This window comes from Erpetoichthys calabaricus, chromosome 1 (genome assembly GCF_900747795.2).
Source record: "Erpetoichthys calabaricus chromosome 1, fErpCal1.3, whole genome shotgun sequence".
NCBI classification, from domain to species: domain Eukaryota; kingdom Metazoa; phylum Chordata; class Cladistia; order Polypteriformes; family Polypteridae; genus Erpetoichthys; species Erpetoichthys calabaricus.
The window spans coordinates 101,815,780-101,959,958 of record NC_041394.2 but is presented as its reverse complement, the minus strand read 5'-3'; the positions used below and the strand labels follow the sequence as shown (position 1 = coordinate 101,959,958).

The window sequence follows — 144,179 nt, the reverse complement described above, 5'->3', positions numbered from 1 at the left end:
AACACCCTAGTACTAGAAAAGTGATGTAATTTTTTTGAAATTCTTAATGAATAGAGTTAGAAAAAGTCCCTCGTACTAGTTAAACATCCTTAAATAGTTAAAGGATAACTAAAGGAGAATGGACACAGAGAGAACAAAATAAACCTGAAATAAATAATCCAAAAAATCTTGAAAAGATTCTCAAAACTTTCAAAAATTAAACTAGAAAAGGAAATTCCAAAGACAAATGATTTAAATTTATGGGTAGCTAAGTTTCCATCCAGTTTTTTGCGACGTTTTGTTATCGACAAACAGAATATACGTTAAAAAAAATGTGCGAAATTTGCTGTCTCCAGCCTGTTTCCATCAAACTGGCTTTTTATAGATAAAATGGTGTGCATAATGACGTCATCCCCCCCCCCCCCCAAAACGAACTGTTGCATAACTTTTGTTGTATCGCGAAAAAAATCTGCCCTTGAGCCGTTTCCATACATAATTTTGTGTATGTCGCAAATTATCTACCTTTTGTTTTACACGTTACACCCCCTCCACTAAACAAAGAAACACAGAAATGGAGAGATTATTCAGACAGTTTTTTGAAATTTGCAAGCTTACTGTTATTTCAGTTTCACAAATAATTGGAATTGTACATAATATCCGAAGACGACAGCAGAATGAAGCAGTTGCTTGTCTGATAGCCCTAGAGCTCGAAGAAAGTACCCCAGTGCGACGGAATAAGACCTTTTGGGAGGAGGTGGTGGAGAGACACTTCACAGAAAATCTCTGGCTGCAACATTTTATAATGACACGGCCGACGTTTGAGATGTTGTGTGGATTCATCAGTCCTGATGTTGCGCCCATCACAGGTTGCCACCGACTACCGGTTCCAACCCAAAAGTGGATTGCCATCGCCCTTTACAAGCTGGCAACCTGCGCCGAGTATAGAGTAGTTGGAGAAACTTTCGGGGTTAGTAAAACTACCGTCCATCGATGTGTATATGCTGTGTGCACCGCTATTAAAGAAAAATTAATGCGGCATTATATCAGACTTCCGACTGTAGCGGAGGCCAATGAAATTGCATACCGCAATTCCTTGGTGCATCTTGTGCCACAGATTTACGGTACGCTGGATGGCACGCATGTGCCTATTCTTCCCCCGACGGAAGGCTACCGCGATTACATTAATCGCAAAGGGTGGCCATCTATTGTTCTCCAGGTCCTTGTTGATGACAGGTGCATGATACGAGACATTTGCGCTGGCACTCCTGGAAGTGCCCATGATGCAGCTGTGTTTGCAGCATCGGATCTGTACAGGTGAGCCTACCTTTCAACATCCCTTCTCAGTGCGATAACAACTGAATTAACCTGCTTCTCTTAAGGTTTTTAATTAAAACTGAAATTTGAATTACTACAAAATAACGACGTTTAATAAAAAAAAAACTCTCTTCATCAGACCATGAGAACCGCTTCGCCATTCTCGTTTTGATTGCACGTGATGAAAATGTGACACATTTATTTGCGCTAAAGCCCTTTTTTCCGACAAAAAGTGTTTCCAATGTAGTTTTTGCGACATCTGAAGTATCGATATGGAATTTATGCGCTAAAGTTAAACGGAAAAATATTATGTCGACATGTACAACATTTTATCGATAATTAGCATTTCCATCAGCTATATCGGTAAAAAAATTTGAAGCGCTAAATATTTTTTCGCAAAAACTCCTTGGATGGAAACCTTACCAAAACTAGAGTAGAGAAATGAAAGAGAAGAATGAACAAAATCTCATGGCAGGGCAATGAGAATATAGAAAGATTAACCATTTAAATTCTCCAAGGACAAAGCACCACAGCAAACAAACAGTTTAAGAAAATCAGTGGGTTCCCGCAAACAGAAATGAACGCTTGAGCAATACAATTAAACACTATTCCGGGTTACTTTGTGCATTATCCATATTCTTAGTAATAAACCTATCATTACTTAAACTCAGAACCAGCTGGGAAAGACTTAGGACAAAGGGCAAAATCATCATTATTAGACTTAACCAAACTGATTTAAACATCCAGTTATGAAGATCAGCAGTGCTGAACCTGAATAAATGAATGGGTGTTGTTTTTATTTTTCCTTGTTTTTTAGCCTTTATTTCTGAAATCTACATGTAAATATAGATCTCTTGGACCATCAAATCCATTTATGGCATACTTTTAGGTTGGAAATCATTTTGAGAAGGTTAGAAATATTTTCTGTCTTAATCAATACCAGTTTTTGTAGAATGTTGCTATGGAGAACCAGCCAGAGGTGCGCAGACAGTGACGTCACCAGCCCAACAGGATAAAAGATTGGCGCTATTACACTTCTAGGTCACATGAGTTTGTGGATTATAACAAAAACATTGAGTTAGTGTGACCTTTGCATATTGTTTAGGGCTTGCTTTAAGGACTACAATTTAGTTTCCAACTTGAGGAAAGACAGAATGAGCCTAATGTGACTGAATCTTGGTGAGTTTAATGGAGTTTCTTCTACTGGTCGCCTCCATACAATTGTGTTACCTATTTCAATCTCAGGTGTAACAAAAAGTAAAGTAAAGGAAGCAGGAAAAATAGCAAAAAAACAGAAGGTTGCCTTAAACTCCTCTCTTTGGGTCACTTCAGGCTAAGACGTGAAATTATTTTTCAAGGTTAGACATGGTTCTCTTTTAGCTGGGGCACACCAAGCTCGAGCTCCGTGTAGTGACTTCTTATATGCCAGCACCCCTCAGTCTTCCGTAGCACTTAAAGAGTAAGGTCTTTTTAGGTATCTGCTCAACTTCCCTCTCCTTGGGAAGAGCAACTTTTTCTCTCTCATTCAAATCAGTCAGAGTGTGCTGCCACCTAACGGTTAGCTGGAAAAGAGCCAACCCACTGCAAATATTCCTTTACTTTGCCCTTTAATCTTTTACTTGGCTCCAGCTTTCCCAGCTAATGTACTTGTGTTGCTACCTGTTAGAGATGAAGGCTTGCAGCCTCTTTTATATTTCTATGGTCCCTTCCTATCTCTCTATCATTTTCTCTAAGAAGAAGAAGAGCAGGCACATGGTTTCTATTTCCTTCTGCATACTAGAGGAAAAATAAATCACACATCCTTTCCAGCTCTGAATTTGTCTTCCTTGTATGGGTGTCCGGGATGCAGTTCTGTAGGACTTGACACAACTGTCAGTGTCTACTGCTGCTAGATGCACCTGCTTTCCACATTGGCATATACTGTAAAAGCATTTCTCAGTTTATCACTATGATCCCCTCTCTCTCTTTCCTGGAGGTCTCATTTGGCACAGTGTTCTTGACTGTAGTAATTTGTGGCCTGGTAGACACCCCTTTACAACTCATTGTTCTACATGTGATAGCCATAATGTACAGTATAAGCTACTATACCAATCTTTGGTCCTCACAGTGAGCAGTGTTTCTTTGATCAACATTTTTAATTACATTAAAATCCCAAACATGGAACAACATACATGGGAATTTTAGAAGTTAGTGCAGAATAGGACTGATGTTGTTTGTATAGACATGCAGTGTGATGAAAATAAAACAGTACATTATCCACAGAGGGGATATCCATCCACAAATGCTTTGCACTGCACTTAATTAAGTAGATTTAGGAAACATTAATATATTACTATTTGTAGAATATACATATAGATTGGCACACTAAATGGGGAAAGACAATACAAATTGTTCAATTAAGGCAAGAATTTAAATAAAGTTTGATTATATTAGCTCATCAGGCAATTCATGTTTTTGTTTTATCTAACTAATTTCTATATACAGTACGTAAAGACATGAAAGATGGGTTGATTGGCAAATTCAAAATGGCTGAGTGTTAGAGACAGCACAGAGGCCATTTATCTGTTCTTGTTCTCTTAGACCTGAGTGCAGCATTTGACACCATAAACAATAGTTTTCTTATAAATCACCTTTGGCAGTGGGTGGACCTCTCCGGCAAGGTCTTAAATTGGTTTCAGTCTTACTTAACAAGTAGAGCATTTTTTTGTTAGTTGTGGTGACTGCATTTCAGAGACCCATGATATGGTATATGGTGTACCACAACAATCTATTCAGGACCCAGCTCTTTTGAATCTGCATGCTTGCATTAGGCCAGATTATCTCAAAGCACAAGGTGAGTTACGACAGCTATGCAGGTGACACACAACTTTATTTATCTATAGTGCCTGATGACTCTGACACTTTTGGCTTTCTAATCCAGTGTCTTAGCAGCATTTCCGATTGGATGAGTAGTAATTTTTTCAAACAAGGAGAAAACAGAAATCTTAGTGATTAGCAAAGACGAATATAGCGAGGGTATTAGAAATAAACTTGATCCCTTAGGTTTAAAAGACAAGGCAGAGGTAAAGAATATAGGGGTAATTATTGACTCTGACCTAAACTTTAAATCACATATTAACCAGACTACTAAGACTGCATTTTTTTCACTTAAGGAATATAGCAAAAGTTAGGCCTCTTATAACTTTACAAGATGCTGAAAAATTAATTTACACTTTTGTTTTTAGCTGTAATACACACCTAACAGGACTACCTAAGAAATACATCAATTAGTGCAGAATGCAGCAGCCAGAATCTTAATTAGAAAAAGAAAAATTGAGCACGTCTCACCAGTTTTACGGTGGTGTGGGAAGCAGCCCAGACACAGACAGGCGGACATCATTTTGTCACCCAACACACGTTTATTTGCAATATTTACAAATGTTATGAAGCACACGACCCAGTGCCGCAGCACCAATCACCCCAAAGTCCAGGCCTCTTTCCTCAGTGCCTCTCTTCGCCGCCTCCACTCCTCTGTTCCAAGACTCTTGTCCACTTCCACCCGACTCCAGCCCTGAATGAAGGGAGGCGGCCCCTTTTATAGCCACCCGGATGTGCTCCAGGTGCTTCCTGGCAATCTTCCACCGGCACTCCCCAGTGTGGCGGAAGTGCCGGCTGTCCCTGCTTCGCTCCCCCCCAGCACTTCTGGGTGTGGCGGAAGTGCTGAGATCCAGGGCTGCCAAGGCATCCAAGCACCTCCTGGCGGTGACCATGGGCCCCTACAGGGTTGAGCTTCAAAGCTCTGTACCCGTGGCCCCCAAAGCAACCAGGGCGGTCGCCCCCTCATGGTCTGGAGGAGGCGAAACCCTCCTCCGGTCCTCCTGGGTGTCCCGGCTGGGTACCACCCCCAGCCGTGTGCCACAGTGGTTACTTTGGTTACCTGTGTCATTCAGAATTGACTTTAAAATACTAATAATGGTTTAAAAAGCCTTAAACAATCTTGATCCACCTTATATTTCGGAATGTCTGCCTCCCTGCTCTCCAAGACATAACTTTAGATCTTCGAATAGAGGTTTACTTATAATTCCAAGAGCCAAACTTAAAAGAAATGCTGATGCAGCCTGTTGCTGTTATGCAACTAAAATTTAGAATACTTTACCAACAGAAATTTGCCAGGCTAATACTGTGGAACATTAAAAAAAAAAACTGCTTAAAACTCATTATTTAATCGTGGCTTTTCCATAGCTACATTAACATTAAAAAAAAAAAACTGCTTAAAACTCATTATTTAATCGTGGCTTTTTCATAGCTACATTTTAGTTGTATTCCTAATAGACTGTACCTGTATAGGTACAGAATTGTCATATTCTTCAGGGTTCTGTGTCTGTACTAATCTCTACTATTTTCTGCTATCTTTGCTGGTTCTTCTGTGATAGTGATCTGCACCACCACCAACTGATCAAGACACCATGCAACACCCTGCACTGATGGAATGAAGTCAGGTACCCCATCTGTCCACAAAACCACAAGACCAATGTCATCAAGTACTATCATATGAAGCATGAAAACAAAGAGGACTGGTTTAAGAATATTTATGTTAGGCAGAATGCCCAGTTTGGGCTGGGCCGTCATTTTGGCTTTGGAACCCCTGGAGACTTTGTTTTTTCTGTAGCCTAACTGAAGTTTATGTTTTGTTTTGTTTTTTTGTCCCCTGGCCTTCTGACCTTACCTTTTTTGTGTCATATTCTTTAATATTATTGTCTAATCTTTTTTCTTTTTCTTTTCATGCAATTTTTCTTTGTTGTCTTGTAAAGCAGTTTGAGCTACATTATTGTATGAAAATTTGTTACATAAATAAATGTTGTTTTGTGTGAATGTGTCCTACAATGTTCAGGTATCTCATCCAGGGTTAGTTCTTGTCTTGTACCTGATGTTACAGGATTAGCCATAAGGTCCTTATAAACTTATAATTAGATTTCACTGCTTTAGTAAATAGATAGATGGATGGATGTGTATATCCTTGCCATATTTTAGAAGTGAATACATGATGAGAACTGTATATTACTGTAGAAGTTGCTATGGCCAGGGACAATGTTATGTTTCAGGTAGCATCCTTGATGGGACAACAATTTTAATTGTTACTGACAGTGATGTCAACCTGATAAATAATGAAAGGGTTCCCGATTATAATGATTCTGGGGATAATTTGTTAGTGGATATTGGAGGACAAACCTAAATGTCTTTCAAGTTCCCCAAGCTGATAGGTGGCAGTAGAATGATGCACAGTCTTGTATCTAGTCCTCTACTACTTATGGTAGTCAAGACCATGCTGGATTTATAGGTCCTTTATACTAACATTGCAGGGATGACTGTGGCCCATAAGGGACAGTCTTCGTAAGCCAACCCCAGATTTTTTACTGGACTAGGCCCAGCCTGGAATTGACTCTGAGGGAACCAGAAGTGCTTATGTGATCAGACTTAAAAGGGCCACTTCAGCAAAAGAGTGCAGAGTTGGATGTGGAGTGTTGAAATGGGCTTACCTGGAAGGAAGGAAGAGGTAAAGAGGAGTTATTGAGCACGAAAGTAGACCAATCAACAAATAAAGTTGCATTTAGGTTATGTAGTGGTTAAGGCTTTGGACTTCAAATGCTGAGGATCATGAGTTCAAATCCCTCTACTGACACGGTGCGACCATGAGTAAGTCACTTCACCTGTCTCTGCTCCAAATAGAAATGCAAAAGAAATGTAACTAATTATATCTCAAATGGTGTAAGTCACCTTGGATAAAGGCATCAGTGAAATGGAGTAAGACAAGGCCCTTATTAATTTAGTTAACTCCAGAGAGGCTCTAACTTTCTATTCATTTATTGGATTGTGTTATTTTTGTCAGTCCATGTGTAATACCTGTACAACATACATTAAAACTTGTTAAGTAAATCATCCTTTTTCATTACCCATGGTTCTAGGTAAGGGGTCAATTTAAGAGTGCCCCTAACCAGATAATAGCAATACATTATCTGAACTACTACTAGTACTACTAGAACTACAACTTTAAAAACCTCAGCACATATGTAAGGGCAGATAATTTAAATGTATTTACCATAACCTATATAGTCTCACCACCCTAGATTACTGCTCTAGGTCACTGCACACTTTTGTGGGAGGCCAAGCATATTTTCATGAGCTCTATATGAGAAAAATAAATGCCAGGAATCTGTCATTTATAACTCTGTGTGGTAGAGTTGGCAGCTGGTCAGCACGGACATCAAGTTCATGCACCAACTGCCCAAGATGATGTGACGGTAATACAGTAGTGCAGAGAGCCATCTGTCTCGAAGAATTCTTCTGTAAAACCTCAGAGACATGCCTGTGAGATCATTTAAAAGTCCAAAAGCAGCAGGGGCTCAATGTGTTACACTATGCGCATAGCACACTAAGGTATCTTTTTCGTGCTTAGTGAAACAAACCAATATTTTCTGCACTTCTAACAGTATATTAAATCAAACTGAATATCAATCAAAGCAGGTATATTTATACTTCTTGTATCTTGGTGTTTTCTGGCATTTCCTGAATAAAGCAATCACAACTTATTTTTGTTATTTCTTGAAACATACACATCTCAGGTAGAGTAAAGATAATTACAAACATAAAAAGAACACATAAAGATAATACATTTTTTCCCCAAGTGAGCTATTCAACAGGGTCATTATTTACTGGCTGAGGTTGCAGACTTTAGTGTCTCCTGGTGGCCCTCACTTCACATTAATATGAAGGAGAATTTTCCATTTGCAAGGGATCCCTTACCGTACCCCATATCATCCTTGTGACAACTTTGCATCAGTGAATCCCTTGCAAGACCTTGTTTTTCATTATTTTGACAGCCTTTGTTGTGTCATGATTTCATGCTTGTTCAATAGGGAACTGAAGTAGTCATTTCAGAGTCATTCAATCTAAATGAAGAAACCTGAATACAAATTGTTAGGTCTAGTATTGAGACACACACTCAGGTAACTATTATGAACCTCAATTGGCATAAATTTGTTACGTGGATTATTTCTGTTCTTACAATACACAATTTGCCTCTATTGACTCTTAAACATCTTAATGAAGCAGGTTATGTTAAACAAAAGAGACACAAGGGATTCATTTTATAAAATAGGCCATTTTATGACTGACAGATATGTTTGTCTTTTGTTTCATCTGTGCTGACAGGCTGCCAAATGAAGTGTAGTTTTCAGACAGTTGCCTAATTAAAGTTCAGAGCTGAACAAAAAAAAAAAAAATAGAACTAAAACCAGTCTCTTAGAACTTTCCCAATCACCACCCCCACCCCTCCCCCAAGTACACCACATCCTCCAACAAATTTAAAGAAAGAAAACATTTAGTGTGCAGCCCCCTGTCATTCCTCTAAAGTTTCACATGGCCGATCTCATTTATCTAGTGCCTGACAGGCTTGTAATTAAACCCGTGACTAGACTTAATGAATTCAGGCAACAACATCCTGAGAGTTGCACTTAAGAAAATAGTAAATTGGTTTTATTTCCTGTGTTCTCTACACCTCTCTCTTAATTCTGTGTCGGCATTGCCTGCCAATTGATGCCTTCTTGCCTCAAATGAGAATGCGTTTATTTGGCACCCCAAATTAATGAGGAAAATGAACTGGTCTTTGTTTAAAGTATGCATTAAAACATTTTAAAAAAAAACTAAGTAACACTGCTTAAATACAGTAAATTTCAAAAATGGCAGGTATTGCTTATTGGCTTGGACAATCTTAGGATAGTTACTCTATTTGAGTTGCAGCCTATCTGATATATAAAAATGATGTGACTGCAGAAACCAGTAAAACAAAAAGGGAATGCCTTGGGATCAAAGGTATCCTGCTGACCAGTAATGAGTTTAAAAAGACATTAATCACTTGATAAAGGGGCTCTTTATTATGGCTACAGCCCGTTGTACAAACTGGGCATAAGATTGTAATTACCATAAGTTTGGTTACGAGCCAGGAATATCATAGTGGCACAGTGAATAGCTCTGTTGACTCACAGTCTCAGAACACTGGGTTCAATTCCCAACCACCACCATCTACAAGAACTTTGCATGTTTTATAATGGTGTTCATAGAGTTTCCTCTAACTCCATGTCAACTCAGTGTGTGATTGTGTGTGTGTGTGTGTGTGTGTGTGTGTGTGTGTGGTGCCCCACCCAAGGCTGCTTCATTCCATACTATTAAGATAGCTTTGGGCCCATCCTACACCCTTAAGATAATGGTTCTTTAATGGTATTTTAAGGTTCTTTACTGGGTTTTATTGTTATTCATTAAAACAATTGCTCCTTTATTCTGGAAAGGGTTATTTGCATATGAAGTTAGATCTTTGTGTTTTGAAAAAATTCCTAATGTGTGTGTTATTATATGCAGCAAGAGTCCATTTTATTATCATGACTTATTGGTATTTCACAAATCTGTTACCAGCTGTTTCAGGTTATTTACTGTGTGGTGCCTGTTACAGATCTAAATAAATAAAGGTCCTTCCTGGAACCTTCTTGGAGTTGGGTCTTTTGGGAACCAAAAATGTCTCCCCTATGACATATATTTGTAGAACCAATTTGACACTTTTATTTTTAAGAGTGTACATCCTGTAATTGGATTAAACAGGTTCATGGGCCAGACTGAGCAACATACGGTTAGCAACTATCCATTACTAAGCTTCCCACTTGTAAGGAGGATGTCTCTTGATTAAGTAGTAAGTTAACAACTTACAGCTTTTCTACAGCAATGGAAATTAATTAAGCCTTGTAACGTGATACAAGCTATTCTCACAGATGTCCCACCTTTTGTTGATTACTTATACATCCTCTGTTGGGATAAAAGTAGTGTTGCAACAAACTGTGTTGCTACACCTTCTGAAGCATTACGTGGACAATACCAAACTGCAGAGAGTAGCATATTGCTATCAGAATGGTGAGAAAAAATCAATTAACAAGGGAAGACAGACAAACCATTAAAAGTGTTGGTCTTTTATAAAGAAATTGCAAAGAAAGCCGAAGTGTCAGTGTGTACAGTTTCCTATACCATCTGCAATAACTTGGAAAGTGGAGGAAACTCTGACAGAAACAGGTCTGAGAGACACACAGCCATAACAGGATCAGAAGACACATTTCTGAGAGTCAACAGTTTGCGTGATAGGTGCCTCACAGGACAACAGCTTAAAACACAGCTTAACAGCAGTTGGTAGTACATACTACAGAATGCCCAGGGGTCAGATTTTTAAAACTTCTACACATACAAAAAGAGATTTGAAATGTGCATATGCAGCTTTCTGCACAGATGCTGGGATTTACAAAAGAAAACTTGACAGAAGAACTTAGGTATAGCTATGGCAACTCTGACCCATCCATACACACAATTTCAGAGAAACTGGAAAATGAAGCCAAACCAGCTAAATGACAACTCAAACACATTGCGATATCGCCTTGGTGATATGAATTGTTAACATCACAGACCCGATATCATAATGTGCATTGACATGACAAACATACTAAAACTCAAAAGTGATGAATATGTTGTGGAGACTGTGTTTTAATGATGTGTATTTACACTGAAGACCTTTTTTGTTATTTCTGTTATTTCATATAGCCTACCTGTTGTGACTTCTCAGGATTAGAATCCAAAATATAAGTGTAACTCACTCCCTATGTACAGAAAGCTATAAATATCATGCTCTATACTCATATTCATAACCTAATGGTTTGACACAATATGGCTTGTTTGGCACTGCTTGAAAACTATGCAAAAGGAATGAGCTTTTAGAGAGCATCATATTTTTTGCTGATTTATGAGCACATTTAGGCTCCCAAGATCCAATTTTTTTTCTTAACATAACCGGGGCGACTGAGAATACTCATAGCAATAAGGACATCTAGTGAGAATGATACTGCTTTAGTTAACCGTGAGCAACAACTTTCCATTAACATGCAAGTTGTCTGTGATGAGACTAACACGTTGTGGCTCAAGTCGCCTAGGTAAGTCCATAATTCATTTATTTCGAAGCAAAGTAGCATTGACAGACGATTTGCTGAAAATGCTGCCATATGGAATAGCTGGCTTGTTTGTAAGGTAACTGGCTGAACCAGCAGTTTATTATATGGCCTATACTATTGTAACAGCAATTATCTCATTACATGTGCCAGGTGATTGTGGAAACCCACTCACATACTGGCTCCTTACACCTTTTTCTACCCCACAATTCAATGTTGTGCTGTGGATCCATCCTGTTTTTAGGATCCTTCATGTCATTCAATTTGATATTGGTTTGTTTTACTGAGTGTTCAACTAATCTGCATTTTTATGTATCTGAATTATGTGATTAGCAATTTGTAAAGTGTGTAACTGTATATTACCTGTGACCTTGTTACAGTGCTTTGGGCCAACACTCAGTGAAGACTTCAATACAAAAATAAATTACCATATATACATGTGAATAAGTCGGGTCTTGAAACCCAAAAAATCGATCATAAAATCAAACCCTGACTTATACGCCCATTCAAAAATGTGACACATTTATTTTTTATATATCTCTTTTCTTCCTCCAATCTCGCACCAGTTTCTCAGACACATTGAATTTCATTGCAGCAGCATTTCTTTCACCACTTCAACGACTTTTAATTTATAACCAGCTTCATATTTTCTTCTGATCGAACGATCCATCGTAGATAAGGGATGCTCTTACGATGAAGGTGTATGAGGGTGTGAGATACAAAGACACAGATCTTCATTGGCTGGTAGAGCAGCAGTGCAAACGCAGCTTCAGGATAGTTCAGGTATTACTGTGTGGTCACGTAGGCACAATACATAGAAAAAAAAGTCAGTGGCTCCTTGGTTACTCTCTCAGGCGGGTGTTAGCATATCATAATCTCTTGGACCAATAGCGTGAGTTTTCTGTATTCGACTTATACGACTGACATTATAAAATACCAGAAATTATATGGTAAAAATCAAGCCCCGACTTATCTGCGGGAGAACTTAAACATGAGTATATATGGTAATTAAACCTGTAATGATTAAAATCTTATCCCAGACATATTCTGTGTGTAATTTATGTATTTTCCTCATGTAAGTTTACATTTTTGTATAGATAGGCCAGTTTTCATCCCAAAGATGTGTGTTAAATTAATTGGCTACTCTAAATTGGCCCCATGTGAGTGGGTGGGTGTATGTATGCATAAGTGTGCTCCACTATGATCTGGTGCCCCATCAACGTTCTATTCCTCCCTTGAGCATAGTGCTGCATGGACAGACCCCCAAAACCATGAAATAGATATGCAGGTTTGATAATAGATGGATGTATTTAAAATATAAGAACATTTTAGCCTGGTTGATTTAATAGTCTTCATTTTTCGGCAGAATTTCTTATCCTTTTTTGGGATAGACTCTATATCATATGACAGATTGAAAGCTGACGAGACATTGCCAGGAGCAGTAAGTTTATGGATATGACACCAGGTAGTGTGGTGCCTGATTAGCTGACTATATACTGTATGAAGTGAGGCCCACAATGGTGACAAGAAAAGCTTTCTGAGTGCCTGTGTGGGTAGAGGCAGGCTCCCAAGGGTTTGGAGAGCTTATACTGTAGTTGCAGAGGGTTTCCAAGGGTACCAGAATGAAAAGAATGTTACAGAGCACTGGCAGTATGTAAGCTTAAATACAACACACAGGTGGTTGATGACAAAATGAATGCATTTGGGACAGATGGTGGAGCTCTGTTGCAAACTGTAAAGAGCATACAAACCTGCAAGAAATGTTTTGTTATGTTACATAATAAACATAATGGCTGGATGTTACATCAGAAATATTAGCATGTCCCTGAAGTAATGTTGGACTGGGCATTAACAGCTTCTCATTTCCTTGGTCAAGTAAGTAAGCCAGCTGACCAGGTCAGTTTGGGATTGATCCAGAGTCTAATGAGGCCCAATGGGCAGGATACATTTGTGTTCACTTGGCTAATAATTTGTATTCTCACTAATCCCTCTACCCATCTATCTTTTGAATTTCATTTTATTCTTTTAACGCATTTGGCGTTTTGACCTTTTCTTCCTGGTTAGCCTTAGAACAGAAAACTGCCTATCATTAAAATGTCATGTCATTTTTTAACTTGCTTAATCAAGATCAGGATCATGAGGGTGCAGAGACTATCCCAGCTAGCATAGGGTGCACGACAGGATCAAGGGTGAATACACACACACTAAGGCCAATATAGCATTGCCAGTGTATCTAACCTGAATGTATTTTGACAGTGGGAGGTAACTGGAGCACCCAGAGGAAACCTACAAAGACACAGGGAGAACATGCAAACTCCACACATGGAGCACCCAGGACGCTACCACTGCGTCACTGTGCCACTCCAAATCATCAGAATTTAAAGATTAAATGTCAAATAGCCCTCATGATACTTGCAACTGGTACTAATCCACAATGATCCACTGAATGTAGAAAATAAAAATCAAAACACAAGAATTTTCCTCTGTTGTCAATCTTAAAATTAAACCTTAGTGAAATATTTCCAAAACTAATATATGGATATTTAAATTTACACAGCCATTGGTTCAGGATTATAGTTGGCATCAATCTTGACAGCATTTGGTTCAAGCCAGAAATCAGGTCATCATCACAGGACCCAATCCGACATCCATACTGACATGGGGCCAAGATAAACGTGACATAACCTGTGCAATGCATCTGCACGCATGCCTGGCAATAATGAATTTGTCTCTGGCAAAGGCAGAAAAGGTTGATGATGTCATGGACATATTTCAGTTAAAGAAAAAACACAAACAAAAGGGTTACAATAGCAATTAATTAGTTCCTAATCAAATAATAAATACAAAAGTTAAAAAAGTATTAGTTATTACAAGAACATAACAAGTGTAGACAGAAGTCAGTTTTACTGCTGCAAGCTCAGAGCCAACCTGTCAGCTCTTCTTGCATTTCAATGCATTTATCACCTTTAAAAAGAAGAGAAAGACAAAGATGGATCACTTGAACAATATAAAAATGATCATTATAGCTGCACAAATTAAAAACAAAACAAGTCAGGAGGAAAGAGGACTTTTGTTAATGCAGAAAAAGAAAGGTTCTATCAATTTCTAAGGTAGGACATTCAATGAAGACAAAGAAAGCTACCAGTGACACAGAAAATCTTTTAAGCAAATGTCACAAGAAATTTCCAAAGGGAAATGCTGACAAAAGCTGCTCTAAAAGCAAATAATCTCAAGGAAGACACTGATTCATTTTTGACACCCATGAAATGTTTCAAGCAGTCAAAGAGCTGAAAGACACTTAAAGGGAGTGAGTGGAAGAAGATAAATAACAGCTCAGCTGTCAGATTTCAGCTCTTCTTTGAATTGCTGTACTTGGAAAGTCTCCTTTTTGCACAAGTAATGATTCACAGAATTTATTAATTCTAATATTACCCTAATACACTAGACTTGAATGGAAGAAAATGTGATCAATACTGCTGGGCGATAAGAGACAAATGCATCTTCCCCAGTGATGTGTCAGGCATCTTTCCAGAAGAGTCACAGTGGCCAGTGGTTATCATCTCTGTCTAGCCTCTCATCGAACAGAAATCCTTGACTAATTAGGCTATTTGAGCTCATGTTTCTCAGAGCAAAGACTACTGATTTGTTACATACTGAGCAGACATAGGAGCATATGGATTTACGATGATCACCACATTATACAAATAGACTGAACAGGGGTAGCTACATTTCAAGCTGTCATATTAAGTAAAAAAATGTCTTAAATATCCCAAGATGCCTAAAAATGCAGAAAAGAGCAACAAGAATAAAAAGCTTAGTCATATTTGCTAAATTCTTACAGAAAATAACCATATTGGGAATTTTTAGAATTTTAGAGAAAACTTTAATTAGGATAGGAGTCAAATTAACAAGGTTGAAGATGAAATTAAACTGCAAATAACACCTTCCTTATTAAAAAATTAATAAATAGAAGTTTTTGGATTGCAAGAACTGCAGGGCAACATGCAGTAGCTGTCAAAGGTGGTGTCTATGGATAAACATGGACATCTAGTGGTTAATGAAAGTAAATACTTGTCTGGCAAACTTTTTTGAATTTAGGGTTTTTCCCATAAGTTAAAGGATGACATCATTTCCCACAGTCTGGCATTCCTGAATGATTGGATTGAGTTCAACTTCACATCATTATATTTCCACCATACTGTTTCTATTTAAAAACTCAATCAGGAAGCCAAGAAGAGCTATGAAAGATACATTATTTAGTTATATACACCTTTCTACACTTTCTTGGATTAATACCACAGTTTCTTAATTAATATCCATTAACTCATAAACACAAATTATGAATACAGATTTTTCCTGGGAAGCATTTTATACATTTCTTTGGAAGCTACTGTATCCATGTGCAGGGAAAAATACCATAATACAATAAATCAAACAAGTATATCATCAAAAGTGCTTGATGATCCCACCTGATATCCCTCATTAATTAATTCCCTTTAAACTAATATGTCAAAAAGTACTAATTATCAAAGTGTTTCTGAGAACCTGCAGGAGAAAACCTGACAACTAAAGCTGAGAAATGGAGAATACTTAGCTACTGAGCTGTGTACAGAAGAGCTGCCTAATCCAACTTTGAATCAAAAGGGCTTGGAGAATATCTCTACTCTACTTGGTGCAAGACAAGAACCAGCTCTAGATGGGGGGGGCCAGTCCATCGAAGGGTGGACTTTCACACACACCCACACTAGCACCCACACTGGGGACAATTTAGAGTCACAAGTAAACCTAACCTACACTTCTTTTAGGATGTGGGAGGAAAACCAGAGTATCTGGAGTAACACCCACACAGACACAGGGAGAATATGCCAAATTGTTAAATAGTTTTTCAAAAATATCTTATTGAATATCCCAACTGTAAGTTTGAAATCCTGCTTGGGTATGAAAATTGGTATGTAAAGATCCATTGACGTGTTATTATTCAGTGCTTGGACATTGCTTTTTAAGAAAGAATTCAACTCTTTCTCTCCCTTTCTCAACTGCATCTGAACTAAACGACTCCACAACTTCTTCTTCTCATACTTTCCACAAGTATTGTACCACTATTGTATCTTGTTCCTGCTGCTCTTAAGCTTGCAATTACTGGGGCTCCACTGCCAGCTTCACTCTTTTCTATATGTGCTGAATGTATTTTGTTTCTATTTCAAATCATCAAATGTTTACAATGATACGTTTCTGTTTATGCCTTGGGGTTGATTTCGACATCACCACACAATGCTCCCTTATTTTGCCATTGACCATATCCAGCACTGACAGTATACTTAGAACTGATTGTGAATGTGATCCCTCGTGTATTAAGAAGTCTCTGTGATTAAATCCCTAGTAAAGGGATACATCTAATGGAATATTAAACATTTGGATCATCAAATATTGTCACAGTCACCCCACAGAGGACTCCACTTGAAATCATCCTAGCACATCTGAATAATAAAAACTGCTATGTTAGTGTACTGTTCATGACTAAATGTTTAACACTGTTGTACCCTAAGAAGCTGATCACTAAGTTGGCATTTATTGCAACTGAATGTTGGATTTCCTAACTGGCAGAGCCCATCATGTGAGGATTAGTAGTATCACATACTTCAAACTGATCCTTAACACAGTTGCCCCACAGGGTAGTGTGCTGACCCCTTGCTGTACTCCTTGTTCACCTACTGTATGACTGTGTGATCAAACATAGCTGCAACTCCATCATTAAATTACAAATTATTCATAGCTAATTGGCCTAATCAACAACAATGAATAGCTAGTTTACACAGAGAAGATTTGCCTTCTGGCACAGTAGTGCCAGGATAACAGTTTCTCTTAATGGCAGCAAAAATAGGGGTCAGGTCATAAAGGAGCCAGAGGCACATTATACTCCCATCTATGTAGCAGGGGATGTTGTTGAGAGGGTCAGTGGCTTTAACCATCTTGGAGTGACCATCAGTAATGACCTGAAGTGAGCACAAAGCAGCTTGGATATAGTCATGGAGACTCACAACTGACTTTACTTCTTCAGACATCTGCAAAAAGCCTGAATGTCATCCTCTGTGTTTGCTTCAATCAAGCAAATAATGGATCTCACATTGCAATACTTTACTACAAACAAACACTTTATATGAGTTTCCAATTACATTATTGGTGTTCAAGTAAGACATACAAACATTCACTTATTCTTACTTTTAGCTAAACTGACAATACAGAATGTAACAAAATACATCTGACATCAGAGATGCAACATTGTTCTTTTGTTTTCTGAAGTTGCTTATGAGCACAGGAGAGTCTGCAGATACTGCCAGTATAAAATCCTGGCATGGCACCTACTCATCTCAGGGTTGCAAAGCATAACAGAGAATGGTAAAGGCAACACAAAATATTACTGGAACACAGCTGTAATGTTCTGTTCATAACATACACACTCACTTTTCCAAATTATTAGGAATACAGTACTATACAAATACTGGGTAGTGCATCCTTTTGCTCTCAAAACAGCCTCAACTCTGTGTGGTGGCATGGATTACAGAAGAAGCTGGAAACATTCCTTTGAGATTCTGGTTCATGTTGACATGAGTGCATTGTACAGTTTCTGCAGATTTGTCACTTGCTCATTTATACTGCAAATCTCCTGTTTCATCACATCCCAAATGTGTTTTATTGGATTCAGATGCAGTGACTGGGAAGGCCACTGAAGAACACTGGACTCATTGTCATGTTCATGAAATCTTTTAAGATGACTTTTGCTTAGGGACATGATTCATTATCATGCAGGTACTAGACATTAGAAGATGGGTACATTTAGAAATTTAGAAAGCAATTTAAGATGGAAAATCTTCTATCTGTGGCACTTCTGCAAGAGAACCACCTCTTTCAACCCTCGCAAACATATCCAGTTTTTAATATCTGGAAAAGACTTAGGATTAAATTGCTCAGAGATCTTTATATATACAATATATTTGCACCCTTTGAACAATTACATTCCAAATTTAACCTTCCAGCTACACATTTCTTTCACTATCTTCAAATTAGAAACTTTGTCAAACAGAACCTGCCCGATTTTCCTCATCTCATACCCTCCACCATGCTGGAAAAAATACTGCTCAACTTCGAGGACTTAGACACCATTTCCGCATTATATAAAATTTTATTAGAGTCCCTTCCTTTTAAAGATCCAAGAGGACAATGGGAAAAAGATCTCTTAATTAATATATCAGAAAAGGAGTGGAAGGTAGCAATGCAGAGAATTCACTCCAGCTCCATATGCGCAAAGCATAGAATTAATTCAACTCAAAATTATACAGTATATCGAGCTCATCTGTCTCGCTTAAAACTGTCCAAAATGTTTCCAGGGCAAGATCCAACCTGCAAACGCTGCAACCAAGCTCCTGCCTCACTGGGTCACATGTTTTGGACATGCACCAAATTAACATCATTTTGGACCAAAATTTTTAAGTGCCTTTCAGACAGCCTTGGTGTCACAATCCCTCCTTACCCATTAACAGCTGTGTTCGCTGTTCTTCCAGATGGATTTGAAGTGGAGAAGGACAAGCAAACTGTGATTGCATTCACTACACTTTTGGCACGCAGACTGATTTTGTTAAATTGGAAGAATCCTAACTCTCCTCTAATAAGTCAGTGGGAAACCGATGTTTTATATTATTTGAAATTGGAAAAAATCAAATTCTCAGTTAGGGGATCTGTACAGAATTTTTTCAAAACCTGGCAGGATCTAATCAATAATATTTTAGAATAAGAAGAAATAATTATTTCCGCATTTCTTTTCCTTTTCCATTCATCTTTTCTTGCCCTATTAAACTCAATAATTTAGGCATGTTTACAAGCCATAAGTATTACTCATTTGGCCATGCTCTCCTTCTCAGGGGTTGGGGTTTGATTTGCTTTCAATCCTATTTTTCGTAAAAATTGATCTATATGTATGGAATGCTGCGATGGGTTGGCACCCTGCCCGGGATTGGTTCCTGCCTTGTGCCCTGTGTTTGGCTGGGATTGGCTCCAGCAGACCCCGTGACCCTGTGTTCGGATTCAGCGGGTTGGAAAATGGATGGATGGATGTACGGAATGATTACAATAAAATTAATTAAAAAAAAGAAAAAAAAAAGAAGATGGGTAAATTGCGGCCATGAAAAGAGGCATATGGTCAGCAACAATACTTAAATAAGCCGTGGCATTCGAGTGATGATTGATTGGTAATAACAAGCACAAAATGTACCAAGAAAATATTTCTCACATCATTACACTACCATCACCAGTTTGGTTTGTTGACACAAAGCAGGTTGGATGTATGGACTCAAATTGTTGGTGCCACATTCTAACTGGACCATCTGTGTGCCTCATCAGAAATCAAGATTCATCACACCAAGCAATGTTTTTCCAGTCTTCAACTGTTCCAGTTGTGGTAAGCCTGTGCCTACTGCACTCTCAGCTTTTTGTTCTTGGTTGACAGGAGAAGACCCGATGTGGTCTTCTGCTGTTGTAGCCCCTCCGTGTGATGGTTTGACATTTTGGGCATTCTGATGCTTTTCTGCTCACCACAGTTGTACATAGTGGTTACCTGAGTTACTGCTGTCTTTCTGTCAGTCTCCTCTAACCTTGTTCATCAACAAGGCATTTCCATACACAGAACTGCTATTCATTGGATGTTTTTGTTTTTCATTCCATTCTGAGCAAACTCTAGAGCATGCTGTGTGTAAAAATCCCATGAGATCAGCAGTTTAAGAAATATTCAAACAAGCCTGTCTGGCCCAAACTACCATGCTATGGTCAAAACCACTAAGATCACATCTACTCCCCATTCTAGTGTTTGATGTGAACATTACCTGACGCTCCAGACTTGTATTTACATGATTTTATGCATTGCCCTGCTGTCACATAATTTGGCTGATTAGATAATTGTATGGATAAACAGATTTACAGGTGTTGTTAGTAATTTGCTCAGTGTGTGTATATCACACAAAGCCTATGAAAGGCAAACAGAATTATTAAACTCCTTAGCCATTCTGCACTGTCACCTTTCTATCTGCTCCTTTCTGTCAAATGGTATAGGACCATTAGCATTCACACCAGTAGATTCAGGGACAGTTTTTATCCACAGGTCATAAGAATACACAACTGCTACTCATAGTAAAAAATGCATGTTATTTTACACATATAGGCTGCATTCTATGTATTTTATTCATTGTCTTGTTTTTGTCTGTTATTGATATTGTATTACTACCGCTAGTATTGAACTTGGATGACCCTCCCTGTTTATTCTTCTTGACCTCAATTTTGCCTTTGATCATTAAAGTCTAATGCCACACAGTTTATTTAAAAGTAGAAAAAAATCTTAAAATACTTTCTCTTATGGTACCCCTTAAGGTAAGTATTTCCATAAAATGTAATAGGAGCATTCAGCTGGATCAAAAAACAGGTGTTACTAGACTTTTTACAATTTTCAGAGAATATTGTTGTAAAAGCCATCGACTGATCTCATGTCACTGGGTTCCTGTCTCTGATTGCAAGATATTAGATCTCTAGTGGTGGGGAAGACACTTATATAGCACAAAAAATGGGTAAACCTGACAGATAACAAAAAAAAGAGTCAGACCCACGCTGGAGATGTAACGTTCCTCTGATAGATCACAGATACTGCAAAAAATATTACACGTGTCTAACCCTGCAAGAAACTGAACAGGACCATAGAGAGCTGGTTAGAGGCCAGTGAAAACTCTCCAGCCAGTAGATGGCAGCAGAAATATTCCACAGGAGACAGGTGGGATTCTGCTGCTCAAGATAGTAGGGATCTGCCCAGAAGTTGTAGATGGGTCCTACTGCAGACCTCCATAGCTGCGTGACTCATTAGCTCCACTGGACAGCCAATTGGATTGTAGGTTTTTGTCACTTGGTTTACTTGACTTCAGTAAGATTGCCCTCAATCTAATCCTAATCATAACCATGGTGTAACCAGATGTTATCACTGACATATAATATTAAGTGACAGCCTCTTCAATGGAGTGGAGCTCTAGAGGTCCACAGCTAGGCTTTCCTAAAAGTGTAGTCTTAACCTGCCATTTACTGTAGGAGGCATACCAGAGATACGTCTAGAAGCTACTCTAGAATAAAAAAGAGATGCATAGACCAGGTGAGAGGAAAATCACTTTTTGTACTATCAGAAGATGTCCATGCATCTGACAAATAAGGCATGTTACTATTTCCTGTTTTCAGGTGGATGACTACTAAAGAGACCAATATAAAGACCAGAAAAAGCAAGGATCATTAAAAAATTTGCAAATGTACTGCTCTGAAGTTAATTACTGTTTAAAACATATCATGTCATTTCAGCTTTCAGCAATAAACAGTGAAATCAGAATGAAATTAATAATTAGTGGTGCAGTGGCTAGCACTGCTGTCTCACACCTCCTGGGTTTGATTCCCACTTCAGTTAATGTGTATTTGGAAGTTGCATGCTTTCCTTTTGTCCAAGTAAATTGTCTTTTGGTACTGCACTTTTGTTCCAGATTTCACAGCTAAGATAGAGTTAATGAGTGAGGGTGGTTATCCACGAGACCCACTGCATCAAATCCTCTGGGACAAAAATTAAAAAACAATAAAGAATAACTTAACAATGTTTGTGTGAAGTAGAATGCCCAGTGGGAGTTGGCTGGTCTTTTGGCCTTTGAGAGAGAGAGGTTAGGAGCACACGCTGATTCAGAGCATTGCCACACCCACCACACGATAAACGAACTCAGGATCCCACATTAGGACCCAAGTGCAGCCATGCAATGGGTGACACCTCGGCACCACACTAGTTCAGATGGAATGGAACAAGTGTGAGGTTTTTTATGGTGGCTGGAGTGCCAATCCTACCACCAACCCCCAGATTTTTCCCTGCAGGTTGGAGGGCCTACATGCAGGGATGGATGCAGATTAATGTCATACCCAAGACGGAGCAATTGCAGGTTAAGGGCTTTGCTCAAGGGCCCAACAGAGCAGAGTTCCTTTTGACATTTACGGGATTCAAACCGGCAACCTTCTGATTGCCAGTGCAGATCCCTAGCCTCAGAGCCACCACTCCATTTGACCTTGGAACCCTTACATATTTTTTTTCTCCAGCTTGCATTTTTTTGTCCTCCCAGGCATCTGACTTCATCATCATACTCATTTGTAGAGACTTACAATGCAATATATATAAGGACGCTACTTTTCTACTCTTTATATATCTCTTTTATGTAAGCCTGTATTTATTTATTATTTGTTACTATTATTCTTACCTAATTAAGTTTGTCTTTCTTTTATTTTAATTATTTCTTTGATATTTTGTAAAGCGCTTAGAACTACAAACTGTTTATGAGAAAGTGCTAGGAAGGAAGGTGTCGTGGAAGGTAGCATTGCAGAGTGGAAGGTAGCATTGCAGAGAATTCACTCGAACTCCATATGCGCAAAGCATAGAATTATTCAACTAAAAATTATATATCGAGCTCATCTGTCTTGCTTAAAACTGTCCAAAATGTTTCCAGGGCAAGATCCAACCTGCGAACGCTGCAACCAAGCTCCTGCCTCACTGGGTCACATGTTTTGGGCCTGCACCAAACTAACATCATTCTGGACCAAAATTTTTAAGTGCCTTTCAGACAGCCTTGGTATCACAATCCCTCCCAATCCATTAACAGCTATGTTCGGTGTTCTTCCAGATGGATTTGAAATGGAGAAGGACAAGCAAACTGTGATTGCATTCACTACACTTTTGGCACGCAGACTTATTTTGTTAAATTGGAAGAATCCTACCTCTCCTCTGATAAGTCAGTGGGAAACCGATGTTTTATATTGTTTGAAATTGGAAAAAATCAAATTCTCAGTTAGAGGATCTGTACAAAATTTTTTCAAAACCTGGCAGGATCTAATCAATAATAGTTTAGAATAAGAAGAAATAATTATTTCCGCATTTCTTTTCCTTCTCCATTTATTTATTTATATATATATATATTTTTTCCTTTTTTTTTTTTTTGTTTATTTTTGTCCTATTAAAAAGCCCTAAGCAATTCTCCTTTGGCCATGCTCTCCTTCTCAAGGGTGGGGTTTGATTTGTCTTCAGTTCTTTTTTGTATTAATTGATCTATTTGTATGGAATGATTACAATAAAATTAATAAATAAAATAAAAAAAAAGAAGTATATGTTGTTGTTGCATGAGTTTATCCTTCAATGGGTTATTTCTGTTATGTTCTAATGTCTTAGCACTACTGGGACAGACTTCTCAAAAGCAGCTTTTCAGTAAATTACTTCTATTCTGTTAATAATAAATTGTACAATCAAGCATACAATGGATTTTACATTGCAACAACTTACTTCAAACAGATATTTTCACAATTACATTTTCAGACTCCAAGTAAGACTTAGTACACATTTAATTATTCTTAATCTCAACAAAACTGACAATGCAATATGTTACCAAGAGTATGTTTAAATACATCTGATATTAATTATCAGAGATATGTTGTCCTTTTGTTTTCTGAGGTCAAAATAAAGCAATGAAAAAATAAAAATTACATCTGGATACTTGTGTTCATAAAGTACGGTGTAAATATCTGTCCAGTAGGTGACAGCACTGCTCCTTGATTCCTAGCACCCTGGGAAGATCATTTTTTGGCTCTGGCATGTTAAAGAAAACAAAAAAAGAAAGAAAGAAACAGATGGGAACTTTGCAAACAAATTATAATGTTCAGATATAAGTTCAATGTACAGTAGACTACTGCTGACCACAAATGTGATGTTCCTGAGTTTACTCATGACCGGCTGATCTGTTACTGTTTAGGGCTGCTGCCTTTACAAAATAAGGGGTTAGGAAAATTGATCCTGGAGAGGCATACAGAAGCTTTCTATAACACACTGTAAGGTTAAAAAAAGTATGCTGGTCCTAAAAAAACATATGTAGCAAAGATTCTGCGTCAGTGGGAGTTACATAAGAGAAGCAAGTGACGCATATCCAGAAATCACAATAAAAAAAAATGTTTGTAAGGAAGGAAATATGCTTCATGTAATCAATAAGAAAACCATAAAATATTGTTCTCTTTATATCATTAGAGAAATATGGTAGGCCACAATGCAGTTTATACAATTATTTCAAGAATAGAAAAAGAAAAAGTTACCAGATGTGTTCACTGTTAAAAGCTGCCAGCTCACTTTAGTCAGTTAATTAATTTTCTCCTTCACAGCCATCACATTATTCACTTTCTTTAGGGAGAATGCAGCTGCAGGATGTCCTCGTGCTAGCAAGATATGATGAATAAGCATTACCAAAGGATACATAAATTTTAATTTCATAACCCACTTGTTATCTTTGGGACTTGGGGCTCTATGACAAAAGTACACAGCACATTACACACTGAAACTACAAGATGTAGTTGCACAAACATGCATCCAGCATGCATGCTGGTCTCTACACTATGGAAGAAAACTAATATGAAAATAGAGGAAACATAGTGTACAAACTCTAAATAGAATGTCCAAAAATTCTATATTTTCTTGGTACCTAAACAGCTATAATAAATGTGAAATGTTAGTAGGCCACGACTGCATGTAAAGCTGGATATGCAAGCAATGAGCTAATGCAGATGTTATTTAAGTGGCTTACTTACTCTAGTTCTAATTGGTGTACTTTCTGCCTTACATACTAGTGAGAAGTCAAGCAAAATGTCATCTTTTATTGAAGAAGGGGCCTGAGTTGCCTCTAAAGCTTGCATATTGTAATCTTTTTAGTTAACCAATAAAAGGTGCCATTTTGCTTGACTTCTCACTACATTCATAATGGCTAATACTGCCTTAAATACTTAAATGTGTATGGGAGTGCTGTTGCTCTTCTAGACTCACAAAGGTTATCTCATAACTGTAAACAGTTCCAGCATTTTAGACAGGAAGAGGAATTTCCAAAGAATGCCCACTTTCTGCTCTGATGATATAATAATTACAACTGTCTTAATAAATTACTACCTCTCCAAAAACAGAAAGCCTGTGTCAGGCACTTGTCCAGCAAAAGTTGGCTTGAAACTACAGTGATTGGGGAATGGAATATATACAGTACATTAAAACATTAGATACTGCATGTAAATTAAAAAAATAAACGAAATAGGGAAAGAACAACATGAATCACATTAATTTGGTTTCACTTATTGATTTATTCATATTAACTACATTCAATTCAAGGTATCAGGTAAAATACTGCTAACTCATGAGCATGTCACAATCAGTGCTCACCACATCTTTACTGAAGCTTGCAACAGATCTTCACTTGAGCTCTGTTATAGTCAGGATTATCTGGGCAGTGAATTAACAATTAGGGATGGTGACATGGAGAATCAAATATGCTCACTATAACTGTATGCCGTAGCTTATTACATCGATATGCACATTATTAGCTGTGGATTCCCTTAAAATAATGGCCACACGTCTACTATAATTGTTTTTCTTGATGCCTGTCCTAAGCTAAATTTTAAATAACCATTTTCTTGGAAAAGAAAAATTATCAGTGGGAAAACATTCCTAAAATAATGTCTCATGGGGAAAGACAAATCTGAGCAAAACAAGAATGGCTTTATATTACTGTCAGAGAATGTGTTCAACTAGCAGAAATAGCAAAGACAGGACAGCTTTGTAAAAATTATCTAAACAGAACACACTAAAGTACTATAAAAACACCTTGGCAAAACAAATCAGTAATTCTGAATTTTACTTGTATTTATTATAATTATTATTATGATATTCAAGAGAGTCTTGTTTTTATTTCTTTTCATTCATTCATTTATAAAACCTGTTTTCTATTTCTGGGTCATGGAGAATAAGAGTAGCATCTGGCAAGAACCAGTCCTGCATATTACTATATTTTATTCCTTCCAACCATTTTCAAAATCTCTTAATCCAAATAAAGATCACAGAATGCATTGTTTAGTGTTAGCAACAAATGCTTACCGTTGTTAAGTATCACACTTTGATTATGCTTTTTCGGATACAAATTCTGAAGGTTATTGAAAGAGAAAGAGAAAGCGATAGAGAAAGAGAAAGAGAAAATCAGACAGCTGTACTAGTAGCCCTGGTATGTGTGGGCCTGCCACAGACAGGAATAGTTCAGATGGTTTTCATTAAACACAGTGAAAAAACACTTGGGCATTACATTGTTACTGAAGGAGACTCATTTACTTATTTGTTCATTTTCCTTTAATGTGTGTTCATTTACAATCATTCATCCACCCATTATTAAAATAACTTAATCTAGTTTGGGAATTGCCAGTTCACTGCAGTATTTATTATATAATCATTATGTTTAACATAACATAACATAACAAAACATAACATCAATCTTAATCCAATGCATGGTCAAATTAAATCAAATTTTCATCCCAATAATACTTACAATATTGTGAATTTGAGACAGAAAAATGCCAGAAGCATCATAAAAGAGTATAAGAGAAAGACTAAAATGGAGCAACGCAGGTACAACTGGAGCAAGTACTAAAAAAACAACACAAAAACAAAGCAAAAGACAGAACAGTTTAATAAAAGATTAAAGAAATAGGAGAAAGTGAGAGTGAAAAGTCAGAAAAATTAAGGGCTGGGGGGATTGGAGCACATTTCTAAGTGCAATCTTATAATTTCAGTATACATTTTTGGTAGTGCCAGTAGAATTGTGTATAACCAATGGAGGATGAATCTAGATGTCCCAACTGTTTATTTGGACACAGTCTTTAACGGCGAACATATGCTTTACAATCAGTGTTGGGGAAAGTTACATTTTAAAGTAACTTATTTACATTACTTACAAAAGTAATTAAATATGTTATATAGTTATTTATTATAAAAGGTATTGAATTTCAAACAGTCCATTGCTTTTTCTTCTTTTATATGAAAAACTGCACATTTCACTGGCCAGCAATTCTTATTATATCCTTAGCCCATATATGGACCTTCAAGCGAATGACCAGAAACACAGCCCAATTTGATCATTTTCTCGTTTTATAACTGTATTTAGTACTTCATGTGCTGTGAAGTCCCTTTTTCCATCCCCAGCGTAAGCCCCAGAAGATTTGAATATATAAACACTGAGCTGCAGCCCCACCAGATCACACTGTTTCAACATATCTACAGCAAATATCTGAAAAAAAACAAAACTGACACGTTATTAATAGGTTTCTGCTACTGGGTTTTCTGAATAACCGTGTGCCCAAACCCTGCAAAATAGTACTGTCCACCACACTTGCCTCTTGCTGCAGTAATCACTGGCTCCCAAGATTGAACCCTAGGCTGGGCCTATTAAATTTACCCCTCAGTGCACACGGGATTAAGTGTATACCTGTAGATTTTGTTCAGTACTTTTCATGTGATTGCAAGCTACACACACACCTAACCTCTTCCACTGCTGTCACCAAAGGGCTGGAGTGCACACTTGCATGATGTTACATCCACAAAAGCAGACAATGTCTTTGTGAAGAAAGGCATTATTTTTGCAAAATAACTCTGCAGTATTTTTTTGGAGTGACAGCAATAAGCTTCCAAAATAAATAATAAAAATGAGTATCTGTTTATTTTTTTTTATAAGTAGCTCAGGTATTCTTACTTTGATAAAATAAGTATTGTGTTAGGTTACTTTAAAATGCAATATGACTATGTTATAAACATTATTTTTAATGTTTTAACCCCAAGACTGTTCATAATACACAATCATTTCTATATATTTAATCAAACATATTTATCTATCCACTAATTTCTATTCTATCCTGTTAATTATGTTTAATATCAAAAAGCTGATGCTAATTCTGGAAGCACTAGTGTGGGAGGGATCCCATTCTGGAGAGGGCAAACTCACATGCACACACTCCCACAGTCACTCACACTGACCAATTTAGAGTCGAAATGAGGGAATAAAAAAGGAATACCACACATACACATGGAAAGGACCTTCAAAATACAGAAAGGCAGCAGATGGACCTGGGACTCGAGCTTATGTCTCTGAAACTGTGGGGCAACAGTGTTCACCACTGTGCTACATGCACAGAAAAACTTCACCAGCATTAAATTCACTCATATATTGCTAAAATAACACTTATATTGAATAAATGCAATAGCTTTAAGTGTTAATTTGACACTGGCAGTGTTGCTGTGTAGCATCAATTCTAGGTCCATAACTCTCATTTTCCTGAACTGTCTTATCCATTTCTTTGCCACAAGGAGAAAACTTTGGTTGCAAAACAGGAACCAACCCCGGATTTGGTATCTAACCATCACAGGGAACACACACACACACACATTGATGGTCAATTTAGAGTAACAAGTTAGCCTGACTTTCATGTCTTTGGCACATGGGAGGAAACTGCATGGACAAAAACCTATGAGTGTACATAGAATGTGCAAAATCCACACCGACAGTGACCTGAATGTGAATTTGAGCTCAATCTAGCAGGGCTGTGTGGCAGCAGCACTAACTTTTGTTTCTGCATGTAATTTTTACAGGGGCAAAAACAGCTTTTGTTTTTAAATAGCGTATCATTTTGTTCATTTTCAGTATATGTTATATATTTCCCTGGCCTATGGGTTTCTTGTGAAAGGTTCAAGTAAACAGATACACAATAAACCAATTGAAACAATGACATTTATTATTCAGAGAATAGCTTTGTCTTTCATTCTAATACTTAAAACAGCCTAAAATTATAGTTAACTTCAAAGAAAAATGTAGTCAATTTTTTTATAGATAGATAAATAGATAGATAGATAGATAGATAGATAGATAGATAGATAGATAGATAGATAGATAGATTAATACTTTATTAATCCTAAAGGGAAATTCACAAATGAGCTATATAAATTAACACATCTTGCAAAATAATTGTAAAACAGAACGCAATATTTGATACTGTAATAATCGATAATACTAATAATCATGAAATGCTACATTAGCGTTTTATTCAGTTTCAATAATTGATTTTTGCAGGTTTTATTTTAAAGTTACCTTTTTTATTATTTTCATTTTTAAAATATGAAAATATTTTAAATTATTTATTTGACTCGGTCTCTTTTAAGATGGTTTTGGTTTGGTTTTGCAAAGCGGAATGACTCATTTACTGTATATACTGTATATCACTGCTCATTTTTTATGCAATTATTTATTTCATAATTACCTTTTTGTTACTAATTGCGTTCCATAAGTTCCTGCCAATCGAGATTGCCAGTTTCTTTTAATACACCTGACTCTGGAATCCCAATGTTATTTCTTTATCAACTGACAAAGTCACATCAGGAGTGGACTAACATAGGTTAGAGAATGCTTTCTTCGACTCTTAGCAACCCAACAGAGCTGCACAATGAGATAACATTCTAACTACAGTAATAATGTATTGCACACGAAAAGTTCAGTTGAAATCCCGAACATGTGTTGTTGATTTTCGAATAGCTGATCTCTTCGGAGACAAACGTTTCTTTTTTTCTCGCTTTTTTGCCACATTTTGAAAAAAAAAATACCGGTTGCTCCAAAGGCACCATCATGGGTAAGGCAGTTAATTCACTCCGGTTACTCATATTCTCGGCATGTATGCGTAGCGATTTTAATTTGTGTATTTTGCATTTTTTAACGAAAACTATGCACTTATGTTTTATTTTTGGACCGCTAGCAGTTGAATTTTCCGGCTACGCCGCTGATATGTTGAATTACATTAATATTGGGGTGCATTCAATTTCTATTTACTAAACTAAAGCTACGCCGATGTCAATATATTGGCATCTGCGGCCAATCCCAGGAGTTTCAAAGCCAAAACAGGAACCATTCCTAACTAGTAATTTAGTTTTCTTTGTTGCTGGGGCATTGGTAAAGGTCTTGGTTCTCAATTTTTAGTACTTGTTTGTTGTGTATATGTCCTAAAAATCATTGAAAAACTTGCCCTCTTCCAATTTACTACCGACAAAACTGCAGATCTCTGAAGAGCTGCCATGAAATGAGCAGGGAGCTGGCGAAAAACGTGTGAGAGGAACGGGGAAAGGGAGCTGGCTGAGCTGGCAATAGAAAGGCTGTAAACATCAGATGCAAGTGACTTGTTGTAACTTGGACTTTTTGCAAAAATACACGCGTAGGGTTTACCCCTTTCCAACACCTCCTCCCGTACCAAAGCCTCACTTCGATCACGCCCCACAAACTCGTCAGCGGAATTCAGCGCTGGAAAACAGTTGGATGAATGAACCGGTCAGTTCAAGTAAAACCTCCAAGCGAAAATGCGCAGAAGGGACTGATTCAGCTAAAAGAAAACGGATCGCAGCTGCAGCGACTCAGCCAAAACTGATGTCACATCAAAGAGACGCATTCACGTGGAGGGCGCTGCCGGAGCAAGCGGGTCTAAAAAAATAGAGTGAAAACTGGGGACAAACTGATCAACAGCCTCCTTGTAAGTTTTCCTTATTATTTTTATGCCTGATTACCACTGGCGACTTTCATAGACTGGATTATTTCTCCTCCTACCCTCAAGCAACATGGCTATTAAACACCGTTTATTTTGTGAAGGGGCAACTTACACTCATCACTTGTTAAATTAAATACTAAAGCGTGTTAGAGTTGTAAAACCACATCACTTTCGAAATCTGCGAGTTTCAGTTAAAAGAATGACAGTTAAAATCGAATTGTGAGCAAAAGGCTGCATGCCACGATATACTGTATTCAATAGAATTGAAATTTAGTAAATTTATTTCACTGACAGCGCAATGTTCCCTTTTTTTCCTCGCAGCCCATCGTCACTCATTGTTTGGAGTGGCACCGGTCGGAACCTGCGGTGACACGCTTCAGCTTCGCTGTCTCACCTGCCCATCCCTGACTGCGGCGCGCTCTCACCTGCTCCAGGCCACGCCCCGGCACGCGCATCAGTCTTCCATGGCGGCATCAGTCCAGTTAGTTATGGTCCTGAGTGTGGCCAGCACGGCTATGGCCATTTCCACTTGCCAATTCTTCGACTTAGAGGACTTTAAGATGAAGAGGATAGAGGCAGTGCGGGGACAGATTTTAAGCAAGCTAAAGATTGCCGAACCGCCTGAATCCTCGGTTGACATTGACGAGGAAGTGCCCCGGGAAGTTATGCTGCTCTATAACAGCACGCGCGAGATGCTCAAGGAGGACTCGGAGTACGACCGCGAAAGCAGCGAGGAGGATTACTACGCCAAGGAGGTCCAGAAAATTGACATGACTCCCAGGATCGACAGTGAGTATTCCCAGACCAGTATTGCGCACTAAGTGTTTGCCGAGTTAAGCGTACGTAGACAGCGGCAGAGGTTTTGAAGTGCGTTTATTATTTTAAAGTTTTTTTTTAGATCAGCAGCAGATCATAAATGAAGTTTGAAAGTACTTGAACGGCTTTTAATTAATTTATTGTGGTCATTTTTAATTTGTAAATGTTTCTTTGGCCTGTTGATGTTCTCAGATGATTACCGCTGATCCAATATGAAGTGCATCGGATTATACAACACAAAACAATTTTAAGTTTGGCATACGTACTCACACCTGACAACATTTTTCCTCCGTACTATAACAGATTTATAATAGGGATGATTTAAATAACTGATACTTTGGTACCAATGTATCCACCGGCTATAACTAGAAAAATGCATTTGCATTTTACATTTATTTGCTTATCAGATGCTTTTATCCAAAGCGACCTACAAAAGAGTTCAACATAAACGAGTAAACATCAGTGTGGGGGAACTATTTGGGAACAAGTGTTACAAGACAAGGGTATAAGATTGATCATCAGAAGTGAAGTAGAAGCTAGATACAATGAATAGGTTTTGTAACCTAGCATCAAATATCAGTTAAAACAAAAGGGTCTTCAAATGCTTCTTAAACACACTGAGAGACATAGAAGTTGGAATGGAGGTGGGCAGCTCATTCCACCAGCTAGGAGCTACACATGAAAAAAGGATGGAGTGAGATTTGATGGAGGTGGCATCACCATCCGCAGACATGAGGGATGAAGAAGAAGCCCAGGACCTCACAAGAATCTCCATATATATATATATATATATATATATATATATGAATACATGTATATATGTACTGTATGTATGTTTTTATATGTGTATATTTTTATATATATACTGTATATCGCAGATTTTCACCTTTCGCGGGGTTTCTGGAATGCAATCCCCTTGATCAAGGAGGGATCACTATATATATATATATAGGTGCTGACCCGTTCACTATTCTGTAGGCAAGCATCAAAAATTAGTACTTAATACATGCTGCTACAGGAAACCAAGGTAGTGAACTGAAAACAGGAGTGACATGTGTCTGCCAAATCTGCTTGAACACCAGAAGTGCCGCTGCATTTTGAATCATCTGTAGCAGCTTGGTAATATGTGCCAGTACTCCTCTCAGCAGAAAACAGCAGTAGTACAGATGTGACAAGATCATAGCCAGGACCAGGAGTTGTGCTGCATACTCTATCAGATATGGCCCCTGAAGGACAGCTGCTCATTGATTAACACCTCCCAAGTTGCTTACAGACTTGGTGGGTGTTAGCAATAATGAGTCAAGATTAACAGAGAAGGGGTGCTGAATAGACAGATGAGCTAGAATAACAAGTATGTTCTTCTTTGCCAGTTTGAGCTGTAGATGGTGTTCCTTTAGGTTGCAATAACAGTGAGGCGTGCAGAGACTCTAGCTGATACCTTGTGGTCCTCTGGAGGGAATGAAATGTACAGTACAAACATCATTAGTTTTTCTTATAAAATATGTGTTCAGATAGGGAGGCAGGTTGGACTTTGACAGGGTCCACCTTCAACAAAACTAAAAGGCACTTGTTTTTTAGCAAGCATGTAAACAATTCTTTTAAGCAGTCATTAACTGCATGTCCACAAGGGAATACGCCATACACTTTAAAAGGTACTATGTGCAACATTTCCTTCAGTTTGGCATTTAGAAATCAAAATGAAAGCCACTGATTGATGTTTCAGTACCTGAGAGTCTTCTCTGTTTTATACCATGCTTGTTGCTGAATTCAAACCAATAACCTTTTGCTGCCCTGTCTAGCAGGTCAGTGAAAAAACAAGCAACCACGTACTTTTTTCACTCCCATTGTAAGACTGTAGGCTTGAATTCTGAAGATGGATCTGTTACAACATACTGTACATGCTGTCAATACAACATTCTTGAGTTTAAACAAGCAGTGCCACTCAAATCAAATTACATCTTCATTTTTTTTCTTTGCAATATACTTTAATTATATGGTAGTTTTTCAGATTACAACTGTAGTGCATATGAAGTATCATTCACGTCTAACACTGCTATTCTACAATGAACCTCATATATATTTGTTTCCTTATAATCATTTAGCAAACCATGTCTATAACATCTGAGAGCTCCATTTCACCTGAACTACAACACTAAAGTTGTTTACAGTATATGGTAAGTGGCAATGCTAAAACAAAGCACAATTTACCACTCATCACAGATCAGCTAAAGCATTTGATTATATAAATTTTGATATTTTTAAAAGAATAATTTCCACACTCTTTTTTCTAATTAAACAGTCAGTAATACATTCACTCTGTATATTATAATCTTGAATATGCTAATTATACTGGTCAGTCCAGCTATGGAATTGGAAAATGAGATTCTGCAAAAGAACCCCTGTTATAGCTTGGGATGTGGAGCTTGTACTTCAGTGCTGTGAAACTCCTTAATGCAACAGTTTTATTCCTTAACTGTTTCATAGTACCCTCTTATCTGGTAAGTTTAGTTTGTTATTAATTTATGATTAATATTAAATACAAAATTAGTCTCCATAATCTAACAATTTAAATGCGTATTTTGAATAGTGGCTTATTTAAATTTGCCCAAATGAAGCACTAATTCTTCTTTTTGTTTTTTCCCTAAAGTGTTTCACCAATAAAGGTGGGTATACTGTAATTAAATTAGCAGTAGTAAGTCTGCTAGTTTTCTAGGCAGGGGCAAGAACTGTGTCCCATTGTAAATTGTACTGGTGTTGTTGTCATAAGCCAGTTTTAAGCAGGAGTAAATAAATTGTAATTTACAGTGCTGGACAAACTTTGGCCTGCAAGCTAAAGACAGCCCATTGGGAACTTTTTTGGTATGCAAAAAATGTTTTGAAAATAATGCATATCGTAATTTTTGTCATTTACATATACATACATGCTAAAACTTGTCTAATCAATTTCATTGCAGGACATACTCACAGCCACACTCACTCTAGGGTCAATTTATAGTTGCCAGTTACCTCTGTATCTTTAGTGATGTGAGAGGAAAACTGGAGTACGTGGAGAAAAACCTACAATACAAAGCCACAAGAATACTACGCCAACCACTCAGAGACAATGACTAGGGTATAGGACTGGAAGCCAGAAACCTAAATCAACTGCATTACTATTTTTTCTTGATATGACTAAATGCCATTTTCTTCTCAAAACGGAAAAGTCCACTGGGGGTCAGTATTCATGGCCTGATTCTATGCAAATTATTTATGTGATCAGGCTGACAAATATCTTAAATTCAGAAAACTGAGCATATTAGACGGAGCTAAAATAAAACTGAAACCACTAGTTTAATGGAAATTGGCACAGTAAATATACATTTTTCAGAGGCAGCATATTATTTAAGAAAGAAGGAATGATGGCCATCAAAGAGTTTAGCAGTTAGTGACATAATGTGTGTTAGGGCCATCAGGTGAACAGCAATAGAGTAAAGCTAAGGATCTATAAGAACAGTGACTAGCTGTCCTGTTCTATATGCCCATGAGAAGCTCATTGCACTATTTAAAAGCTAAGCTATGGAACCAAAAAAGTAGAGGGATGCAAAATACTTTTTTTGTTCTTTACTTTCTATTCTCCCCTGCTTTCTTAAGGTTTCATCCTGTTTCCACACAGAACAAACTTCAGTCCTGTCCCATAGTACAAAAATTATATCCCCCTTGGCAAAGTATAAACTTGTTTCACATGTCCTGCAAGACTTCTGTTGTATTGCAGGCTTCTATTTATCAACTGCATAAAGTGCTATGTAAAGAATTCCAATGAGTAAAATTGACACCTGTTTGGTTGTTCAATTTTTAGTTCATTTGCCACCTTCATTTTTGTTGTTAATTTTATTTTACTTTGTCCATTTCAATGCTACATCAATGACGCCTTAGGCCTTCATTCTTATAGCATAGTCTGCCTGTCTTATTTCTATTCTTTTCTAAGACTTTTAAATTTATGTCATGGCAAGCAAACTGCAAATGATTTTCTTTTTTATTAACTAGGGGGCTTTGCCCCCTGCTCAAATCCCACCCCCGCCTACGCTACACACCAACCACTTCACATCTCTGCTGCTCACGCTGTGAAGAGGGGGCTGAACACACCCCAAGGAGACGTGATCGCTTCTCCTACACCCCCTCTTAAACGGTGATACAATGGGAAACACATACAGTTTTTTTTTTTTTTTTTTTTAACCTCCTCTTTGCTCGATCAGCTGCTGGCTTGCTGCTGCTGCTGTGCTGCGTGATCTGCATTTCACGTGTCGCACTTCTGTCATATCACCTATGTCCATATATTTGATCTCTTTTCGCTTTTACCCATTCATCAATATTGCATTGAATTTTGAGTCCGTGTTTGGAATTACATCATGACAATGCAATATATAACTGCCCGTGAGTGATTATCATTTCTTTCTCTCTACATAACCACGCAGGACTTTTCCAAATCTCTTTGAATAAGCTCTTGTCTTGTGGGTCTTCCGGCCCTGGGCGTGGTTACATTGCTTGGCACGAAGACTCGTCTCGCGGGATGTGAAAGTGTCTCTGAGACAATCACATCTCGTCTCCTTCCAAGATTTTTTTTTATAATAGAGAGATGACTATAGGGAAGTAACTACAATATAATATGTCTGGTTTTCCTTTTTAGGATTTTAATTAATTTAAAATCATCTACAGTATGAGTGTTTTCAACATTGCTAACACTCTTTTTTTACTGTCTCACACAGTTTTATGCAAATATAAGCATAGTTTCCGAAGTAACAGGAGCCTGTGCTGCTGACTGCATCCACTTTGTGTTTTGTGTTGTGATACACCACTTAAACACAATGATTCAGCTTTACTTAGTAAACTGAAAAAACATCACCATTTTTAGACACTCAAATTGTTTTTGTCCTGCATTTTATTCTTTGAACACATGCTGCCATCCATACCTCTGAAATTACTTCTCACATCACAAAGGAGTATGGCCTCGAAGGGCTACTACTTACAGTACGTGAAACTGTACACAGAAAAGTGCTATAAGAGCTAACTGCAACATAACGAACAATGATAACACAAAGTGGAAGAGCATTTGCCCATGCCTGAAGTTGTTAAAGAATGTCTTTTAGGGTCTGCTATGTATGTATTCACTGCTAAGGCTAGTATGTTCAAACAGTTTTGCCTTTACTTAAATATTATACCTTGCTTTATTAAAGATATGGCACAGGACATGGCAGAGCAGCAAATGCAGAATCCTTTGTAAGGTGGACACTGAAAGTACTGTTAATACCTGCTAATATTTTGTCATACCTTTCAGTTTAACTAATGGGTGGTTGTTTAACTTGTTTATTCTACTGATCAGGTTTATTACTGATAAAGTATTTGTAAATGTATTCCTTCAGAGTCCAATAAAACTTAAGTAATAATATTCTAGTTTGACATGATCTTTAGAGTGGTATGTTGAGCACTAGAAATAAATAAAATGTTTATAATAGACTTCCCCTATTTTGTCTGTAACCCTCTTGTGGATAATGGTTTGGGTCACTGGACCAGAAATTTTGGGAACCCCGGTCTGGCCCTGGAGAACTCAGTAAAGCTGAAGCCACATTTTCATGAAAATATCTATATTTGTTAAATTTTGTAATCTTTGTTAAAAAGAAAGTAAAAAAATCAGACCAAATAATTATTTAAGCAATAATTACAAGTGAAGTAATTCTTGAATTGCATTTTTTTGGAATGCACAAAACTGTATTGGTACAAAGAAAAAAATCAACAGAAATATTTAATGGTATACAGTATGTACAGTATAAATTCTCTTTGGTAACTAATGTTTAAAGCTGTATAATTCCACGAAGTCAAAGAGATACTGATTCATATCTGTGGATGCAATAATTAGGCTTTGTATTTAGAATAAATTCTGAAGTACGTGAAACTGTGGTATTTGTTTTACTGAGTAATAAAGGATTATCCTCTTTTCTGTTACCCATTTTGCTTTAAATTGTCCTTAATAACAGCAACAACAGCAGCAGCATTTATTTGCATAGCACATTTTCATACAAAGAATACATGTAGCTCAGAGTGCTTTACAAGATGTCAAAATGTTTAAACATAAGAAAAACAAATTAAAATAGATAAGAGATATAATGAATAAATGAAATACCAACATTAGTAAACAGATAAAGCTGAGTCCTTATTTAAGGATTTGTTTTCAAGTTTATAATGGTGAGTCTGATATTATGGCTGGGGAGGCAATCTGCAGGGAATGCCTAGTCCCCACTGGGCATTATATCTAACAAAAAATGTTCTTAAGTAGTTTCCTATTGGTTTTTAGGCATCATCCTAGAAGATGTGATGCAGTGAGTCTTGTCAATAGTTGGGCTATCTGCTTTCGTTTGAACATCATAGGGCAGGGGTCCTCAATCACGGTCCTGGAGGGCTGCAGTGGCTGCAGGTTTTTGCTCCAACCCAATTGCTTAATAAGAACCACTTCTTGCTCAAGTAACACTTCTCCTTCACTTTAGTTGTCTCACTCGTTAAGATTTTGAGCCCTTATTGTTTTAAACAGCTGTATTCTTGGTTTTTAATTACTCCTAATTAGCAATAACATGCAAATGACAAAAGAGACCAGCATTTCTCCATTTAGATTGTTACCATTTACACCTGTGTGTATTTATCATGCAGTATTGGGTTTAATTAAATACTTGGAAGGAAAGTAAAAAGAAAAAAGTGAAGGACTGAGAATTGCTTATCCATTTTAACCTTCAAATCATTTGGATGATATCCTTAGAAAGGGGAAGAAAATCTAGGATATGAGAATTACCTGACATAGCAGAGTTAAAGTACATGAAGTTAAAGCCATGAAATTAAATTATTGGCAAGAATTTCTTTCTAATTAAGCAACCAGGTTAGAACAAAAACCTGCAGCACTGAGGCCCTCCAGGACTGTGATTGAGGATCCCTGTCATAGGCAGTTGCACAGCACTGAAAACCAGAAGAGAAAGCAGAAATTAATAATGATTGAAAAGTAATGAAAAATATTATATGTCTATGCATATAGAGCATTGAGAGAATTATATGCCATTAATAGTATTTTAAAATCAGTACTAAAGGACACAGTTAACCAATGTAACAATGCTAAAACTGTTGAGATGCAATTAAGTTTTGTTGTTCTGGTTAAGACTCCTGCTGCTACATTCTGAAATAGCAGCAACCGATTAATATGCATTACAGTAATCTAGTTGCCTAAAAACAAAAGCATGACTTAGTTTCTCAATATCTTGCAATGTTATAAAAGCTCTGACTTTTGCAGTGTTCCCTAAATGAAAAAAATACAGTCCTAGTAATATGGTTAATGTGTGATTTAGAGTTTAGGTCAGTGTATTATTATACCTAAATTCTTTACTTTTGCTCCGACTTTTCAATGGATTGGCTGGCCCAGCACTGACTCAGCAATGGAATGGCCGATAGGGGGAGTGAGCTTGATGGCTAAGGTCTCCAGAACTCAAAACAAATCCAAATCATATTATGTAATATCATCTACTGTTGAATTCTGCTCTGTACTTGTAATATTTCTATTGCAGTATTATATTGTATTGAGGATTACTTGTGTTCTGTTCTGTGTATTGTATTGTATTTACTCCTTTTTTTTTAACACCCACTGCATGCCCAGCCTACCTGGAAAGGGGTCTCTCTTTGAACTGTCTTTCCCAAGGTTTCTTCCATATTTTCTCCCTAAAAGGTTTTTTTGGGAGTTTTTCCTTGTCTTCTTAGAGAGTCAAGGCTGGGAGGCTGTTAAAAGACAGGGCCTATTAAAGCCCATTGCAGCACTTTTTGTGTGATTTTGGGTTATATAAAAATGTATTGTATTGTATTGTATTGTACTTTGAATGCAAAGGGATCAAGATTATTTTTTTAATTTGATATATTTTTCACATGACCTTTGATGGTCAGAATGCAGGGTCAGCCATTGTACAGCACCCCTGGAACAATTTTTATGTTAAGGGCCCTGCTCAAAGGCCCAACAGAGTAGGATACCTTCTGGCAGTAACAGGGTTTAAATCAGCAACCTTCTAGATACCAGTGCAGATATCATAATTTTTTGCCAACATCTATGTTTTCTTTGTTTTTTTTGTTATTAAGTTTGATTAAATTAATACTACAACAAATAATCTTCTGAACTGAAACCAATTTAAGATACGACCAGAGACACCCATACATTGTCTAAGGTGATTTATGAGAATGCTATGGTCTATGGTGTCAAATGCTGTGCTGAGGTCTAAGAGAACAAGAATAGATATGTTTACTCTGTCAACATTAACCTGCAAGTCATTTACTACTACTGTACAATTTCTTCTAAAACCTGAGTGAAACTTATCAAGAATAGAATGTTTACTCAAGTAATCATCTAACTTCTGAAAAACTGCTTTTTCTAGAATTTTACTTAGAAATGTGGTTAAACATGGGGTAAAGTTGAGAAAGACAGAAAAGTCAAGATTATTTTTCTTGTGCAGGGGTTTGTTCAGTAGTCTTTAGACAATCTGGGAATCTGGGACCCCAGTATCTCATGAATAGTTTATTTTGTCAAGTACACTATCATTTAGCACATCAGAAACCTATTTGAAAAGAAACTTAGAAGGACTGGATCAAGGGCACAAGTGGAGGGTTTTAGTTGAATAAATATTCTAAGAAGTTCAGGTGAACCTATTCTATTTGAATCTCCAATAACAACTGTATCATCACTATTTGCAGGCATGTTGGGGAAGTGGAAAGGGTTGAAACGGTTATGAGTTGTGACTGCTTGAGAAAGCAGAAATGACCTGGGCTTGGGTTTCCGCTTGAGTTGCCAAAATACAAAGATTCTGTTGTCGTTATCATCTTGAGCAGGTGCAGGCGTAAACCTCACTTGTCCCGAGGTGCGAACAGCATTGCGTTGAGTTGAAGTAGAAGATTCAAATCCAGGTACCAAATAAGTTTCGTCTAATAGGCAAACTTTCTGTTCCTTATGATACTTTTGTCTGGCTAGGATCTCATGGTTGGCCATCCTTCAACAAAGTGATGTATAAAAATATAACAGCTGAGTTTTTGTGATGTTAAATGAAACAAGTGAGAGATTTTAAACTAAAAAGTTGTGTCTTGTGTATTGCATTGTTATGTCCTGTGCTACATTGCTGTATGAAAATGTGCTATATAAATAAATGTTGTTGTAATATCCTTTGTACAAGCTATAAAAACTTTTATGAAAAACTGATTACTTAGATTTTGTCTGATTGCCTAAAATACAGACATGTAATAATTTCTTTAAAACATTCTTAGAAACATTTGGATACAGAATAAAATCAAGCAAGTATGATTCATGTTTGAGATAAAGCAGTGCAGCATTGAAAACCATACATTCACAGAAATCCTCCAGGTAAACTTTACCTTCCTAATCTAATTGATTTAACTTCCCTTTCACTCTGCTTATTGTGATGATCTTTCCACTCGGCATGTTGCCACCTGAATCCTCTCCATTATAAGCAGAGTGAAAAGGAAATGAAGTGAATTGAATTCCATGTAAATGGGAGACTGGTAATGGGGTTCAAAATTCACTTATCGAGTTCAATTCAGATTCTGATTCTGTGAATTTCAGATTGTCTTGAAAAGTTAATTTTACCATGGTGTCTGTATGTGTGTGTCTCTGGAAATCTACTGTATGTAAAACAATAACTTCCAAATAAATTGATCTATTTTTTTAAGAAAGTTGCACCATGTTTATCTTGCTACAGGATTTTGGCCTCTTTTTTTTGGTTCAGTTTAGTCCAGTACTTTTCTCCATATCCTTCAAAAATGTATTGACCAATGTCCAACTATAATTGCCATATAAATTGTTTAACTGAGATTTTTGCACTCTGCTCCATTTAATAATAAGATCAGGTCTATTGATTCACAAATGTTTTTTACAAGTAGTTTTTGAGATACATAATTTATTTAATTATACTTTTATGCACACACAGAGGCACATGTAAGTGTGCAAACTCACACACTCAAAGAAATGTATATTTGAAGGTAATTGACAGCTTATTTTCCCTATCAGAGCACAAGCTAGATGATGAAGCAAAAGACATGAACACACACAAGCACATACATGCATCTGTAAAGGTCGACAAATAGAGAGGCATTAAGCCGCCCCTGTACCAATCTGTCTATCTGTGATGCTTATTTACTTCATTTAGCCCAGTATATTTAGTTTCAAATTAAATATTATTGATATTGTTCATTTGATTAAATTTCATGTTTATCGCTCTATATTTATTTGCTTACATCTCTATATAGAAAAAATCTGTCTGTCCACTTTTCACGAGAGAATGTTTTTTTTCTATAATTTGCTTGAACATACCATTTGATTTTGCGACCTCTATCATTGAGCTAAGTATCATAGTTTGCTTGCAGTATCGATTTATTTGCACCAATCTAAGAGAGATGCAGTGGACTGAGGGGAGGGGGGAGGGGCCCTCCTCACTCACTCACCAGCCTCGGGGCGTATCTTACATCCACTTAGCTAGCGAACAAGAGAACTACTTAACGGATTTAGATCAGGTTTTTTTCTAGAATTTGCTTGAACATTGAAGTTGATGTTGTGACTTCTGTCATCGCGCTAAGAATCATAGTTCGCTTGCAGGAGCAATAGATATTCGCACTAATCTGAGACAGAGGCTGCGGGCCAAGGGGAGAGGGAAGCGTGACGTCAGGAGTAGGGAACCAGGCAGGACCCTCCTGACTGTCCTGTTTCACTTCTATGCGGGCAAAGCCGTGGGGGATGGCTACTAATAAATAATAAGTTAATGTAGTTAATTGAATATTATTGTACATTACAATCTATGTCATTACATTATAAAATCTTTTGTTGAGTGATTTCCTGCAAGTATTGTGTAAACCATTCCATACCATTTTTTTTTAAAATGGGGACCACAACTCCAGTCCGCCAGTCATAAGCCACCTTCCCAGCTTTTCATACAACACTGATGAGGTGTGTTAGGGAAAACAAATAACATCCCTTTTTTCAGCATTTCCGGTTGGAACTCCTCAATCTCTGGTGCATTGCCATTGTGGAGCATATTCTAAATCCTATACATATCTCAATCGATACCTTGACCTAAAATCACCTTTCATCTACTCAGATCCTAGGGAAAATACACACATTTTCAACAGGGATTAATTATTATAATTTCTCTATAGATGATTTGATTGAATTAAATGCAGTGTTTAGAGTTAGAAGATACTGTAGCTGTAAAATTTCCGGCATCACAGGATGCCAAAATATAATTAATTATTCTAGTTAAAAGTGTTGTTATGTGGAAAGTATTTTATGATTATATGCTTTTTTAGAACATTAGAACACTCTAGATGTGAACAGGCCATTCAGCCCAACAAAGCTCGCCAGTCCTATCCACCTATTTCTTCCAAAAAACATCAAGTCGAGTTTTGCAAGTTCCTGAAGTTTTATTGTCGACTACACTACTTGGTAGCTTATTCCAAGTGTCTATCGTTCTTTGTGTAAAAAAAAATTCATAAGGTTTGTGTGAAATTTACCCTTAACAAGTTTGCAACTATGTCCATGTGTTCTTGATGAACTCATTTTAAAATAACAGTCTCGATCCACTGTACTAATGCCCTTCATAATTTTAAACACTTCAATCATGTCACCTCTTGATCTTCTTTTGCTTAAACTGTACAGTATAGGCTCAGTTCTTTTAATCAATAATCATAATTCAACCCCCGTAGTCCTAGAATCAGTCTAGCCACTCTTCTCTGGACATTTTCTAGTGCTGCTATGTCCTTTTTGTAGCCTGGAGAGCAAAACTGCACACAGTACTCCAGATGAGGCCTCACCAGTGCATTATAAAGGTTGAGTATAACCTCCTTGGACTTGTACTACACACATCGTGCTATATAACCTAACATTCTGTTAGCCTTCTTAATGGCTTCTGAACACTGTCTGGAAGTCGATAGCTTAGAGCCCACTATGACTCCTAAATCTTTCTCATAAGATGTACTCTCGATTTTCCGACCACACATTGTGTATTCAAACCTAACATTTTTACTTCCTATGTGTAATACTTTACATTTACTGATATTAAATTTCATCTGCCACAAATCTGCCCAAGCCTTTATGCTATCCAAGTCCTTTTGTAATGATATAATGGATTGTAAATTACCTGCTAATCCACCTATCTTGGTATCATTTGCAAACTTAACCAGCTTGTTACTTATATTCCTATCTAAATCATTTATATATATTAAAAATAGCAGCAGCCCTAGCACTGAGCCCTGTGGAACACCACTCTTAACATCAGCCAATTCTGATGAGGTTCCTTGCACCATCACCCTCTGCTTCCTGTGTCTGAGCCAATTCTGCACCCATCTAAAAACATCACCTTGAACTCCCACTTCTTTTAATTTGATGCCCAACCTCTCATGTGGCACCTTATCAAATGCTTTCTGAAAGTCCAGATAAATAATATCATATGCTCTACTTTGATCGTATCCTTTTGTTGCCTCCTCATAGAATTCCAGCATGTTAGTGAAACACAACCTCCCTCTTCTGAACCCATGCTGACTGTTCAGAATAACTCCTATGTTTGCCAGGTGTTGCTCAATCTAATCCTTAATAATTCTTTCTATTAATTTTCCTGTGATGCATGCTAAGCTTACTGGCCTATAGTTGCTTGGATCTGCCCTGTCACCCTTTTTATATAATGGGATGATATTTGCCATTTTCCAGTCCTTTGGAATCTCCCTAGAGCGCAGTGATTTCCTAAAAATATGTGTGAAGGGTTTGTATATGTACTCACTAGCCTCCTTAAGAACTCGAGGATAAATATTATCTGGTCCTGGTGATTTTTTTGATTACATCTTAGTTAATCTGAGCAGTACTTCTCCCTGTACAATTTACAAATCCCTCAGTACCTCCTTAATTGTCGCGTTTACCTCTGGGAGGTTATCCACTTGCTCACCTGTGAACACCTCAGAAAAACGTAAGTTTATGGCATCTGCTGTTTCATTGTCTGTATCTTTTAATTCCCCTTTACTATTTCTGATGCACTCCTTGACTGTTCTTTTACTACTAAAATACTGAAAGAAGCTCTTAGGGTAGTCTTTCGCCTTATCTGCTATATATCTTTTAGTCTCCCTGATATCCTTCTTAATGGTTTATCTCATGTTCTCATACGCTCTATGATTCACTTTGCAGTTATTAGTCTTATATGTCTTATAAAGCAGTTTTTTTTCTTTGGAGCTTCTTTTTAAAATCTTTATTAATCCACTGTGGAGTCATTTTTGCAAGATAATAGAGAAAAACTGCAGATTTTATGATGAATATTGAAGGTAAATGAGCTAATATTAATCAAAACTGCTGAATCTAATTAAGGTTTCCATGGATGAAAGCCTGGAGCACTGGATGTAAGGCAGATGGCAAACCTGAACAGGAGACAGTCCATGATAAGACACAATTATGCAGTCACCCATGCTCAGTCATATCCTGTTAATTTAGAGTTTCCAGTAACATGCAGCCAACAATTTTACATTGAGACTTAGGAGATTTAACTTTTTATCGAGTATATCTTTCAAAAATGTTATGTTTAAGTCAGGGATGTCCAACTCCGCTCCTGGAGGGCCACAGTGTCTACAGGTTTTCATTCTAACCATCTTCTTAATTAGTGACCAGTTTTTTCTGCTAATTGCCATAGTTTTAATTAACTTGACGTAGATCCCTTAGTTGTTTCTTTTTCCTTAATTAACAGCCAAACTAATAATGAGACATAAAATGTGCTGCCAAATGACCTGCTCAACACAGTATCTGAAAATAAAGAAAGGTGAAGGTCTCGGTAAGGCTGATCTGCTCAGGTCACCGAAACATTCTAATGGCATCCTTAGAAAAAACAGAAAATCAACCATTTTGGAAATGTCCTGTCCACTGCTCCTGCCATGCTTCTGTTGCTTGCTGGGATAGCCTGTGTCTTCCCTGTGTTCTTGCTCTAGAAATGTGGTCAAAGAAAATGGATGAAAATTGACTCTTTGGTGAATTAACTAAAATATGTAATATGCTCTGAACACATAAGTGTTATGCCATGCATTCATTTTCTAACTTTTTTTATTATTTTGGATTTCTTGAAAAGTCTATTTTTGTTTCCTTTCTACCCAAGAAGGAGTTTCTCTGTTGTATCCAGTCTCCTGCTATAAATGTTTTACAAGTTCAATGCTCTATGCTCTGTTAATGACACTGCAGTTGAAGTTTAGGATATCATTCATTTCCAAAGTGCAGTGGGAGACTTCATCATTTTTGTTTAGGTTGACATAATGCTCATTATTCTTAGCTAAAGTTACTAATGAAGAAGTGTCTTCTTTTGTGCAAAAAATACTGTAACTGTAAGTGAGGGCAGAAACTATCCAGTCATCGATCAGAATAATGTTATTCAATGAAATCAATTTTCAAAGCGTTAGAAACCTTCCAGAGCATAGGCACAGCTTTTTGGTCCTGATTGGTCTATTCATGTAGCATTCATGATGCCCATGGGTTATTTATGCTGTACTCTCATGGTTTGGCAGCCAACTGGAAACACAATGCTTTTTTACTGAGCCAGCCACAGAATCTCCTGTCAAAAGTTCAACTTTTTCCATCATTCTGCAATGGAAGGATGAGCTGGATGTTTCCAACTTTTACGTATTTATTTTTTAATAATGTAGCTCAAACAGTTAGTTGTTTTAAAACAAGCACACATTGTGCTATTAGAGACCTGACAAATGGAATTAAGCATGGCAATGTATAGTTGCTGAACCTGCTGAATCAGGCAAACAGTTTTTATTTGTAGAATAACTGATATACTTATTGCTGAGGACTAGTATGTAATACCTTGCCAAAACTTAGCACAGTTGTTATAGTCTATTAGCGAACATTTGCTCCAGATTCACCACAGCAGTGTCTACACTTACACATACTGTATTGTTACATGCTTTCTGCAATTGCATCAATTCTGTTTTACTCCATGGTGTAACTGGTTTACTGTCAACTGAACACTGAATGCCCTATTAGGGATGCAGTGTTTGTCAGTCACATTGCATCCCTTATACAGGTACACCTGCTCATTTTTTAAATTAATATTTTAATTACTGCATCTTACTTACATTTTACCAATTCAGAGAGCTAGTATTCATTGTTCAAATTTTGCTATTTAAAAGACACAAAGCAGATGAGTCAGATTTTACACAAATAAGGGATGTGTCACTATGGTGAGCCACTTAACTGCCTTTTGGCACAGGCCTAACTAATAATGTATGTGTGATGTATGTAACAGAGTAAAAACTTTGCCTGGTTGTCTTCTTGATCTGCTTCACCCTATACCTCCTCCCCAAGACCATGGTGGGAAGGAGTCTTGATGGACGTAATTATCATATTAGTTTTTTTTTCAAAAGCATCTAATTTTATACTACCAATAATTTTCTCCACAGCCTATTAATGAGCACATATTTTCATAAAGGAATTTTATAGGTTATATGGATTCCCTAAATTCATAATGGAAATGCTTTTCCTCAAAATTAGGTATCCAGCTCAATCTTAGCAAATGGTTTAACAGAAAGAGTGAATCAGCACCTCAAAAGACATTTAAGGTGTAATGATACACAGTCAAATTGGCATAAACTAACACCCTTATCAGAATTTTCCAGGAATGCATTAATAGTGACTTCAACTGGGGTGTCACCGTTTGAATGCGTTTAAGCCTAATCTTTTCTCTTTTACATCTGTTAATACAACAGAGTTCATCTTGAAAATTTTATCCTCATTATATTGTATAGGACCTTATAATATTCTGAAGAAAGTAGGTCCAACTTCTCAGTGTTTGGCACTCATCAGTCAGTTCCTCATACATCCTAGTTGCCATATGTCACAACATAATCTGGTTCACTTGTAACCTCTATTGTGCCATTCATGTCTGCCTCCCCTGGTAATTGTTAATGGGGAAGAGGAATATGAGATAAAACACATTCTGGATTCTAAACTGCAAGACGCCAAGGTATACTACCGTATGCACTGGATTCTTTATGGGATGGAGGATTGCTCTGCAGTTCTTGTTATTGATATACTTGCCTCAGAAATACTTTGTGCTTTGACAGATGTTACTCTGGCAGGCAGGATGGATATGTTCAGAGCCTGCATCTTAGAAAAAGACCTCTGTCATGATTCATTGAGCTTTAGTACTAGGATTTTACAATTTTTTTTGTTTGTTTTTTTCCAAAATGTTGCATGTGCAAGTTTTTGATTTTTGGTCTTGGAATATTATTTTTATTTTAGCAATATCATTGCATTGCCGTCACTAGTATTTTGTTGTTTGCCTGTGCCACGTGTGGTATGTTTGCCTGCACTACATTAGTTGTAGCTATGTCTGATGTTAGGGGCTGTATGCAGAAAATATGGAAACATGCAGGGATTGGAGTCCCAGTTTTGAACAAAAAATTCCAAAAAGACCATTTTCCAAATCAAATATTTTATTTTTGATAGTTAGGTTTTAAAATAGGTTTTAAAATCCTCAGCTAGCATTTTGTTTTCTGCTTTGTTCTTTTGCATATTGGGTTTTATCAAATGGTTCTTTGGTAGCTTTTCCATGTATTGAGCCCCTGCCTGTCCTATAACAATGTCTTTAGTATCTCTGTTTTCATTCACCTCCTGGTAGTATTTTTTTTTCAACTAAAACATCTAGACTCCATCATTACACAATAGGTGTGGGGAGTGGTAATGTCTTATTAAATAATTTTTCATTTGGAGATTTATTACAAAGTTAAAATTGGCTGAAAATGTTTCATTGGCCAGAAAAATGAGATTATACTTAGAAATTTACAGTTTCGGTTAAATACATTTTATATAAAGTATAACTAGAAATTATAAATAAGGAAAAGTAGCTATCCTTTACTTACCTAAGAAGAAGGCAGTCTGGATTTATATAATAGAGTTTATGTATATGTATTAAACTGAAATTTTAGGAGGAAGCAGCAGAAATGTTTGATTGGAGCTGAGTGTGTGCTACACACAACAGGAATAGGCAATATGCACACGGTAGTGCTGATGTACTTCGGTGGAATCTCAGCCAGCTCAGTCACTTCCATTGTCCATACTGCAGATGAGATTTTTGTTTAGTGGCGAGAATGTCTGAGAAAAAGAAGTTTAAAGTTTCAGGGTATTAATAGCTCTACAGCTGAACATTGTCCTGTAGTTTTATGTTGAGCTTCCAGTAAGTACAACAAGGTACTTATTTTCCATACATTTCCCTCCAATGTGGAAACTTGATCTAAATGGATCATCTCCATCCAGAGAGAGAGCTTTATGGTTTGTCCCCAAACCCAAGTTTATAACCAGCATTTTAAAAAAGAGGATTCTCGCGATCCAGGGTCTGTGACACAGAGGCGACTTTTAAAGAAGGGAGCGATTCCTCAGTTGTTTGAACGGAACAACTTCTCCATTCTATTTTCAATGACACACCAGTTGAGCAGGAAGATGATAAAATCCGGACCACGATTACACTTTGGCTACGGATGAGCACTTGTCGACGTAGAGCTTGATGAAAACATGTCTCTCAGAGTGGAGATCCTCCAGCTGAGGAAACATATCGAGACCCTTACAATGAAGCAGCGGTTTGGTATTCACTGTTTTGCTGGCTCTGACAGAGACATTCACTTTTTTACAATGTAAAATTTCCAGCAGACTCATCCAGCATGTTGTTATGTATTGTTATGTATTGTAGCATTGGTGCCGAGTACTACAATGGATGGAGTCTCTGTTCTTTATATGGCCTTTTGAGGTGGCTCGCTATCCTTTAAAGAACTGCTTTCCTTTTGCTGCACTAGTTGCATGAGACTGTGCAGAGTTGCCGTTTTTTTTATGGTTCTCCTGCTATTGATGTAATGCCAGCTGTGGGGAACAGCCCGGACACAGACAGGTAGACATCGTTTTATCACCCAACACACGTTTATTTACAATAATATTTACAAATAAACAACACACACCCCAGTGCTGCAGCACCAGTCATCCCAAAGTCCCGGCTTCTCCAAATGCCTTTCTCTCTCTTCTGACCGTCTCCACTCCTCTCCTCCGAGCTCCATCCTCTTCCACCTGATTCCAGCCCTCAGATGTGCTCCAGGTGCCTCCCGATTAGCCTCCGCCGGCACTCCCCAGTGTGGCGGAAGTGCCGGCTGCGATCTGGAAGCACTCCAGGTGTCCCTGGTCTTCTTCCCCCCAGCACTTCCGGGTGTGGCGGAAGTGCTGAGGGCCAGGGCTCCATAGGCATTGGGGCGCCCCCTGGCTGTGATCACGGGCCCCTATAGGGTTGAGCTTCAAAGCTCTGTTGCTGTGGTCCCCAAAGCCACCAGGGCAGTCGCCCCCATGTGGTCTGGGGGAGGCGTAAGACCTCTTCCGGTCCTCCTGGGCATCCCGGCTGGGAACCACCCCCAGCCTCCTGTGAGCCTCCTCCCAGCTCATTATTTTGGTGACTCATCCCTGGATGATATACCTTGTCCAGATTCTTTGCAGTATTAAGCTTACATACATATTCATCTGTCCCTGAATAAAGTTTAATGACTAATTATTGAAATTCTGTTTTTTAAAGAATACTAATGTAATCACATGTTTGTCCCATGTAAGTTCATATTAGACACATGTTTTTCATACGTCTGGATCTACTTTGTCATTGTGGATTTATCTTGAAACATATACAGTAGTTTAAAGCCTTTCTTCTGTTTAGTTCCTGATGTTTGGCACAATCTTTGAACAATGCAACTCACGTTTACTATAAGTCTGGGAATGTCTTGAAGTGATCGGGTGAAAAATGCCATAGCTAGTTCATTCTGATATTCATTTGGAAATACAGCAGCTGGCTGATGTAGAATCTGGAAAAGAGTGTGTATATAGCCTATTCAAGGTACATTATGCAGATCATAAAGAGTTGATATAAAAGGTGCTTTTTATGAATTCAGAGTGGTATCATGCTTAATAATTAACTTAACACGATCTCATATTTGGAATGTCATGTGCAGATTTGGACTACATATTACAAGACGTTTAAGAAAATGTTAGATAAAATTGAGACAAGAGTTACCAGATTTGTTTCACAACTGAGAGGTATGAGTTATATGGAAACAGTGAAGTAAAACAAACAGACTAAGAGGAGACATGATGAAAGTATTTGAAATTATAAAAAAATAAAGAGAACACCAGATGTTACTTTAAAAAAGTTATCCTACAAGGACACAGGCACAGCTGGAAGCCGTATTAGAGTTAATTCCACAAAAATGTTAAACATTGTTTCACATGGAGAATTTTAAATATTTGCAGCCAGTTATCTTTCAGTATGGTGGAACCCCATAAATGAGCGTTTGTTGTATTTTAGTCTTTTTTCATTGCAGTGTTTTATCTGAAAAACTACTTATTTCCGACACTCCTTCATAATTTTTATTAAGAGTCAAAACCTGCCCAAAATTTAAATAGTGCTGAACATTGTGGTGCATAAACATAAGTAAAAAAGTTTATCAATGAGAGTAGACTATTCACACAATTGACAGTATATTTTTGACATTTTAATATGCTCTTCTTAAATGTATTTTGAATATGTATTTATTTATAATATGAATTTTACTAATTAAACTTGTGTGCATTATGTGTAGTTTTGTGTACATCTGACTGCTATTATTATATGTTGACTGATGTAAGACAAGAATTCTTCTTTGTATCAAATATAAATCAATCTATCTATCCTATCTGTCTATCTTATTTACTAATGCTATGCTATTGAATTATACACATATAGAAAAATATGAAAACATTAAACCATAAGTGTATTTATAAAAATCAGCCTATTTGCACACTCTTTGTCTCCTTCTCTTGTCCAGAGTCCCAGTACATTAAAAATGTTATTTATAATGAAGCACAACTTAGTTGGTACATGCACTGTGCAAATCTATGTAAATAACAAAATGCAGAATCTTTGTAAACAACAAAAGGCTAGTTGATGAATCCAGATTCTGTTGCTTCTGCAAAGCTGTTCATTCATACCATAACTATCATCATAACTATCTTAGATGACTATTGGCTTTTTTTTTTTGTTTTTTTACAGATGTTATATCTACAAATCTGTACAATCCTTATTTCCGTGTCATTGGTTTTGATGTTACATCAATGGAGAGGAATTCCAGCAACTTAGTGAAAGTTGAACTTAGAATTTTTCGTGTTCCCCATCCAAAGGCCAAAGTTGTGGAGCAGAGGGTGGAATTGTATCAGGTACTATAAGAGACACTTTATTATGGCACTTTAATAGGTCAAGGAAAAGAAAAGAAAGCATGACCTAAAGAAACAAAGCACTATATGATTTTATCCTAATAGATCTACTTGACATAATGATTGTTGTTGCTGTATTGTAGTTTTAGGTTAATTCTGAATTAGAGAGTAAATCCAAGTTGGATGTTTGTATTGTAATGAACAGAAAATGGTTAATTTCTGATTAGACAGTGTGCACTAATAGATTAATGCTAGCTATTTAGAAAGTGTAAGCTTTGTTAACTGTACTCTAACTCCAGAACTTTGTTCAATTTTTTTTGGTTGCTATCTCAAATGTGGTTTCATTTGTAAATTTCAGAAGATTACTTGCCATATATGAATCTAACCTTATTATTAATTTCTAAGTAGCAGTACTAGCACAGATCCCTTTATTATCCCACCAATGACCTCACTCAATGTCAACCATTATTCTCTTGTCTTTATTCTTTTTGTCACCTGCCCATTAACCAGTTTACAGTTTAATTTTGTAAATTACCTCTAAACAAATGACAAATGGCTAAGGTGGAGGTGGAGCAGATAAGAGATGCTGAAAAAGATGTGGCTGAATTATATGAAAAGTATGGGTCTCTCTCCACACTAAGTAGTATTTTTTTTTTCCTTTTTGGAGGTCATTTTGGCCCCTAATTAAAGGGACTCCAGTGGCATTTTATAAACAACAGGGGTATTTTGCATAATTTATAAAATAACATTTTACCTCAGTTTAGTCTTATCAATAGCAGGCAAAACTGCAAACTGACCGAACTGTATATAAATTCAGTTGTATTTGTTTATATTGAATAAATTGGTAAAATAAAAAAATAATCAATTTATTGATCCAGTAAAAAGAAAATATTTCTGCTATAAGTCAGTGGTTCAATTTGCTAAAGTCAAAGACAAAACAGACCACCTGTGGTAAGGAATCGCTTGTTAACATAATTCTGCCTCACAATCACCATATTTATTTCACAAAAGGTATTTATGTGAAAGTACTAAAATTTGAATTAATTCTTGCTGAAGAAAGTATAACAGCAGGTAGACACTGATGCAGGATGCAGGAGCAGAAACAGCACACATCATTGGCAATATGGAATTAATGGATTGTAATGGCCACAGCTGATGTTTCCAGGTGGACATTTAAAGTGAATTTGAAATGCAGACATGGGTATTGAAACATTTTGTGTAAAGGACCAGAGACATGCAAATACTGTATATACATAGAATTATAAACTTAATGTAAGTGGCTCAAAATCGGGAGAATGTTTCTATTGTGTACTTGAAGGTTGTGTGGACCACTATGTGCCTCTAGGATGTCTGTTGGCATGACATAGAAGTTCTGGTAGATATTCCGTGTTTTATGTTGTATGGTTATGTAGCTGTTTGATGCCTAAATGTTGTGAATTGGGGTTCTTCTGTTATTAGGATGTGTTTGTGTTTTTCTTATTCTTGCCCTCTCACTGTGCACTCTCTCTATCGCTTGCTGCAAACAAGTTAGATGTCACGTGTGGCTGATTACGTTTTTTTTTAGGCCTTCGGTGTCATTGCAAAGTGTGAAAAAGGAATAAAGTAATTGTGGAATTTGAATGGTAGATGGAATGTACTTTATTTAACCAGATAAGACCTATTTACCATCTGCAGAGTATAATGCAGAGTATTACAGTTCTTAGTTTACAAGCATGTGTGTTTACCTCCTATTACAACAAATACCAAGAAGTAACTGACTCATGTAAGGATATGTACCAATATGAAAAAAACATTGAAACTTATTGAATGCATCCATTTTTTAAAGCCAGAAATGTTTTTGAGTATTGGTCTGCATCTCAAGATTCCTCACATATTGCAAAACAGAATATCCATGCCATTTTAAGAAGGAAAAAAAAAACAAATAGTAAAACATATTTGTGCTTTTCAACCATTTTTAAAGGGCCTTGGCTGTATACTTCAGTTTGCCAATTGTCTTCTTCGATGGCACCCTTTAAGGCCAGGGGCTTGGATTCACTTTGAAAAGTCATTGCCAATCGCTGTTATTGATATTGAATATTGAGGTGATGATGTAAATTCCTGTCTTTCTTCTGTAGACAGCTAGACAATAATAACTGAAAAAAGTTACACCTTCACTCAGTCTTTTATTATACTGAAGCTTATTTTGTTATTTCACAAAGATATTACCAGCTGCCATGCAGTATCAACATGCAAGCGTGTGCTGCAACAGAAAGATTGAGCATGCATGTAGCATGCAACCAAATGACAAGAAAATGAAGCCTATTTACACTTCTTCATAGACTTTAAACAGACTTTTGGATCTCCCCTCTACAGGAGCCAGCACATGGGAGTCATCAGGTGCATTCATGGAATACTGCCGTAGCTGCAGGTTTTTCTTCCAACTCAGTTACTCAATAAGAAGCCAGTCCTTGTTAAAAACAGAACTTGTTATATAATTTTAAGGCTTGTTAGTGATTTCATTCTTCAATGTCATATCATTTTTATATTATAGATTTCTCTTGTACAAGAATATCATCCAAATGATTTGTGATCCGAAGCAAATTAGCAGTTGTCAGTCCTTCACTTTTTCTTCCATTACATTTCAAATATTTTATTAAACCAGATATTTCATAATCATTTCCAAGTTAGATCAGGAGCCCACTGTGGCTGCAGGTTTTTGTTCCAATCTGTTTCAAAATCTGTGACAATCATTTTACCTCTAATCGTTCTTATTGTTTAATTAGCCAGTCTTTTTTTTCGTCTCTTATTCTGCAATAGGTAAAGCAAAGCAGAGTAAGATTTACAATTATGGGAAATTTTTAAATATGTGCTTTTAGTTTTAAATGGTTAAATCTTTTTTGGCATTTTCCTGTTAATTTGCCTTTTTAGAGTTTACTTCCTTAATTGTAATATAACAATGAGTTAATGAGAAAACACCAGGCAAATGCCACTGAAAGGCTGCAACTACTTACAGCTAGTTTGCTGTTTAGTAAATAATGGGCTAAATAACCAGAACATCTTGAAAAGCAGAATAAAATTCATGGTGGTGATGATGAATATCTCAAGTGAAGATAAAAAACACTAAATTATCTTCAAATAGCACACATAAACTACTAACTGAGAAATAACAGCTTGTGTCTTTAGCGTAGGAATCCAATTAAAAGCAGAAGTTGATTGAGACGAAAACCTGCAGTTACAGTGGTTCCCATGGACTTATGCTGAAAATCACTGAGATAGATGGTAAAGGGGAGGGTAGAGGGGAGATCCAAAAGTCTGTTTAAAGTCTATGAAGAAGTGTAAATAGGCTTAATTTTTGTTTCACTTCAAAGTTTGTTTCTTTAAAATTTCTCAGCAAAATGTCCATTAATTTTGATGCGCTCCTTCAAACAGTGGATGCACTTTTTGAAACCATCCTCAAAATCATCTTTTTCCACTTTTCCAAAGCATTTTGGATAGAACTGATAACATCTCGGTTTTGGAATTTTTTCCTCACATCCATGCCTTAACTTTGGGGAAAAACCAAAAGTTACAAGGGGCTAGGTCTCGGGAATAAGGTTGAGTTTCAGTGAGGCTGATTTCAGAGGCATTGATGAAGAGGACAGTCTTGGTGGCTCAGTGTGTTGGTGCTTTGTTGCTGTGGAATCCAAAACACTTTTCATTTTCTGTGGGTGTTGGAGGACAAGTCTGTAGAGATTATTTGAAACAAAAACTTCTTTTAGGCACTACTTAACATAGACCTTGAATTTCTTCCTGAAGAATGTTACAATGCTTGAAACTCTCTGTGGGACTTTTAAGGATAGATTAGCTGAAAAAAAGTGTGCTTTTTTGTAATATTGAACATTTCAACCAGCCTTTTCACAATGATTTGTGGCTTAAAGTCCTCAGCAGCTTTCAGTTTTGCAACCAAATCTTCTGTCTTTAATGTTCTGGGGCATCCTTCTATTGGTTCCCTGATGATGGAGAAATGTCTGGTTTGAAATCATGTGAACCTTTTGTTGTGAATCTTGGTCTATCATTGCTAAAATCATCATTAATTTTTTTCAAAACTTTCTTTAACAGCTCATTTACGTTGAAAATCTTAGTGAATGATGACATGTGTTTGCTTGTCAGAAAACTTCAATCCAATCGTGGATCACCACCACATACACAATGTTTTATCGTATCCATGACTTTACCTGGGAATGAAATTGAAACATTAAAGTACATGCCATAAAAGAAAAAACACAATCCAGACTTTTGAACTTTTTGTTAATTGGTAGCTGGATAAGTAAACAAGAAACAATTAAAAAGAGTGAATGCTGCTGTTGAAGACTAAAAGAATCAATTTAAAATTGCAAATCTAAACAAGCAAGATAACTAAAATGAACCACAAATATGCTGTTTGAGCTGTAATTGCTTCAGCAATACTGATTGGCTTTAAATTAAGAAACAAGGTTGGAATAAAAATGTGCAGCTAGTTGTTGGAAGAATCTCAATTCAATGTACAGTTTGTTGGAAGAGAATGCATAAAGATGTATTGATAAAATATATTGTGGTGTAAAAAATGGAGTGTCTGTGTTTGTAGAATGTTTGTGAGAGGGATGGAAAATACTAATGTAATAAGTCAAAAATTAAATTAGCAATGGAGTTGTTTCAGAGAAAGTAAGGAAGTCATGATACTTACGTAACACACTGAATACAGACCTGCAGAGGCCATCCTGAAGCTCACAAGGAACATGTAGCATTTGTCTGTCCTATTGTGAACCTCTGCCTTATCCATTGACTGCTTTCTAAATAAATGGTTTTAGACCAGGGATCTCAAACTCCAGTCCTATAGGGCCGCAGTGGCTACAGGTTTTCATTCTAAACCTTTTCTTAATTATTGACCTGTTTTGCTGCTAATTAACTTTTTTGAAATTATTTTAATTGACTTGTTTTTTAAGATTTGTTCCCTGGAATTTCTTCATTGTTCTTTTGAATTTAACAGAAATTAAATGTGAAGTGAGTGAGCCAACAGAAGACCAACTCAGTCAGGGCCTCAGACTCCAGCCAATTTCACTCCAACCAGTTGTTTAATTAGGTGACAAATCTTGTTGTTAATTAAACCGGTTCTTTAATCCCATGTGGCTTGTTGCTGCTGTCATTGTGTAATAGCAGATGTTTTCAAAATTATTGATTTTGTTTCTTTACTTTTCTAAGAGCGCTGGTTTTGAGGACTTGAGCAAATCAACATTCCTGAGACCTCCACCCTTTTTATTTTCAGATATTGTGTGATGGTCACAGTTTGCTGGTCATGTTTTGGTTAATTTTGGATCTCATTATAGTTTGGCTGCTAATTAGAAAAACAATTATTAGGTCTGAGTCTTCAAGAGCAAGTCAATTAAAATGAATTCAAAAGAAGTCAATTAGCAGCAAAAACAGGTCACTAATTAGGAAAAGGGTTAGAATGAAAACCTGCAGCCACTGTGGCCCTCCAATACTGGAGTTTGAGATGTTTTTGACCATGTCATAATACCTATATTGGAGATTCACAGTTGTATTTGCACACATGACAGTTCTCTCATTGCTGAGCTTATTAAAAAGTAAAACATTTTCAGTGATCTGCACTGTGCACTGTGAGGTTCTTGATTTTTTTCACTTTTAGATGCAGTAAATCAGTAAATCAAACTCATAGTAATGAAGTTGTTATCAATAGTTGGTTCAGCTTTTGTTTGTGAATCAGTTTTTTTCTGCTCTGAAACCTTGTGAAATCAAATCTGTTCTTGTTGACGCACATGTCAAAAAGTTGCTTTGAGTAGCTACAACTGAATGCAAGTTAGATTTTAAAAGGATTGTAAGCAAGGCATGCCAGAAGTCCTACTGAGTCAAACACAGCAATGTGCAGGGTAAGAAGAAAAAAATCTCTTAACCATGAAAAAGTATTGATTCACTGCAAATTACTGGAAGTCATTGTGTTTGTAGGTGTGAACTTACTCACATACATAACTTGTGATGTGGCACTTAGTCCTGGTATGGCATTCTTTTTTGGCACATAGTGTTTGACAGTTGGCCAGCTCTGGTACAGATGTAGCTGTGGGAACAGAAGTGATAGTTTGGGTGAGAAGTGCATTGAAAACATTCCAAGAGCTGTCCCCCACTCTGACTAAAGGAGTCTCACTACCATTAAACAGTAATGTTTATGAAAGCTGTGTGAGAACCAGTATGCTGAACGGAAGTGAGATATGACTGATGAAGCAAAATATAAAGAAAAGCTGGAAAGAACAGAAATGAAAATGATCAGAAGGATGAGTGGTGTGTAAAATAGTAAGAGGAAGATGATTGCCAAGTTAAGAGAAATACTTGGTGTGGAGGCATAGATGTGCTGAGGAGAAAGATATATCAGCATGTGGACTGAAAGGCAGAGGATGACTGGGTGAAGGTGCAATATGGGATAGGATGAGGTCAAGAAGGAGGCAAAAGAAGATTTGATTGGAGGTGGTGTCAGATAACATGACTTCTGAGAGCGGAGTATACCTGGAAATGGTCTCTAAACTAGTGGTAGTGATAATGATTGTATTTTTATAATTTCTGAGAATTAGTTTTTGTATACTAATATTAATCTTGTATTTTCTTCATTCAGCGTTTTTTCAAAGTACCCCTTTTAACTATTTTTGATCTGTTGTACTCACTGAAGACCACACCTTGCCATTTTTCATCAGCTTTATCTGACTAAAATCCTTCACAGCCTTGTTCATAGTTTTTGCTATTTTAAAAATCATTCTCTCTCTGTATTATGTCTCCAGTTTCTGTCCCTTGCTTCTTGCTACTGCCTTCTTTGCCTCCTTGTTTGTCTGCCAGAATATTTTTCTATTTCCCTCCCTTCCTGACTGGTTTTCTTCGTCTCTGTCTTATCCTTTATCATATCCTGCACCTCTCTGTTCCACCACCATGTCTCTTTGTCCCAGGTGGTCTAATTCCTGTCATCCTACCTAACACCTCTTCACCTACTCCCAGTACAAGTGCACTATTTTTCTCTCACCATTTCTCCACACTGTCAAATGACTACACTTCATTTAAAACTTTCTCTGTAAACCTGTTCCTAAGCCCTTCCTCTTTCTATCTCTGACAATTTATCCTTGGTGCTGTTTGCTCTGGTTTTATTCTCTTGCTGCCTCTGATCCCCCAGTCCATCACCACCACTTTATGCTGTTCTGTCACAGTTTCCCAATTTATGACCTTACAATTCTTTATTAGATCTTCAATAAATTAGAAGGTCTGTTTGGCTTACTTCTTTAACCAGACCCACCCTTGGCCCAGTAGCTCTGGCTCACTTCCCATAAGGGTCAGGCAAGGCAATTGCATATTGCCTACATGGTAAGATCTATCATTTCATGAAGATGACTGGACTAATTCTATCATTACAGGTTTGTTTTACAGTCAGATGGCCTTTCTGACACCAACACTCTTGGTGGCTAAATTTTTAATTACTTTATTTTTGTTTTTTTAAACTAATTTGTACTTTTTTATCTGTTCATCAACTTATTTACAGTCTAGTATTGCATTTTTCCAATTATATTTTACAGTACAGAATTTATCTTTAGGATTAGTATTCTTTATATTCAGAATCAAAGGTATTTTGGAAGTTTGTGTTAACTAAAACATGCCTGCTAATAATAAAAAGTATATATATATATATCTGATAGTAGTAAATTCTGTAATCAAAATCTTAATGTCTTCATAATGTCTTCAGGGTTTTAAGTTTATTGTATATTCAGACTTTTTAATCATGTAGTGATATTTTTATGCATTTATTAAATGTTTTTCTTTTCTATTTGAAATTTTTAAAATATTAACATATTAACACTGAAGTAATAAATATATTTTTGTTAGAAATGATTTTCCTTCAAAGAAATTGCAAGTCATACCTCATATTCTTTGAGATACTTAATGATAAATAAGAGTTGAAATATTAAGATCATTTTCTATATTTTCTTTTTTTAGTTGCTTAAAGCTAGAGACCCTACATCACCCTCCCAGAGATACATTGACAGCAGAAATGTTCGTCCTCGTACCAAGGGAGAATGGTTATCATTTGATGTCACTGAAACAGTCAGTGACTGGCTTTCTCACCGAGGTAAGGCTCCAGTAATTTTCCATTGTTGAAAAACTTACTTTTCAACTGATATTTTGTCAACATTTGGGCTAACCAGAAAGAGATTTGTCAGAGATTCTATATTTTTACTTTTAATTAAATGGCCCTGAATCCAGCAGGGGGTGTTAGCTCCCTGGGAATGAGTTCTTTTGTAATTGCGACATGTTACATAACCCGAAACTATATAGATTTAATATAAAAAGGTGATACCCCTCCCTTAGTGATACGGTGTGGTGTTATGGGTCCACAGCTCTCCCAGCAAAGGCCAGTTCGTCTTTAAATGAATAATCACTGAGCTCACGGCTTAGCGGGGGGGCGTGGTGGCTGTAGCATCTCAGGGCGATCTGTGGTGTGGGCGTTTCTCACCTAAGTGCACAGGTGAGAGACTGCCCACATCCGTTATTGTTCCTGTGGCTAATGTGCTGCAGCTGCCATGTCCTCTCTGCATATATAGAGAAGCCCGAGACGGTTAGAGTATTATAAGAGAAGAAAAAGAGAACAAGGTGAAAGAAAGAAAGAGAGATAGAGCGTGCGCTGGTACGAGTGAGTGAGCAAGCGAAAGCAGGCTCGTGGCAGCTGAGCAGACAGCCTGGGGTTAGGCCGACACCCAGGGCGTAGTAGTGGTTGTCGCTCCCGCAGAGTTTGTTTCAGGAAGGACGGGAGTGACCGGGAGACGGGTGACTCTCCGCATGATGCCGCGGATGGCAGCGGGAGTCTGGACATGGGATATGGTGTCCTCCACGTGAGAGCCTTGGCCGTGGGAGGAAGTCCCAAGTCGTTGTCTGGAGGAGCCGACCGGAGCCAAGGATCGGTGAGGCAAGTCTGACAACAGTAGCAGGAGGAGTAGGCAGAAGGTCAGCTGCAATGAGAGTGTCTCGCCTGTTGCAGGGCCCGCATGGGAGAAGCAGGTGAGACGCTAACAGGAAAGAAGCACCGGGCTTGTCATTTGTTTTTAAAGACTGCTTCCTGATGAACGTTTTAACCTCGTTTTAAAGGATTGTTTTGTTTTTGTGTATTTTAACCTCCACACGTTTCTTTAATGGATTATTTATTTAATGGAACGTTTGAAAAGCACTGCACTTGATTTGTACACTGTTTTGACTGTTTTAATAAAAGCACTGTTTGCACATTTATACATCATCCCCTTGCTCAAATGTTATTGCCTCACTGTCTAGCTCATCAGTGACATTACCGACGGTATTGGGTTCAAGGGCTCCCAGACCAACGAGGGGAGCACGGAGTGAACCCGCATTGTCACATTTGGTGGCAGCGGTGGGATGAGCTAGCAGTGGGGACAGAAGAGGAGACTTAGCAACAAGCGGGATTGGTGCCAGACTTTTTGAGGACCCACGTACCCGAGCCAGAGGAGGACATTTTTAAAGTACAGAGCTTTTTATGGACATTTATTTATTGCTGTTTTTTATTTGTCTTGTAAAGTTCTTACTCTTTTAATGTCCTGTTTTAGTGAAGGGGGGCTTGGGGTTGGTTTTATGGTGGGATTTGTTTTAGTGCTTTTATTGTTTTAGTGCAGTGTAGAGTGGCCGAGCTGTGGACCTGGTCTCCAGTTGCATAGGGTTGGCAGTGGCGTGGAGCCTTCCCATGCAACTGGAGTTTTATGGAGGGTGGAATGTGGTGTTATGGGTCCACAGCTCTCCCAGCAAAGGCCAGTTCATTTTTAAATGAATAATCACCGTGCTCGCGGCTAACCGGGGGGGGTGGGGGCTGGGTTAGGGTTAGTGGTGGCTGTAGTGTCTCAGGGCGATCTGTGGTGTGGGCATTTCTCAGCTAAGTGCACAGGTGAGAGACTGTCCACATCCGTGATTGTTCCTGTAGCTAATGTGCTGCAGCTGCTATGTCCTCTCTGCATATATAGAGAAGCCCGAGACGGTTAGAGTATTATAAGAGAAGAAAAAGAGAATGAGGTGAAAGAAAGAAAGAAAGAAAGATGGAGGTTACGGGAGGAAGCAAGCAAGAGAGAGAGAGAGCGTGTGCCGGTATGAGTGAGTGAGCAAGCGAAAGCAGGCTCGCAGCAGCTGAGCAGACAGCAGTTTATTACAGTACAATACAGTTTATTTTTCTGTAGCCCAAATTCACACAGGAAGTGCCGCAATGGGCTTTAACAGGCCCTGCCACTTGACAGCCCCCCAGCCTTGACTCTCTAAGAAGACAAGGAAAAACTCCCAAAAAAAACCTAGTAGGGAAAAAATGGAAGAAACCTTGGGAAAGGCAGTTCAAAGAGAGACCCCTTTCCAGGTAGGTTGGGCGTGCAGTGGGTGTCAAAAGAAGGGGGTCAATACAATACAATACAATACACAGAACAGAACAAATCCTCAATAAAAAATAAAAAATTTTTTAGAAGTACGGAGCAGAATTTAACAGTAGATGATATCACATAATAAGATTTAGATAATTTTAGACTCCTGGAGACCTCATCCATCAAGCTGCCTCCCCCATTTGGCCATTCCACGGCTGAAACAGTGTTGGGCCAGCCAATCCGATGAAAGGACCCCTCTTTCTCACGATTCCTGCGATTCCCCCATCAGGGATGACTTTACCTTAGGCTGGCAAAACAACTTGGCAGGTGGGCCGTGGCACCAAGTGCCCCATTTGAGTACCGAGAAGATAAAACAGAATAGGTGAGGGTTAGTATCCTATTCTAACTATCATGTTACTTATGTTTTAGTGCTAATGACTAACAACAGAGATGCAGTATGTACAGTTAATCAGCAGCTCTAGTCAGGATATGCTAAACTGAAGTAGTGAGTCTTCAGCCAGGATTTAAAAGCTGAGACCGATGGGGCATCTCTTATAGTAGCAGGCAGACCATTCCACAGTTTAGGGGCCCTTTTAACTAAAAGCTCAACCTCCCATTGTTATTTTATTAATTCTTGGAACCATAAGCAGACCAGCATCTTGAGATCTTAATGTGCACTCTGGTTTGTAAGTCATGATAAGTTCAGACAAGTAAGGTGGACCTCGGCCATTTAATGCTTTATATGTTCAAAGAAGGATTTTGAAATCTGCCCTAAACTTAACCGGGAGCCAGTGTAAGGATTTAAGAACTGGAGTTATGTGTTCGTATTTTCTTGTTCTTGTAATAATTCTTGCAGCTGCATTTTGTATTAACTGGAGGCTGTATAAAGAACAGTTTGAACATCCAGTGAACACTGCATTGCAGTAGTCAATCCTACTAGAGATAAATGCATGAATTAATTTCTCAGAATCCTGTTTATTTAGAAAGCGCCTTAATTTCCTAACAGTTTTAAGATGGAAGAAACATGTTTTGGACAACTTTGTAATATGCGCTTTAAATGACATGCTAGAGTCAAAGATAACTCCTAGATTGCGGGCTGATTCAGTAAAATTAATTGGGATTCCAACTGAGTTAAATGACAAAATATTGTTATGATCAGCGTCATTCCCTCCAACAATTAACATCTCTGTTTTATCTGTATTTAAAGACAAGTAGTTCTCATTCATCCACTCCTTTAATTCGCTAACACAACTAATTAAAGACATCGGAGAAACTTCATCTGATTTAAATGAAAGGTATAACTGGGTGTCATCTGCTTACGAGTGAAAATTAACATTATGTTTCCTAATGATAGATCCCAGTGGAAGCATGTAAAGTGAAAACAGTAAAGGTCCCAGTACTGAGCCCTGCGGGACACCATATTGAACTTCTGTGTATAATGATGGAGTACTGTCAGCACATTTCTATACATATTGAATCGATTTGATAAATAAGAACTAAATCAAGCGAGCACGGTGCCTGTAAGCCCAACATCATTTTCTAGCCTGTGTGTAGTAAAATAGAATGGCCGATGGTGTCAAATGCTGCACTTAAGTCCAACAACATGATTACAATGGAGTTTCCTTCATCGGAGGATATCAGAATGTCGTTTACAACCCGCGTTAATGCCGTTTCTGTACTATGACCAGTGTGAAAACCAGACTGGAATTTCTCAAATAAATTGTAATGCGTTAGGTGTGACTGAAGCTGATTGGCGACTACTTTTTCTAGTATTTTAGAGAGAAACGGTAAATTTGAAATAGGCCTATAATTATTTAGTATGTGTGGGTCTAGGTCTGACTTTTTAAGTAATGGTTTAATGACTGACACTTTTAGTGTATCAGGTACTGTGCCATGCAATAATGAACTACTGATAATGTTTAGAATAGGCGCTGCAAGAACATTCATCGCACTTTTTACTATTTTTGTTGGCACTGGATCTAGGGAACAAGTAGTGGGCTTCATTTTAGAAATTAAACTTAAGACTTCCTGCTCAGTTACAGGATTAAAATTACTAAAGTGCTGAATGCAATGTGAGACTGGGTCTGCTAAGCCAGTATTTGGTTTGTAGTGTGATGCAGAGATCTGGGATCTTATTTTTTTAATTTTCTCATTGAAGAAGTTCATAAAGTCTGTACTGCTAATATCTGTTGGTATTTTGCACTGTTGATCTGAATTTCCATTTGTTAATTTAGCCACTGTTCTAAACAATACCCAAGGATTTTTATTATTGTTATCTATTAATGTAGAATAGTATTATGAGCGAGCTTTAAAGAGGACTTTTTTATATTTATTAACACTCTCTGTCCATGCAATTTGAAAGACATGTAGCTTTGTTGTTCTCCATCTGCGCTCCAGTTTTCGACACTCTAATTTAAGAGCTCGAGTGTTTTCATTAAACCAGGGAGAGCTTCTATGTGCTTTGATCACTTTTGTTTTAAGGGGAGCCACTGTGTCCAGAGCATCTCTCAAGGTCACATTATAATGTGATGTTGGCTGATCTAAATTGTTTTCCACGTTTACATTTGATGTTAACTGATCTGAATGGTTTTCCGCAGTTACACTCGACTTACTCAAAGTATCTATAAATTTTGAAGCAGAATTACAATCTAGATGTCGCACTGTCTTTGTTTTAATCTGGGAGTGTGTTGACAAGGGCAGGACTAAATCAAACGTAATTAAGTAGTGATCGGAAATAATTTAATGGAGTGATATTTAAATTTTGAATTTCAGCTTTGTAAGTTATAATTAAATCTAATGTGTGGTTATGATTATGAGTTGGACCTTTGACAATCTGACAAAATCCTACTGAATTTAATAAATAAGTAAAACATTTGCTAAAAGTGTCAGTTTACACATCAATGTGTACATTAAAATCCCCCATCAGTACTACATGATCATAATTTATAGCCAAATCAGATAGAAGGTTGCTAAATTCAGTCATGAACAATGAATTCGGCCCTGGTGGACTGTAGACTAGCACTATAATTGTGTTGGAATCTGTTTTAATATTTAAAATGAATGCCTCAAAGGATGTAAAGTTGCCTACATTTTTAGAAGTGATTTGCATTTTGTTATAATGAATTATTCCAAGGCCTCCTCCTCGACCAAAATCTCTAGACTTATGAAGGAACGAGTAGCCATCTGGTGACACCTCAGCTAGGGGGACAGTGTCACATTTACTAAGCCAGGTTTCAGTGAGAAGACACAGATCAGATTTTGTACTTAATATAATATCATTTACCAAAACAGCTTTAGTGCCAAGAGAGCGAATGTTCAATAAGCAGCATTTAAAACTGCATGGTTCTTTCTGAACTGCTGATATATTTTTTGTTTTAATTTGAAGTAAATTTCTATTACAGATGCCCCTGGTGGAGGGTCTGGTTTTATCCCTTGGTCTAATTATACGCCTTATTTTTTGGTTATCAATTAATTTAAAGTTTGTATCAAGACTAAATTTACTGGATGCCCCATGACAAGGATTATGGGTAACAGCTCAGGAAAGTAACAGGTGGGATAAACAACAGCCTGTGATTTAAGATCACATGACTGCGGCCTGGATGGTGCTCTAATCAGTCAACCAGGCAGTTTTGCTGCCATATTTTGGGATAATACATAAGGCCCCCTCCAGTTAGGATGAAGACCATCTCTTCTGAAAAATCCAGGCCTTTCCCAAAAATCATCCCAATTGTTCACAAACGCTATGCTTTTGTTTGCACACCAGGTTTCTAGCCAGCAGTAAAGGGAATACAATCTGCTATAAATCACATCCCCTCTATGTAATCTTGGTAAGGAGCCAGATACAACTAAATTCTGACATTTTCTTTTGGCTTTAATGCATAGAGAGATGAAGTTCCCCTTTAATACCTCAGATTGCTGTGAAGAAATATCATTAGTGCCGACATGCAGCAATAAGGTAGATACTTCATCGTCGGCGACACGGTCCAATGCGGCCTCTATGCCAGAAATCTTGGCCCCTGCGAGGCACTTAACATTAACTGCTGGTTTAACACAGTTTGGAATTCTAACATTCCGCACTATGGAATCGCCAATTATGAGCACTTTCTTATTCTCAGTTTCCACAGGCGCGCTGCGGAGTGCTGAGAATCTGTTCTGGGTCTGAATTGGTGACCTGGGTGCTGGGGGACTACATTTTGGATTCTTAGACCCCCGTCTTACTGTTACCCACTCGCCCTGTGGCTGAATTGGTGCTGCTGACTTTGGCCGTGCACTGACTACAGTGGGACCAGGAGAGACTGAAGCCGAATCAGAAGTAGCTGAATTGTCTAAACAAACCGAGTCGATCCAATTTTTGGTTTGCCTAATCGCTATCAGATTCCTAATGCGGTCCTCCAATTCGCGTATTTTTCCGACCAACTCTAAATTAACAACACTTTTGGCAGGTGAAGCTGTCTGCACTGTCGGCCAGAAAACCTGAACTGTACATGCTGCAGGACACACAACATATAAACGTGCCCTCAACGGGCAGAGAGCAGATAGAACTTACGTTTAGTATTGATGTAATCTTCTCCATTTTCTGTAGTTACTTAAGTGCTTTCTGCTTCAGAGACCGTCGGCTTTAAGTTTCCACCACCCGCTGAGCGATCAACTTTAGTTTCTCACTGCCGGTTATTTCTACTGGTCAGCTGCCGGCTTTACTTCAGATGAACTTGCTCCGGTGTTTGCGAAGGGCTATGTGCCTGTGGGAGACTCCGCTGCTCTGTGCTTCCGCTCGCAGCCTGGGGTTAGGCCGACACCCAGGGCGTAGTAGTGGTTGTCGCTCCCGCAGAGTTTGTTTCAGGAAGGACGGGAGTGACCGGGAGACGGGTGACTCTTCGCATAATGCCGCGGATGGCAGCGGGAGTCTGGACATGGGATATGGTGTCCACCACGTGAGAGCCGTGGGAGGAAGTCCCATGTCGTTGTCTTGGATTGTTTTGTTTTTGTGTATTTTAACCTCCACACGTTTCTTTAATGGATTATTTATTTAATGGAATGTTTGAAAAGCACTACACTTGATTTGGACACTGTTTCGACTGTTTTAATAAAAGCACTATTTGCACATTTATACATCATCCCCTTGCTCAAATGTTATTGCCTCACTGTCTAGCTCATCGGTGACATTACCGACGGTGTTGGGTTCAAGGGCTCCCTAACAGCCGATGGGAGCACTGAGCTGAACCCGCATTGTCACATACGGCGGTAAAAAATCACTCAAGAGAAATAACTTAGCTTGGTTTAATGACGGCTTACACTGCATAACAGACAAAGGAAGCCAATGGCAAGAACCCAGTTTGGAAATGGGGGCCTGATGTGTAGAGTCTGACATTTTCGCTGTTGCAGTGGAAGGATTTTCAGGATGGGGTGATGTTATCTCCCATCTGTCCGTCGGTTTCAAAGTTGTGCCAGGCAATGTTCCAAGGATTTATACTCTTTCTTCATGTGCCCCCACTTAGATGAATCATGCAATTCCAAACAAGCCAAAAGAGGATACAGTTTTATGCTTACTTTGGCAGACAAAAATAGTATACAACCGTCCTCAGTCTGACTACCCGTTTCACAGTTGTGTCTATCTGTCTTGTCTTATATTATATCCATCCATCCATCCATTTTCCAACCCGCTATATCCTATACACAGGGTCACGGGGGCCTGCTGGAGCCAGTCCCAGTCATCACAGGGAGCAAAGGCAGGAACAAATCCCAGGCAGGGTGCCAGCCCACCGCAGGACACACACACCCACACACCAGGGACAATTTAGAATCGCCAATCCACCTAACCTGCATGTCTTTGGACTGTAGGAGGAAACCGGATATATTATATTATAATGCTTGTTAAATCTGGCTCTGTGTCAACTGTGCATGTGAGTAGAAAAAGGAAGATTTATAAGATATATTTGCACAGAGTACAGTGGCATATTAAACTTATGCTTATTACAGATAGATAGATAGATAGATAGATAGATAGATAGATAGATAGATAGATAGATAGATAGATAGATAGATAGATAGATAGATAGATAGATAGATAGATAGATAGATACTTTATTAATCCCAATGGGAAATTCACAGGCTCTGACGGTAAAATAGACAAAATGAGTTAAACATTAAGATCAGTGTATGTGACATTTTTACTAAACTAAGATTAAAATGTTCCTGAATTAAAGTCATGGTGTTATACTGTTGTGATGAGGTGTCTCCAGGACAACATCATACTCTATGCCATTTGATTTACTGCCCATATTCTGTGGCTTTTTGGGCTTGGCTAAAATGTCAGATTTTGTCGCGGGTATGAAAAACATAACAAAGCACTTTCAAATATTGTTTAATAAGTTAATTGAAAGATGCTATGGTATAAATGTGAATTTAAGGTACTACAATTACAGCATACCTGCCCTACAATAATTCCTTTTTGGAAAGAAATTTTCAAATGTGCTGCATTTTTTGGTTTTGTACTGAATAAGTGCATTAGGGTAAAACTGTTGATCCTTCAGTTTCATATACATTTACTTTCTGAATTGTGTTTTTTTTAATATATAGTACTTGAAAAACTGATTTTGTGAATTGTATCATGATTATTTAAAATTATTCTGTATGCATAAGAAGGAACACTTGAATGTTTCCTTAAACTTGATGCTGTGACCAGTAGTAGGCCATGGCCCTGTGGCTAATGTCTCAAGAATACATGGTCTTTGTGGATCTGGATTTTGCACACTGACTGGAGAGCATGGCATTGGCTTTGCCTTACAAAAACAGCTTAGTTGGCTGTATTATTCCACCAACTGACAGAACTGAAGCACCGCTCAAAGTTCTGCTTCAAACATTAGTTGGTCTTCTTAACAACTTCAGTACCTACATGCCTACTTTAACCTCTATCCAGGAAGGCAAAGACATGTTCTACGACAAACTAAGCAAAGCCATCAGTGAAGTCCCCTCTTAAAGACTACTATTCATCTTTGGAGACTTCAGTGCCAGAGTTGGCAGTGACTACTACAGCTGGCCTTCCTGGAAACAAAATGAAAGAAAATGGTCAACACCTCCTTGAATTCTGCTGTCAGATGACCTCTGTATCACCAACAGTTTCTTCAACACTGAATCTCAGCACAAAATGTCATAAAGACAACTCCGGTCAAAGCACTGGGGCAAAGTTGATTTTATTGTGACAAAATACAACATCTTATATAATGTCAAGATGACACTCAGCTACTTCCTCATGTGTAGAAAGGTAAAACTCCATCTAAGACAGCTGCACCATTCCAGTAAGGACAGAAGGCCACACATCAGTGTCAGCAAGACTTGTGACACTGCAAATGTAGGCAAGTTTGTGCAAGCGTTAGAGGAAGCTTTGCCTAGTCCACCTAATATCGAATTCAGAAAGAGAACACTTAAAGGACACCATCTGTAACCCTGCAATGTCCACCATTTGGAAAAAGACACACAAGTCTGCAGATTGGTTTGAGGCCCACTCCAAGAAGCTTCTACCTGTAATTGAGTTAAAGAGAAAAGCATTGGCAGCACACAAGTCTTTCCCACCAAAACGTACTTGGAGATGCTGTGGGCTGTGCAGAGCAAGCTACCAGGTGGTCTGCCATTGACTACAGGCTCCAGCTCTCTTCCAAAATCCAGCAGGCTACCGAAGCTGGCAACATCAGAGGGATGTATGATGTGATCAAGCAAACCATCACAGAACAAAATTGCCCCATGGAAGTCAACAACTGGACAGGACATCAAGCACTGAACAAAGCAGACAGAAGAACATTAATTGGAACTGTATGCCAGAGAGATTGTCATCACCAGGAAAGCCCTGAAAGTCATTGAGCCCTTGCCCACCATGATCAAACTTGATACCAAGCCCACTTTGGAGGACCTTGGCAAAGCACTAGAGACACTTTCCTCTGGGAGGGCACCTGTAAAAGATAGCATTCCACCAGAGATCCTTAAGTGAGCCAAAGGTACCCTGATTCCTGAGCTGTAAAGAATTCATTTCCAGTGTTGGAGAGAAGACTGTGTATCACTAGACATGAATGGAATTAAGCATTGTCAATATCTACAAGAACAAGGATGACAAGAGAAATTAAGATAACTAATTGCAATATCTCCCTCCTCAGCATTGTGGGGAAGCTTTTTGTTAGAGTTGCTCTGAAGAGGTGTTAGCTGCTTGCAGAGAGAGTAAACACCAAACCTCAGTGTGGGTTTACAGCAGAATGGCTACACATCAACAAGCCCTTCTCAGTTAGGTAACTGCAGGAAAGATACAGGGAGCAGCGGAAACCACTATACCTTGCCTTCATTGATCATTTAATGGCGTTCAATCTCATGTGAAGTCATGAAATGGGAGGAAGGTCTGTCAAATCACTTGAACCTACTTCATGCCTGCAGAGAAAGAACATCTAATTAAGTCCGCATTTGTTGGTGGAGGTTACTGACATAAAAAGATCACTAAGCCAGTCATAAAAAAATGACACAGAAAGACAGTTTAGGTTCTGGAGAAGTTTAGGAATTTACTTCATAGTGTCATTGTGAGCACTTACGCCCAACGTGTGAATAGAGACTCTGGGAAACAGAGACATTGAACTGGAAGAGAGGTTACATGAGGTGGAATGTTAAAGTATTGTTACGGATTGGTTGTGCCCTGCCAATGTTAGATATGATTGGTTAGGTAAACATGGCCTGGTGTATAAAATGGGAAAACAACCAGGAAGGATCATATTTTGAGCATCTGTAGTTTGAAGATGTGTGAGTGTTGTGCTGCAGAGTGTGTGTGTTGCAGGAGAAAATTCAAAGCTTTTCATGTGTGTGTGTGCATGTGTGTGTGGGGTGTGTATATACACATTTTTTTAATATTTACTTTCCCTTTTTTAAATAATTGCAGAGCATACTTCTTTGCTTTATCATGGAATGTAACTTGACATTTGCCCTTTCACCATAAGTAATACACATTATCAAATACTATACTAAGCCATGACCAGAAAGTCCTTCAGGTGTTAGTAACACCACGTGTTGCAACATGCTATAGAGTAAAGAATGGTTTGGAATATACTTTAACAGTGAAGACCACATGGGATGTGAAAAAAATGACAATTTCCCCCTTAATAAAAATAAGGCAACAAGCACTAACTTAATGGGTATTCAGCATCTTGTTGTACTGCTTCTCCAAAGACTTAACCACATACATTATAGAGCACCTTGCTTGCCTTGATATAACTACTGCTGACAACTAGTCTTTGTTTAATAAAGTCAAGAAGGATAAGCATTTGAGTATAATCCATCTGAAGATCGTGGTGTATAGGGCAGAGACAAAGCTAGAGAAGCTGATGATATGAAATTTCACAGACTAATTAAGGAAAGTAGTAAAAGTAATTAATTTCTGCATTATTTTAGAAAAGGAGCAAAAGTAAGATGTTCCTTTTTGTAAGACGTTTAAAAAAAGCAAGGCTAAAATCACAAAGACATTAAGACAGTTACATGAGATTGGAGTAAGCTGAAGCTAACCAATTCTGTAAGAGTCTTGTAGCATATGGGCGAAGGCCAATGTGTTGTATTAATTTAGATATTACAGAGTAATTGTAAAGTCACTGTTGTTTAGAGACATAAAGAATTTATTGAGTCTTTTCCAGACAGAATTAGGGACATGTTCTGATTTCTAGCCATGAATTCGATTGCATTTTGCCAATACTAGAGTTAATTTGTTTTTAGGCAACTGCTTTGTAAACAGTATTGCCATAACAAAGACTTACAGCTTTTTCCATCTAACCACTTTCATTACTAATTATAGAGATCTAAGCAAAATCATGAATTCATCCTTGTTAAATCAAGCTTTCTGATTCCACAATCTTTGTAAATTTTGATTTAAGGACAATAAGCTCAACTCCTTTTTGAAAACCAAAACAGAGAATGGGGCTTCCTTATCTTTTTCCAAGAATAATAAATGTGGGTGAATGATTACTATCAGAAGGAAATCATTGTTTTTAGTTCCTCATGCCAGGTTGAAAAATCTTATTTATTCTATTTGTTATGTTCCAGCAATTTACATACTGTAGGTGAAATTGGGAGATCTGTAGCAGATTGTTTCAGGGAGCACTTTCAAACTGTTAAGATTAACAACCCTATTAAACCTATTGTATAATATTTCACAGCCCTTGGTCATAGCCACACAGATATCTATGTCTGCGTTTTTTCACAGGGTTTCAAAGACATGTTTCAAAGTAAACAGAAGAAGCTAAGCTTACTCTCAGCTTTGGGTCACATATTTCTCCTTAAATACTTTTTAATCTCTCACTTTATCTTCTCTTCTTGAAGCTTTTCATTTATACTATAATTGTTCATTTTTGAATCTCTGTTAGCTTTGTTTTTTCCTTCCCCCTGCCATCCCAACCTGACATAGACAGGCAAAGACACTGGTTCCATTCAACAATAGCCCTTTAGTCAGGGAAGGTACCCAGAGCCAGAACAGACTCCAAGGACTGTTACCAACAGCCATAAGAGTACATAAAATACTCTCTCTTCTTCCCAGACTCTTGCAGCTTCCTTCTCCACACCTCGTGAGCAAGATTCGTCCCTCTTCCTCCCGACACTGGCTCCTAAATGAGGTGAGGCTGCTCTTTATGTTTTGCATCCTGGGAGTACTTCCGGTGTCGCATCCTTGTGACCCGTAAATACTTCTGGGTAAGGAGGACACCCTGTGGCATCTCCATGCGGTCCTGATGAAACCCAACAGGGCTGTAGCAAACTCCAACTCCCAGCATGCCCTGTGTGAATCCATGGAGCTATGGCAACTCAGGGGGGCTGGTAACTAACGGTTCTGGGGAGGCAGTGCCCTTCATAAGCTACCTCCCCCTATCCTTCCATTCGGGAGGTGCCGGGCAAGAATGCTGACAACCTCTTACAATATATATATATATATATATATATATATATATATATATATATATATATATATATATATATATATACACACTACTCTTTCCATTACAGCCACAAACTTGATGAAAGCTGTGTAGCTGAAACACTGTGTATCTTACATTCTCTAAAAGCTGGCAGATATTTTTATCAAGGACATTTTTTGATTAAAATTCATCTTTTTATTCCATTGATTTTTTTTTGGTTAAGGTCTGTTGGGCATATTTAAATGGGGGCTTTTTTTAAAAAGTAGTTTTAATTTGTTTTTTTTTTACTTTTAACAATAATTTATTATTTTTCTTTTGTGAGCATCACTATTTAATGCATTTTGTCTCTGTGATGCTTTTTGGTTGCTAGGCACATTTTTAGTAATTCAAGAAAGACTCGCTAATAATTCAAACTCAAACAAAATAGAATTTAATTCAGGAAGTACTTCTGGAATTGGATTCTTGTTTGGATTGTTATTATAGTTTTGGTTTTGTTAGAAGTCTCTGAATTCCTGTGTATTAGACCCTCGCTTCAACTATGACTACTCTTTAATAACCCTCTAGCTTTTGAAGTGGCATTCTCAGTAAAATTGTTCTATAATAAATTGTCTCTATGTGCACTTTTACCCACAAGAAGCTTCTAAGCATCAGGGAACTCGTTCCTTTTGATTTATGTCCCATGTTTTGTGCAGTAATGACGGTTTACCAGTAAAGTTTTCATTGACCATGGTAAGAGTGTAACCCGGCAGACAACCCAGTACTGGCGTGCAGGCACTCTGGTCTGCTGGAGACAGAAAGACTTCCATGCAGTGCTGTCCGTGATATGCCTCTCTAATGTCCAGTCTCTTACCAACAAGATGGACAAACTATTGCTGCTTGTCAGAACCAATAAGGGTTATGCTTGGATTTCTACTTTGTGAAAATCTGTTCACATGACTGGATGCCAACTCTTCCACGTGGATTGGGACAATGCGCGTTGTGGGTAGGGTTACCAGATTAGAAAATTGGAAATATGGGACACTCTTAAAATTTCTCTCTATATTACTATATATATATAAATTTATACATGCCCCCTACACACCCAGACCAATATATTATAGAAAAGTAGAGACATAAGTTAAAAACATAAAAAAAGAATTTCAATGGGTTATGAGGAATACAAAGTAAAACAATTTGAAAATTATTTAATACAAACTAAAAAAAAATTCTGTAAAAGTGCAATCATTTGATAATATTTATTTAATACAGACAGCAGTGAAATATTATTATTATTTAATAAAGGCAGTTAGAAAAAAAGTGGGTCGTGGCAAGTAGTAACAACACACTTTGTTGACACTATATGTTGCAATGCTGATACAGAACTGGACAGCAGCGCAGCTGGAGAGCAAAACAGTAAGTGTCGCTGTCCTCAGCCAACCATAGCAAATGAACAAGTTGCAAACAGGCAGCAAACATTAGTTTCCTTGTCACATTTGGGTTATTTTCATCAAGATAATCCAAGAAAAGAAAGTATAATTACTTAGAAAGTTACAACTAAGTACCATAAGAAGGTAGTAAAAATACATTTTTATTACGAAATTTGAAAATGAACTAAATACGGGATATTTGGGTGTCCCTGAAAGGTCAATGTGGGACAGCGGACAAAATTATCAAATAATGGGACATGTCCTGTATATACGGGGCATCTAGCAACCATAATTGTGGGAAATCATATGGCTGTGGCTTGTGCATGTTTTTAAACAACAGGTGGTGTGTCAAAGTTTCCTATATTTGCTGTATTTTGACTGCTAACTTGGAGGCTCTTTCATTCACTGCAAACTTTTTTTTATCAGCAAAGAGAATTTAGCTCAGTTATTCTGATTGAAACTTATATTCCTCCTAGTGCAAATGCTCAGTGTGCACTGGAAATGTTGAGTGATCACATTCATGATCTGGAAAAGAAATTCCTAAGTACTGTTATTCTCATTATGGGGCACTTTAATCATAGAAATTTAAACCATGACCTGCATAAGTACCACCACATAATCAGCTGCCCCAACACGTGAGAACATTACTCTAGACCTTTTGTACACATGCATTAACAGAGCATTCTGCCATTTTACTCAAGCACACACTGGAAACTCTGATCATGATATGGTCATGCTTTCGCCCCGGGGAAAGTTGAGCAGCGGGAAACCGATCAAGATCACCAGCCAGTAATGGGCTTCTGAGGCTGTCGGCATGCTGCGGGACATCTTAGGCTCCACAGACTAAGGAAGCCATGAAAGGTTGGTATAGCAGCAAAGATGAATATGCTGACACTGTTACATCCTACATCTCCTTCTGTGAGAAAATGTGTTTCCCTAAAAACATCACAGTGAGGTGCAGCAATACAAAGCATGGTTTACTCAAGAGGTAGAGAGTTTTCAGAGCTGCAAAAGACCGTGCCTACAGATCTGTAAACAGAGAGGAATACAGGAATGCAAAAGCAACAATTCAGCTCAGCAATCAAAGATGCTAAAGCAGTTTATAAGAAATGACTGGTTAAAGACTTCTCCAACACTAATGGTTGTTTGGTCCTCATTGTAAGAATTGACCAACTATAAACAAAGAAGCTTCAAGCCTTCTCCTCCTTTGCTTTGGCCTGTCAGTACCTGATTTGGACCAGAAACCTGATTTGGATAACACTTGTGTGAAAATTCGTCATTTCTGCTACTCTGTTTTACAGCAGCTGCCCAATTTGGACAACACATGAGTGAGATCATTTTTAAGTTTGTGTAAAATGAATTATTTTAATAATGTAATGGTAATTCTGTTCATATAAGTTTCTTGTACATGAGGTAATGTTTGGAATTGTTTTGTGGCAGTAAAGAACTACCGTATTTTTTGCTCCTTAAGACGCACCTGACCATTATATACACCAAGGTTTAGAGGAGGAAAACAAGAAAAAAAATATTCTGAACCAAATGGTGTACTAATATATTTAATAAAATATAGCAGAATAATATTTCAACCATGTAACAATCACACGGCATAACCTGTCCAAAGCCGGGAGGGCTTCCGGGATGTGGTCTACTGAGTAGACGTGTATTCGGCTCGCTCTGCTACACTGTATTATATTTATCTTACAAACCTCACACTTTTTGTTCTGAAAACCAGATTTAGGAACTTTTACGTGTATTACTTTTAATCCATCTGTAGAATGCCTAAATCGAAGGATAAATCTGAACGAGACCGAGAAAACTCACCGCCATCGGGACCTGTAACCATGGCGCAGATTAGACGTTTGCAGAAGATCACAGAGCTGCGCTGTCTGCGGACTTTAAACCTTCTTTTGAGAACTTATTGTCTAAGCTGGACAATGTTCAATCTGCAGTACATGATCATAGTCTACGTATTAGTTCTCTCGAGCTTGCTCATACCGATTTTGATCAACGTTTAGACCAGATCAAGGCAGAATGCTCTGCGCTCCAAAAAGATAATGAGTGGTTAAAATTCAAGATGGCAGATTTAGAAGGGAGCAGCAGACGTAATAATATTCGGATTGTGGGTTTACCTGAAGCTATTGAGGGTCCACGCCCTACTACTTTTTTCTCCCAACTCCTTGTCGATGTCCTTGGATCGCAGGTGCTTACTTCGTCACCGGAGCTGGACAGGGCACACCGGAGCCTAGCTCCCAAGCTGGCTGCTGGGGGGAAACCCTGGCTGGTTATCCTGCGTTTTCATCGCTACCAAATAAAGGATCTGGTGATTCGAGAGGCACGTAAGAGAGATGACCTGGTCTACAACGGCCATAAGATTCGGTTTTATGAGGACTACACCCCTGAAGTGGTAAAGCAGCGTGTGGGGTTCAAGGAGGCCATGTCAGAGCTCTACAAGAGGGGATACCGGCCTGCGCTCCTTTATCCAGCTAAACTGCGCATTGTTCTGCCGACCGGAGAGAAAAAAATGGCTGCAATCTACGTCAGACGCTGACAAATTTGTGCAAGATTTGTGCAGAAATTAGTAACTATTTTTCGCTTTAATGATCCTTTATTTGCACGGTTACAGGGCTTATTTCTATATGATACTGAATTAATGGTTTTAATTAATCATTGAGGACATTCTGCTGGTTTTGAGGTGTTTGTTTTGTTCTCTAGACTGGTATGTTCATCTTACCGGGTGAGGTTACTTTTTTCTTTTCCTTTTTTTTTTTTTTATAATTTTATGTGGATAGTGTGGTGGGAGTCCGAGATAGGAGGTTCTAGATGTTTGGATTATGCTGCTGTCTTCTTCATTTGGGGAAGGGGACTAAGAGGGTGAGGGGTGGGGGGGGATGGGGGTTTCAGGCCCGTGTTTATGTGTTTTTTGCTTGTTTTCTTTTGTTTCTTTTCATTTACTTGGTTTTATTTAGATTGTTGTGTGTCTTGTCCCTCACAATGTCGGTGCTTAATGTGTTGCAAGGTTTGCTCCACCCTTTCCTGCCAATTTGGTACTATAACTGTACAGTAATGTCGCTTGGAAAAAACCAATATGGTTGACAGTAACATTATGGGGAGCCCGATTAGGTTTCTGCCCTGGAATGTGAAGGGCATGAATGGTCCAGTCAAGAGATCTAGAGTTCTCACTCATTTAAAGCGTCTAAAAGCAGATGTTATTTTTCTTCAGGAGACTCATTTGTGTATTAAGGATCAGAAAAGACTTAAAACGCCATGGATAGGTTACGTCTTTCATTCTAGCTTTGATTCTAGAGCAAGAGGTGTTGCAATCTTAATTAGTAATAAAATACAGTTCTCACTTTCCAAGACGATAACAGACAAAAATGGGAGATTTTTAATTATTGTAGGGACTATCCTGCACAATCCTATTGTCTTGGTGAATGTTTATGCCCCAAACTTTGACAATGCCCAATTTGCTAATAACCTTTTGAGGATGATCCCAATTTGAATACACACCTTCTGATCTTTGGGGGGGATTTAAACTGTGTTATTGATCCGGTATTAGATAGATCTGCCTCCAGCATAAAACCCCCTTCTGCCATGTCAAAGTCATTTTCAGACTTTATGACTCAAAATGGATACATTGATCCATGGAGATTTCATAATCCACAAGCCAGAGAATATTCCTTTTTTTCTCATGTTCATCAGACATATTCTCGTATAGACTATTTTTTTATTAATGACTCTTTAATTTCAAAAATCCATAATTCTGAGTATCTTCCAATTGTTATCTCAGATCATGCGCCTTTGGCTATAGACATAGCTTTGTCCATCTACCATACAGTTCGACCCACTTGGAAGCTCAATTCCTTGCTTCTCTCAGACCCGGCCTTTTGTGAATATATTTCTGTTTCCATTGATGACTTTTTAATTACGAATAAGTCAGATACCATCTCAAATTCCTTATTATGGGAGACTCTCAAGGCTTATTTAAGAGGCCAGATTATTTCATACGTGTCTCATCTGTCTAGATCTAAGAAATCCATACTAAAAGACCTATCTACAGAAATTATTAAACTTGATCGCCAGTATGCCCTGAAGCCTTCTCCAGAAGTATATAAGCAGCGTCTTAACTTGCAACTTGAGTTTGACTTGATGTCAACGAGTGAGGCGGAGCAGCTGTTATTACAGTCTCGTGGTGACTATTATGAATACGGGGAGAAAGCTTCTTGTTTGTTAGCTCATCAAGTAAGGCATCATAGTGCCGCCCGTCACATTATGCAAATAAAAAATACATCAGATACTTTGACGTCTGACCCAATTGAAATTAACTCTGTCTTTAAGGCATTTTTATACCAGTCTTTACACCTCAGAGTTTCCTCCCAACACGGGAAATATGCAGCAGTTTCTTGACAGTTTAGTTATCCCTACAGTTGAGGCCATTAAAGCAGTTGAAATTGTTGTCCCCCTTAATTTGGATGAGGTCATATTTTCAATAAAATCCTTACAATCGGGTAAATCCCCTGGTCCTGACGGATTTTCTTCAGATTTTTATAAGAAATTTTATCCCAAATTAGCTCCATTACTTTTGTTTGTCTTTGAGGAGTCATTAGAGCAAGGTTCTCTCCCCATGACGCTGAGACAGGCCTCTATCTCACTATTACTCAAGGAAGGGAAGGATCCGACTTCTTGTACTTCTTACAGACCCATAAGTCTTCTTAACGTGGATGTGAAAATTCTGGCCAAGCTATAGAGGGAGTCCTCCCATCTATTATTTCAGATGAACAGACAGGTTTTATCAAAGGAAGGCACTCCTTTTTTAATATTCGCACCCTCTTTAATATTCTGTACTCCAAACATCATAGTATTCTCCCCGAAGTGGTCATTTCATTGGATGCTGAAAAGGCATTTGATAGAGTGGAGTGGGAGTACCTCTTTGCAGTCCTGAAGAAATATGGCTTTGGCAATAGATTTATTTCTTGGATTCGTCTCTGGTATACTCCCACCCCTAGCTTCTGTTTGTACCAATAACATAAAATCTGACTTTTTTCCTCTATCGCGTGGCACACGTCAAGGCTGTCCTCTCTCCCCCTTACTTTTTGCTTTAGCTATAGAGCCACTTTCAATAGCTCTCAGGACTTCCTCTTTGTTGCAAGGCGTGACTCGTGGAAATATAGAACACAGGGTGGTCTTATATGCAGATGATTTACTCCTGTATCTCACAAACCCTACTAATTCCCTAGTACATATTATGGTAATACTAAAAGATTTTGGTTTCTTCTCTGGATATAGACTTAACATTCAAAAGAGTGAATGCTTGCCTATAAACAAAGCTGCGCAGCGGCTTAGACAGACTGACCTTCCCTTCCACCTGAGTTATTCTGGTTTCATGTATTTGGGAGTGAATGTGACTAGCTCACCTAAGGCTCTACAGGCTGCTAATTTCACTCCTCTACTGTCTTATGTAAGGTCAGCTTTTCAAAGATGGGCTAATTTGCTTGTATCTCTATTAGGCAGGATTAATATAGTTAAAATGAATGTTTTACCCAAATTTTTATATCTTTTCCAGTACATTCCTTTGTTCTTACCCAAATCTTTTTTTAAATCTATTGATCAAATGATATCCTCATTTATATGGAGAGGTAAGTCTCCCAAAATTCGCAAGTCATTATTACAAAAGTGCCAACTCAGTGGAGGTCTGTCTTTACCTAATTTTATGTTTTATTATTGGGCAGCTAACATCCAAAAATACATTTATTGGCTAAAAGATCTTCAGGCATTTTGGTGACAGCTAGAAGCTCAATCATGTTTCTCGACCTCCCTCCCTGCTTTATTATTTTCATCCCTCCCTGTATCCCTTACTCAATATACAGATAACCCTGTTGTACTTAACTCTCTCAAGATATGGCATCAATTTCGACACTACTTCAAATCTGTTTCTGCCTCTGCTCTGGCCCCACTATGCAATAATCACCTTTTTCCCCCTTCCCTTTTAGACTCTATGTTTAACTTATGGGATAAAAAGGGTATTAAATGTTGTTTCGATCTTTATAAGGATAATATCTTTCTTAACTTTACGGATATGTCGTTCCTATATGGTCTGCCCTCATTTCATTTATTTCGTTATTTTCAAGTTAGACACTGTGCTTCCACTATTTTTCCTGAGTTTCCCATTCGCCCACCTAAACAGTCTTGGGAAGACTTATTAGAATTTTCTCCACATAAGAAAGTTCTTACCTCGCAAATATATAATACTGTTCTTTTAATGGACAGTTACTCTGACAATAAAACTATTTCAAATTGGTAACAGGAGCTGGGTCTGGACTTTAAAGAAGGCTACTGGGATAGTGTAGTTAAGGGGATTCATACTTCTTCATCTTGTGCAAGGCTTACTCTTATTCAGTTTAAAGTAGTACATAGGCTACATTGGTCAAAGTCTAAACTATCTAAAATTTATCCCAATGTTCCTGACCTATGTGACCGATGTAACTCCTCTCCCTGCAATTTAAGCCACATGTTTTTTTTTTGCCCTAAAATCCAGTTATACTGGACCTCCTATTTTGACATTATTTCTCATGTTTTTGGAATCCGACTGGAACCTTGTCCTTTGATTGCTATATTTGGGGTTCCTGGAGATCCTGATATGTCTTTTAATAGTACACAATTGGATGCAATTGCTTTCACTTCACTGTTAGCACGACGTAGAATATTATTATCCTGGAAGGCTCCGCATCCCCCAACCATGGCCCGCTGGTTGAAGGATCTTATGTTCTTTTTAAAACTTGAAAAAATCAAGTTTAGTCTGAGAGGGAGAGCTGATGGGTTTTTGAAAGGTCTGGCAACCTTTTGTTTCTTATTTTAGATCCTTGGAAACAATTGCACCTGATTAAACTTTATTTATTTATTTCCTATTTTATTTTATTATTATTATTTTTTTTAATTGTTAGTTATTTATTTACTTATTTTTTGTAACATCCTGTGTATTAGGTTTTTTTTTTTAAATTACTTTCTTGTTGTCTAATTATTTCATTAATCATTATCTATTTTATCTATCTATCCTTTTTGTGGGCCTATGGATGGGATATGGGGTTTAGGTTTAGGTATTATAGGTTTATTGTTCGCGTCTGATAGTCAACACTAATATGTTTATCGATACCTTTGGCTTTTTTATGTATTTGAAGAGATGTGTATGTATGGTGTTGCTGTTAATTGGAAAACTGATAAATAAATGGGGGAAAAAAAAAACCTGTCCAAAGCCACCAAGGGGGCTTTGTGTGAATGCGTTCAGCTGGGGCGGTTGGTGTCAGATCAGCCGATGCCAGTTCCTCACTCTCTTGCTCAATCTCCTGATCACTCTCAACAAAATCAGATTCTGAAAAATCAGTGTCCGACTCAGCGATAATGTGCAAAACATCATCTGCTGAGTATTTTGTTTTCTGCACTCGCTTTGCTCTCTTGCAAGATGTCGAGGCCATCTTGCTTTTGTTTACATTTGTTTACATTTCGTAACTCACGCACACGCAAGAGTTAGATGCCAAGTCAATGAGTCTAACATTCCTCCAAGCAGAGAGGGAATGCCTGTAACGTAACAGTGAGTTTTGTCGCCATTAACAGCTGATTGTCGCCCTCTACCCCTGGATGTCGACTTTTGTCAGGTAATACACATCTTGGTCTGTAACGCAATATTCGCTCCATAAGACATTTCCACCCTTCTTTGGGGGGAAAAAAAGTGCGTCCTATGGAGCGAAAAATACGGTAATTTGGTTTGTACGTCATCCTATCTTTTAATCTGCATGTTGATTGTTCAGGTTGTGTCTTTAATCATATACTTACTTTTTAAACAGCAAAAATATTTGTTTAGTTCTAGATTCACTCTTTCAATAAACAACAGAAGCATTTTATATTTGTCGATGTTGTAAAAATGTCATGAAAGAATATTGTAAAATGATAACGGAAATTATGTTCATTTGCTGTGCTGTCCAAATCAGGTAATGATATGTAGAAAAAGCTCAAAAAGTTTTATTGCAGATTTGACAATCAGTGACCACCACTTCCCACCTCTCACATGGTTGACGTTGAAAAAAAAAGCACATATTCACATCTTACTTGATCCTGTTTGTTGCTGTCATTCACCATGTTGTTTCCTGTCCAACAGCAGCCCTATTCCCTTCTCTAAATCTCCCGGGGTTCTCTGTGGACCACAGTGATGTATGCAGACATTTCAGAAAATGTAGTATCAGGAAATCAGTTGGACTGGATGGCATCTCATCTTTAATACTAAGGCATTGTGTGGATCTGATTGCTCTGGTCTACATTTGGATTTTCAACAGCTCTTTCAATTATGCAGAGTCCTAGATTATTTTAAAGTGGCTAAAATCATTGCAGTTCCCAAAAAACACAAAATAACTGAACTAAATGATTACAGACCAGTTGATCTGACTTCAGTGGTTATGAAACCCTTTGAATATTTGATGCTGGCCTGTCTCAGATCCCCTCCTCAACTGTTTCAATCTGCTTATAGGGCAAATCTCTCAGTTGATGATGCAGTTAATCTGTCCCTTCACTACATTCTTCAATAGCTTGACTCCCCCAACACATCTGTCAAAATCCTGCTTGTAGATTTCAGTTTTGGCCTTCAACACCATTTTTCCAAGGCTGCACTTCAGTAAACAAACTCGCCCTACTGTTCCTCCTAGCATGTGCCAGTGAATCCTGTCTAACAGAGGAGGTGCCGCCACCTGTCTGACCCAACGTCTGTTAATACAGGATCTCAACAAGGTTGCATACTCTCTCCACTTCTTTTTTAAACTGTACACAAATGACTATATCTCTGCAGACAGATCTGTTAATATCTTAGTTTGCAGATTACACAACTGTAGTGGGACTCATTTCCAACAATTGTGAGGCCTGCTAATGCAAAGAAGTGGTCTACCTGATTACATGGTATGCCCATAAAAACCAGAACTGAATGCAGCCAAGACAGTGGAAATGAAGGTTGATTTAAATCGCAAAACCCTATCTGCCTTCTTCTGGAAATTAATGATCAGGCTGTGCCTGAGATCGGGGAATGATTTAAATTTCTTGGGTCCACTGTCAGTGACGCACTGAAATGGGCCATGTAACTCACTTCCATCACCAAAAAGAGCCCAGAAAAGAATGTTGTCTACATCTGCTTAAGAAGCTCAGCATCTCACAACACAGCATGGTGATTATTGAAAGTGGTTTGACATCCTCCATCACAGTCTGAATCCCTGCTGCCTCCTCCCTCTCTAAGTCCAGGCATCAGTGAGTGGTTGGTTCAGCTGAAAAAATCTCTAAAGGAACCGTTCATTGCCCAGACAAAGAGGAGAGAACGTAAGATTGCTGCTGAGCTACAACCACCCAGGTTATTTCTTATTTACCAAACTACATTTGTAGAGGAAGTACAAATCCATCACCACCTGGACTACATACTATCTTCGCAGTTTCTTTCCAGCAGCTGTCAATGTTCTTAATAAACTCATAGCATCTCATATATACCTCCTACACCCAGGTCAATCTTCCTCTGGGCATATCTGGACATTTCCACCCTCTATTTGCACTGCTTTAGGAAATCTGAACTACAATCTATACTTAGTTTTTAAAATCATTATTTGTTTCACACTGCATCAGGTATTGGTCTGTCTTTTACACATATCAGTAAAGCTGTTCCCTGTCAATAACTTGTTCTCTATATTATGCCAGATTTTCGATCTGGTTTTGCTGTTCAGTGTAGTGTGCAATTTTCTATGCACTTGTAGCTATTTATTACTCCTGGTGAACTGGTTATTTGAAAATATTGAAAAATTTTAAGGTTGTTTGGTAATGTTTGGGCACTGTGTGTCTGTAAAATCGGTGTTCTTAAGTTTGTTGTGGGTGTATTACATAGTGAGTGTATTGTCTACACTGTGTCTTGTAATAATGTTGTCATTCCTTGTTGGCACTGTACCACAACTAGTACTGGTATGTTGCACACACCAGCAATAAAGTCTTCTGTCCCTGAATCTGAAAAGATATTAGTTTGTCTCTGCCACTGTTAAAGTGAATGTTTAATCTAAATCTGTTATAATAAATATATTGTAGGGTGAGGGGATCTAGTCAAACTAACCTGTTCAGACAAGTTTGCTCCTCTGTTACTATACTAAAATATTGGGTACTAGCCAACACCCGCCGCAGCATATGGCGATGTAAGAATAGGAACGGAAAACAGTGAGAAAGGAATTCAGAAATCAAGAAGAAATAAATACTTCCTGAAAGACGCAGTTGTGAAATCAGGCTTTCAGAATTTACGTACTATGGCCATGGCATCCTGATAGTTTTGTTGCATGTATCTTGGACTTCCTGGAAATGTGGTCTGAAATAGCTGAGACACGCGCCCTCTGTTTTAACATACGCATATACGACGTACTGTTGGAATAGTTTGCTGCTGGAGTGCAAAATACTAAATGTATTCCTCATTGCTAATCTGTACGCGTAAAATTGGCATTGAGTAAGCCTGATGCGGTTGGAGGTTCTTTTATCAGGAACATGTTGTAAATCTTTGTGCCAGCCAATGTCTCCGTAAGGGAATAAAAGTAGGTAAACCATAGGATCACAATTCATATTGAGCGTGGAAATCTGTTTACAGGAGTTGCCTCTAGGATAGATGCAAATGTCAATTTCGGCAGGGGGTTCACCATCTTCTCCAATGAAAATTGCTGCAACATCGGTGTGACATGTCGGGGCATTGTATCGTTGTAAATCCTGCCCAGGGTTTTCCTTGAAAACCATTTGTACAGATGCTGTTGGATCGGACTGAACGATTTCATGCATGTGTTTGTATGATTTAGCGAAGGGGTTGATAGTTCTGAGCATGGAATCTAGCTGGAGAAGTAAATTTTCGCTGCATGCAGAGTTTGCTTTATTTTGCAAGCGTACTTAAGTAGCTTTCGCTGTGTCAAAAACATACAACTGTCAATATCCTGGAGAGGTAGAAGTGTTAGCATGTATTAGAAGGATTTGGTGATAAATTTGCCCATGTATTTTAAAACAGTATGGTCCATGGCCAGGAGGTTAAGGCGGGACCGGTTTTGAAGTGGAAGCAGGACAGGTTTGGAAGAGGATGAATAGGAATCGAGAAATGCTGTGTCGGCTGTGTGTGGGTGGGACCAGTTTTGAAGTGGAAGCAGGACGAACCAGAAGAGAAATATATATGAGATTTCTCTAGTGATTCAAAGTGAATGTCATTTAAAACTTGAAATGTTTGCATCAATGCTGTGATTATATTGTGGAAATTACAGAGAAACCAAATCATTTTAAATGTGTACTGTATTTTAAGTTTATTTTTCTTTAACTCTTTACTCATTCAATAAAAAACTTTTACTAAATTGTTGTCTGGACTCATAAAAAGATATGATCAAAAATTATTGCATATTTTGCATGTTACAAAGCTGAAAAATTAATAACATTTTTTTATTTTGATAATGAATTATTCAGGTTTTGTCGAGCATGGGATGCAGTAAAAGTTGCTTGCAATATTTTTTTTAAGATTCTACTGCTTAAAAAGAAAAGAATTGTTACTGTGTCAAGCAGAGTGATTCTTCTCTTAAATTGATCTTGTTTTGTTTTCACGGTATAGAGGTTGTACTGAAGACACAAATCTTTTGCATTACTAGACATTGTATATTGTTTGACTATCTTAGCCTGTAATATGGATGATCACGAGTTTTAGAGAGAGGATATTTATGATATTTTATTGGTATTGAACATTCATAGTGCTCGAAATGCACTGAAAAATCCATTTAAATCAATGCTGGGTTAAAACTGACCTGGAAGGAAAAAAAATGAGATGCTGTTCAAATAATAGGATGTTTTTTTTTTTCTGTTTGCTAACAGGGGCCAATGTAGATAAAGTCACAAAGTTCAGAGGTGGATTTAATGATTTGGGGTCCTAAGGCACAAATAGGAATGAGGCCCTCATAAATCCCATTGATCATACTTTGTCATAATTATTAGTGTAAAACAGGGATGGGGAAACTTTTCTGGGAGCAAGACATATTGCTAATAATGACTCATGCAGTAGGCTGTATAAAATCCAGGTGTGTGAACCCGGACTAACTAGCATTTGTGTTAATTTCAAACATTAACTTTAAAAACAGTTGTTGTATTGCATTATAAAGGTTTTTATTAAAAGATATTAAGGGGAATGCTCAAACATTAGTCAGTAATTTTATGCCATTGTTCTGGTCCTGAACATGAAACTGCTTGCTTCTGCACAAATGGTTACTATCAAATGAAATGCTGGATGTTGCAACAATTTATTGCAGAGATAAGTATCTGTTAGTATGCTTCTATACATACTTTTAGTAATTTCATTTGTTAAAAGACCTGCACACAATTGAAGTTGATGCCCCTCATAATGATGCCGTGCCAATATGTTAGAAAAGCTGTGGAATTAAAAATCCAAAGCAAAATGCAGTCTGTAGAAATCATTAAAAGAAACTTGAATAAGATTATTTTGGATGTGCCAAGGAGTTCAATGACTTTCAGGTTCAGCAAAATGAGCTAAAAAAACTGAAAAATTTGTCCTGAAATTAAAATTCAAATTCACAACAAAGGATGGCAATCTGAGCTGAATGTCTGACAAGTATGGGAGTAATCCATTTCTATAGATCTGCTTTTAACCTGCTTCCTTCATGTTTTATTATGGCACTGTTTGTGCTGAGCCACAGTGACACCTGAAATTCCACTTTCAGGGTACTGCTACCAACGAAATTCATTGTTGATAAAATCATCACGCACAAACTCATATTCTTTAAAAATGAGCATGCAAGACATTGGCAAGCAAAAAGCTAAAAATATCAACATATATCATTCTACAGACTATCCATGTTTGTATGGTAAAAGTTTAGATTCTTAGGACAACACCACTTGCTAAGTTACTGCACTTACATCAGCAAAGTGCAGCATTATTTTGTTAAGAGCACCTTGTGAGGAACAGAGTATTAAGATACTTTTACAAGCAACTCTCGGGCTGTTTGCACCTGTGCTACAGGTCATACTTTGCCCACCTCCCCGGTTGTACGTGGAGGTGCTTTCATTATTACCATCAGAAGTGGATGACGCAGTGATGGTGAGTTTGATACAGTGGCAACATACAGTGCATCCGGAAAGTATTCACAGCGCATCACTTTTTCCACATTTTGTTATGTTATAGCCTTATTCCAAAATGGATTAAATTCATTTTTTTCCTCTGAATTCTACACACAACACCCCATAATGACAACGTGAAAAAAGTTTACTTGAGGTTTTTGCATATTTATTAAAAATAAAAAAATTGAGAAAGCACATGTACATAAGTATTCACATCCTTTGCCATGAAGCTCAAAATTGAGCTCAGGTGCATCCTGTTTCCCCTGATCATCCTTGAGATGTTTCTGCAGCTTAATTGGAGTCTACCTGTGGTAAATTCAGTTAATTGGACATGATTTGGAAAGGCACACACCTGTCTATATAAGGTCCCATAGTTGACAGTTCATGTCAGAGCACAAACCAAGCATGAAGTCAAAGGAATTGTCTGTAGACCTCCGAGACAAGATTGTCTCAAGGCACAAATCTGGGGAAGGTTACAGAAAAATTTCTGCTGCTTTGAAGGTCCCAATGAACACAGTGGCCTCCATCATCCGTAAGTGGAAGAAGTTCGAAACCACCAGGACTCTTCCTAGAGCTGGCCGGCCATCTAAACTGAGTGATTGGGGGAGAAGGGCCTTAGTCAGGGAGTTGACCAAGAACCCGATGGTCACTCTGTCAGAGCTCTAGAGGTCCTCTGTGGAGAGAGGAGAACCTTCCAGAAGGACAACCATCTCTGCAGCAATCCACCAGTCAGGCCTGTATGGTAGAGTGGCCAGACGGAAGTCACTCCTTAGTAAAAGGCACATGGCAGCCCGCCTGGAGTTTGCCAAAAGGCACCTGAAGGACTCTCAGACCATGAGAAAGAAAATTCTCTGGTCTGATGAGACAAAGATTGAACTCTTTGGTGTGAATGCCAGGCGTCACGTTTGGAGGAAACGAGGCACCGCTCATCACCAGGCCAATACCATCCCTACAGTGAAGCGTGGTGATGGCAGCATCATGCTGTGGGGATGATTTCAGCGGCAGGGACCGGGAGACTAGTCAGGATAAAGGGAAAGATGACTGCAGCAATGTACAGAGACATCCTGGATGAAAACCTGCTCCAGAGCGCTCTTGACCTCAGACTGGGGCGACGGTTCATCTTTCAGCAGGACAACGACCCTAAGCACACAGCCAAGATATCAAAGGAGTGGCTTCAGGACAACTCTGTGAATGTCCTTGAGTGGCCCAGCCAGAGCCCAGACTTGAATCCAATTGAACATCTCTGGAGAGATCTTAAAATGGCCTTGCACTGACGCTTCCCATCCAACCTGATGGAGCTTGAGAGGTGCTGCAAAGAGGAATGGGCGAAACTGGCCAAGGATAGGTGTGCCAAGCTTGTGGCATCATATTCAAAAAGACTTGAGGCTGTAATTGCTGCCAAAGGTGCATCGACAAAGTACTGAGCAAAGGCTGTGAATACTTATGTACATGTGATTTCTCAGTTTTTTTTATTTTTAATAAATTTGCAAAAATCTCAAGTAAACTTTTTTCACGTTGTCATTATGGGGTGTTGTGTGTAGAATTCTGAGGAAAAAAATGAATTTAATCCATTTTGGAATAAGGCTGTAACATAACAAAATGTAGAAAAAGTGATGCGCTGTGAATACTTTCCGGCTGCACTGTATGTTGCTTTCTTTTCTCTTTGGCTATTGCATTTGTTGCAACATTTTAAAAAGGCCCTCTAAAATATCTAGTATCAAGCAGCATATTATTACAAGAACAGAGAAATTACCTTTTAAAGCTTTGCAACATTTTTTTTTTGCTTTGTTCCTTGTTTTCTTGTTTTTCTCCTTGTGGGTAACTTTGTTAAATTTTAAAGTCATTAACTTGTTTGTTGTAGTACATACTGGTACGTAGTTGACCTGCCACACTAAAACTTCTTTTCTTAGCCATGTTGTAAGTTTACTCTTTCAGGCTTCCCTTCCAACTGTGCAGTAGTGTGGAAGTAACAAGGAATAGTCTATTATAGTCTGGACTGAACAGGGTAGCCTCATGTTGACAGAAGGCTGTTGAAAATAACAGCTATAGCCAAATGTTTAATATATTTGAAATTAAAAAAAAGTAAAAAAAAAGTTCATAAATGCATTTTATCATGGGACCCTTAGCTACTTTGGGACACTAGACACTTGCCTACCCTTGCCTAATGGTTAAGTCCACTCCAAGTTTCATCCTGAGATTTTATTGATTTCAAACACAAAACAAAGTCAAATTTGAGCCAAAGACATTGATCTTCCTTAACATTGCTCCATGTTATTATACTCTAGATGTGGACAGAGAAAGAAATATAATTTTGTGTTATATGATCATAGAACTATAGTTAAAGAACACAATGGTGGGGGATGTGTTTTTGTTAATGAATGGTGGCGTAAATCAGTCAGGGAAAGGAAATGCTCTGCTGATAATAAACTGTTTTCTGTTCATAAAGACAGTTCTGTTTCTTGTGTGAATTTCCGCTAATGTTTGTAACAGATGTGTGTTTTGTCTTGGTAGAGTAATATACAGTATATTGCTCTATTTTCCCCTATTGTGTTATTAATATGTAGCCTTAGAATGCCTAATCTCACAGACTGTTTAATCTCACACCACTGTTTATAAGGTATTATTGTATATAACTTATCCCCACCTACCCTTCTATATCTATAACCTCAGGCAATTAGATGTAGTAAAAAGACAAGCAGAAGTTAAGTTACAATTTAAACAATGTATTATTGATAATATTCATAAATAATAACAAAATGCAAAGTATATTTGAATACTGGCAACCATTCAACCTGATTAAATGATGATATGTAGTTCAGGTGCACACAGTCTTCTAGTTACTTAAATGTGTCTAGTTAAGGCATCACTGGTGCTCAGCTTTCAGCCACATGTCTGTTCAAAATGGCTGCTGAGCTGTGCTCTTCATCACAGGATAGCAAGAGAGATGCTTCTTTCAGATGTTGGTTAGTAAGAGAGAGATACTGAGGTTAAACACATACATTTATAGATGTTCTGTCCAACCCCGAGAGTCAATAGGACATCATGGTACTTAAAGGCCTCTGAGACAAGCCAATTCCAAACAGCCATACCTCAGACTAATGGGGGAATAGAACATCTTAACACCTGCCCCCAAACCATATGTTAAAGTACACCTTAGCCCATTTGCGGGGGTAGAAATGACTTTAGCAAAGAAACACTTGCCAAACTGGTCTAAAACACACATCCCCCAAATCCTGTTGTAAAATTCAAACAGACCCATTCCTAAGGGGGGGGGGGGGATACTAAATTACATTGCTTTGTCTAAATTACAAATAAAGATATACAGTACAAAATATTCATCAAGTTATATGTAAAATCTCACATCACAACATGTGTATATCCATTTTTAAAGCAAACTCTACTTATGTAAAAGATAAGGAAAAATATGTACCATTTATATGACATAATGTTAGTAGTCATAATTAATTTAAAGGTAGTCATATCTCAATACAATATGCAGTATTAATGTGCATAATTATAGCTTTTAATAACCAGCTTTTGGCTAAAAAGGGACCATCCAATTCAAAATTGTGTAGTCCTATAAAAGAAATCCCTGCCTTCACAAATGTGTTCAACCTAAAAAATATAGAAAGTGTAAAATTGATAGTTTCAGTCATTTCTCTTGTATTATAGTAATTGTGAAGACTGTGTGGTCACTCAAGGCAGTGTTTTGCCAGATCACACCCTAAATTATTCTAGGAAAATGGCAGAAAGTTGTAACCCTTAAAACACTGCTAAGATGAGAAAAACAGACGTGCAATTTTCATGCCAAGCCTAACATAAAAGAGGGAATCAACGAAGAGAAGAGCTAGACATCTTTAAAGATAGCATGCTTAAGGAAATGCTGTTTTATTTGTAATCAGCAAAATAAAAATATAGCCTAAGGTCATGTAGTGTAAGCCAATCTAAATAAGTGAATCTTAAAACAAGATCTGAAAATGGGTAGGGAATCTGTGTCTTGATTGTTTTGTGGTAGAGAGTTCCAGAGACGAGGAGCTGTATAACCAAATGCCCTGGAACCAATGGTGATCACACGTGCAGAGAGGATGATGAAGGAGACCAGATTTAGAGGACCTAAGAGTGGGTATAGACATGTATGAGGTCAGAGAGATATAATGGAGCAAGGTTATGGAGTGCTTTGAAGGTAAGTAAAAGAATTTTAAAAACAATGCAGAATTTTACAGGAAGCCAGCTGAGTTCTGAACAAGACGGAGTTTATGGAGAAGCTTATGCAAGAGATCAAAGAGAAGAGACTTACAATAATCAATGCAGGAACTTACCAATGCATGAGTAACTATAGTAGTGCTATTTAGTGTGAGGGAGGGTCAGAGTCATACAATGCTACGGAGATTAAAAATAAGATGACTGTATAATGTTATTTATATTAGATTCAAAGGACAAGGTAATCCACAAACTGTTAACCTTAGTGGAGGGATAGAGGTACCATCAATGTTAAGTGAGAAATTGTTAGATTTTGATAAAGTAGATTTTGAGCCATTGAGGAAAACCTCTATCTTATGGCTACTGAGTTGGAGAAAATTGGAGGAAAATCAAGATTTTATTTGAAGTAGACAGTCATTGAGGCTGGAAAGACAGAGTTGCGCTTTGTGGATATATACAGTAAAACTGAGTATCGTCTGTATAACAGTAGCGATTGATTCCAAATTTCTTATAAATGTTACCTAAAAGGAATAGATATTTTATAAAGAGTAAGGGGACAAGCATCGATCCCTGGAGAACACCACTAGTGACTGGGATGGATCATGATTAAAAGTTTTTGAGTTGAATAAACTGAGTACGATTAGGCAGGTATGAAGTAAACCAAATGAGAGGGGGCATCAGTAATACCGATGGTAGCTAAACGATTCAACAAAATACTATGTGATATACTGTATTATCAAAGCTGCACTCAGATTGAGTAGAACAAGGATTGTTAAACGCCCAGCATCAACAGCCCTTAATAGGTACAGTAATTTGTGACTTTTACCAACTTTAGTGACTTTTACCAACTTTGGACGGAAACCAGATTGAAACATGTCAAAATGGTTGTTACTTGCGAGATGAGCATTAACCTGTTCTTCAACTACTTTTTAAAGAATTTTTGAAAGGAATGGAAGATCTGATATAGGGTGATAATTATTGAAGTCATTGAGGTCAGCACCAGGTTTCTTAAAAATCGGAGTTATTACAGCTGCTTTGAGGGATAAAGGAGCAAAATGAGGTCTTAGAGAGGACAGAATGATATCAGTCATAAGTGAAGAAAGTAAAGGCAAGCAGGCTTTTACCAAGTGAATAGGTACAGGATCAAGTTGACAAGTGGCAGATCTAAATTTATGAAAAATTTTATGAATTGAGAAATTTCAGTTTCAGTGGCCATTTCAAAAGTAGGTAGAGAAGTAAAAGCAGGCTCAGCTGAAATATTTACATAAAAATTGTATGCTGTACATATTGAAGTTGCTAGCTCTTGATGGATATTATCAATTTTATTTTAAAAAAAAGCCAAGAATACATTGCATGTATCAGTGCAGGTCATTTAAGAAGGGATTATATCAGGAGCAATGTTCCCTCTAAGCTAAGCGCGTGAGCGATCGCTCACATGAATTCAGAGCGTCGCTCATACTTCCCGCACGATCGCTCATTCCGACGGCGTCGCTCATACTTATCGCACGATCGCTCACTCCGACCGTCGGAGTTGGTGCTCATAAATTTTTGGCTTAAACAAATTGTCGCTCATAAACAATGTTTTTTGCTCACTATATGCTACTCCTTAGAGGGAACATTGATCAGGAGGTGACAGAATTCTGTTAAGAGTGGAAAACAAAGCTCTTTTATTATGTCACACATGATTTGTTTAGAGTCTTCTTCTTCTTTCGGCTGCTCCCGTTAGGGATTGTCACAGCGGATCATCTTCTTCCATATCTTTCTGTCCTCTGCATCCTGCTGTCTTACACCCATCACCTGCATGCTCTCTCTCACCACATCCATAAACCTTTGCTTAGGCCTTCCTCTTTTCATCTTCCCTGGCAGCTTAGCATCCTTCTCCCAATATACCCAGCGTCTCTCCTCTGCACATGTAGAAACCAACGCAATCTCGCCTCTCTGACTTTGTCTCCCAACCGTCCAACTTGAGCTGACCCTCTAATGTACTCATTTCTAATCCTATCCATCCTCGTCACACCCAATGCAAATCTTAGCATCTTTACCTCTGCTACCTCCAGCTCTGTCTCCTGCTTTCTGGTCAGTGGCACCATTTCCAACCCATATAACATAGCTGGTCTCACTACTGTCCTGTAGACTTTCCCTTTCACTCTTGCTGATACCCATCTGTCACAAATTACTCCCAACACTCTTCTCCACCCATTCCATCCTGCCTACACTCTCTTTTTCACCTCTCTTCCACAATCCCCATTACTCTGTACTGTTGATCACAAGTATTTAAACTCATCCACCTTCGCTACTCCTTGCATCCTCACCATTCCACTGACCTCCCTCTCATTTACACACATGTATTCTGTCTTATTCCTACTGACCTTCATTCCTCTCCTCTCTAGAGCATATCTCCACCTCTCCAGGGTCTCCTCAACCTGCTCCCTACTTTCACAATAGATCACAATGTCATCAGCAAACATCATAGTCCACGGGGACTCCTGTCTAATCTCGTCTGTCAAGCTGTCCATCACCATTGCAAATAAGAAAGGGCTCAGAGCCGATCCCTGATGTAATCCCACCTCCAACTTGAATGCATCCATCACTCCTAAAAGCAGAACTCACCACTGTCACACTTCCCTCATACATATCCTGTACAACTCTTATGTACTTCTCTGCCACTCCCGACTTCCTCATACAATACCACAGCTCCTCTCGAGGCACCCTGTCATATGCTTTCTCCAGGTCCACAAAGACGCAATGCAACTCCTTCTGGCCTTCACTAAACTTCTTCAACCTCCTCAGAGCAAACATTGCATCTGTGGTGCTCTTCTTTGGCATGAAACCATACTGCTGCTCACTAATCATCACCTAACTTCTTAACCTAGCTTCCACTACTCTTTCCCATAACTTTATGCTGTGGCTCATCAATTTTATTCCCCTGTAATTACTGCAGTCCTGCACATCCCCCTTATTCTTAAGTATTGGCACCAGTAAACTTCTTCTCCACTCCTCAGGCATCCTGTCACTTTCCAAGATTCCATTAAACAATCTGGTTAAAAACTCCACTGCCATCTCTCCTAAACATCTCCATGCTTCCATAGGTATGTCATCTGGACCAACGGGCTTTCCATTTTTCATCCTCTTCATAGCTGTCCTTACTTCCTCCTTGCTAATCCATTGCACTTCCTGATTCACTATCTCCACATCATCCAACCTCTTCTCTCCCTCGTTCTCTTCATTCATCAGCCTCTCAAAGTACGCTTTCTATCTGCTCAACACACTCTCCTCGCTTGTGAGTGCATTTCCATCTTTATCCTTTATCACCCTAACCTGCTGCACATCTTTCCCAGCTCAGTCCCTCTGTCTAGCCAATCGGTACAGGTCCTTTTCTCCCTCCTTAGTGTCCAACCTCTCATACAACTCATCATACGCCTTTTCTTTAGCCTTCGCCACCTCTCTCTTCACCTTGTGCCTTATCTCCTTGTACTCTTGTCTACTTTCTGCATCTCTCTGACTATCCCACTTCTTCTTTGCCATCCTCTTCCTCTGTATACTCTCCTGTATTTCCTCATTCCACCACCAGGTTTCCTTTTCCTCCTTCCTATTTCCAGATGTCACGCCAAGCACCCTTCTTGCTGTAACCCTTACTACATCTGTTGTAGTTTCCCAGCTGTCTGGTAACTCTTCACTGCCACCCAGTGCCTGTCTCACCTCCTCCCTAAACTCAACCTTGCAGTCTTTCTTTTTCAACTTCCACCATTTGATCCTTGGCTCTGCCCTCACTCTCTTTCTCTTCTTGATCTCCAACGTCATCCTACAGACCACCATCCTATGGTGCTTAACTACACTTTCCCCTGCCACCACTTTGCAGTCTTCAATCGATTTGTTGAGAGTGATAAACAGATTTGGCCACAGATTATGCACCTTTGTACACACAGATGTCCTCACTATACATTTCTATGTACACAGTGAGTCTAGTTTTTTTATAGAGACATTGTAAGCGATGGCCATTCTCTTTAAGCTGCCAAAGCTCAGGAGTAAACCAAGGAGTAGAGTGTGTAAAGAAAACAGCCTGGGTTTTTAGAGGAGCAAATATATCCAAAAGGCTTTGGAGTCTGTCACTGTAGTAAGAAACAAATTCATCTAGAGTAAGGAAATCTTCATTGAGGGTAAGGTTATCAATTACTGTAGTCAAAGCAGAGATATTTATATTTTTTATGTTACTAGGGGGCTTCGCCCCCTGCTCGCTTTGCTCGCCAACCCCCATGTTTGGTTTTCTGGATACACACTTTTAAGATTTTTTTTCTTTGAATTGTTGCTATTTCATTAGTTTCACTTTTATTTCAGAACTTCTGTAAAAACAATATTTGTAATCTTGCGAGTCCCAATATGCTGAATCTTTTTAATGAGGTCAGGATAGGTTTCTCTGTTTGGAATGTCAACACAGACAAAACGATCTACATCATCAGCAGTTAATTTTTTGTACAAAGTAAAAAAGTAAGTAGAGTTCTGCATTGGACTCCTGTCTGTAAAGTTGTGCTATTTTCCTCTTACAGTTCCAAAAGTACATGGGGTTACCAAGGTGATACCCCAGCTTTTGTCTAGGTTTTTGTACAAGGGCTAGACAGGACGTTTTTGACTCCTGGGGTAAATGTAGCTTTTTAAATAAGCAGATAGATAAACATATATACATGAACAAAGTAACCAATAAATGCATGTGTGGTAAACTCCGTTTTTGAAATTCTCAACATTCTTTATTTGTCACATGCATAGTTATATAGGACAACATGCAGTGAAATGCATCCTGATCCACTTATCAAAAACTGTGCAAAGTTAGAAGAATATCAGTTAGATTAGATAGACAGATAACTAATAATTAGTTAGATAGATAGAAAGGTAACAGTATAGTAGAATATAATAAATAAGTACAATTATGTGAATAAAGTAGAATTAAGTGTTACGGTGCAATAGTGTAGTAATTATTGTGCAAAGCCAAAGTTAGACTGGTGCATAGTTAAATGAGGTAGTTTGTTTGTTTGCGCTAGTGCGATCTTTACTTTTTTTTTAGATTTTCTAATTTTCCTACTTTCATATCCTTTAACTTTCTCCACATGTGTATAGTGCCACATAGTCTCTAACCTGCTCTTCATGTGTTTAGCGTTTAATTACTTTAAGTTTAATTACTTTCCTTATTTTCTGAATTTGCACCACGATTATTCTTTCTTGCACTTTTTTCTGTCCAACGCATTTGAGTCTCTTTTCTCCGCGTTGCTTTCTTCTTCGCTTAGTTGTCGCCATTTAATTTATAACGTACCTTATACACTTTCTATGCGCTGAAAGCCCTGGATCTGTGTGTGCTCAAATCCTTCACAAGACTGAATATTTTGCTGCCTATTGTCCTATTTGATAGATTGTAAGTAGGGTGTGTCTTTGGTCTCACGGGTAGACAGAATGACTTCGTCCGTTCATTGGTAATTCCATTAAATGCCATCTGCTTTCCATTGCACTAACGTATCGAGTATCTAAATATGCTTGAACTTCGTCCTGTGCTTGTTCTTTCAATAAAGTTACGCGTACTCTATCGTGTCCTTTATGAATGTACTTGTAGATGTACTTAATACTCATCACTGATGCACAATACTCGACGTTAATATGACAGTCGAATCTTTTTAGTAAATACGGATTATATGGTACAATCATTGAATTATCGATCATCACAATTTTTTCATCTTTCTTTCTATGATAAGTGTGTTTTTCGTGACGATTATCTCTTCGGCGATAGTTTGGAAAGCCAGCCTTAGTCATATCTGTTGTCTGAACGAAAGCTTTTGGAAATTTTTTTAAACACTTTTTTTCTTTCGAGTCCCAACATGCTGAATCTTTTAAATGAGGCCCGTGAGACATGTGTTTAATGACTTTGTACCATAATTCAGGATAGCTTTCTCTGTTTGGAATTTCAGCACAAACAGAACGGTCAACATCATCAGCAGTTAATAATTTTTTTTGTAAAGTAACCAATAAATACATGTGAGGTAAACCACGTTTTTGGAATTCGATCGTGTAAATGTATGCTCGGATTTTCCCGAATACCGTTTCGAGTTCTTTCAATAAAATTAATACTTTCTGATAAAACAATCTACTTATGAACGTTGGAATATCTTGTGCCAATGTAGTTGGTGTCATTTTTTTCAGGAATCTCCGGATTTCTGGCCATTGTGGATTGCACATCATTGTAATAAATAACTCTGGCCGTTTGCGCTAATGCGATCTTTAGTTTCTTTGTTTAGACACTTTATTTTTTTTTCTGCTTTCATATTCTGTATCTTGTTCTGCGTGTGTTTCGCGCCTCTGTTTTTTTTTTTTGTGTCTTTTGAATTCCACTGTTTTCATTATCTCTCACCTGATCTGTGTGTTTTTGCCCCCTTGTTTTTTAACATGTTTATGACGTTTTACTTTTTTTTGTACCCATTTTTTTCTCTCCATCGCTTTTGAGTCTCTTTTCTCCATGCTTTTCTTACTTCTTCATTTAATCGTCAACGTTTCATTTCTACCCTATTCATTTCTACCGTATTGACCTTATACACTTTATATGCACTGAGAGCCCTGGAGCTGTGTGTGCTGCATGACTGCCTTTACACTACTGATTTGTTTTTTTTTTTATATTGGTTGTAAGTAGGGTGTGTCTTGCAAGACTCTTGTTCTATGTTCCCGTGAGACGCACCGTGGCAGGTCTCTTTCATCTCGCGGGTCTTTAAATTATCTTCCGAGAGGATCATGTATCGTAGACTATCAGGACAGGGGACAGGATTTCTTTTTATAATAGAGAGACAATAACACATAGAGCATTGTTGCTTAAATTTGAATAATCCATCCATCCATCCATTTTCCAACCTGCTGAATCCGAACACAGGGTCACGGGGGTCTGCTGGAGCCAATCCCAGCCAACACAGGGCACAAGGCAGGAACCAATCCCGGGCAGGGTGCCAACCCACCGCAGAAATTTGAATAATGGCAACCAAAATTATGTTGAAATATGAAGAAATCAGATGCATTACAATCAGTTGGTGTATTGCCAGAGCAGTATACAAGATCAAGAGAGCGTGCTCTGGAGTGAGTTGGGAAATAACAGATTGTTGTATACCAAAGCTATCAAGGCAAGACATATGAAATGAAAATGAAAATGAGTAACACATTTTTAAGATTAAGGTTTCTTTTTATAGTTTGGTTCTGATTACTTGCCATATTTTTAACACAAGAAATGCATGCATAATAGACCGAAAATGATCCAGATTTTAAGGGAACTCTCACGTTTTTTTTTTCTTAATCTTACAAATGTTCAATATATGCCAATTACTGTCAGTGGTTAACATTTTAACCAGTTTTACTAAAAAAGATGTCTTTGGTTACGAACACTCAATAAGAATTCTTCTGCTTTTAAGGGAGGTATGCATTTATGTCATTATGTGCTTGAAATCTTGGTGTAAAGCAAGGGTGGAACTATGATGGATCTGGGGAGGCCTAGGCCCCCCATTCAAAAGCCTGCCCATAATATTCTTCTATTTGATTTATGTTAATCATCAATTGTCAATCATTTGAGCCGCTCACTTCCAAGAGGATTAACCTCGAACCTTACATCAATCATGAATGAATTGAACCATAATAAACTTAAAGAGTGCCCCTACTTTGGATCTTACGTTGACTGTGAATGAATTCAGCTGTGCAGAGCTTCAAGAGAGACCCCAAACCTCCAACCAGGACCCACAAAAGGTTTTAAAATTTAAAAATGGCTTATGACATGTCCACCCAGTTATTTCCAGTCCCCCCATTTTGCAATTACTGTCTTTACCATTGGTCTAAAATAGACTGTATAGAAAATGAGGATCGATTAAGCCATTTTGTTAAACATTCAAATATCACCTCACCTGATTTTTCCATCATTTACTCTGTTATATTCAAGGTTAACAATAGACATACTTATTTTTGTTATTCTCTTTTTTGTCTTGCCAAATCTTATAGAGCTACATTTATTTATTTCTGTTATTCTCTTTTTTGCCTTACATACCTTACTCATTTATTTGTAGATCTTTTGAGAGTCCTGGAAATAGCAGTCATCCAAGTATATTTCACTATTTGCATATAAACCAAACTTCCTTTCCTCTGTAATTATTTTCATTGCTGTGAGCCATCTTGCCTATTTTTGAATCATATCACCTGCCAATCAGTTTAGTATTTTCTGGTATGCCTAATCACTCTCTATGTCAGATTTTATACTGAAATACACTGGTTTTGCATCATGGTCAGATAAGAAGGCACATTCATATGAAATGGAATGTTAAGAAACCATTCACAATCTATATTTAAGAACCAACATCCTTTATTCACTTTTAAACAAGACTTAACATTACCATCATCTGTTAAAATAATCACCATCTTGTCCATTGTAGAACACTACTAAAAGACTGGTCAAGGATTTGAACCTTGTTTGCGAAGTCTCCTTAATTAATTAATTAATGTTTTTTTTCTTAAGATAATTCCTTTTTATCACACATCCAAAAGATTTATAGGCTTGATTGCTTGGTAACTCTAATTTGGCCTGTTATAGGTGAGCCCCTGTGACAGAAATACTAAATGATTTTACAAAATTGATGCTTGAATTGGATATGAGTCCAAATACAAATTCGTATGCAGCTGAACATTTTTGATTTAATATATTAAATTGTGCTGGCTGTGAATTAAGATTAAACTAAAGTATGATAATTTTACATCACCTAAACCAACAAGCCAAACAACCCAAATTGCCTGATGCAGTTCCTTGTTTTTTGACTTCTAATGAACAGCAAATAGTCCACTCAGGCTATTTTATTCTAGTTTTACAGAATAATCTAAAAATAACATTTAATTCTGGTGCCTTTTAAGGGAAAAATGAAGGGATTCTAATTGGGAAATATTAGGAATTAAATTTGATTAAAAATGGCATCTCTGTGCATTATGTTAGTTGAAAACTTTTAAAACATGTTCTTCTTGGTATTCCAGTAACAGTATCTGAGTATGATGGACATGGTTGTTTACTTTAACATTTCTTTTTCTTTTCCAGACAGGAACTTGGGATTTAAGATCAGTGTTCACTGTCCCTGCTGTACATTCATCCCTTCCAGTAACAATATCATTCCCAACAAAAGTGAGGAACTTGAAGCCCGATTTGCAGGTACTGATTTTAAATGTGATTAGATAACATCGATATTCACACATGGTCTGCCATTAGAGACAAATGAAAGCTCTTCTTCAGCTATAACTCCCAGACACAAATTATCAGTATTTTACTACAGTGATTAGATGAAATATCCTTAAACAGTGTAAAAAAATCTACAGAAATGTTGAATAAAATGTCACTTTATTCAAATTCCAGGTTTAATTTCTTTGTAGTGGTGACTTTTAACATTTCATACTTTTATCTTGCCAACCCTCATTTGTAGATCCACATCACAATTTTTGCATGCTCTGAGAATGTGCAGCCTCCGATAATGCCAGATTTCTCTGAAGCATGCAGTATCAATGAGCATGATTTTTTTATAACATTTTAAATTAAGATTTAACCACAAAATTAATTCTTAATTTGAGGAGTCTATCTTGTCTGCTGTGTGGATCATGCAACATACAGCCAAATACAAATCACTCCATGGTTCTTGTTAATATAAAAATGTAACCACTTAATGCACAATGGCCATAATTCAAAGTTGTTTGTATATGTTGCAATAAACTCACAGATCAATCAAAAGCAATAATGGAATTTGTATATATCCAAGGGGTTTTTCTTTTAAATAAATCATAGGTTTTCATGTTGTCTGCTCTGTTTCATTAGTAAAACATGCAATTTGCAAATGTATATGCCTAGGCATGCAGCGCGTCACAGCTGGATGAGTCTGTTTTTATCAAAGATCCCACCTATGTCGAGCCACATACAGTGAAAGACTCATTACCATTGAATAGCTGAGTTTCAGGCGTTTCCAATAATGTGAAGTTATCTGTGTTTGGTTATTTTATATTATATTTCACGGCTGTGCATAAAAGGCAAGAAATATATTGTGTATGCAACATCTAATCTCTATGCATCTTTACACACAATCAGCTGTGAAAGTGCATGTGGATTGTTTGGTTGATGTGCAATAAGACTTGAAGTTTGCACTAGGAAAATGTCTTGTTCAATAAAAGAAAACATATGTTTCATGAGACAGTGATTGGAAACATGAAGACCATGAGTTATAATTTTGACTCTATTGAAAATGACACATTTGCTAAAGGGCTCAATATTACTGTATGCTTGATTTGTAAGCACTGCAGTGCTTACAAATCAAGCATACAGTAATATTGAGCCCTTTAGCAAATGTGTCATTTTCAATAGAGTCAAAATTATAACTCATGGTCTTCATGTTTCCAATCACTGTCTCAATACAACATAATGGTAATTCACACATACTTGATACCCTGAACTGTAAAACTGTATGCTGTGATGCTTCAAAGCTATAGTATAAGCCTTATACTATAGCTTTGAAGCATCACAGCATACAGTTTTACAGTTCAGGGTATCAAGTATGTGTGAATTACCATTATGTTGTATTTCACATAAAGGAAACAGCCCATAATCGAAATGTCAGGGAGACATCAATCAAATATATTTGTATTGTGCCATGCCATGCTGCCACTCACATTTTAACCTAAATATATACTTAAATATACATTTTTTTTTTCTCTAAACTGATGGATAGGGGTACAAAAGAAAAACTATTCCAGGTTTGTGAACAATAAAATATCTTGGTTCTGAAATCTAAAATCCATCTTTTAATCATGAAAAAGCAGGATTTTAAAATAGGTACAATCCTGTTTTGGTGGGGTTTTCAGTTGCTTTGAATATCTGCATAGGTCTATTGAAAAAGTAATGACTAATGGGGGGGGGGGGGGGGGGTATTTTTAAATTGTTAAAGTACTTTTTTTCTAATTTCTTTTCCTTAGATATTTATTGAAAGCCATGTCCGCTTATGTTCATTTTGAAAGTTGATAGCTGATGCATGTTAAGTTAAAGGCAAATCTTTCTGCACCAAGAGACAAAACTCTCTGCTGCACTCATATACTCTGTCTTATCTCCGTTATCAATATACCCCATAAGTGCAGAATCATTTCTTGTGGTGCTCCAGTATTGCTCACATCTATATACAGCCCTTGAGTCTCACAAACTGCGGTCTGCCTGACACATAGTTCATTATCCAGGACACCATAGGCTCATCCACTTGCATATTTCCGATCTTAACTCTTAGCAGGGATGGCCGGATTATACTGAAGGCACTGGAGAAATTGAATAGCATAATTCTCATAATGCTACTAGCTTTGCCCAGGTGAGAATACACCTTTTGGAGCAGACACTGTAGATAATTGTATCCTGCACTCTATTATTTGTTTGATTGGCAAACTGAAGCAGGTCCAGGTGGTATGCCACAAATGGACTAATATAATGCATGACCAGCCTATCAAAGATCTTCATATTGTGAGATGTATCACTGTTCTGTAGTCATTAGGTGAAGAGGTGCCTGCCTTCTTTGGAATGTGAAAAATGCAGGATGCACAATAATCCAGCAACACTTTCTGGAGCTTTAGGAACAGACTAAAGAGGTGGCAGAGGATACCATTGATAAGGACAAAGACTGACAGGATTATTGTGAGCTAGGAGCATGTAGAGAAGCAAACACAATACCAATAAACAAAAACTAAAAACAAAAATATAAACTGAAAATACAGAAATGCCACCTAAATGGCATGTTTGACTGATTTTGCCACTATATTTTTCACATAAGGATGTTTTCTTTTAGAATTATTTACCGGGGGGGGTACTAAACATCGGTGAAATGGCCATATTTAACCCTGAATTGGCTTAATTGACACAAGAATCTTGAGCAATTGGTATGTGCTGTGCTCCTTAGCAATCCAGAATTTGTTGTTTGGAAAGCAACATCCTGTTTTGTGTATACCACAGTGTTGACACAAAAGTTTATATAGTCTGTAATGCAGTGAGTGAATCCCTTAATATCATCCCCATGTGACTCACACATCATTTCCCAGTCTGTCATTTGGCAGCGGTCATACAGAGCCATTTCAGCTTCCACATTCCACTTTGTCGCTATCATGGTGGTAACAGGTTGTCATCTAATATTAAGCTTGTAGCTGGGAACAAGATTAATAAGGTTTTTGTCAGATCCGCCCAAAGGTGCCAGTAGTTTACACTTAAAGGCAACCTAAACATTTAAATAGAACAAGTCCAATTTGTTATTTCCTTGAGAGGAACATGATACAAACTGATGGATATTTGTTATAGTTCCTTCCAAAGTAACATGCTTGAAGTCACAACATATTATATAATAAACACCTTTTTCATTACAATATTTTAATCCCCAAATAAACATTTTGATGCACTTGTGACAAAGGGCACATCCTGTGTAACTAAGCTGAACAAGATAATAGTATCTGATAGTAAAAAGTAAATATAGCTAAAGCTAGAGAGTTCATTTTAAGTTTAATTAATTGACAAAATATTGTGTAGTTTACATACTTTTTCATTTAGTAAAGAACAGAACACAGTATGATAAAACTGAAGAACTAGCTAGCTTTCATCTAGCTTTCAAAAGTGTCATGGTATAACAAAAACAGATCATGACACGAGTACTGTGCTAATGCTCTTTCTGAACTGTGAATTTTTTTAGTACATACAGTACATGGTTACACCTGTTCAATTGATTTTCATTTACTGTAGCTATGCTATATTGACGAATAGTTATAGGAAACTCTATCCAGTGAGAAGAAAGTTAAAGAAGCAGATTTTTTAGGATATCTTTAGCAAGCACAGATGGTCTTTAATTGCTCATAAAGAATATACTTAAGTGCCATTGCTGAAATGCAAAAAAAAAAAAAAAAAAACTTAATTTGCTGTTAAACAAGTCTTACATTATGTTGTGAATTGCACCCAAAAAGGTACAAGTGCACTGCATTGCATCTTTTTATTGTGTTCTTTTATTCTAATTGCCTGATTGGTTTACTCTTTTAAGCATGTTGGTGAAACTACAGTAAGCTGGCTTTAGTCTGGTTTCTGCTTTCCTCCAGATACTACTAGGACAAACTCGTATAATGGTGGAGAACATTTTAAATTGAAATAAAGAGTAATAGGTTGGGCACTGTGCTTCCTGTTTTACATTACTAGCTTATATGGTTGAAGTCCTATTCTTGAATTATATGCAGGCAGTTTTGAGTAACAGATTAAATTAACAACCATCTTTTGGGTATTGTAAAACAATGGTATCTAGGGAAAAATACATGGCCACTGCTACTACATGTCCTCTGGCGGGGTCAGGTGCTCCTTAGGGGCTTTGCTTTGCAAATGGACAGTGGCTGACTCACTATGGACAATTTTTTATTTACCCATTTATTTACTATACTTTAAGAAAGAGATTTCAAACTCAACCATGTAAAAAGTGTGTGTTTTTTTAACTAAAGATGCTCGAAATGCATTTTACTGGTCTTGTGGTTTTTAGTTCATCTTTAAACATGAAATGCAAAACTAAATTCTGAAGAGGTCTAATTTTTGGTTTCAGTTTGCTGTAAACGGGATGTTAAATGTTTTGCCACATTTTCATTCTTGGCAGTGAGCAATGTTTAAGGTTTTGATTCATCTTTGTAAAAAAGAAACAAATCTAATTTGGTTGTTCTCCAGACTGAATGGCTACTTTATCAAGCACTTCTACCATCATTTTACCTTAGAAAAGTCTTTATTTATGGATGGTGTTGAAGGTATAGAAAAAGGATACTGCATACTCATAAAGTCCATTGATTCCTATCGATCTATTGATCACCTGACCATATGCCATTATTTCTCTGAATGATTTATTAAATACAGAATGAGAAAAAGGTAGTTGTTACAAAAAGGAAGATATTTTAATTTACTTACCTTGGTAAAGGCCAAAGAGATGCAAGAGAAGAAAGTATAAAAATTAATGACTAATGTGGATAAGTGTATATCAAACTTTTATTACGAGTATTGCCACTCGTTAAATTGCTTAGAATAACTGTTGTTGTACATTATTTTATGAGTAGTCACCTTATTGGACCATTCTTAAGGACAAAATATTTTTGCCATTGCGCGACTGATTACACTTGCATTGTGTGACTTTATGGCTGGCCCCATGTCAGACTAAAAACTTGCACTTTATACTAGATTTTAACATCCAAGACAAAATTGGTTGTATTCTCTGTTGCACAGCACAGCATGCATTTTAAGTTAATTCAAGATCAATAACATAATGCCCTTTGAATTTCATCACTCTGAACCTCATTGCCCTTGAACATTTCTGCTTTTGTGCACTGCCAGTCCATTTGAGATTTCAGTTCTTTGATTTTTGATTCTTTGTCTGAAGCATATGGTTGTGGTTTTGGTTTTTAGTTCATCATTAAACATGAAATGCAAAACTAAATTCTGAAGAGGTCTAATTTTTGGTTTCAGTTTGCTGTAAACGGGATGTTAAATGTTTTTGCCACATTTTCATTCTTTTTTCCACATTTTTCTTTTTCCACATTTTCAGTGGAACCTCGGGTCACGAACGTTTTGGACCACGTACAATCAGGTTACGACCAAAAAGTTCGCCAAACTTTTGCATCTGTTCACGACCACACACTCGGGTGACGAACAAGCCAGTTTCCCTTCCGGTTCATACGCACCGATGATTTCCGCACGTGTTCAGTCTCTCCCTTTGCAGCGAGAGAGAGAGCATGAGAACGCGAGCGAGAGTGAGAGAGCACAAGAGCGTGAGAGAGAGAGCGCAAGCGCGAGAGAGAGAGAGAGAGAGAGAGTGAGAGCCCAAGCAGGGGTGTTTTGGCCGACACTTGGTGGGGCAGAAGGAAGCGGTCGCTCCAGCTGAGCGATCAAGGAGTTGGAGTGACCGAAGAAGTTAGTAAACATTTAGTTTACTATTACACTGTGTATTCTATGGTATAATTAACTATTTTTGTGCTTAAAAATCTTTAAAAAAATATATATTTACATACAGCTTGTACGGTCCAGAATGGATTAATTGTATTTACATACAATCCTATGGGGGAAATTACTTCGGGTCACGACCAAATCTGGTTTCGACAACAGTTTTGGAACGAATTATGGTTGTGACCCGAGGTTCCACTGTATATAGTAATTCATGCGCAAAAGAAGGTGTTGTCTTTTTTTTTTTCAATTTTGAAAGCTTCAGTCAAGACTTATGGATGAAATTATTTCTCCTTTTCAGTGCACTGATTTGGCAGTGACAAAACTTCTTTGTTTCTTTTCTTCCACTGTAAACCATTGTTGTTATAAAAAGGCTGTATATTATACTGAATACTTTTTTTTTGTTTTCCCAAATGCCTATAGCTCTCAAGGGTAGAAATAATTGATTAGGGACACATTGTTGGGGGTGTCATGGTGGCTCAGTTGTTAATACTGCTGCTTCACAGATAATCATCCAGCATCTTGAGTTTCAGTCATGTGCCTAGTCATACTCTATGTAGAGTTGCAATTTATCCCCATGTCTGTGTGGACTTTCTTTTGGGGTCTTCTGTTTTTCTCAAACATCCTGATTGGCAATTTCAAATGGTCTTTTGTTAATATGAGTGTAGGTGTATGCATAAGTGGGCCCTGTGTGGAACGGTATCCTTTCCAGGGTTGGGCTTTTCCTTGTGTTTTATGGTGCTGGGATTAACCAGGGCCCCTCAAAGTCTTGGAGATTGTGTGTATATTAATTAATTAATTTAGATACAGAGTTGTGACAATTTATAATCAAGTTTTACCAAAATCATGTTAGGAAAATGTACAGTTTTTTTTAAATGATGTTCCCCATATAGGAAAATTGTTCATCATAAAATATACACTACTGGTCAAAAGTTTTAGAACATCTCAGTTTTTTCTGTTTTAATGGAAATTAATGCAGTTTAATATTGTTTCATTAAATCAAGAATTAGAACAAATAAACAATGAGGAATAAAAAATAAGTCAAGGAATTATTAATTGTATAACATTTTATTCAAATTTTTGATTCATCTGAAAGTAGCCAACTTTTTCTGATATAAAAGCCAAACTGTGGTAACACTTTTGATTCAGAATGCTAGTCACTCTGTAGTCACTAACTCTGCCTCCAGCAAAAGAACCCCAGACCATCAAACTTCCTCCACCTTGTTTAATAGCTAGTGTAAAACACCAAGGAACCATTCTTTTACCAACTCGGTGGCATAAAAACACACTGCCTGATAAACCAAAGATTTAAAATTTTGATTCATCAGTTTACAGTACTCCACAGCCGGTATTTCAAGACCCTATTTTTGTCTGTTAAGTAATTGCTTTCTTACTGCCACATGCCCTGTCAGACCTGTAGCACAAAGTCTCCTTTTCACAGTAGAAACTGAGACTTGCTTTTTTGACCACTGTTAAGCTGTGCTTGAAGCTGTTTTGCTATGAGGTGTCTATTATGCAAGCTGGTGACCCATAGAATGTTGTCTTCTGTTCTAATACGTAGCCAAGCACGTGTTTAAGGCTGAGATCTGTGGCAAATGAAATGTATAATGTTAAAGCATTAATATGGGTCTGCCTTGACAGAACCCTAGTAAAGGCTCTCAGTGGTGGGGGTTGATTTGTTTCTAACCTAGTTTTGTAAAACTTGACTTGCTTGTATGGAGTGTTATTTGATTTTAATAAATTCAATAAAATTAAAAAAAGAACCATAGTAAAGGCTAAAAACCTAGTTGATGTTTAAAAGAATCCACTTTGAAATCAAAAGAACAATTACAGTAGTTTATTTAATAACAAAAAAACACATATTGTGTCTTCTTTTTCATTTTCAAGGTATAGATGATGACTTGATAAAGCAGTTCAAGAAGCCAGGAAAGGGAAGCAAATTGGATTACAGCAATAAGACACCACATCTGATATTTACTTTGCTGCCATCATACAGGATGGAATCTTCTCAAAAGAAAAGCAGAAAAAAGCGTACTGCAGGAGATACACCAGCATGTTCCAAGTAATGACTTCTTGACTGTAATGACTATATTTCTTAATAAATATGTCTGCTGCTTGTGGGTGAGTTGCTCTATTTTGAAAGTCCTGAATTCCCATAAAAATGGCTCCTATATTACGATAGTCTGATCAATCAAAGACAGTCTGATTAAGCAAACAGCACACACACAATTATGTATTTTTATATGTGTATTAAACATATTATGCAAATAGTCAAGGTCGAATATAAGAAAAATCTTTTAAAATCTTAGGAAAGATGTGTCTGCTTTTACTGTTAAAATATTAAAGCGGATTCAGTCTTATTTTAGGAGTCATTCTTTGATTCATTGCACTCTTCAGTTCCCTGGGAAGGCCCATGCCAATGTTCTGGGAAGGAGGATCCAACAATGTGGACTCTATTCCGGGCACAGCTTTATGCCCTCAGAAGGATTCTTGAGAGTTCATGGGAGTATGATCAACCAGACTACATGTGTATTGTGAGGTGTCCTTAAAGACAGGGTGAGAAGCGCAGACATTCTGGACAAGCTGAAAGTATAGCACTGCTCCTCTGCATTGAAAGAAGCCAGCTGAGGTGATTCAGGAACCTGATTGGACGCCTCCTGCATTTCTCCCTAGGGGGTTACTTTGGGCATGTCCAACTGGGAGGAGACTTTGCAAAACACACTGGGAGGTTCTCTCTATTGGCTGGCCTGGGAACGCCATGGTATCCCCTAAGAGGCAGTGGGGGAAAAGAGATGTCTGGGCATCTTTGCTTAGAGTGCTGCCCATATGACCTTGACCTGGATAAGCATCAGAAAATGGAGGGATGGATGGATGGATGAAGGTAGTCATTCATCCAGAAATTCAAAAATTACAAATGCATCCCAAACATTTTCTCACAACTGTATAGCATACATTTTTTGAGAGTAAGAGCTGGCTGCCCATGCTTTTCAAATTATGAATTCTATAGCAAAGCCTACTGAAAGTGAAATCATATTTCACAAGTATTGGCTTCTTTAGCAATATAAGCAGCACAGATGCTCAGGCTGCTGGCAGCTGTTGTCTGACATCACTGAGATCATCTTCTTTCTTGCAGTTTTTCAGGTTTTCTATTTAATACTTGCCAAATGCTGAAAAAAATGAACATTTTTTTCCACTGTCAAAATAAAATGCATCTCCATAATATTTGCCTCCTTTAAGAATTGTCTGTGATGTGTCACTTTAATATAGTTGAGGAAACCACATTATTTAACTGTCTATACAGTACATGCTAATAAAACACTTTAATCACATTTTTTTTTAATTGTTATATTCCCATCTTCTTAGAAACATTGGCTTTTATTATGATAGCTTTTCTATTTTATTAGAAAGTCAGTCAGTCAGTCATTTTCCAACCCGCTATATCCTAACACAGGGTCATGGGGGTCTGCTGGAGCCAATCCCAGCCAGTACAGAGCACAAGGCAGTAACAAACCCCGGGCAGGTTGCCAGCCCACCGCAAGTCACACACACCCACACACCAAGCACACACTAGGGACAATTTAGGATCGCCAATGCACCTAACCTGCATGTCTTTGGACTGTGGGAGGAAACCGGAGCACCCAAAGGAAACCCACAAAAATGTATGAATACTGATATTTGAATGATACATAGAATTTCAATATGTAAAACTTTACTGTTTCTTCAGATATTGTGTTTGAATTATAGTAGAGTGAGTCTGGTTTATGGAAAGCTTTAGACTGTGTGCTGAGAGAGCTGGCTTATTTTGCCTTATTGGCTACATGACAGGTGCTTCAGCTGGTATGATCTCTCGCAGAAGTCATGGCTATAGTAAGAGCATAAAAGTATAAAACAGCCAACAAATAACTAATGACTATTTGGTTCATCCAGCTCATTTGTTGATTAGTAGTTAATTTTTCCTACAATTTAATCCAGTCATTTCTTAAATGATAGAAAGATTTTCACATTAATGAAAGGTCTAAGACAGTGGTTCTCATACTCTGTGCTTGTTACAGGCAGTTTCACAATCAGTGTATACTTTTACGTGCAACTGATCACATTTAATTAGCCAATCTATTTTTTGTCTTGGCTTATGCTGAAGTCAGAAAAGCAAAGCAGTGAATTTTTCCTCCATTTACAAATTATTTAGAGTTTATAAATATTTGTATTTTTATTATAGCATAAAATGCTTAACTCTCCCATTTTGCTTAATATTCATTTTCTGTTGAATTTGTTCCTTTAAATGTTTCTTGATAATGACAGCAGGACAACAACACTGAGTGCTGAAAGGCACTCTTCTTCAGCGTCAGACCGGATAACGTGCCAATTAGCAAACAATAGATTAAACAACCAGAACACCTGGATGATGATGAAAATTATTGAAAAATCAAGTCAAAAAAAGAATAAATTATCTCTAGTTAACATATATACAGTAATTGTTTGGTGATTTTCTAGTAAAACTTTACCTAACTTAGTTCTGTAATTTCTGCAGTTACCTCACAATTTAGAAATTAGGAACTAACAGCTTGCTTAATTAGGCTTGGAGTCCAATTAAAAAGAGAACTTTGGAACAAAAACCTTCAGCCACGTGGTGTCTCCAGGACTGAGACTGAGAACCATTGATCTAGGTAGTCTTTTCTGTGCTTCATCTGTCTTTTTACAGACAAAGTCCTTGTGCACTCAGTCATGAATATAGTTTAGTATAATTTCATCTACTGTGTTAAAAGTGTTTTTTGTTGTTTAGCTAAAAGACATCTGCTGGATTTACTTTCCAAAGAAATTTCTTTTTTATTTTAATATTGCACGGTTAAGTAAGCAAAGTAGATGCCCAAATGTTTATGCAAAATCATGATTTTCATTTTCCATAAAGTAGCGTTCACTGTTTTTTCCTTTTCTCCATTTTTTAGAAACATTGAACAGGGTTGTTGTTTGCGCTCTTTGTACATTGACTTTCGAAGAGACTTGAATTGGAAGTGGATACATGAGCCAAAAGGATACAGAGCTAACTTTTGTGCTGGAACATGCCCATATCTGTGGAGTGCAGATACACAGTACAGCATGGTAATTATTACAAAATCTCATGCTTATAAATTTCATCAGACCTACAAATTTCAAATGAAACTTCATAAAAACAAATGTAGTTGTGAAATACTATTTTACAGTGAATCACAGATATAAGTGCTCACTTGAAGAATATTTTGGAGTACATTATCTAATAATTAATCCGTCCTTAGCTGTAAATTCATTTAACTCGGAAGACATATAAATGGGCGGCACGGTGGCGCAGTGGGTAGCGCTGCTGCCTCGCAGTTGGGAGATCTGGGGACCTGGGTTCGATTCCCGGGTCCTCCCTGCGTGGAGTTTGCATGTTCTCCCCGTGTCTGCGTGGGTTTCCTCCGGGGGCTCCGGTTTCCTCCCACAGTCCAAAGACATGCAGGTTAGGTGGATTGGCGATTCTAAATTGGCCCTAGTGTGTGCTTGGTGTGTGGGTGTGTTTGTGTGTGTCCTGCGGTGGGTTGGCACCCTGCCCAGGATTGTTTCCTGCCTTGTGCCCTGTGTTGGCTGGGATTGGCTCCAGCAGACCCCCGTGACCCTGTGTTCGGATTCAGCGGGTTGGAAAATGGATGGATGGATGGACATATAAATGACCATGCACGGCTCTAAATCAATCTAAGTCTCTCTCTATTTTCCCTTTTACATGTATTTTCGAGGATCTAGTCCATACTGTATATACTGAAAATAGCAATAGCCAATATTCATTCACAATAGTCTGAGATTTCTACTTTTGTCATTGTATACAGCAGGGGTAGGCAATCGCAGTGGCTGCAGGTTTTTGTTCCATTTTTCTACTTCATTTTAGTGGTCTCGCTAAATTTTCCCCACCCTTAATTGCTTATTTCAGTCTTAAATAGCAGCATTCAGTGATTTTAATGGCTCCACATTAGCAATAAGATGTAAATGCAAAGGAGCCACCGCTTCTCCATCTAGCTTGTTTCCATTTACACCTGTGTGGATTCATCATGCACTATTTAGTTTAATAAAACACTTAAGAGAAAAATGTAACAGACTGAAAATAATCTGGTTTAGGCTTCAAATCATTTGGATGGTTTAGTTGGAAAGAAAAAAAATCTGTGATATAAGAACATTACATTAAAGACTAACTTGCCATTAAATTAAATAAAGTCTGAGACTGGCAATCATTGCTTTCTAATTAAGCAGCTGGGTTGGAACAAAAACCTGCAGCCACTGCTGCCCTCCAAGACCAACGTTGCCTACCCATGGTATACAGCATTAAAATGTCACTGTCTATATTTATACTGTATGTATAAAATAGTAAGACATGTATTAGAATTGTTTTATGTTTTAAATTTGAGATCGCAAGTTTAGCTAATTTAATAAAAATTGGAAGTAGGCATGACACTTCTGACTATGTAGTTTGTATTTAGTTTAGCATATATTTTTCAAGTCAAAATTAATTCTTTAAATTCATGGTATATATTAATTTGCCATATTAAATTGTGTCTTAAATTAAATAATTTATTAATAATTAAAAAATATTTTTTCTAGCATTTAAAAATGAAGGTGAAACAGCCAGGGTCAAAATGTAAAAAGTTACTTGGACTTAGCCTTTTAATTTTTAAAGGTTATTTACCTACACTATGAGAAATGACTACAGTAGAACATGGTGAAAATTAAGATCAGCCTCTTCATTGCTCAAAGGTGAATCAAGTAGATAAATATGTGCTTTTTGATCTACATTCACCCTTTAATTTTATATTATATAGTAGACCTCTAATGTGTTGTCTGACTGGCTCAGTACTTTTCCTTACATAAACTGAAAAACATATAATTTTATCTGGAACATTATAGGAAAGCACTTCAGGTTACTATGCTGTTTATCATTCTGTCATTTGAGAAAGTTGGTGGACTGTTTCCATTGTCTGTGATTTTACAGGTGCTGCCATTATACAACAAACTGAATCCAGAAGCTTCAGCTGCCCCTTGCTGTGTTCCTCAGGATCTGGAACCATTGAGCATAATTTACTTTGTTGGGAGGACAGCTAAAGTGGAACAGCTGTCCAATATGGTAGTTAAATCCTGTAAATGTCGATAGTACACCTTTACAGTACAGATTAACACAGAAGAAGAACTAAGGTTATTACTTCGATGCAGTTTTAATTTCCATTACTATTTTAGCGGGATGAACTGGACTTCATATCTCTCTCTCTCTTTCTCTCTGTCTCTCTCATAACAAAATGTCATTTTGTAAGTCAACACTTGTATTCTTTTATTTTTGAGGGTTGCGGGTCATTTGTACTTTATGACTTTTGTTTTCATTTTTTACTTATGGGTTTGGGCATTTAAGACCTCTGAACTGGTAGTTAGATTTACTTCTTATAAATTGTATTAATTTTAATTTTTTTAAATTAATTTTTGTAAGAATATTGTTTGTTTTATTTCTTTTTTGTATCTTTACAGTTTAAAAAGTATAGTTGAGACTTGGCCTTGTGTCCACTGGCTTGATAACTTGATGTACTGTGTGTGTAAGTGTGTGTATACATTCATATATGTAGGCATTTTGTATATTTAAATATAGCAATGCGACCCCTTTTTCAGTCATTGGCTATCCAAAAACTCTGCTCTCCAATTTAAATTGACAGTGTGACTGTATCTTCTGTAAAGCATCAAGCATATTCATGAACACTATCAAATGCAAGTTCAATTAGTATGCATAATGATGTCTTTTTAAGTTACATACAACATTTCCGGAATGCATTTGGTCCTACCTGTCTTTGGAGAGGCTAAGATTTGATTGGTTGTTCAGTTGTACTTGTTCAAGCACATTTAGAGTACAGTACTTCTTCTTGTATATAATATATCCAGCCATATTTTCGCTGTCATATTTTAATCTTTGGCTGAAGTTAACCTTAAATCAAAAATGAAAAATGAAGAGAATAATTATTAGTTATAATTAAATAATACTAATTATTAATTCATTATTTATTGATCTTTGATTAAAAATACATAATTCTAATTTATGTTTGCCATCCACAGTTTCAGAAATGCTGCATTAATATATATGGTTCACATAGAATATGATGATTTTAACAGTGTTCTTTTTCTTATAACCTGTTGTATAGTAGTAGTTATCAAAAGAGTTTAGTGTGCCCACCATTGTGAACACAAATGATGTAATAGTGTGGGTTTCTTCTTTTAGAATCAAACAACTTATTTAAGAAAATAGTGAATATCACTTTTATACACTTTATCACAAAAGCAAAATGAAAAAAGGAATTTTAATTCATACAGCTAAAACAATTAGTATTATAGTTTAATTTAATTCTGGATATAAGATAATATTTAATGATTGATCTGTTTAGAATCCTTAAATATGGATTCTGCCTCTCTAATCCAGAACAGTATTGGATTAATGTGCATTCGTAGCATGATTTTCAAAAGAATTTGTATGATTTATGTGGAGTTTTTACAATTTTCCACAAGTCAATTGGGATTTAACTGGAGTTTCTCAATTTTCCATTCACCTACCAAAGACATTCTTATTTAGGTTGAGTGGCGTCTCTGAATTGGCCTAGTGTGTCTGAATGTGAGTTTGTGTGCATCAGTGTGCCCCTACAGTGAACTGAGTCGTTTACTGTCTTGTAGCCAGTGGTGCTAGTACGGGCTCCCCTCACCATGTCATGAAAATTTAAATTAAGTGAATTTATAAAGAATGGATGGATAGATGGATGGTTTGATAGAGTGGCTTTTAAAAATTCTGCATGTTGTATACAATAAACTATCACCTAAAAACATTAAGTTATAGCTTCAGTGACTAATATGAAAGTGTCTGAGGTAAGTTGTAACTTGCCGATGTCTTTCCTGTCAAATTCAGTATACTATACTTAAATAAACCATAGACATAAGAAAAGCCAAGCAAAATGACACCTTTTATTGGCTAACTAAAAAGATTACAATATGCAAGCTTTCGAGGCAACTCAGGCCCCTTCTTCAGGCAAGATGTAATCAATGATTACATCTTGCCTGAAGAAGGGGCCTGAGTTGCCTCGAAAGCTTGCATATTGTAATCTTTTTAGTTAGCCAATAAAAGGTGTCATTTTGCTTGGCTTTTCTCTACATTCATAATGGCTAACACGGTACAACACCCTAGTACTCCATAGACATAAGGAAAGATTTGATTGTTTTAAAGCAATCTGGGCAGGGGGAGTGTTTTTTTAATCTGGAAGACTAGACATTACAGCTGTGAGTGTGGTTTATGACAGAAGTGTACATTGGAACTCTGATCCCATGGGGCCAAGTACAATTGTGGGTATGGGACCTTTTCCCTGTTGTGGAAAATCATTATTCAGAATTGAGATTGTGGGACAAATATGGCATGACAAACTGACCTTAATTTTCAACAAAACTCGATTAAAATCTTTTTGTTTGAATATTAACAATACCATTGCGTTGTAAAAATGCTGTCTTGTTTATGTTTATAATATCCAGTTTTACTGTAGTTTTTTTCTAAGATGTTATTTCTGAGAAAAAAGATATCCAAAATGTATAGGGAAAACAAGCAAGAGCCGGAGTTGGAAAAAGTAAAAAGGGCAATTAAAACTAGCCAACATTGTGCAATTAAAATGATTGGTTTAAAGTTCAGATGGAAAAGAGCTGAATCATCTGACCTGTGACAAATATGTCAACGTTTTTAGTTAAAATGGACACAAACTAATAGTGAAATGTGTGGAATGTTTGAGTGTAAAGACATTCATTCTTACAACTTTGTAGCTGGTAAGGGTTTTATGTGGTTTGCTCAATACTTTATTGACACAGCTGCAAAGTACTGAAGCTTCAATGTATCCAATATTTTGCCTCAGTCAAGCAATAGTGTCTTGGCATTTAATGTAATGATGGATATCTAGAAGATGGGAATGAATGGTCAGAGATAACTACAGATACAGGAAGAAGTAGCCACAGTGTCTGCAGGAACATGCAGGCAGAGGATTAAAAAGACTTATAGTTAGAAATTCATCTATAATATCACTTGAAGCTATTGCCTATGAGATTTTATCATTTCAGTAATTTAAAATGGGTGAGAAATACTCAGAAATTAAATCCACTGCCATTCAACTTCATAGATAATGAGAGCAGAGGAACTGGGTGCTGAATGTTAAATTGGAAAAAAATGTTGAACCATTTTAGAAATAGCAAAAATCAAATGACTTGTTTAATGCCTAAGAAGATTTGTAGTGTATATTTATCAGGTAAATGGTGCTGGCAACTATTAAGATTGATCGTAAAATGTCCAAATTTACTATTTATTGTATGGGTGTGTTATGTTTGAAATTACAAGGCCATATCTGAGGAAAAGTGTACATTTTCTGTAAATGAAGAGATTTTGAGAGAAATGGGTGAATCAAGGACGTAGAGTTTCAAAATTAACTTTGTTTGCTTTGAAATATACTATTGTTACCTGATATTAGTGGTGGAGTAAATTGTTTTTCATCTTTATGACATCAATTGTTAACAGCTGAAACTACAAATGCTTCTGACTGACAAAAATTGACAGTTGAATGTCTAATAAGGTATCCCAGTATTTATAGTATGATCAACAGTCCACGGTGAGTGATCTAGTTATTAACAGTTGGCTTGACTCTTCTTAAGTAACAGTTTTCCTCAGGACTATAACAATAAATGGGTGTATAGGATAAGCTGCCTACTCCTGAAGTTTTCCTTAATTTTAATATTTAAGTCGGATATCTTGACTGTAGCATGCTATGAGGGCAAGTGCACATATGCCATGTATCTGAGATCAAAATTATCATGTCCTGAAAATGGCCAGTAATGCAGTTAATTTCTGTTTTGTATTTGTCTAAACATATGATGTAACTGTAAGAATTGTGATGAAATGTAATGTATTTTCCTACATTGCCATACTAGACAGACTGTAAATATAAAAAACTGTAATGTTTCCTATTTCATATTATGTAAAATGGTAATATAGTTAGTAAAATGAATGTGTTTATTATGTGGTGTTATTTGTCTTTCTCAATGGGCCTTTTAAGCTTAGCATTGTGAGTGTTTATAATTAAATCTTTATATTTCTACTTTGTTTCTAAAAATTCACTCATTGACAGAAAATTTTACCATTATACAAAGGGATATTTTCTGAAAGATTAAAGCTGCTATTGGATTTTTATCCTTCCCCTGAAAAATGTGTTAAAGTTTTAGTCCTGAACAACAAAATAAGATTAAGATGAAACACAGTGGAGTGTACTGCTCCAATGTTTGTGATGTGAGTTAGTCTCTTCTAATCTTTATTTGCACCAATATTCCTGTTTAGAAAAGCTAGTTTGGGAAATAATTAATAATATAATAATTCTGTAACTTGTACTGTATTTTGTTTTATATTTAAATATGTGTATAAAAAACACAAAGATTCCAGCCACTAATTCAGTGCTTCCCAAATTGGCATATTTAGTTGTTTCATCTCATTAACGAAATGTAAGTGAATTATATAAATAAATCTCAAGCAAAGAAACTCTCTAAAGGAAGCATTTCCAGTCTGGGAAAAAATCCACAGTGAATACTAATAAATATCCATTACTAAGATTTCTCTGATTTCCCTAGGACTAGTTTAGATAGATAGATAGATAGATAGATAGATAGATAGATAGATAGATAGATAGATAGATACTTTATTAATCCCAATGGGAAATTCACATTATCCAGCAGCAGTATACTGATACAATAAATAATATTAAATTAAAGATTGATAATAATAATAATGCAGGTGAAAAACAGACAATAACTTTGTATAATGTTAAATGTTAACGTTTAGGGTGTGAGTAACTTGGACATCTTAGAAAACTGAATATAGTAGTAGCACTCAGACAAAAAACAAACTTCAGAAAATACAAACATTAGTGGCTCACTTTGCTAAATCGATGTGGTGGACTTATTGCATAGTTGTTGAATAAAGTGCCAAAGTTCAGTTTCCTTGTTGTATACCAACCCAACCTAATGGTAATAACAGAATTGTTCCATGCACCATATATTGTTCAGGTGTAAACTTTAAAATACATGCTTGCATGTCTGTGTTTAAAAGCAGCCAATTTGTATTTCTTAGTTACACTAGTTTATTTATTAGCTATTGCCATGTGTGCAAATCTGAAGAAAGTTTACTTTTTATACTCTGTTCTATATTTAAAAGCTTATTATATAGCACAGGCCAGCAAAAGAAAGCGTGTATAGCAAAAATATCAAACACTTTTGAACATCCAGTATGTTTGCCATACATACTGTACATAAATTAAAAGGTGTGTTTAATTACTCCAGTAGCCCTGAGCATTCCCGAGTTGAGTTATGTATGCACTTTTAAAGTTTTTATTTGCTGTTTGAAGTAAAGTATTTTAGTTGACATCATAGTAGTATCATTTTGCTTTCTGAGGAGGCCGTTGTGATATTGCATTTTATCTTCTAAAATCATTACTTATGAACAGGGTAGTCGGGAAATTTTACATTTGTCCCAATAAATGATCAGACTGAGTTTATGGTTAACTGTCTTGATTAATATTTTAAATGCAGATATTTACATTTTTTAGAGCCCAAATGATGAAAATGTAAATGGAATCTATATACTTAGACTTCATTTCTGGGAATTTCAGGGTCCTTCCAAAATACATTATGAATAGAAATATCACATTTTTATGAATAATGTTGTAAACAGCATCTATCTACAATTTTCTTATAATCTTTAATGACTATAGATCTACAATAAGTACCTAAAGTAGAAATATACTGTATATTATCAAAAAGGAAAAATGTAGTGTAATTTAGGAACTGAACTATGCATAACCATATGAAATACTTAAGCTAAGTAGGGGTTACCTTATTTAAATGGAGTTATGGCATGCTGTATATAAGATGTGGTATCCAGGGGGCACACCCATCTCCCCAAACCCCGACACAGACAGATGCAAGGAACAAGTCCAGCACAACACATGTTTTTATTTACAAGGGAGAAAAGCTTTTCTTTAGTTTCCTGCTGCACTGTATCAAAAGCACAACACAAATAAAGCAGCATATCATACTTTGACTTCTTTTCCTTCTCATCTTTCTTTTCCTCTCTCTCTGTCTCCTCCTGCCTCCACTCCTCCTCCTCCTCACTCTGGCTCTCTGAGTGAAGTGAGGTGGTCCCTTTAATGATGCACCTGGGAGCACTTCAGGTGGCCGGTCAGCATTATCCGGAGGTACTTCCAGCTGTGGTGGAAGCCCAATGTACTAGGGCTCGGACGCTCCTGCAGCAGCCTCTGAAGGCACCCACGGAACCCAACACGGCTCCCCTGTAGCCCTGTGGAAATCCAAGGCACCGTGACAATCCTGGGGAGCTACCATCTAGCACTCTGGAGGAGGTAGTTTCCTGTGTATGTCTGCTCTGCCAGTCCTTCCCTTAAGGAGGTGTCCTGGCCAGGAAAGGGCCCTGGCTGTCCGTCACAAAGGCTAGGCAATGTTTTTCCTGGAAAACTACAGTGGCTAGAGACTTTTTGTTCTACCACTTGGCTGTCCTGACTCTGAACTCTGTGCTGCCCCCCTGCCTTTGGATCTGCTCCTAGTAGCTTATCTGTATGCATTTGGATTGTTACACTTTTTTTACATTGTTACACTATTGTTGCTTTTTATTATTACTTATTAGTATTTATTATTTTATTACTATCTATTTCAAATTATTGATATTTATTCACTTACCTTATTTAATTATCTAATTATTTATTTGTCTATCTGTTTATAGTATAATTCTTTACCTGTCTTACACTTGTGCTGTGTTAAAGTAGATGAAGCACAGCAGTCCTGGGCAACATTATTTCATGCTACTGTATACTGCAATACTGTGTATGGATGGTATGACTAAAAAGCCACTTGACTTGTTCCAGCCATTTTCCATTAACAATGTTAAGCTCCTTATTGATTCTTTTTGATAGATAGACATTAGTTAATCATACGTTGAATATTATAAGGGACACAACATCTTGTAAGCTTACCTGAAGCCATTTACCTGTGTGTGTGTGTAGATCTTTAAGTTTTAACTAAAATATTTTGAAGAAAAATGTTTAGAGAGAACAGCTGTTCTAATCTTCCCAGGTAACTGTTTTGATTTTCCCTGAGAAGTAAAATATAAGCTTGAATTTCTGAAACAGCAGAATGGTAGATAATATGTACCAGAAAAATAATACCTAATTAAATGGTATGTTCCATAAAACTAAAGATTTGATATTTAATTAAGAAGGTGGTCAGCACAAAAGCTTGTACCTATTGCTGTGTTACAGGACCATGACTGCCCACCTTATCAACAGAAATTATTTAGTAAAATGTGTGAAAATATGTCACTGCCTATTTAGATTTTGAAATATACTGTATAAATGATATTGAATAAGGGCAAACTGTACAAAGTATGTCTTAGAGGTATTTTTTGCATTACTAATTTTGAGATTAATGAAGCAATTGTTATGGATGTTCTTCTTTTAATAAACAGTGATTTTGAAACTAAGGTCATAGGTGAAATATGTTAAAGTCATATATAAAAATTACCAGCTTAACACACAAGCAAGTTGTCATAATTCAAGAAACATGTCACTTCTGTCACACCATTCATCTTATCTATAGTGTGCAGAAACAAATATCAACTGTGTTACACACTAATTTACTCTGTGGCACCCATCCATACTGTGGTCTAAATCTGGAGAGTGATACTGTAGAAGAAAGAGGTCAAACAAGTTTAAACACATCTGCCTGCCAATAGTGGCTTTGAATCAAATGACATTAAAGTATATATGAAGAGAAAACCCCAAAACCTCACAACGTAAGCTGTCACTAAGAATGGCTTGAATTGGTGTAATGTTTGCTCTCTTTGTGTGTGTGTGTGTGTTCTTGCTATAATCTTAATGACAGGGAAGATTGCTTTGCATTTTTCAATGGTTGTCATAAAAGTTTTTGTTTGGTCTGTTTTAGAGAACAAACAGTGCATAAAATCCAATACTTTTCACAAATGTTTGGATATTAGGAATGCCATAGGTTGTTTTATTGTACCTGACTGAGTTCACATTGATTTCAACCCAAACAGGCATGATGAAATTCCTCTAAGATTTTATTTTTAGAGCAGTTCTATTTTGCATGCCTGCAAATATTTGTTTTATGTTTCTGGGCTTAAAATACCAAGTTCATCATGTTGCTTATTTAATATTATGACAACCAAACTAATGTTTTGGGGCTTGCAACAAGTCTTTTAATTTGCACTAATCTAAGGATTTTTAAAATCTTTCTATTTGTATCCCTTTTTAATTGTGATTTTCAGAAAAGGAGCCTAGTGCCACCCAGCAAAACTGAATGGTGTTAAGAATGCTACTAAACGCCTGAACATAGCATTTCAAGCTGAATTCTCTTCTGTTATTTTGTAAACATACATCAATTGTTTGTCTATATCTGACTATTTATGGTTCCTGCCTTGTCTGTATTGCTGCCAGAATAAAAACTGGATTTCTTTATCCCTTGAAGGAGGTATTGGAAATGGATTGATGGTTTTAGTAAGTGTGCAGTAAATGCTACCTATAGTTAGATGTCGAATGCAAAAAACAAGAAATGATGCAAATTGTAGTTAAAAAATATTTTCGCTCTTCCTGTCTGTTTGTTCTTTAAGTAAACGATACAAGTTAAAAAAAGTTATGTGTTCCACTCAGATGCCCTTTATGTAATATTGATTTTAGTTGAAGGGCAGAATATGGTCATCGTCCAATATTTACAGTGATAGAGGAAATTGCCATTAAGCTATTTTTTTCAAGACATTGTATTAAAGCCTTTCGTTGGCTCAAAATTAAAAGCAACATTCTTAAAAATACAACAGCATTGAAGTGGGCAACTCCATGGTACTGTGGTTAGCTCTGTTTCATTGTGGATTCAGCATCCTGGCTGTAAATTTAACACCTGGTTGTTGTCTGTGTAGAGTGTGTATGCTTTTCCTGTGTTTGTTTGGGCTTTCCTCTTACATTCCTTAGGGACATGTTTGTTAGGATGATGGGCCATTCTTAATTGGCCTGATGGGTGTGTTCATGAATGAGCCTAGTGATGGACTGGGACCCTACTCCTACCAGAATATGCACCAGGCTCATAACCATGAAATGCAAAAAGTGTTGTAATGTACATAATGTATATACAGTGCCCTCTTTAATGTTTGGAACAAATACACAAATTCCTTTGATTTACCTCTCTGCTCCATAGTTTAAAATTACAAATCAGATAATACAAATGTGATTAAAGTGGCCCATTGCAGACTTTAATTTAAGGGTATTTGTATAGATTTCAGTTAGAACATAAAGAAATCACAACACTTTTTATATAAGGTTCCCCATAATTTCAAGCACCATAATGTTTGGGACATAGTAATGGTAGGTATATTAAAGCAGTCATATTTAGTACTTGGCTGCATACCACTTGCATGCAATTACTGCTTGAAGTCTGAGATTCATAGATATCACCACGAGCTCCTGCTTGTTTCAGGGGTTTGTCCCTTTAAGTTTTCTCTTCAGCATATGGAAGGCATACTCATTTGGATTGAAATCAGACGACTGACTTAGCCATTCAACAATTATCCATTTTCCATTTCTTAGGTTTGAAAAACTACTGTGTTGCCTTAGCAGTATGATTGGGATGCATTTTCTTGTTGTAGGATGAAGTGCCGTCCAATGGGTTTGGAGATATTTACTGGAGCTTGAGCAGATAAGATGTATCCATATGTCTCAGAATTCCTTGTACAACTTCCGTTAACAGTTACATGATAACTGAAGATAATTGTGCCAGTAATTTTATACTGTGGAGCAGAGGGGTAAATCAAGGAAAAATGTGTCTTTGTCCCAAACATTATGGAGGGCACCGTATATGTGTACATAGCAGTTCTGAGTCTTGGTTTGTGGTGACCTTTGAAAAATATCTGCTTAGGCTCTGGTCACATTCAACCCTGAATTAAATTAGGTGGGTTGGAGAATATGAATATGTCTGCGAGAATTTAAAATCATTCCGTCATCTCAGTGAGTAATGTCATAATAGCTTACAGTGCTGCTGAAATGCTAAAAGCAATTTTGATAGAAACAGCAAGTGAGCTGAACAACTGTTCATAATCTAAGCTTGATCAGGTCAGGTCAGGTTGGGCAGCATGCACTGGTATAGCACATTGTCACACCCACCACACAACAAAATAGCTCAGGATCCTGGTTGGTAATCCCCCAGACAGACACACGGTCCAGTTCCACCACCAACAAATGCCCTACAGCCTCTGGACCCCACGACCCTGCCCAACTCCCAGTCCATGCAAACATTGAACAGAGTTGGAGCAAGAACACACTCCTGATGAACCCCAGGATCAACTGGGAAAAACACAGAGGTTCTATCTCCACTCTGCACAGCACTCACAACACCAGTGTACAGGCCAGCCATGATATCCAGCAACTTTAAGGAGATCCTGTGAAGTCCCAGGATGTCCCACATCCTGCTTTACAAAAATTGACAAAGGCTGCAAAGAAACTCTGCTGAAATTTGCGTTTGTGCTCCATTAGAACCCTCAGTGCCAGGATGCGCTCGATGGTAGACTTCTTAGGCGTAAAACCAGACTGCTCTGGTTCCTGGTAGGTGATCAAGTGAAGACATCCTATTGAGGATGACCCTAGCAAGGGCCTTATATGGCACAGAGAGCAGTGTTATCCCCCTGTAGTTGCCGCAATCCTGGCGATCACCCTTTCCTTTCTAGATTGAGACGACAAGTTCTGTTTTCCAGTCAGTTGGGACGACACCTGTCTCCCAAAAGGAAGCAAAGATTGTTTGCAATGCCAGGAGGCCAGCCTTACCACCAGCCTGGAGAAGTTCACACCGGATACCACAGATTCCTGCAGCCTTCCCTACCTTCAGCTGGTTCACAGCCTGTGCAATCTCAGTGAGATTGGGTGGTTCACAGCTAATTGGAGGATCAACCTTAAGAACCATCGACCAGAGATATCCATCGTCCTAGCCAGAGGATCAGCTTTAAATAGCTGCTCAAAGTAGCCAGCCCAGTGGGACACAACTGCAGTGTCATCCGTAAAGACCATTCCAACAGCCACCCTGACTGCAACTCTTAGGAACAGATTCAGATGTGGGTAATGCTTTTGATTCCTCTGTAAACAGGATGTGGGTCACTAGACCATAGATGGTGTGTCACTTGCTCACAGATTCCTCTGACAAACGCCTCATTATCTATCCTGAGCACCCTCACAGCCATCCTTCTCAGTACTCGGCACAGAGCGGAGTTACCATTAACCTGTGCATTGTGACTCCTCTCGATGATATGCAGGGTGCCCTGTGAGATGAAACACCTCCTTCTGGGAACAGTGGTAACACAAACACAGCCCTCAACAACCATCAGGGTTTTGTTACGGAAGGCCTCCCAGCATCACATTAGGATCAGCAGTCACAATGAAGTCTGTAAGTTCCTAACCCAAACTGCGTGCAATCTTGTTAGAAATAGCCTGATTGTGGTGTTATGGGTCCACAGCTCTCCCAGCAAAGGCCAGTTCGTTTTTAAATGAATAATCACCGCGCTCGCGGCTTAGCGGGGGGGCGTGGTGGCTGTAGCGAGCTGCAGGGCAATCTGCGGTGTGGGCGTTTCTCACCTAAGTGCACAGGTGAGAGACTGCTCACATCCGTGATTTTTCCTGGGGCTAATGTACTGCAGCTGCCATGTCCTCTCTGCATATATAGAGAAGCCCGAGATGGTTAGGAGGGGGGTAAAAGAAAAGAAAGGAAAGGAAAGAGAACGGGAGGTGGCGGAAGAAAGCAGGAAGCAAGAGGGAGAGAGAGCGCCGGTGCGAGCGAATGGACGAGCAAGAGCAAGCTCGCATGGGAGAAAAGGTAAAAAAAAGAAAGAGAACGGGAGGTAGAAAGAAGACAGGAAGCAGGAGGAGAGAGCCGGTGTGAGGAAGGAGAACGAGCGAGTTGGAGAAAACAGGCAGCTGGGAGGAGAGCCCATGAGGGGAGTGTTTGGCAGACACTCAGTGAGGCTGAGAAAGTAGTCACTCCAGCTGAGCGATTTAGGAGCTAGAGTGACCAGTGGAGGAGTCGACTGACCGTAGAAGGCAGCGGGAGTCGATGAGGCTTTGGACTGGTTTAACCTCAGTGTGAGCGCCTTGGCCACTGGGGAATGGACCAAAGTCTCGGTCCGGTTGGGAGCCCGACGAAGCCAAGGATCGGAGGGCTACCGGACCTGATTGAAGGGCAGGTGTTCCTGCAGGTAGGCGACTCTCCTGTAGAGCAGCCCAGATGGGTGTAGCAGGGGAGCCGCCATGGTAACAGAAGACACCGGGCTTTTTGGTTTTAACATATTGCTTCCTGTGACATTTTACCTCGTGGTTTTTAGAAGAGTTTGTCTATTGATTTTAACCTCCACGTTTCATTTTATAGATTATTTATTTATTTAATGAATACTTTGAATGCACTGCACTTAATTTGGACACTGTTTTGACTGTTTTAATAAAAGCACTGTTTACACATTTATACATCCTCCCCTTGCTCAAATGTTATTGCCTCACTGTCTAGCTCATCGGTGATATTACCGACGGTGTTGGGTTCAAGGGCTCCTTAACAACTGATGGGAGCATGGAGCTGAACCCGCATTGTCACACTGATCTTGGAGTCTGGCCAGGTCCAACCTCATTCTCCTAGTAGGTGGTAGCCTACTGGACCTAAGCTGGATCTTCAGAGTAACAACAACAAGTCTGTGGTCAGAATTCATGAACTGGGCACTTCTGTTGACCCTGCAGTTTTGTAAGGGCCTCCAGCATCTGCCTACAAGGATGTAATCAATCTCCTTCACTACACCACCAGTATTGGAGTACCAAGTCCAACAATGTGGCTCAGGGCACTGGAACCAGGATCCAGTGATCTGCAGCCCCTGACTTTTTGCAAAGTCAAGGAACATGGAGCCACTTTCATCATGGTCGCCAGACCCATGGGGGCCGACACAATCCTCATAGCCAGCCCTGTCAGTGCCAGTGGCTGGATTGAAGTCACACTTGTCCAGAGGAGTGTTGCCTCATGGGCACCCATCAATCACTGAGAGAAGTGGTCAGAGCATACACTGAGACAACAGACAAGGCACCAAGAAAGTGCCTTAATCCAAGTCTAATAATAAGCTTGTTGAAAGGAGTGACATTGGATACCATCGGAAGGAGCCACACAGCAATAGCTACTCTCTGAGTATGACACCCATCAGAGCGAAAAGAGCAATGAAAGGTGTACCCACCTGTAGAGATCATCAGATCCCAGGTCTGCGCACCTCGGAGAGTGCCACCACTGAAATGTGGAGCTTAAGAAGCTTCTCTGACAGCAGAGGAAATGATCATCATGCCGGAGAGACAAGAATTTTCATGCACCTACCCAGATGGGCCACATTTAAATTGGGACCTGAGTGCTGCTGTGCAGCGGGCAATGCCTCGGCACCACACCAGCTCTGATCCCCAACAGACCTGACCCCATTGACTCTCCAATGGTTTTGACTCTTCTGGGGATGAGGCTCCCTAGGGCTTTCCCCCATCTGCTTCATAATGCAATGCAGCCTTCCTATGGGCTCCCATGGAGTCCTGCCTGTAGTCTCAGAGCTGCATTAAGTTTTTTTTCATGGTGGCTGGGGTGCCAATTCTGCCACCAACCCCCATGATTTCCCTGCAAGTTGGAAGATAAATTACAAGGCCAGATACAGTTTAATGCAATACCCAGGACAGAAGTTTGATCAAACTTTTAAAAAGCAAAAACAATTAAGTAAATAAAATAATGGCAATTTTTGAGATATACAGTACTTCAATTGTTAAGCTGCACAAATTTAAAAAAATGTGTATTCTGAAAATGTAACCATCAGATTTTACAGAATACCCTCTCCAAATATACAAAGCATTCAATCTCCTGTGGAGATGGTATTCTGCATTGCGCCAGTAGACAATGGAAGAAATGGGTGTATTTCTCTACCCTCTTGAAGAGTAATATATCTGTTCATTTAGAATGAAGAGTCACATTTTTATTGTAATGTTTAAATAGGATAGTATTTTGGAAGATGGAAGAATATTTTATATGACATGATTTGTTTTACACTATCTTCTAAATATAGTGTCCCTATCTAAATAGTGCAGTCCTTTCTGTTTAAATACAGCCTCTCTCAATAATTCAAAACTCTGTTCGAAGATAATCCCTTTGCATAGGGTTCTTACTTTAAATTATGCCTCTTTCTATTTTGAAAACCCATTCTCTTTTTAACAAAATATTATTTGTATAATAACAGATTCATTATAAATTAAAAACAAGAATACAATTCAAAGAGCCTTAAAACTATAGAAAATAATAAAGTCAAAATCTAAATTCTTGCTTTTTTGAACGTGCCTCAATTCCTGTTTAAAATTAAAAAAAATTGGCAATTAATGTACTCAGGAAAATTACCTGCCTTGAGGAGGCAGTGATCATCATTTTGGACAATGATTTGATAATGAACTGTTATGAGGTTAGATGTGAGCTGCTACAAGCTGAATTGATGTGAATAAGTTTCTGAAATAAATGAAGTCATGACTGGAATATTAGCAATCACGATGAGTTGGATCTGACTGTGTGCAAACATTTATATCTTAAATACAGCATAACAGAAAGAATAAGGCAGAATAATCTAGCAGGGATAGATAATGGTTATTGAACTAGAGGTTGAGAAAGTTCTTTTTTCAGTCAGGATAGTCTTTTAAATAAACACTGAATCTGAAGGATAAGAGGATGCAGCATACACTCAAAACAACAAATGCATTTTAATTTAAAAAGTCAATTTATTTTACAATAACAGTAAATGAAGATAGAGAGGACATTAAACAAAATAGAGATGGAAATATAAATGATAAAGACAATTATCTTTAAAGATGTTATGGACATATGGTTAACCTCTTGACTAGTTTTTGTCAATTTTCTGCTCAAATAAGATGATACAGACAATAGAAACTGAAAAACGGATAAAGATAGCCTTTAATATGTCATATGGAAAGAGAATAATTTACTTGAAATAGCAATAAATATATACCTTATCAAGAAAAGAAAAGACAAAACAAATATAAGATTTGGGAGGCCTTCCCCGTATAATATTGAAGGGTAGAATCAAAAAATATGATGATTATGGTCTTTTTATAAAAATTACATTCCACAACTCAATACAGTTATGGTGGAGCTTTTATATTAAAATGGCAGGAAGGGGAATTTGAAGGCCACAAGAAGTGACATCATTAATTGGGGCAGGAAAGTGATGTCATCATAGTGGAGCTGGAAGTGATGTCTTCTGGTTGGGACAGAAGTGGAAAAATTATTCTTCCATTGTTCTGTTGAAAGAGGGAAAAAGGCGTTAGTGCTTGTTTCCAACACCCTATCTCTTGTACTTTCATTCTCATTTGGACCTTCTGACTGCCTCCCAAGCACAAGTGTGTGACAACCTGTATAGTAAATAAATAGAAACAGTTAAATGCAAATTCTCATTAATGGGAGAATATTTGTACAGTAAGTTTCTAAACAACTAATGTACTTTGAAAATAAATTTTAACCAAGTGACGAGGACCTAGAAGTTTCAACCAATGACATATATTATAAGGCATTAGTCTTTGAAAACTTAGCATTCATTTGGTTTAGTCTAGTAATCATTTTTTCCGAACATGCTGTAACACTTACAAGGTAACAAAGGTTAAGAATATTTAGTCTAGACCAGCTCACCGTTGAGTATAATTGTTAGAGAAATGTCAAACTTGATATTTTCAATAATGTGTTACATACTTGACTAAACATGCTTTGAAAATCTGCATGAAGAAGCTGTTAGCTGACTTGGTGGATAATATCTGGTGTTCTTTGTCCCTTTTCTGCAGATGTCACTGTTATTTCTTAAACAAAAAGTAAAAACTGATGATAAAAATGGACAATGTCAACAATTTATGAAAGTCAACACTTGAAACATACATAGGGAAAAGTATGAAACTGTGAAGCATAAGCAAACTAAATCAGATATGTAAGCTATCATAAAAAATAGCAGAGGCTAAGATAGTTTATTATCTTTTCAGTTGCTAAACTCTTTTTCTCTTTTCTCTAGATAATAGGGCCACATGAATATTTTTCAAACCAGTAACACAAAACAGTGAAATAAATATCTTTCCCCCCAGTTCAGAAAAAATAACATTTTGCTACCACTTGCATTACCATGACAACATTCCTTAGTTTTTCTGAACTTGCTTATCAATTGTACAGTTATGGTACACCAGAGCCTGTCTTGGCAGCATCTGGTGCAAAGCCAATGCAAGGACACACTTGCTCTCTCATACAGGGCCAATTTATAGCTGGCACTCAATGTAACATGCCCATCTTTGAATGTCAGAAGAAAGTCCACACTGAATATTAGTGATGGACAAAGGTATATTCATAATTTGAAACATTATACAATTGCACATTATATAAAATACCCCAAAACTGCTAAACAAATTTTGTGTACTATGTTTAAATTGTGCTCACACAGCAGGTGTAGTAACACGTTTCCTTGCAACATTTGAACTCTGGGTAATTTATTTCTTTGGGTGCCTTCATTGTGGATTTTACAAGGTTTCACTGTTAAGTGAATGACAGCTATAGTCAATTCACAGGGCTTGGTTCCTGGCAATCCTTTACTGAAGAAGGAAGCTTCAGGAAGTTAATGAATATATGTTATTTACACAAGATAAAATATCACCTAGAGATGGATATTTGATGTTGTTTGCTTTGGATTTTAAAATGTGCTAGGTGTTTACCAAAAAGATATAGTTAGCATTTCCACCAAAATATTCCAAACTATTTATGAGAATTTTATGGTAGTCCAGGATTAACTTGATACAAAATATCAGCCAATTCTTACTTAATTCCTAATAATGAAGAGAATAGCACTCAAAATATATACTTTTTATTGACCATATTGATCAAATGTTCACTGTCTTTTTTTGGAAAGAAGTATGCCCTATGAAGAAAGGCTAATTTGTGCCAGTTTCCAGAATCAATGAGTTGGCAATTGGGTGTGTTTAAAGGACTTTTTCTAATGTCCTGTGGTCTAAATTCAGATAATCCTGACGTGGTATATAAAATGATTATTTTTGAAATTGGAGCACAACCTGATCTCATGATGCCACGATATTTCTTTTATTCTTATTCTTGTGTAATCTTCATTTTCCAGAATATTCAAGATCTAATTTAACAGTGCTAACAAGGTGACTGGATGGTGAAAGTGTTTAATTCTGCAACTCTGTGCTCTGTACTTAAATAAGCCAGCATTTTCAAGGTTGCATAAACATGTAGTCCTTCAAATGAGTGTACAAGTGGTATTCTATAATATTTCCAGTGTTATGCTCAGAAGTGTACTTCCTATAAACAGGGAAGGAGCAAATTTCCGTATTATATAACTAGATGTTCCCCGTGACTACACCCGCGTAGTAGTGAAACAGGACAAACTTTAAAAATCAATAAAAAAAAATTAAAAATTAATAATATGTATTGAGAAGAATTTATATTGATAGCTTTCATATCCGAGGGCCTCTTGATATACAATTTTTTTTTTGCTATCGGGGTGAGAATTTAGCTGTGATCTCTTTGCCAAAAATGTAAAAAGTTGGCAAGGTGTCTCTGGCCAGGTGGATGGTAGGTATGCTCCAACGTCAAATGTTGCCACTGTATCTGATCGTGTTCAGCTCGGATGGGAGAGCATCCCCCATGTGGGGAGAAGAAGAGCACTTGGCCGTGATATCTCTGCCAATGAGCAGTTGCACTCTAAAACACATGCAGCTGTGATCTCACTTTCAAAAAAGTCAAACGTTACTCTTTAACAGTCTCTAGATGATAATGTCTGCTGAACAAACAGGTATCGCTAGCTAAGCGAAGGAAAGGTATGCTCCAACACGTGGTGAGAGGTAGAGCGACTAGAAATGGAGCATAGTGCATGAGTGAGGGTGGCCCCGCCCAGCTCTCTACTCCTGAGATCCCGCTTCCCCCTCCCCTCAGCCCATAGTCTCTCAGATTCACGTGAATAAATCTGTGCTGCAACCAAACTATGATATTTAGCGTGATTAGAGAAGTCGCAAAATCACCTGGAATGTTTAAGCATATTATAGAAAAAACGCCAATCTAAATCCGTTAAGTAGTTCTTTCGTGTAAAGCAGACAGCCATACAGACAGACAGACGTTGGATTATCCTCTTTAATAAAATCCCTGTGTGCATCCAGGTGTCTGTGTGTGTGTGTCTTCTGGTGAAGTGCGCATGCGCGGGGCACGGTGCGATGCGCAATATTACTGTCAGAAAAAGTTACAGGCATTTTACGGAAATACAAGCCAGTATTACTGCGAGAGGAAAGTAACCGCCTTTAACTGCCACCTTATCGTGGTGGAGGGGTTTGCGTGTCCCAATGATCCTAGGAGCTCTGTTGTCCGGGGCTTTATGCCCCTGGTAGGGTCTCCCAAGGCAAACTGGTCCTAGGTGAGGGATGAGACAACGTGGGTCCCCCTTCCCATGGGCTCACCACCTATGGGAGGGACCAAGGAGGTCGGGTCCAGTGTGAGTTGGGTGGTGGCTGAAGGCGGAGATCTTGACGGTCCGATCCTCGGCTACAGAAGCTGGCTCTTGGGATGTGGAATGTCACCTCTCTGAAGGGGAAGGAGAGAGAGATCCTGCCCCAAGTGGAGGAGTTCAAGTATCTTGGGGTCTTGTTCACGAGTGAGGGAAGAATGGAGCATGAGATCGACAGGCGGATCGGTGCGGCATCCGCAGTAATGCGGGCTCTGCATCGGTCTGTCATGGTGAAAAAGGAGCTGAGCCGCAAGGCGAAGCTCTCAATTTACCAGTCGATCTATGTTCCTACCCTCACCTATGGTCATGAGCTATGGGTAGTGACCGAAAGAACGAGATCGCGAATACAAGTGGCTGAAATGAGTTTCCTCCACAGGGTGTCTGGGCTCTCCCTTAAAGATAGGGTGAGAAGCTCAGTCATCCGGGAGGGGCTCAGAGTAGAACCGCTGCTCCTCCGCATCGAGAGGAGTCAGATGAGGTGGCTCGAGCATCTGATCAGGATGCCTCCTGGACGCCTCCCTGGTGAGGTGTTCTGGGCACGTCTAACCGGGAGGCGGCCCCGGGGAAGACCCAGGACACGCTGGAGGGACTATGTCTCTCAGCTGGCCTGGGAACGCCTTGGGATTCTCCCGGAAGAAGAAGTGGCCGGGGAGAGGGAAGTCTGGGCATCTCTGCTCAAGCTGCTGCCCCCGCGATCCGACCTTGGATAAGCGGAAGAGGATGGATGGATGGATGGATGGAAATTAAAGGTACACAATATAGTGACTCATATTACAGCCACATACAAGCCAGTATTACTGTCAGAGGAGATTAAAGTCATATTACTGACGCACACGCCTGTATTACCGCCAGAGAAAATTAAAGGTATATTACGGACGTACAAGCCAGCGGACGTACAAGACAGTATTACTGTCACAGGAAATTAAAGACACAATACATGGCGGCAGCCCATGAAGAACGGTCAGCTCAGTAAACATCATGGTCAGCAAGTAAACATCAACAAAAGAAAGGTTGAAAGACAAAGAAAAATACGACCAACAAACAAAATGAGATCAAGGTCCCTTGCCATTTAATATAGACTGTTCCTACTAATGTTTATGCACTACTGTTCTAGCGCCCATTATTGTAACGGGCTAAATGACTAGTATATATATACAGTGCATCCGGAAAGTATTCACAGCGCATCACTTTTTCCACATTTTGTTATGTTACAGCCTTATTCCAAAATGGATTAAATACATTTTTTTCCTCAGAATTCTACACACAACACCCCATAATGACAACATGAAAAAAGTTAACTTGAGGTTTTTGCAAATTTATTAAAAATAAAAAAATTGAGAAAGCACATGTACATACAGTAAGTATTCACAGCCTTTGCCATGAAGCTCAAAATTGAGCTCAGGTGCATCCTGTTTCCCCTGATCATCCTTGAGATGTTTCTGCAGCTTAATTGGAGTCCACCTGTGGTAAATTCAGTTGATTGGACATGATTTGGAAAGGCACACACCTGTCTATATAAGGTCCCACAGTTGACAGTTCATGTCAGAGCACAAACCAAGCATGAAGTCAAAGGAATTGTCTGTAGACCTCCGAGACAGGATTGTCTCGAGGTACAAATCTAGGTAAGGTTACAGAAAAATTGCTGCTGCTTCGAAGGTCCCAATGAGCACAGTGGCCTCCATCATCCGTAAGTGGAAGAAGTTCGAAATCACCAGGACTCATCCTAGAGCTGGCCGGCCATCTAAACTGAGCGATCAGGGGAGAAGGACCTTAGTCAGGGACGTGACCAAGAACCCGATGGTCACTCTGTCAGAGCTCCAGAGGTCCTCTGTGGAGAGAGGAGAACCTTCCAGAAGGACAACCATCTCTGCAGCAATCCACCAATCAGGCCTGTATGGTAGAGTGGCCAGACGGAAGCCACTCCTTAGTAAAAGGCACATGGCAGCCCACCTGGAGTTTGCCAAAAGGCACCTGAAAGACTCTCAGACCATGAGAAAGAAAATTCTCTGGTCTGATGAGACAAAGATTGAACTCTTTGGTGTGAATGCCAGGCGTCACGTTTGGAGGAAATCAGGCACCGCTCATCACCAGGCCAATACCATTCCTACAGTGAAGCATGGTGGTGGCAGCATCATGCTGTGGGGATGTTTTTCAGCGGCAGGGACTGGGAAACTAGTCAGGATAAAGGGAAAGATGCCTGCAGCAATGTACAGAGACATCCTGGATGAAAATCTGCTCCAGAGCGCTCTTGACCTCAGACTGGGGTGACGGTTCATCTTTCAGCAGGACAACGATCCTAAGCACACAGCCAAGATATCAAAGGAGTGGCTTCAGGACAACTCTGTGACACAGGTGACGATTTGAGTAGTGGACACTTTGATGTTTATGAATGTTTCAACTCTCAAAAGCTGGATGCAAAGTTATCGATGAAACCGGTTGTATGCTTACAACGCTTGACAGATGCCAAATGTCACTTCAACACAACAAATCCTGAAAATACTAATGTAATTGAAACAAACCATGAAACTCAAACCGATTATGACAGCAGCAATCCAAGCTGTGAGAAAACAGTAAAAAGGAGGCATGTCAGACGTCGTGGTACATTCTCTGATGCAGCTAGACGGAAACAACTTTGTGACGCTGCCGACAAATACTCTCAGAAAAATCCACAAGTTAATAGACACGCTGTCGCTAAATACTCGCAGGCAAATACACAAGTTCATAGAGACGCGGTCGCTAAATACTCGCAGGCAAATCCACAAGTTAATAGAGCTTCTGTTTCTAGGTACGATCCCAATAATAAAAAGCGGCTCATATGAAAACAATAGGTTTGGCTCAAAAAAGCCGATTGTGGATTTGCGTACAGTAGGCTTTGTACTTTGTAACAGCACGAGACTTCAGGTCACGTGTCTGCAAAAGAACCTAATTGAGGCAACTATTTTTACTGGCAGTGGCTCAGGGGAGAGAGTTTTTATTCCTCGCATCCCCGTTATACCCTCTGATCTCCCATTTCAATTTAAACGCCTCCAATTTCCAGTAAGGCTCTGCTTCGCAATGACAATTAATAAGTCTCAAGGGGCTCTTTCCCTGCAAACAATGACTGGAGTTGGGTGGAAGTGGATGTAAGTCTTGGAGGCGAGGAGTGGAGGCGGCCTGAAGGAAGCAGGCACTGGAAGGAGAGGCCTGGACTTTGGGGGATTGGTGCTGGAGGCACTGGGTTTGTGCAACAATGAACCTTGTAAATATGTATATTAAACATGTGTTGGGTGAAAATCCGATGTCCGTCTGTCTGTGTCCGGGCTGCTTCTCACATTTTTTACAATTATAAGTGCACCTCAAACCCCCAAAAGTCCCCAAAGTCCCGGCCAACTCGAATGCCTCACTTCTTTAGGCCGCCTCCTTGCCCCTCCTCCAAGACCTTGTCTACTCATCCTCCCGACTCCAGCCAACGAACAGAGGGAGGTGGCCCCTTTTATAATCACCGTATGTGCTCCAGGTGCTTCCCAGCAATCTTCCACTGGCACTCCCCAGTTTGGCGGAAATGCCGGCTGCGCACCTGGAAGCACTCCGGGTGTCCCCGCTTCTCTTTCCCCCAGCACTTCCGGGTGTGGCGGAAGTGCTGAGGTCCAGGGCTCCAAAGGCATTGGGGCGCCCCCTGGCAGTGACCACGGACCCCCACAGGGTTGAGCTTCAAAGCTCTGTACCCATGGTCCCCATAGGTACCTGGACGGTTGCCCCCACATGGTCTGGGGAAGGCGTAAGCCCTCTTCCGGTCCTCCGGGGTATCCCGGCCGGGTCGCCCCCCCAGCCACCTGCGACAATATATATATAATATATATATATATATATATTTATTTAGAGAGAGATTACATATTAAGTAATCTGAAGTGACAACAAACTCAAACTATCCTAAGTTAATACAAGTTGTGATTAAGAAAACCAGAATATTCTAATAAAAGTCTAATATAACGGACTAGATAGTCACCTTGGCCCTTGGTCTGTAGAAGAACACCACATACTTTGCCTGGTGTCAGATTCTTCAGATGTCAAATTCCTTGAAGTTAGTTATACTGCAGTTAGTTATACTGCATTGAGATGTCTAACGACGTTAGAAAAATACTCATCCTCCAACTTTAATGAAATGGGAAGACCAAAACCAATAAAAAATGAACAGGGAAATGGAGTGAGGGGGAAAAACACACAAAAAAAATAATCTTGGAAAAGACAGATCAAAACCAAAGGAGGCACAACAGAACTTAATATGACAAGCAAAAGTTCCTGACAGCATGAAAGTTCCTTCCCTGATAAATCGCCTCATACTTCAAATCCTGGACCTACCATCTGGTGATAGGACCTTCATAGGTTTGGTTACCTTTAATAGGAAGCCCCTGTTTTACCCCCTCAATAAAATATCTAACGTTTCCCTCCATTTCTACCTAACCCTCTGACACCATAAAACTTTTAAGAATATTGACCAAATTAATATTAAAAGGGTAATATTTATTTAAGCACAAAAACAAACTATAGTACAAGAAAATATTAATGTTATATGTTTAAACTACCTAATGTACAGTATTTCCTATCTGTTGTATAGAAATACCAAAATCAGTGCATAAGTAATAAAAAAGAAAGTTCTTACAAAGTGACATGGACACAGAGGTTTCCTCCTTCTCTTTTGTCTTCAAAATGAAACACCTTACTTATTCAGTCTTGAACAAATACATCTTTTTTTTTTTTGGTTTCTAACAACCTCTAACCTTAAAATGGCATTTTAGTTAATTCTGTAACCATCTTCCATACTTTCAATTTTCATGATCCTTAACTTAGTATATATTAAGCACATAAAGTACATTTCCTTTCATTATTGTCATGTCATTTTCTAACTCAGACCAAGAATGTGGGGGGTGCTGCTAGCAAAAGGCACAAGGCAGGAACACTTGGACAGGGTGCCAGTCCACCGCAGGCCTCTCTTTTATTATTGTTTATATTGCATACTCTTGTTTCATTATTTTAGAGATATTGGTACAAATGTCTTGTTTACTATGTGTTTGCTTTGAAATGCATACATATTTATTATTTAATTAAAAATTTCACAGCAGATAGCTACAGTCATGACACATCTCAGTTCAAAAGGTCATTTAAACAACAGCCCACAAAAGAGGAACTTAACCCTGTGGTTTTGCATGCTTTGCCCAGACCAGCCTTTAGAGGTTTTTCTCTATCCTTTCAGCTCAACATTCTTGCTTGATTTGTAAACTGTCTAAGTGAACTGCCAAACGATTGTGTGTTACCCTTTGTTTTTTCAGCCTTAAGTGCCACTAGTCCATTTCTGAACAAAACTGTTTTTTAGGCCAGGCATTTGCTAATGGGCCAAGGTGCCTTGTTTTCTTGACATTGGATAGCTAAATTCAAAACCATTGTGTAGCAGAATTGTGTGATCAATAGTATTGGAAGCAGCACTTCAGTCTAAAAGTAAAATAATTGTGATATATTCTGCATTGGTGGATATATTTTACAACATGAGTAAAATCTGTTTCTTTTATGTGACCAGAACAAAAGCCAGGCTGAAAGTTCTCTTAAAGACTATAGTTTTAAAAAGATTTAAGCTGTGAGGTCACAATTTTTCACTAAGTTTTTAGGAAGAAGAGATAAGTTGGAAATTGGTGTAATATTCTAAATAACATTTGGATCTGATTTTTTTAATTTTTATATCTATGGTTTAACAGTGGCTCTTTGACCGATTCAGTCCATTCAATAATGATTTATTAATTAAATGCAATATTTATTTTACATTAACTGCAAATAAAATTTTGAACAATCTACTTTGAATTACATGTGAGCAATTTTTTGAAATGAGATATAAGATGTTCTATCATCAATTTATGGTATGTATTATTTACAAAAGTTGGGCTTGGAAAGGGTGACCTGATATTATACAGATACTAGATTTGGGTTGGTCATTTAATGATCTTATATTTTTAGTTTATTATTAAGGAAACTGATAAAGCCCTTGCTACCAGTGGTATAGAGACAGGGGTAAGAAATAGATAAGGTAAGTGAAATAAAATAAAGGTATTATAATAATAAAAAAAAGGGAAATAAAATAAAGGTAAGTTTTTCTTAGTGCTGGAGAGTGGTAATGCGTTGCATGTTTGTTGGACATGCAAGTAAGAATACATTTCAAAATTTCTTATTTCTCAATTTACCTATGTTCTGAGTAAAATTGAATCTTACTAATTAAAAATCATCTTTCTAAAATACTTTAAAAAATCCTCTTTCTAAATTATGAAGCTTTAAATGGCTTTGGATATTTTTCAAGTCAAATGTATTTCTTCACAAACAGGTATATATGCATTTGCCATGTGAAATTGTGTTGTAAAGTTAAGAGTTTTCTATAAATTTTTAAGAAGTATCTTGCTGTCAATGGTGTTTTACAATGGAGGCAATGGGGCATGAACCACCAATGGAAAATGAAAGCCTAAAAAATGACCAAAGATAGCCTCTTTGAGTTTTGATAAAAGCAAAAATGTCTTCCATGTTTTCCATGCATGTTTGTGACAATGAAAGGGATCTGGAAGTAAATATTTTATTGCATATTCCGGGTACTATTTTTCATGTGGTAAGGATTAGTTTTCTATTTGCATGTGCGAGTTCTCACAGAAACAAGTACGCCCGCGATTCGCTAGCGAATTGGAAATCCTAGAATGGCAATCAGTTTCTGTTCCGTCCGATATGTGGATGGATGACATATCATGGAGGGCGGGTGCGTCTGGGGAAATGTCATTTAATCCAATAGGCATATCTGTACCAAAGCGGTTTCGTTTTCTGGAGACGTGAGTCTGTTGCCTTCGCTGACACCGACTGCTTGAACAGGTTGTGTTGTTTGGGGGCCACCTACTGACTGTGGGAAGCCGCCGTGTCTGACTGTGGGGCGAGCGCCACAGCGCAATATGCGCCTCGGTGGGAAGTCGCTGCGTGAAGACATATCATGGAGGGTATATGCGGTGGTGTGGGCGGTCGCGTCCGGGCGGCCGTACAACCTGGTGTGCACGCTTTACCTCAGGTGTAGTTGGTTTGTGCGGCGACTCCTTTCGCAAGCGCGTTGTAGGCGCGTGCGTTGTCACAATTGGTTTGAGCCGTGTATCCTTTTGCAATCGCGTTGTAGGCACGCGCGTTGTCACAGCATGGACCTTTGGTTTGGGCCGTGACTCCTTTCGCAAGCGCATTGTAGGCGCGCGCGTTGTCACAGCATGGACCTTTGTGGTTTCCGTACATCCGGTGAGCCCTGCACACTGCGCCCATCCGGTTTGCAACCTTTGGTTAGTAATATGGATGTGAAAGTATATCAAAATAAAACCAAACATGTGGCATGAACTGCGGTGGGTTGGCACCCTGCCCAGGATTGGTTCCCTGCCTTGTGCCCTGTGTTGGCTGGGATTGGCTCCAGCAGACCCCCGTGACCCTGTGTTCGGTTTCAGCGGGTTGGATAATGGATGGATGGATGGATGTGGCATGAACAGTTTACTGTGATTTTGTCTTTCGAGAGGAAACCATTTTCCGGGTAGTGGTGAAAGTTTATAGAAGAAGAGAACTGGTAAGACAGTACATACAGCTGGCTTGCTTTTAAATGGCCAAATATCATAATATTGTTTTGTTTTTGTTTTGTTCTAAAATGACATGTATGTATTCACAAAGAATACATAATGGCAATACCTGGGTCAATAATTGACAGCTGTCTTGGCTTGAAAAGTGGATGTACTCAGTAAGTTTTTATGCTTTTATTTTCTGGTGGTGCTTCGTGCCATATAACCTCTATTATAATGCACCAGTGCAGGTAAGATATTTTTAAAAATATAAAATGCTCGTCACAGATTGTCCATAACGAACACCATGTTCAAGCATAAGGGTGTTCACATGTGCACTTGGCACCAGGACACCCTAGGCCTCAGTTTGATGATCGACTTTGTGGTTGTGTCGTCAGACTTGCGGCCACATGTCTTGGACACTCGGGTAAAGAAAGGGGCGAAGCTGTCAACTGATCACCACCTGGTGGTGAGTTGGCTTTGATGGTGGGGGAGGATGCCGGTCAAGCCTGGTAGGCCCAAACATGTTGTGAGGGTCTGCTGGGAATGTCTGGCAGAGTCCCCTGTCAGAAGTAGCTTCAACTCCCACCTCCGGCAGAACTTCGACCACGTCCTGAGGGAGGTGGGGGACATTGATTCTGAATGGGCCATGTACTGTGCCTCTATTGTTGAGGCGGCTGACCGGAGCTGCGGCCGTAAGGTGGTCGGTGCCTGTCGTGGCGGCAATCCCCGAACCCATTGGTGGACACCGGCGGTGAGGGATGCCGTCAAGCTGAAGAAGGAGTCCTACAGGACCCTTTTGTCCTGTGGGACTCTGGAGGCAGCTAATAGGTACCGGCAGGCCAAGCAGAATGCGGCTTCGGTGGTTGCTGAGGCAAAAACTTGGGCGTGGGAGGAGTTTGGGGAGGCCATGGAGAACAACTTTCAGACGGCTTTGAGGAGATTCTGGTCCACCATCTGGCGTCTCAGGAGGGGGAAGCAGTGCAGTGTCAACACTGTATATGGTGGGGATGGTGCACTGCTGACCTTGACTCGGGACGTTGTGGGTTGGTGGGGGGGGGGTGAACGAAGACCTCCTCAATCCCACTAACATGCCTTCCAATGAGGAAGCACAGCCTGGGGACTCAGAGGTGGGCTCCTCCATCTCTGGGACTGAGGTCACTGAGGTGGTCAAAAAATCCTTGGTGGCAGGGCCCCGGGGGTGGATGAGATACGCCCAGAGTTCCTCAAGGTTCTGTATGTTGTAGGGCTGTCTTGGTTGACACGTCTCTGCAACATCGCATGGACATCGGGGACAGTGCCTCTGGATTGGCAGACTGGGGTGGTGGTCCCCCTCTTTAAGAAGGGGGACCGGAGGGTGTGTTCCAACTACAGAGGGATCACACTCCTCAACCTCCCTGGAAAAGTCTATTCAGGGGTCCTGGAGAGGAGGGTCCGTCAGATAGTCGAACCTCAGATTCAGGAGGAACCGTGTGGTTTTCGTCCTGGTCGTGGAACATTGGACCAGCTCTACACCCTTAGCAGGGTCCTGGAGAGTGCATGGGTGTTTGCCCAACCAGTCTAGATGTGTTTTGTGGACTTGGAAAAGGCGTTCGACCGTGTCCCTCAGGGAATCCTGTGGGGGGTGCTCCGGGAGTATAGGGTACAGGACCCCCGATAAGGGCTGTTCAGTCCCTGTACAACCGGTGTCAGAGCTTGGTCTGCATTGCTGGCAGTAAGTCGAACCCATTTCCAGTGAGAGTTGGACTCTGCCAAGGCTGCCCTTTGTCACCGATTCTGTTCATCACTTTTATGGACAGAATTTCTAGGTGCAGCGGTCTGGTGGACTCAGGATTGGGTCACTGCTTTTTGCAGATGATGTTGTCCTGTTTGCTTCATCAGGCCGTGATCTTCAGCTCTCTCTGGATCGGTTCGCATCTGAGTGTGAAGTGGCTGAGATGGGAATCAGCACCTCCAAATCCGAGACCATGGTCCTCAGCCGGAAAAGGGTGGAGTGCCCTCTCAGGGTTGGGGGCGAGATCCTGCCCCAAGCGGAGGAGTTCAAGTATCTCGGGGTCTTGTTCATGAGTGAGGGAAGAATGGAGCATGAGATCGACAGGCGGATCGGTGCGGCATCCACAGTGATGTGGGCTCTGCATCGGTCTGTCGTGGTGAAAAAGGAGCTGAGCCGCAAGGCAAAGCTCTCAATTTACCAGTCGATCTATGTTCCTACCCTCACCTATGGTCATGAGCTATGGGTAGTCACCGAAAGAACGAGATTGCGAATACAAGCGGCTGAAATGAGTTTCCTCCGCAGGGTGTCTGGGCTTTCCCTTAAAGATAGGGTGAGAAGCTCAGTCATCCGGGAGGGGCTCAGAGTAGAGCCGCTGGTCCTCCACATCGAGAGGAGTCAGATGAAGTGGCTCGAACATCTGATCAGGATGCCTCCTGGACGCCTCCCTGGTGAGGTGTTCTGGGCACGTCTAACCAGGAGGAGGCCCCGGGGAAGACCCAGGACACGCTGGAGGAACTATGTCTCCCGGCTGGTCTGGGAACGGAAGAGCTAGAAGAAGTGGCCGGGGAGAGGGAAGTCTGGGCATCTCTGCTCAAGCTGCTGCCCCCGCAACCCGATCTCGGATTAGTGGAAGAGGATGGATGGATGGATGGATGGATAAAATGCTTAACCTTATAACACAGTTTCACGTGACAAATGAACATATACCATGGTTGTGAAGAAAAATGCTGAACTTATCCTTAAACTAGTGTATTGAAACATACATCTCACGGTGTAAATTATGATCACCACATACAGTTGTTCTAAACACTGAATAATGTAAAATGGATAAAAAACACACTATAAAACATTGACCCTGTAGATATGGGGCTTTGAAAACTTTTGGGTAGTCTTTCCTTGCTCATGTATGGGATGTAATGAAGAAAAAAGATTTGAGGTAAAGTTTTACACTTGAAAATTATTATTATTACTTGAAAAGGTTCTCAAGGTGTGCGGTGCATGGTAAGTAACACATTCAAGTAAGAATTTCCCTTTCCTCTAAGCCTAAACCTGTAAACCTACAAGGAAAGTGTATACAAATATTAACCTAGACCTTATACTACAATTGTGGACTTAAGGCTGAAGTTAATGATTTTATAGAATACAATTCTATATAATTGAAACTTTAGAAACAGAGGATGGCTGCTGTCTCTGTCAGCCTTCTTTCTAACCTACATGCAATACAATATACTCAGGGAGGAATGTTAACAATAAGATTCTAAAACCAACATACTGTATAAAAGCAAATCTAACAATATATTTAAGAAAAGACTTGACATTATAAAAGATTGACATTATAGCTTTTTCTACTTCAAAACAATTCTGTTTCCTTTGCAAGAACATCACTCTCCTTACTGATCAGTTCTACATTCGGATCAAAGACTAATGTTAATGATTGTCCTCAAATGTTTGCAAAGTATAGTCTGCCCTCATTCTTGAGAAAGAAAGCAAAGAGGTGATCATCAGAAATCTATAGTCAATTCCTTTGTTTTAGAGATTTAGTGCTTATGAAAAGTTTACACCTCCTTGGAAGTTTCTCGTTTTATTTTTATAGATCATTGAATCACAGTGGATTTAATTTAGCTTTTTTGACATTGATCAACAGAAAAATATTTTTTAATATCAAAGTGAAAGAACTGTTTTGTAGTCTTAATTAGTTGCAAATATAAAATACAAAATATTTGATCACGAAAGTATTCACTTCATTTAATATGACACCACATAATCATCCTTAGTACAGCCAATTGGTCATGTACTGTAGTTAGTTCAATGGAGATCAACTGTCTGGGGTTGCACATGGCATCTCAGATAGAGTTTCTAATGATCCACATAGAAGACTCTAAAGACAGGTTGAAGAGGTTTCGATAGTCTGGTCAGACTAAACAACATGTTTGTGTACTGCACATTATCAAAAATACAGTATTCCCACTGTGAAGTATGTTAGTGCCAATA

The 144,179-nt window shown here is 38.2% G+C and overlaps 1 protein-coding gene across 1 annotated transcript; it reads left to right on the top strand.

Moving 5' to 3' along the window:
• Positions 1-30,373: 30,373 nt before the first annotated feature.
• tgfb5 (transforming growth factor, beta 5) lies at positions 30,374-114,653 on the top strand. Its single transcript, XM_028804458.2, has 8 exons — positions 30,374-30,752; positions 31,089-31,556; positions 51,710-51,873; positions 59,848-59,980; positions 101,003-101,113; positions 108,806-108,980; positions 111,862-112,015; positions 113,910-114,653. Exons 2-8 carry the CDS (start codon positions 31,232-31,234, stop codon positions 114,066-114,068), a joined length of 1,221 nt encoding a protein of 406 aa, XP_028660291.1. The 5' UTR covers positions 30,374-30,752; positions 31,089-31,231; the 3' UTR covers positions 114,069-114,653.
• The last annotated feature ends 29,526 nt before the right edge of the window (positions 114,654-144,179 follow it).

Coding starts and splice junctions, on each gene's coding strand:
- tgfb5 (XM_028804458.2), top strand. CDS start 31,232: ATGGCGGCATCAGTCCAGTTAGTTATGGTCCTGAGTGTGGCCAGCACG. Junction 101,114..108,805: donor ACTTGAAGCCCGATTTGCAG/GTACTGATTTTA, acceptor TTCATTTTCAAG/GTATAGATGATGACTTGATA. Junction 108,981..111,861: donor GATACACCAGCATGTTCCAA/GTAATGACTTCT, acceptor TCCATTTTTTAG/AAACATTGAACAGGGTTGTT.